The following is a 141,164-nucleotide window of genomic DNA, read 5'->3' as shown; positions in this document are numbered from 1 at the left end:
GGTTGATTCAGTGGTAAATTCTCTCCAAGGTGCACGTGCATCTCAGCAACTGAATCATTCATCTCAGTTGATAAAAGAAAAACTTCACTGTAACAAAGGTAACAAATATGAATCCTTTTCCTTAGTTTCATGTTTCATCTAATATGCAGAGTACCAGAAACAAACTAACAGATTTTTTAGCCAAAACCAAGAAAGAGGGGGAATCTAAAGAAAATATGGAAGAGGGGGAATCTAAAGAAAATATGGATATTGATCATCTTTAGCATGTGAAAGCTTGGCAAACTCAATAATTTTGCAAATAAAGGGTTTCCACAATTCATTTATGCTAGAAAATGTGCTGAGCAACCGTTTTCCCAGTTTCTCTTTCTGGACTCTGGTTGTGTTGCATGAGTTTATTTTATTTGTTAAAGGGTGGTTTAATTTGGATATCGTAGTTAGCAAAGTATTGGTTCCTTCTAAGGATTTGAATAATGCTGCTCATAAAGGGATTAGCCTTGGGCTGAGAAAGGAGGATTGATGTTAAAAAAGAGGATAAAGTATCTTTAGTATATGATTGTCTATTATTTAGGTGTTTTGAGTCTTTGAAATATACAATTGATTGTTCAACTATTGATCTCTCAGATGTACAAAAGGTCTAATGAAGAAAAGGATGTAAGTAGTAAGAAGGTAAAGCTGCACATCTCCCACCCCCTTTTTCCATTTTAAATTACCTTTGGTGGTCTTTGTCATTTATAGTACTTTCTATGACAGGTTAGAAATTGTGATACAGCAGAAAGCAATATTCAAAGGTACAAATATAATATTCAACATCTATTTCTTACTTCATCTTTTTAGGAGGTGAGGAGCAATGATTTTTCTGAGTTTTCTAAAACAGCCCACAGATTGTGTAGGTGTTATTAGAACATAATTGTAATATTTTGACATACATTGGCAATTTGTTTTGTTTGAATGGGATGCAGCGCGATTGTCGATGGCGAGGACACATCTGAGATTCCATCATTCCCATTAGGAAATTTGAGTACTAGTTGGTGCTCACTGGTTTGTAAACCGGCTGCTATTAAGACAGCCAACAGATACTTCTTGCTTCAAAAAGTAACTCAGTCCTGGCCTTCCCCTGCCTTGTGTTTTGTGGAGACAGTGCCTCAAGATGCACAAAGTTCTCATGTTACAGCTTTTAATTCAGGTGATGGATCCTCAAAGTCGGACAACGAACGGGATGTTCATATTGTAAGAACTAGTACTCCATGTCTGAACCTATCTCACACTGAACATTAAAATTGTCTATTTTCAAATTTGTGGCACTGCTGGACTTGTGTTTAACATCAAAATTGTCTATTACCATCATACAGTCTATACTATTGCAGGCTATTTATGTTTAATAAGTATTCATTTCATGTTTCCAGTCAATGCGGTTAATGGAGGACTTTCTTGATCTTGCTAAAGAAAATACAGAAAAGGATTTGGAAACTTGTGGTATACTTGGTGCCTATCTTGTAAGAATATTAATTATAAAGTATAAAACCTTTAACTTATTGCCTTTGGCTGCCATGTAAGGTTTTGTTTTATGGAAAAAAATAAGGAACCTGATGTGATCATATGCATTACAAAATTTGAAACTGAAATACCATTATATCCTTCAATTATCCAGGAGAAGGGAACCCTCTATTTGACTACCCTGATCATACCAAAGCAGGAATCAGCTTCCAATTCTGTTAGTATCCAGTTTTACAATATTTTTTAGCACATATTTTCAAGAGGGCCTGATTTTATTATTAATTGTTGCTAACTTGCTGCATTGAATCACAGTGTCAAGCTACAAATGAGGAGGAAGTTTTTAAAATTCTAAATGAAAGATCCCTTTATCCTGTGGGATGGATCCATGTATGTCTTCCAACCTATTTTGCAATCGATTCTGTCAATGTTGGATGGGTCAGGTTTGGGGAGAAAATATCAATCCAAACAAACCTAACTTGTCAACTGTTGGGCTGTAAATATCATCAGATCAGGGATGAAACCCAACAATTAACAGCGTGTTTTGATCATATCTATGTCACTTCATATTGGTGGTCTAAAACCACAATTCTTATAAGGAAGACAAATGTTCCGTTACATACATGTGAGGTTGCAGTAGGAAACATCCTAAGCATATATCTTAGGGTTGGATGGGTTAGGCCCAGGGGATTAGATTCAGGGCTGATTGGGTAAGCTTCTCTATAATCACTTCTAAGATGATAAAATAAGAAAATAATGGAATGAGTTTCTTATGAGTTAAAATGACCTCTCCATTAACTAATGTGTAGATATCTTCTCATCTTTTACAAATTAACTAATGAGAGAACTTTTACAAATTAACTAATGAAGGGCTCATTTTAGCTTATGAAAAAACTCATCATTTTTTTCTCTTAAAATTGTTTCTAGTGAAGCTTATCCAAACAGGCCCTCACTGTGTTGGGAACATGTGTTGGGAACAGGTTGCGATATTAAAAATTCAAAACTGACCATTGACCTTGTTTTGGTTGGGTTGTCATTAAGTAAGTTTAGTTGGTAAGGGTACAAACTTTGTCCAAAATTATAGTTTAAAGCATGACAAGTACTAAAGCATACTAGGAGTTTTTATCCATCAATTAAGTGGTTTTCCCCTTCTTTGAGATTATACCTTTTTTTGATTAAAATATACATCACTGGTATTATCTTAGGGATCACTATAGCCAAAATTACTTTTAAAACCTAAATCTCTATAAAAGACAATATCCTCCTGGTTTGACTTCTCTAACCCTTCTCTTCTAAATAATTTTAGACACATCCTTCTCAAAGTTGTTTCATGTCATCGGTGGATCTGCACACTCAATATTCCTACCAGGTGATTGATCCAAGTTTTTTTTGTTATTACACACTTTTCTTGTAAAAGCATTTTTTTTTCAACTATTGTCAACTTGTAACGGCATTAGAGTATTATCTCCTTTAAGCATACATTTTGCATTGCATTCCACTCGATGAATTTAATTAAAATTTTCAACTTAAAATATTCCCTTTAAAATAGCTTTAAGAAGATTGCTGTACATAGTAATATATGTGAATTTAATTCGTTTTGCTTAATTTGATGATTAAAGTTGAATTGTAATACCTATCTATCTAATTTGAGAAATTACAATTACAAAATATTCCCTTTAACAAATCAACTTAAAATGAATAGCAGGTGATAATTATAATCAACCTAACCATTAAAACTCGCATGGATATTTACTAAAAATATATTCTTTCTATTCTCCCATTGCAGACCATGTTTGGACTCACAGTTTGGTGTTATTTTATCAGGTGATGATTCCTGAGGCATTTGCCATTGTCTTGGCACCAAATGATACCTCAAGGTTACCTACTATCTCTTGTTCTAAGATATGGATGAATTCTCACAAATTCTTAGTTATCTTTGCGCTAGCATATTAGCTGTTGTTTTAAATCTTAAATTTGGATATTTAGTTTATTCTACTTGTCATTTTTGTCTTCTGTTTTTGCTTATCTTTTTTTAAGTAATTCCTTACTTATGATTGAATCCAATTTTCATTTGAGATAATGTACAATATTTTGAACAGAACCACCTTACATGTTCCTGTGAATTTGATTGGATTGTTATAAGCCTACTGCAGATCTACAATGATAAAGTACTTGTGCCTAGCTTCTCTTGAACCACAATATAAGTCTATTTCCGAGTATAAAAATGCTATGTTAAGAAAGGGTTGTAGTCCACGGACGCAATAAGTTCACTAGTTGTGTAATATTTTGTATTCTTTTAGTTTTATTAGGAAATGCAAAGAAAAAATATATATATAGAAAAAGAATTGTGTGTGAATTATTTTAACAAATGCTGATAAAAGCATTCTGGAACTCAAATTTGTCCAGGAGCTGTGGATTATTTCGTCTGACCAAACCTGAAGGAATGAATATTCTAAAAAATTGCCAGGAGACAGGATTTCACCCACACAAAGAACCAGACAATGGCAGCCCCGTATATGAGCACTGCTCCAATGTGTACAAAAACTCCAATCTAAGGTTTGAAATCTTTGATTTACGCCAAAAATGACTTTGATGGCAACACACTGTATCATATGACAGATAGAAGCATAGTTACAAAGGAATGTCCCAGTTACACCTGAAAGAAAAAAGCTGAATACTGAATACAACAGTTGTAATGTTTGGTTTAATGTAATAAGGTAGGTTTAGTAAGTTGGATACCAACTAACTATCCACGCTAAATTCAAAGCTTTAGGAAATAAATTTAATGAGGATTACTTTGCTTTCTAGCTCCATGCCTCAGAATTTATTCATCTAAGTTCACCTTGAATTCCAAAAGGTTGAAGTTGCTGTAACAAGTCATCACATGCTTGAAACTTAGAAATTGATGCAACAGACTATCTAATTGTTCACGTGTGTAATGTTTTGGCTACATGAATCTTGTATATTTGAATTAATGGAATGATGTTAGGTTGGATTTTTTGGATTGTTTTAAAAAAAGACAAAATGAAATAAAATACGGTCAATATTGCATTCAATTTCATTGAATACTACATTTCAATATTTCATTAGTTTTATCTGATACTCCTGTTTCTCTTCCTCACTGATCTCTTGGAGATGTGGAATAGAACCAGTATTTTTCTTCCCCTTCCAAGGGATCCAAATGAAGCTTAACTTATCGCTTAAATCTTTCAACTTTCGCCAAGGTTAACAATTTGTTTAATTACTTGCTAAGCAGTCCAAGTAATACAAATAGTGGTTATGTTTGGATTAATGTTGGAAAAGTACTTTTATGAATTCCAATACATCATTGTGAATTCTAATGCACAAATGAAAAAGGAAGAATTTATTGTTTTAGGAGTAAAATCACTTTTAAATTTTCACAACTGAAATCCAAACATCTTCAATGTAAATAACTTATTTTTTTCTTTTGACTTTTGGTGAATCTATTTAGTTACATGGATTTTTCTTTGGTAAAATTATATATAGTCTTCTAAATTTAAATTAGAATTCAGTTTCTTGGATTTTCCCACATACTTGTCATAGACATCGACAGCCTTGACTCTCATCCTTTTTTGGGTCATATTATGACTATTTATTGGAACATTTTGACTGAAAGATCCCTCTGTTTAGTTCAAATTTTACCCTGTCCAAAAGCAAGCTCATATATATTTATTGTTTGTTAGCTTCCTCCAATGTCACTCTCCGAAAAGAAGTCTATCATCTGGAACAAAAAAATGAGACTGAACGGGATCCTCTTGTAACTACGACTCTATGCAACTTTTCTTTTTTGTGTGCATACAATAGTGCTAATAAAGTTTAAATCTAAGATTTCATGTAAACTATCTAAATCCACCACTATTAAGTCAATTATGTTGGTTTTAAATCGATGCACCTTGTTACCATTGACTTGTTCTTCCGAAAGTCCTATAAAAACTTCCAACACAAATGCAAAGGTAAGAAAATAAAGGATCTTCCTGCTTAAGGCCCCTCTCAGGTGAAAACCAGTTTCTAGGATGATCAATGATAATTCTCAGTTTCTAGGATGATCAATGATAATTCTGCACTCATCATAATAGCATAAGAAACTGTAGATACCCACCTCATGATTGTAGGGATAATTTTTTTGTGGATTTGCTTGAAGCATTCCCTCCAGAAAAAATTACAGTCCACCCTGTCATATACTTTTGCCATATCTAATTTTAAAGCCATTCAACTCCTCTTTCCTTTTCTTTTTTTTTCCTCATAAAATAAACAATCTCAAAACTAATTAGAGATAGAATTATCCGTAATAAGTCTCCCGGAACAAAAGCACTCTTTGTAACTTCCATAATATAATTTGATAATATGCTTAAATAGATTTTTGGTCTTGATATATACCTGATTTTTGTGTTTTATCCATGATAAATTTTTCTTTCGAATCAGATTTTTAATATTTTAAGAGTTTTGTCCAAGATTTATGTCATTAATCGAGATCCGTGAACTGCTTAGTGACCATTAATTGGATGCGTTGACATGTCACATGTGATGCCACAAGTAATTTTTGTCTGGAATTACAAATAGGAAAAAGTTTTTTTTTCTTTATTATTGATAGTTATAGATAAAAATGTTAATTATATTATTTAATTTATATAAGTATTGTCTTTTTTATAGTATACAAAATAAATAAGTACTTTAATATGACTTATTTTATTCACTTTTTTTGTTTAAAATTTGTCACAAGTTTTTTTTCCTAACAACCACTTTTTTAACAACTTCTTAATAAAATCATCAACAAAGAATCACCTCCTTAACTTGTAATTCATGTAATGTAAAAAAAATTAACAAAAAACATTTTACACTTGTTTACAACTGTCATACTCATATATATTGGACTTATACAAGTTATAACTACTAAATAATAAATATCATAATGTCTATTTTAAATATATTTTTATTAGTTGAAAATTATTTGAAAAAATTCATTACAAATATTATATTTTTAAATTTTAATTAATAATAAAAATATATTTAAAGAATATGCAGCCACAAACATAATTTTATCCACTAATTAAGTAAGGTCAATTATATAAATTACACAACCGTTTGGCTTAGATAAAAGCTTTCTTCAAGAATTTTATATCATAAGATCTCTCTTACTAACCATTTCCAAAGGTCTTCTGATCTTTTTCTCCTTATAGAATTTAAAATAATTGGTGTCTCACTTAGTCTTCTTTATTTATGCCCAAACTACCTTAACTAAGAGATGTTGTTGTAGTAATTGTATAATTCTCTCCTCTAAAGTCAAAGAGATATGTTTGAAACTTCTGTCGGCTTCTGCTATTTCCTATCTTTCTCTATAAGAAATGAACGGTAAAGAAAGAACACAGGCTCCCAACCAGAGTACATTGTTTTGTGCTAGTCTTTTAGGCCTTGTTTCGTGTGTATTTAAAATACCATTTAGTATAATTTAAATAAATATTTACATATTTAATTTAGTTTTGAGTTGAAATAATTGTGATATTTGTTGTATTAGACAAAAAAAATCTTATTTTCCTATTAACTTAATTTTAAAATAAAAATATTTAAACGCAATTCACATGCGCGTTTACATACACATTATTACCTAATTTATGTGCATTGACCGAAACTTTTTTTTTTAAGATTAAAGATATGTACGAACTCACAACTAAACTAATTTATACCATTAAATCAAAACTTCTTTTATTTATAGAAATTGAATACTATTAAAAAATTTATAATAACTTATTCTTCATCATCTATACTAGTATGAATTAGTATAAGTATAAAGATTTAAATAAATTTCTAGTCTCTGTAAATTAATATTTTTTATTTTTAGTCTTAAGTTTATTTTTTTAATTTTACCTTTTGTATGTTTGTATTTTTTTAATTTTAGTTCCGGTAAGATATTTTTTTATTTTTTTATGTTTTTTCAATTTTAATCACTATAAATGTGAACTTAAGTGAACTATAAATAAAAATTTTAAAATTTAAAAAAACTAAAATTAGAAAATACAATTTTATAAGAATTAAAAAAAACAAAAAAAAAACATACAGAATCAAAATTAAAAAACATTAACTTACAAAAACTATAAAAAAAAAATACTAACTTACATTAACCAAAACATATTTAAACTAATTATAAATCACATGACATCGATCCAACACACTGTATAATTAAATTTTTTGTCATTCCGATTGTCACTGCTGCTTCTGTTTACATTTATGCCGCATGCTAAGGGCGGATCCACCACCGACGTTTTGGACAGATCATTCATATTAAATGAATGTCTCTTTACTTATTTTAACTAAAAAAATAAAAAAGCTAATAATATGAGAATAATGCGTAATTCTTAAGAAAAAAAAAAAGATGACAAAGGTAATATAATTTAATAAAATATATATATCAAATAGGAGTATTTCTTTTATTATTAGAATAGATTCTGTATCTTATTCAAGTAAATCAGACAACAAAAATTCTCAAATAAATGTTTGTGCGTAAACAATTAATTATGTTAATTGCAATTAATAACTAATCGTTATTGAAATTGCTACTTAATTGAATTTCTCTACATATCTCCATCTACAAAATATATACATCCAAATATTTCAACTCTAGAACATCACCATCGAATCTAATTACATAATAGTAACAAATTAGGAAGAGATAGTTCCCTAATCCTTAGTTGTTGATGAATTTCAAAACATTAACTTACATACAAATAAATAAAATTTATGAATCAAATTAACAGATTATCAATAAGGATGAACATTTCTGCTCAATCCGTTGGCGTTGGCGAAGAACCCTAACATATTTTGCTTATACGGCAAATACGACTTCCGTTTATCGCTCTCTTTCCTCGCTCTGCTCATAATGTAATGCTTCTCGTGCGCAGACGCCGCCGCCGTCGTCGTCGTTGTTTTCCCCTTCTTCACGACGACACTTCTCGCCTTCTCCGCCGGCTTCGCCGGCGCCGCGTGGTTCAAGAACACGAACGCGTCTTTTCCGTCGCTGTTGCTCCGCAGCTTCACGTCGCGGAACCTCCACAGCTTCGAGAATCCCGTCGAGTTGCTCTTCACCGCCGCTTTCGGATTCCACTCGCAGTACGCTCCTTCCGCCGGCGCCGCCTCCGACAGAAATTCATCCTTATGTTCGACGAAGACCTTTATCGGCTGCCGGAGACCTTCTCCGCCGTCGTAATCGTCGGAGAACAGAAGATCCTGGTTGAAAATCGGAAAAATCGGACGAATCTGGCCGTTGTCGAACGCGTCGTCGGCGGAGATCGGCGATCCATCGGAATTCGTGAGAACGAAGCTAAACTCTTCCTCTTCTTCTTCTTCTTCTTCTTCTTCTTCTTCTTCTATCTCATCTTCGTTATGCTTCTCTTCGTTTTCGTTTTCGACTTTCTCTTCGTTGATTTTGAGCTTGGCCATGAAATCGTGTTCGAACTTTCCAGCGAACTCGTCGGAAGAATCCCTAAACGACAAAGGTGAGAGCGAAACGGCTTGCATTCTAGTGAGTGTGCCGCTGCGTTTTGAGGTGTGTAACGAGATTGAAACGACGACGGTTATTAATTAAGAAGGTGGTTGGTTGGGTGGAGTTTGCAAATGTTGTTAAATTGAGAAGGGGAAAATGATAAACTGTTCGGTTTTTATATATATGAGGTTGGGAGGCTCTTCGAATATGCGTGGCCTTTGATTTTTATTCCATCTTTTGATTTTCAATTTCAACTTTTTTTTTTAAGTGTTTTCACACGTTGCACGTGTTCGTTCAAAATAACACACGTAGACTCACCTCGCCTTCGTGGTTCCTTCCAGAAGTTGGGAATCTCCCTAATAAGAAGCCTTTGAAAGCTTCTCTTTTAAATGGATGGAGGTGCTTCTAGTAATATTGGGATACTATTGAAGATTGAATACTTTAATAAATTTGTGCATGACTATCCATGGCAGTGCAGAGATCACGGGTTACGTAATTTTAATTAATGGAACTGGCAGTAGCTGATCTCAGTGATGACTTTTTGTTGGTGAAGGATATGAAATTCAAGTATTTGTTTAATGAGCACGAGTAACACTATGATGACTATGCATCTACAAAAGATTATGTACGAGTATATCAATGTTTTCTTTTTGAGCTAAAAAATATAATTTTTTTATTCTGGGTCAATGGTTATGATTCTTCTAATTCATTGGATTAAAGACTAATTTTACATGAAAATCGAATACATTAAATAAATTATGTTTATTCGTCTAAATGCAATAACATCTTATACTGATAAAAATATTATTAAAAAAACAAAATAATGTCAATAGACTTGTTCAATTCTTCGTATGTGTTTTTGGAAGTCAATCACGAGGTGACACGTTGATTAGTCAAGTTCTTGGGATAGAAGCCAAAAATAGAAAGTGGTAGTTACGCGTATTACATTATTTCATATGTTCAGACATGTGATTAAATTATAAATTTATAATGTAAAAAAGAAAAGTAAACTTGCTTATTAAGTCACTCACTCTCCACACATACACACTTACACTAAACTTGTTTCTAGGGATTAACTGAGTCAAAGAGGAAGGTAGGGAGGGCTTCAGTTGCTTGATCGAAGTTATCAATAGTGGAGGTGTCCATTTGCAGAGACTAACGTTTAAGTCAGTAAATTAATAGAGTTACTAGTGGTGGAGGACAAAACGTACACAGAGGAGAGATTTTAGCACCTGCACACACACACACATACACAATCTTTCATTAGAGGAGTAGTTGGGGGAAACTTATGCTAGTTATTTTTCTTACTAGTACTGTTGATTTAACATTTTCTTAAGGATCATAATGTTCAACCATTTCAAGTATTTATTTTTTTTGTAAAGCAATATATATATATATGTTAATGAAAGATTGAAATTGTCACAAGCTCTGGCAACCTAATCGCAAATTACAGAGGTTAAGGATTAATCCTCATATTCATACCAATATGAGATGAAAGTGTCAGCACTCTATAGAAACGTTTATAACCAAAAGCACATAAATTACAAGGCTTCCAACCAATACCCCCCATCATTGGAGTATGATTATCCTTGTTGTTCTAGCATTTCCTTTGGTTGCAGATTCCAAGCATAGAGAGATGGGTTAAAACTTTTGACATGAGCCTTTGCCCAATTCCATGCTCTTAGCCTAAAAGCATTCAACAAAGCTTGAATATCACAATTTTTGTTATTGAATACAATCTCATTTCTGTGTAACCAAATCCCCCACATGACCGAAGCCCACACTATCCACCAAGTCATCGATGCGTTCTTCCTTGAATTGCCCCATTGTGTTGCCAAGAGTGTTTAACACAATCCTTTGGTAGCATCGCCCCTCACACTGCCATACCATGAATAACAGTAGTTCCAAATGTAGTGAGTGAGTCTACCTTCAAAGAACAAATGCTTTGAACTTTCCATGCATTCCCTGCACAACACACAGTTCATGTCAGTGATATTAGCAACAATGTTCCTCTTTGCCAAATTATCCAAAGTTTGTAGCCTATTATATATGTGCTACCTTCCATATAAACCCTTTTATTTTGGATGGTAGAATTCTTCGTCGGCCCTAGTTATCCTGCATTCAACAATAAAACTTCCCTAACTCCCATTTATGCAATCACTAACAAATCTCTCAAGAAAACCAAACAAAACCTGAACCGCAAATTTTTTGTCCTCTTTCTAATGCTTATAAGGCACTCGTTCTCACTCATTTCAATAATTCACTTATGAGTATAAGTATAACCAACAAGACTAGATTGAAATTGTTCAATTCACACTTAACTTAATCAACCAACCCACCTAATTGTTGATTCTCCTTGATCACTCTTTCAATGATCAATGATAAAGGACCAATAATTCTTTACCCAAGTAGAATTAGAGGAAGAACATGTGTAACAACTATCTTATTAATATCTTATTAATTTATAGTATTTATTATTTAGAGTTTAATAGTTATACAGTCACTATGTAAAGTTGACTTATAATATTATTTAATTTCAAATCATAATTGTTTTGACTTTTAAAATAATTTTTGTAAAAGTCAACAAATTATATATGATAGAATATTAAGAGAGTCTTACTCAATTGCATGACATGTGAGTTATTATAAATTTATTTTGATTTTTATGAATAAAAAATGTGATTGAATATTTATTTTGATTTTCACGAATAAAAAATGTGATTGAGTGATAATAAATAATTATTTACATTTTAATGCATAACATTTTTTCTCTACTATTTGTTAACTAAAAAGTTATAAGTAATTAGAAATATTTTGATAAAAATAGTTAATAAAAAAATACAATATAAAAAGAACCTTACATGAAGAAATAAACAATTTTATCAGAAAGATTCTTATGATAAAAAAGAATTTGAGGTAGTATCTTGATTTCCCATTCCTTGTTAGCCAAGCACTACGCTGATATATTAAACTTAATTTAATGCCTCAATGGTCCTAACCCAAGTTTGACTCGTATATTTCCATATCTAGCAACGTTGGGCTTTATTGACATTGACTTTCAAATTTATGAGAGGTGGATAAGCTTCTTCTGCTTCTAGACTTGTAGGAGTTGAAGAAATTGACTCAAATGAATAGATATCATTTTACTTCGTCATAGGAAAGTTTCATTATAGTATTGCAATTTGTTCAAATATTTCGTACTAATTACTCACAAAAAGTTGTTGAACGTTCATAATATTGATAGATGATAGATGGTGGTGGTAGTAAGCAACCGATTGGGGGAGAAAAAAAGACGAAATTAACTGACAATTCATTTGCATAAACTTTTAATCAAGTCAACTGTATTTTTTAACATTATCTTTTTTAATCCATACCAATCCTCTGTCAATTTAATATAAAAAAATTTAAATAAAAAATTAATAATATAAAATTAGAGACTGATAAAAGGGAAAACAAATGAAAGATTATGTGGTAAAAGACCGAGGAGATAAAACAATATAAAAAAAGACATTAATCTAGTTTGTTTTCTTTCAAATCTAGTATATAGTCTTGCAAGCAATTTGATTCAAACAGCCAATAGCAATTAACGGCATATATGGCTAGATATTCAGAAAAAAAAAGGGCATATATGGCTAGATTGTTGTTGCAAATTGTTATTTTATCTGTTTTTATTTTCGTAAGAGATTTTTTCATAGCAATTTCTTTCTAAAGTTAAACTTTGGATGATTTGTAAAGATAATTATATGAATAAAATAATAACTTATGAATGTAATTATAAGAATAAAATAAACATAAAATATGTACATAAAACATCTTATTATCTTCCTATATAGTTATAGGAAAAAAATACTGAGTATTTCGTACTAATTACACTAAGGCTGTTTTCCGGCAACAAAAATCACTCTATCTTTTTTAATATTTAATTTATTATTGTTTTTAAAAATATAACAACCTATAACTGATACTTTATACCTTTCATGCATTTTTTTTTCGTACTGTATATATCAGTACTCTTTATGAAACTTTGATTTCATAAAATCATCAACAAATTCCAACTCACTCAACATTATTTCCTATGAAAAAAAAGTTATTCTAGTATCTTGGGCTTGGACTCGTGTACTCAATCCCAAGATTTCATTGATTTGTTTTGCTTGTATTCTTAATTTAGAAGTTTTTTTTCTTTTCATTTCTCTTTCCTTACTTTGCCTTTGATTTTCTTTTTGTGAGCCCTTGTGTTTGGCTTCGGGTCTTGTAAGCTGTAACCTATCAAATTTATGGTGTGTTTGAATAATTGTGAAAATTAGATTATTTCAATAATCAATTATATATAATTAATCATTATTATAAGTAATTATAATTAAAATCAATTTTTGTTTAGGTGATAAGTGGATTAAAAATAATTAATTTCATTTGGACGCAAAAAAAAAATCAGTTTTTACATAACAAAAGAATGTAAAACAACTAAAAAAATAAGTTGTTGGAAAATAATCATAAACTCATTCCAAAGAGCAAACATCCAATTAGTTTCCTTTATTTTTTTTTCTCATTTTTTTTCACATCACATCATTTATCAATTTTGTCTCTTCTATTTCTTTCCTTTTCCAAGTATAGACACCCATTGAAATGTGCATGGAACAAAATCTCTAGTTAGACACATGTTAATTTTTCAGTAATTTCTCTTTTTCATTTCATTCATTTGCCCACTCTTTTTTTGTTGAAAATTTCTTTAACATTTTAATTAATGTGGTGTTTCTGTTTTAAGAGAATTGATGTTGTTAAATGAGTTAGAAGCCTAGAGTTGCTTGGCACTATCACTTTTGCTATTGACAGTATCCACGTGGGTGTCTTTTGACTGGAAATATTATTTTGACAAAAACACAATAGAATTGTGATTTGTCTATATGTTGGTGGAAAAAAACAAGATTCAATTGTAGAAGTGTACAATGAAATCACATTTCCGTTATGCAATTTTTTTCACCCCCAAATAACACCATGAAATTATGATTCTATTGTGTAATTTTTTTCGTCCCAAATAACACTACAGAATCATGATTTCGTTGTATATTTTTTTTTACCTTCAAATAAAACAATGAAATCAAGATTCTGTTGTGTATTTTTTTTGCCCCCAAACAACACAACAAAATCATGTTTTCGTTGTTTTATTTGGGAGTGAAAAAATGCACAATGGAAGCATAATTCCATTGCTATGTAGTTTTGTGAGGGTGTAGGATGGAAAAGTAAGAGAGGAAGGGAGAAAGGTTGGAGGTGTAAGAAAACTCAGAAAAGTAAAATGATCATTTGCTATGTCTTGCTATTGCCAATAGAAAATTTTGGTAATGACAATAGTAATGGCCTTAGAGGTCCCTTACCTTAAAGCCCAATCCAATATTACAACGATAGGTAAGGTCCGAGTCCGACAATGGACTCATCAAACGTGAGGGGCCCATATATACAGTGACGGAAAACCCTGGTCGTTAGTTAGTTAGGTTCCGAGTTGGAAGTTGAAACTTGCTAGTTATATGAAGCCCCCAACGGGTTTATACTTTTATGTTGCGCGGTAACCCGAAATTCAAGGAGAGAACCAAAGACAAGACAAAAACGAACATGAATCTATGCATTATGCAACCATGAAAACCAACTACCTAAAATAATGCTAACACAGAACGAATGAATGTTCAGGGCTTATGCTTGTGATATTGCTTTTTGCATTTTGCAGAGGCCATGCACCAATAATTTTCAGAATTATTAGTATTGTTTTTTTCCTCTTCCATTTCAACGCGTCGTCGCAACGTGCTGGCATTTTGGTTTCCCATTTTCAACGATTCGCTGGCCAAGAAGACTTCATCATCATCACCCCAATTCAATTCCATTCTTCAAACAGCAAGAATCCCATGTTGTTTTTGTTGATCTTTCGGCTTTGATTTCAGTACCCATTGGCATTTTCTGAATTTTCTTGCCATTTCTGAGAATCAAGTTAAGATTTTATAGAGAATCAGAAATGGCTAAGAATACATCGTCAAATGAGTCGTCTTCATTGAATTCCGACAAGGACAAGGCTTCCGCTCCGTTGCCGTCATCGGATGACTCAGAGTCTCCGAAAAGCACACCACCAAAGTCTCCGCCACCATCGCCGCCGCTGCCACCATCACCGCCGAAAAAATCTGCTCCTCCGCCAACAGAATCTCCGCCGGCGCCGGCGCATTCTTCACCGCCAACTCCGTCACAATCCCCGCCACCAACTCCGCCTCATTCTCCACCACCTTCCCCTTCTCCGCCAACTCCACCGCCGGAAAAATCACCACCGTCTCCGTCTAATTCTCCGCCGCCTCCATCAACTCCCCCGCCGTCAAAAGATTCAGCTCCTCCACCCTCTCCGTCAGAACCACCACCTTCGCCACCACCGTCGCCTCCACCGCCACCCCCACAAAATTCTCCTCCGTCACCACAATCTCTCACCCCTCCTCCACATTCACTTTCGCCTCCAACTGCAATTTCAACCCCACCTTCACCTGCTTCCCATGTTACTCCGCCGCCGGCGCCGTTGGGTTCAGGGCCAAACCACCCTTCACCACCGCGACCACCGCCGTCTACCCAACCGAAACCAAGAGGTACTCCCCCGAAAAGCGATCCTCCGTCCTCATCACCTAGCTCCGGTAATAATACAGGAGAAATTGTTGGTCTTGCTCTCGCCGGGGTTTTCATCATCGCGTTTCTTGCTCTAGTTATTTTCTTTATGTTCGGGAGGAAGCAAAAGCGTGCGAGTGTCTATGCCATGCCACCCCCTAGGAAATCTCATATGAAAGGAGGAGGTATAGTATATATTTTGTATGATCATCTTCAATGTTATTGGTGTTATAAGCAATTCTCAGAAGCACATTGTTTATATTGGCATAATCAAAATTTAAAGGTCAAGATTGAGGCAAGGAGTTGGTATTAACCAATCCCTGGTTCAAGATCAAACAAATAATAAAGTTTGTATTAAACTTTTTCTAAAGTATTTTAATGAGTTCAATAGGCTTGTGCAGCCAATGTAAAAGTTTTTAAACTCTTAACCAATTGAGGGTCACCTTGGTATTAACAACCTAGTGATAAATATGTTAGACTTTTGCAATAATTCTTAAAAGAGATACCTGGTTTTTGATTGATGGGTAGTGTAGAAATTTTTTACTGCCGTGCATGGAATTAAAGCCCTATATTATCCTGAAGTTGTGCTTATAGGCACTATGGTCTTGTTAGAATTGTTGTGATATGTTACCCTATTATCCCATTGTGCATCTTGTTTCATGACTAATTAACGATTTTGGCATGGCTTTCATCAAGTGCAGACGTGCATTACTATGTAGAGGAGCCTGGTTTTGGGAGTGGTGCACTAGGTGCCATGAATTTAAGAACTCCTTCAGAAACGACTCAGCACATGAACACTGGCCAGTTAGTTTTTACCTACGAAAAGGTTGCAGAGATCACGAACGGGTTTGCTAGTGAAAACATAATAGGGGAGGGGGGATTTGGGTATGTTTACAAGGCTTCCATGCCTGATGGCAGAGTGGGAGCACTCAAATTATTGAAGGCTGGAAGTGGGCAAGGAGAAAGGGAGTTCAGGGCGGAGGTGGACATCATCAGCCGAATCCATCATCGCCATTTGGTGTCATTAATTGGTTATTGCATATCTGAACAGCAAAGAGTGCTTATCTATGAATTCGTTCCTAATGGGAATCTCAGTCAGCACTTGCATGGTAACGTGAGTTTCTTTTATTTTTTTAAAGATATGAGTTTGTGTTTTTCTAAATGTATCAAGTGATTCTCATGTGTTTATTGTTTGTGTGTGTTCTGCTCACAGGAAGTAAATGGCCAATTTTGGATTGGCCAAAGAGGATGAAGATAGCAATTGGCTCTGCAAGGGGCCTGGCATATCTCCATGATGGCTGTAAGTATATCTTGCATTTGTGCTATGACATTATCTATTCTTACATACGATACATTAAAGCAAATGATAGAGAAATGATTTTTGCACACGGTGTAATGAAAAAATGTGCCCTATAACAGTTTTAAGTGGGTCCAATTAATCTTAGATTCTAATGGGCATGGTGTTCTAAAGGTGGTGCAAATGGCATAACTAAATTGGATATGCCTGTTATCCTTGTCAACCCAGTCAAAATTTTCTTTCAGCTCAATAAACTCCTTTTTTTAAAATTAATTTTGTGTTAATATATTTTTTATATTTAATTTTTAATAAATTTTGTGTTAATAAATTGGATATTTAATTTTTAATTAATTTTGTGTTAATATATTTTTTATATTGTATGATTTATAAAGGAATGAGATAAAATAGAATATTTGAGTTATTTTATCTATTTTTTATTTACAACAACTTTTTAAAAATTAAAAATCAAAATAAATTAAAACTTAAAACTCAAATTAAAAACTGAAAACCAACCCGAACGAAACTCTATTAATTTTGATCTTGTTATCCTCTCATTGTGTATTATGTTTGACGAAATTTACTAAAAGATATCAAAAGAATGGAAAAAAAAAAATTCTACAGCAGAGAACTGGCCGGAAGCTTAGGGGATCTTAAAATATGAATTTATTTTAAATCTGTACACTATATATTATGTCCACATGACACTATATGAGTTCCGTGTTAATTTTAAGACTGGTCTCTTCATGGGATGTTGACAGTGTTAGATGTTGTGAAAATTTCTTCAAACAAAAGTGACACTGATAAGTGTTAACTAATCTTGTGCAGTTTCTCCCTATTCTATCTTTCAATTATTATCTCAATGATAATTTGGTACAATTTTGAAAAGCTAATTGCTAAAGTATTTTATTTGACTCTAGGCAACCCAAAGATTATTCACAGAGATATTAAATCAGCAAACATACTTTTGGATAATGCTTATGAGGCACAGGTCTGCATATACTTTTTTTTTTAATCTAATTACTTATGTTTTGCTCCCTGATTGAGTTCTGGATCCTAATTTAGCCTTGTTTTAACACAGGTTGCAGACTTTGGACTTGCCAGGCTAACCGATGATGCTAATACCCACGTATCAACTAGGGTGATGGGGACCTTTGGGTAGGTTTCCTCTGTCTAAAACATAAAGCACAACAATCTAATGTATATGGACTTTCATGAAGGTTATCACTTGCTATCAGTACAAACACCTCTTTAGTAGGAAAAACAAAGGAGAACAAAAGTTTATATGATGATATAGTATAAAATTGGTGGTTATTAGAACATAGTATTCTGAAAATACTCTATAGAGAATTATTCTCAGTTGAAAATTGAAATATTGCTTCGTTCAATGATTGTTGTTTATCACTGTTATTTTGGAGGCCAAGTAGACATACTCTTTAAAGGGTGTGAACTGGTTTTTTTAGGTTTTGAAGTTTATAATGGAAACTTTATCAGGGAAAACCTTCAGTAATGCCAAATGCTAAACTAAACTACCACACTTACTCATTCTAGCTTCATTTCGCAGGTACATGGCTCCAGAATATGCAACAAGTGGAAAATTAACAGATAGATCAGATGTTTTCTCTTTTGGAGTTGTCCTCCTTGAGCTTATAACTGGAAGGAAACCTGTTGATCCAATGCAGCCCATAGGAGAGGAGAGTTTGGTTGAGTGGGTGGGTCTGAAAATTTTTCTTAGTTTTTGAATTGAAATACACTTAGTATTGAATTTGGTTAAATTACTCTCTGGGTCACTATAGTTGTCCTCATTTTAAGTTTTAGTCGCTACACCGAAAAAAAAAAACTGTAGGTTTTAGTCCCTACACATGTATAAAAGTTGAAGTTTTAGTCCCTACTGCTAAAACCAGAGAAAACTTTCTGGTGGTAAAACTGCTACAAAAATTTTCTGGCGATGTTAAACCGTCACAAAAAAAAATTGTGTATGGACTAACTTACAGTTTTCTAAATTTTAAAATGAAGACAACTAGAGGATCAAGTAAATCACAAAAAAAAAAAAAATTAAAATTCCATATTTCAACACAGTGCATCTAATCAAACAACTTTTAACATGATCAACTGCACTTGCAATGACGTTTTCTTCTCTCCACAGGCTCGTCCACTTCTCCTTCGTGCAGTTGAGACAGGTGACTATGGTAAACTAGTAGACCCCAGGCTTGAGCGGCAATATGTGGACAGTGAAATGTTCAGAATGATTGAGACAGCTGCAGCATGTGTTCGCCATTCTGCTCCAAAACGACCTCGTATGGTTCAGGTGATAACAATAATAGACAATTATTTTGTGTTCATCAAAACATTTCATCTACCTATTTATGATTATCTGCATTTGTAACATTTCTATCTTAATTCTTAACTCATTCAAATCATTTGCTAATATGTCCCTTGGTTTTTATCAGGTGGCTAGATCCTTAGATAGCGGCAACCAACTATATGATCTATCAAATGGGGTGAAATATGGCCAGAGCACTGTTTATGATTCTGGCCAGTATAATGAAGACATTGAGATATTCAAAAGGATGGTTAATGGCAGCTTTGATGATTCTGAGTTTGATATGAACAGCATGGAATACCGTTCAACTGTTTCAAGAGAAATGTCTGGATCCAGACATTCAAGGATGCCATATAGTGAAGGTAGTGATTCAGATTTTAGAGTTTTCCACGGCCAACGAAGCAATACGCAGAACATGTCTTGAGGGAACACACATACATGCTAGTGCAGTGCTGTGCATAGGCATATTGGAGTTTAAAGGCTTGTGGTTTTAATCAAACTAATTTTTTCCAAACACTTACTCCTAAAGCCAAAACTGATTTCACCAAACTCCTCTTCAGGCCGTTGCATCATCTTACAAAGCGTCACGGAAATTTTTTGGTTTACAGAAATTGCAACCATGACTCGTTAAGAGTTTACGAGTGTACTTGTCCTCTAAGAGTTGACTCTTTAGTAAATTTCTTTTTAGCAGACTTTGGACAAACTCTATAAACTTTAAGTAAACTCAGCTAGATTCTCGAGTTTACCATCGAGTCAACGAGTTAGCAAGTTAAAAAAAATTAGACCAAAATATAAGTTATTTTTTATTATTTTTTGTCTGTTTAGCATTCTCAAATACACTAAATATTCCTTTATTTAGTGTGTTATTTTCAAATACAAAATTCTCACCTTTAATAATATCAAACTCTTGTTCTCTAATAACATCAAACCCTCGATGAGAATGATCTACCACTACTATAACGTCTGCAAGTTATTATCTAGTAGTGATGTATTATTACTAGACTTATTTATTTAAATATTCAAAACTTTATGATTTACTGTTTTTTGAAATGTTTAATTAGTATGTTATTTATAAATATTTTGTTATTATTTTTATATGAAGTAGACTCTTAAAAATCTACTAGTTGAGTCCACGAGTCGAATCTATGAAATTCTCACGAGTCTGTGTAAATTCTCGAGTTTGATAATCTTGATTGCAACTATGAAAGTTGAAAAATATATTGAGATTGTCTTTGTTTGACTGCCAATCAAAAACATTATTTTCTTTTGTATGTCTTCAGTTTTGTTTTGTTTTCTTTTCCCCTATTTTTTTTTTCTTATAGCTAAGGATATTGAAAGCTTGTAAAGTATAAGTTTGTTGGCTTTACTTTTTAAGCTTAAATATGTTTTTTTATTCTTGATAAATGCGTAATTTTTGGATTTATTTTTTAATAAATTTTTGTTTTATGTTAAGCCCCTAATAAGATAATACTTTTGTTTTAGTCTCGTTGTATCTTAATAAATTAGCGAATTTTATGCTTGTATCTTAATAAATTAGCAAATTTTATTTTAGTTCCTACTAATAACTAATGAAAAAAGTTTATCAAAGAAAAAACATAGAATTCGCTTATGAGGGACTAAAAACAAGTGTCAAAGACCAAAAATAAAATTTTTGTTTTATTAGAAATTCAATATAAAACAAAAATTTATTAAAGAATAAATAAAAAAATAGAATATTTATTAGGCATAAAAACATATTTAAGCCTATGTTTTAATATCTATTATTATAGATATTTCTTATTGATGGGGGATGAGGAAGATTGAGTTTCTTAATGCACATTTGCAATGATAGATTGATTGAGTGTATATAAGTCATAATACTGATAAGAATCATTATATTTTGCCATTTTGAATTTGTTTTATGGCAGTGAGTATGTGAGTTGCAAATATATATTGAGCAGTTTTGAGACTTAGCTTTTAAGAGTATACTATTTATGCTTATAGTCCAATTTTTTCTTCTTCTCTCTAGTTGTGGAATGTAATGATGACTTAGCATTTGTAGATAACATGATCTTTCAGTCTATAATAATGATGACTTAGCTGATAATTATTTCATACACACAACTATACAAGTTCTGAAAATCTTAAGCTAACTCATCTCACTAACCCGTTAAAGCTCTAAAATGGTTCTCACATTTTTCCACTAACAATATATTGATGCAAACTCTATAGCAGACCCGCCAAATGAGCCACCCCACCATCTCCATCTGCCCACAAAGTTTTGCATTTCCTAATATTATTCAGCAGCCAAGTTCTTGAGTAGATGTTTATTTTGCTTTATTAATCTAAATCCAGTTCAAACTAAAGTTTCTTAAAACAAATCCAAATCAATTTAATCATATAAAATAATTCAAATACACTGATAAGAAGACATGAGAAATAAAATAAATAAAGTAGTAAATCATACAAATCCACTTTTTAATACATTGATAAAAGAATTGTAGGAGGTTCAATAAACAAAGGAGCAAACAATACAAACATCCGAACATTGTAGAGGTACATGCTGTCAAAGCTTATATTATACTAAACTTAATTGTGAACTTGGGTGAAAGGAAGAAGCACTTAAATCTTCAAACAAGCTTGCGGGAGGCTTGAAATTTTGGATTTCAAAGTGGCAAGATTTATGACTACAAGAACAATGTAGTTTTCAGTTTCAAAATAGAACCCGTTGTGCAGTACAACAAAATAAGATAAAATTATGAAATTTGCATAGAATGAAATCCCTCTCCTTAACGGCGTCAATTGAAGTGATTATGTTTAACAAAAAATGGAAAAATTTTAATTTTAGAAAAAATATTTTAAATTCTTAAATTGAAACATACAAGGTGATTATTAAGTTTTGATTACTAGAGGCAATTTATACTATAGGGTGAAAGAGAGGAGAAATCGTAAAATTGTGTTTTCTTGTTTGAAAATTTAAAATTCTAAAATTTGGTGTCAATAACAAATTTATTCTTTTAATTTTTAAAATTCTATATAATTTCCTCTTCGTCTAATTAGGCTGGATACACATTCATACGGTTTGCAAATGATTAAAACCTACCAACATATAGGAAGGAATAGGAATTCCTCAAGACAAGTTAGGCATTGAAAACCTGCCAACATATTGAACTTACCACACCCCTCAATTACTAATTCCTTGTGAGAGTGCAACCCTTGCACCAATACTTCCCCTGCAAAAATTTAGGACATTCATTAATTAGAAGTGTAGAAAGGTGCAGGAACATGTTTTTCCCATCCTCCCTTGATAACCTTACTAGGTTTGACATATTGCAGAGTGACAGATCTCTAGAGTCATGAAAACTACTCCACCATCATAGCACTCTTTGTATGTGTATTTTACATTAATCATGTTATTTATCCGTAGCTCCTTTTGAGAAAGTAGTTTCCCCAACGCTGGAAGTTGTTAACAGTTTTCGCAATCTCACAACTTTAAATAAGTTAAATAATTGAGAGTAGGACTGACATCCATTGTGGGAAATGAGCACCTTTATATCCATTCACACTCAAATCCTAAAGTTGTTAGGTAGTAGGCTGAAACACTTCAAAAATCTCCTCAACATGTTCTTGTAATTCTCACTCTTCATTCCTGTCCCATGACAATTCCACTTATAATTTGAGAGATGGTGGATTTTTTTTTCAGGCAAAATAGTTACACCATTGTCATTCGAAATGCAACAACAACCCTCTCCTTCACAACAAATTGTGCAAGATCATGAATAAGATCATGCATTTTGAAACGTGTAATTTTGCCAAACGTGTGAGTCTCAATATCTTGAAAAAATGATCTCCAATATAATTCATTCCACACACCACCAGGCACCAGCATTTCCAACATCTAATATTTCATTAGATGAAATAAATCCATTAGCCATGCAAAGTTCTACAAATATTGCTTGTTTATTACTTCATCTTTGAGAAATATTACACAGTAAGCAAAACATTGTCTTAATTCTATGGGTAAGTTTTAACTTAATCTCAAGGCAAGCATTATAGTCTTTTCATTGTGTGGTAAACTCCACAAGTTGCTTTCCTTAACATTGAACCATTCTTTTTCCTCTCTTTAGATCCAAATCTTCACTGGCACGGTCACTTGCTGCTTCTATTATAGCTTTTGTCATTCACTTCAAACTGAAATCTTCCGCAACACATACCCATATTCTTAGCTCAGAGTGGTTGACTACCTTCTCATGATTGAAGATTAGTTGGACAAGTGTTGTTTTTCTAAGTCTGCCAAGACCTACGATAGGATAGACTAATAAATCCTTAGAATGAAAAGCATCATCAACAAAAAAGTCTACAATTTTGTCCATATCTTTTTCTCTTCCATAGACTTGTGGTTCAATGATGAATGAGGTGGTTTGGCGTCACTCAGTGACTTGAGTAACTTTACTTCTCTCATGAACCATAACAGTCAAATGAAACTTAATCCTTTCTTGAGCAATTTTTTCTAATCTCTCACTTATACTTTTCATTTTCTTAACAGTTTTGTAATAGGAAAAAACGTGCATAGGATGAAAAGAGGATAAGCAAGAGATTTTTACAAATTCTGATAGACAAGAGTTGACTCCTTCATATTCCAACTGCAGTTTTTCATAGGCATACTCGTCCATGATGTCATCCAGCTCATGAGCTGCATCTCTTAGCTTTAGCAGCCAATCCTTTAAAGATATGTCTGAGAATTGTTTCTCCTCGGCATCTTCATGCATAGCCAAGATAGCAGTGAGTAAGCTAGCAAGCCTTTTTTTCAAGTCTTGATCAAAACCCAGAAATAGTCCCAGCTCTTTTCCAATGAGAGAACTCAAATTTTCAAACACACCTTTAAGTGCAGCCTCAACCATCTTCCAAATTCTAACTCACAGAATGAAAATGCACGAGAGCTAGTATGCTTCAAATATGAACACGCAATGATATGATCAAGTGGTAAGATTAACAAGCAGAGAACACGATTTGCAAAATAGACTTGGTAAGTCAACAGCCAACTCACGAAGCAATACATGATTCAAGTCATCAAGCTGCGAGTCTCTCGAGTAAGTGGCTCCTCATATTTTAATTTGTATTTGATCGTTCAAGGAAGCAACCAATAGTTGGAAGGAAAATAAACAATACTGTTGTACTGACTTGTATTTTTATCTATTTTAAGGCGTTGCTTGCACTCTAATTACTTGAATTAATAATGTTAATTAGTGATGTTAAATGTAAAATTTGATTAAGCTAATTTTGTCTGTGCTATATTCATGATTCAATACTAACGGTTACTACATTAATCTAAACCACTTCTTGTATTCCAATTTCCAACTATCCCATTAAAGTTAATATAGTTAACTACTTCCTTAAGAATCTAAACATTAACGTCATATTTTAATTTTAAATTAATTATGAATCCATGCATTGCAAAAATACTGTAAATTTTTAAGATACATAAATTTCAAATATGTAAAATGTCATTTATTAATATTTTATTAAAGCATAAAACAATAAGTAAAAAAGAAGGAGTTGAATATAGAAAACTATAATTCTTACCGATAATATGTTATTATTATCTTTGCATATAATAATATTCTTCTTTTACCTAATCAAGAATTTCATGAATTGGTCTCTTTAGTATCCATTATTATGCTTAAGTGTCATTTGATATTACTATGAAGAAAAGTATCATTTGATTATTATATAGGTGTTTTTTTTAGTGTACCCTTCATTCACAGGCCAAGCATATCAAGGAGAGTAGCGTTGTGGTAGTTTTGGGATTTTATAAAAAAAAAAAAAATTAAAGTCAAAGGAGGGGCAGGAAGTATTTTATGGGGTGCAGGAAGCAAATGATTGAAAACAACACCAAAAGAAAAACAATTAAGCGTGATCTATTGGGGTCCATTGGGACAAAATCACCCTGGCCATGTTATTCCCACTTCCTTTTTCTTTAAGTTCATAGCTATGTTACACCGAAATTTCTGACTTCTTGCACTTGTCCGACACTAAATGTGGACACCTCTTCTAGAACGGATTTAAACTTTGTTTTCCCACTTTGTGATAGACTACCCCCCCTCTCCCTTTGGTTCTCATTGTGAATTCTCCTCAACAGAAACTGATTTTGTTATGTATGTAGAACAGATTCACAACAAAAACATGTTTCTACTGTTTTAAATTTTTTCAATTGTGCATGCTCTAGGATCCTAAATGCAAGGCAAACCTGTTAAAGCCTTGAAATATCTCACGTTTTGCCATTGATGATATATATTAAAGTAAACGCTAAGTCTCTAAAGTACATTAGTTACGAACTTACGGGTGACCGATTTGCGTGAGACAGGATAATCGTGAAACCCTGACCAATGTACCTTGTAGCCCGGACTGTTTGTTGACTATAATTTATGAATCCAGTTACCATAAGAAACATATCGTGAATATCTCTCAATATTTTTTTCTTTCTCTTGTTTGACACATGAATATATAAGGTTCATTTTTTTTTACAATGAAAACCGTTGAGACTAAGTTGTTAATATTAGATTGCCGAGAGAAATGGGTAAAAGAAATTTTCACCCAAGATTTAATAATTGATCTATTCTTAGTCTAGGCAAGGTCCATCTTGTTGCGATAGAAAGTAATAAGAATAAATAAGTTTTAGCTAGTGTAATAAAGATACTAATTATCGTTACAAAATTCAATTGAGCCACTATCTCCATCTCGCCTCAAAGTTCTGCATATCCTATTCCGAACATTATACAGGAGCCGCCGATGTTTTAACCAATCAGCAAGAGAAATAGACAAACCGAATCCATGGTTAAACAAACCATAAATATTTGACCACTATTTTTAGCCATCACATGTTAGAATTGAGCTAATGGTGACAAGTTTGTATAGTTGGTAAGAAGTTAGACCTCTTTATCAGTATTATAAGGAGTGTCTAAGGAGAAATTAAAAAAAAAAAAATGAAAATCATGGTATGAGTACGTGGTAAATTGTCACACTTTCTCGTTGCGCGCACTTGAAGACCTTGGTTTCTTTAATGCAGAAAGAAAGGTTATAAATTCATATGATCTGGATTAGTTTCTTTAACTTCTTTTATGATTGTTTGCAGCACAACTTCTGGTGTAGTTTTTGGCTCTCTAAATAATTGTTTCTTTTTCTTTTATAAATCTAAATCTAGTTCAAATTAAGTTTCTTAAAAGGAAAAAATCTAAATCAATTTAATTACACATAAAATCATTCAAACCCATCATTATTCTTTATCCAATCAATCCATCAAGTTTAAAATGAGTAATTTCTATTTTTTACACTCCTTTTACTTTTAGAAATCCATATTGCAGAGAGAAACACAAGCTTTTGTTTTCAAATATGAAAACAAGGCCATAAGAAGAGTAGAGAAGATAATTATACATTTCATCTTGCAGTTGCAAATCTAATAAGAGACTGAAAAACAGAGAAGATAAATAGAAACACAATGGTATAGATGTGGAACAGTTGCCAACAAGAAGATGGGCATGCCTACATAATATAATAATGTTCCCTAACAATTCCCTTCATGGACCTGGTCTTATTTTTCCTTGGTGGCCAAGCTTCATTTCGAAAGTTTTCACGTCACCATGATGAGGAAGTGGCTTGATTCCCCTGCCTGCTCCATGTCCATTAGGCTTGGAAGCTGCGATTCTCTTGTCAAACCCGAATTCGATGTCCACTTCTTTTGGACGGAAGTTGTGGTGGTTCTGCTGCTGCTGCTGCTTCTTTTGTGGCTTAACATGTTTCTGGTTGTGGCTGTGGCCACCACGACGGTTGCAAAGCCTTCCAAGGCAGCAAGCAACTGCAGAAATGACTATAATTATAGCCAAAACAACAAAAACTGACCCAAAAGAGCCATTTGAATGGTGGGGTGGTGACTCATATGTGACACTGGTAGGATAGACCTGGACAGGTTGCTGTTGCTGCTGCATCAGTGGCTGTGGCTGTGTCTGTGGCTGAACTTGTAAAGACATCTTCAATGAGAGAATTGAGAAGAAGGGAGAATAGTTATGTTGAGGGGTATGAGAATTGTGGGGAATAGGTGGATTTGGTATTAAAGCTGCAGCACTTGTTCTTTGAGTGCAGACCAAGATAGATTTGGATTTTAACTCCTCAAGCACTCAAGGGGATTAGGTGTGAGAAGTGGTTTTGTAAATTGGCTCTCTAATAAGTAGGAATTTTTGAATTTAGAAAAAAGGGGAAGAGGGGAACTTTCTTTAATAAAGAAGGCAACTAAAGATATTCTTTGTGTTTTTTAAACTTATTGGCTCCTATGATTGCTTTGTAAGGAGAGAAAGCAAGATCTTGCAGTATCAGGACACACAACACTCTCAAGGCCCCATGAAACTGCAGCTTTTGTTTACTGGGGTTTTCCCACTCATAATCATTGAATGAGACAATCTATGACTCTATGTAGTTAATACATGCCAAACAGTCATGATATTTTGTTGATAAGTGCTACTTTTCTTGCAACAAATTATAAAGGGATGTAGAGGAGACATTATTTCATGATTTGAGATTTTTATAGTTTCAATTAATCTTTACATAGTACATAATGAGTATTATTAACACTTTTTCACAAATTATGCGATGATACCATAACAAAGATCATAGATACATGAGCTATCTAATGAATTATTGAAGAAAGACATTTTGTAAGGCTTAAAAACGTCTTATACATGTTAGAGACTTGTTTATTATGCAATAGTCTCTAGGCCATAGACAATTCTGTTATCTTAGACAGTACTATACGGTCAGTTTTTCGTACAAAATACATACCTAGGGTCTAAACAAAGTAATTGTCTTTAGGAGTAGGATAATTTTCCAAATGTGATGCATAAAGGAATAATCTAGTCAAGGATTTCTCCGAAATCTGTGAAAGGGGGGGCACAGAGTGAGACTAACCCTGTTTTATTAATATAGGGATCTGTGCAAAAGTATCATGCACTAACCATTCCAATTGCTCTTATAAGCTTGATGGGGTCACCCTGCCCCGATTGTCCCTTTATTCCTTTGGAAAGAGGGGAATCAGCTTGTGATTGTTGAGTTGGTTGAGATATTAATTTCAAATAGGTTAACTTTGTTATCATGATATCATACACTTCAGTTAGTTAAATCAGTATCCTGGTGATTCTTTTCTTAAGTCAAGTTTTATACTTGTGTGTTATATTAAAATAAAAAGTAAAAATGATCTTCCGGCATTAGAAGTTAGAAGTTTCAGATAAAAGAATTACGGGTTAAATGTATTTTTTATTGATAGGACCTTTTTATTTTATTTTAGTCTTTATAAAATTTTATTTTGATTTTAGTATTTAAAATTAAAAATTTAAACTATATTCTTTTTTTTAAATATAAATCACATGTTACGTCTAAAAACTAATTGAGTAGTTGTAATTAGGTTAAACTGTTTGTTGTTCAGCATATGTAATAATCTTTTAGATAAGCTTCTATGCTATTGACTCCTTGTAGTATTGAGTGTAGCTTCTCATTTTATTACATTTATGTACATCAATAATAATAATAATAATGTGTTTATTTCTAGACAAGGACTAAAATCCTGTTATAAATCCATTAGGATCAACTAATGGTGGAAGTCTGGAGTAGATACATGATAATTTAGCTTTGATCTCAAATGTGACCTTTGTAAAAAAAATAATTTGGTTATTTTTATTGAACATGGGGAGTGATTTTATTTTATTTTATTTTATTTATTAAAAAAAACTGAATTGAAATGTCATTCTTTACTTAGCCATGGCACATAGGAAATCAGTATCAACCACCAAAGGATGAATGGGACATGAAACCCTGACATCTTTTCAATGGAGAAAGTCACCATTGAGTAAAGAGAAAACAGTATATATGAAGCAACCACTTTGAAAAATGGTTAGATAAATCCATTAAGCAAGCCAGCAAGGGTTGAACAAAAGGCGAAAAATTCCACTTCCACTCTTCCATGAATGAGAATATAATTGCCCGTGCAAAGTTTCGGTTCTGTTTCTTCAAGGGATGCCTCTGGCTGGCATCATGTGAGTTCTTACAAAAAGGAGAGTACCAGAATAGAACTTTAACATGCTTGCATGAAGAAAACTTTTTTATGAGAACTTCAGAAAATGGTTCTGTTAAAACTTTCATTACAATCTATCCTTTAAATTTTATTTATCGTCATTGCATCTAGGTAGGCCAGTGCTAATTTGCCTAAAGAGAGTATATTTTCTCAAGTAATGAAATTTAAACCTAAAACTTTTTTAAGAGGTGTGAAAAACATTGAATGGAACTAAATCATTTTAAAATTAAGTGTTTGAGAAAAAATTGAAATGAACTATTTCTGTAAAATGATTCGATTTGAATAGAATCCCTTTTGTAAAGTGTATTTGGTTGAGTTCGAGTGCACGATAATTTTTAATTTTTACAGATATAAAAAACCAAATCAAACATAAAGTATATAAAGAAAACTAAATTCAACAATAAAAACTCAAACTGTTTGAGAAAAAGAATTTGACCAAACTATATCTATGAAATAGTTTAGTTAGAATCAAACTGTTTGCAAAGTAATTTTTGTTTGATTTGGATCAATTTGATAAATAAATATAAAAAGAATCACTAAACCAACTCTAGTGGGTTAATGAGAATGAGTATTCAAATATTTGTTAATGTTACCTAATAACTATAAGTACCTGGCATTTCACAACATATGCTGAGTAGGTTCCTCAATTATCGTGCCACCTACAAATTGTTCCCCCATTAAGGGATTTGTTTTTATCAATTAAATTTGGCCAAAAACAAGCTTCTTTACCCACTATAATTTGCATTGGTCATGATAGAATTAGAATAATTTTCCCAAGTTAGACAACTGATAAAGCCAAACATAAAATTACATGGCAGATATTCAGTCAAAACAAGAAGCATCGTCATCAACAACATTTGTCAGCAATAGCATATTTGTCTGCAAAAGGATTTCATACTTGCTTGTCTTTGCGAGTGCAAGAAGTCAGAAATTTCAGTGTAACGTCCGAATGTAAAGCACTTTTTTTGGGGACCCAAAATGCTTCTTCTATCTCACCCTTTACAACACAAGAGAATGTGTGATGCACATTTTTTAATTTTAATTTTGCAAAAAGTAAATTTTAGATTCATTTCAAAAATAATCTTTGTCACGCCATCCTTCTTTTTTATGAAAGAGAAAAATTCTATTGTATGGGCCAGACTTGATTATGGATCAGTGAAGCCCATCCACACGTTAATGGGCCTGGCTATCGGGTCGTACCATGGGCCCACCGATTTAAGTGTGATGTATAAATTAGATTTTCGAAAACCGTTGATCATTTCTGCGCGCGAATTCCAGAGAGTGTTTGATTCTGAATGGAGTTTTCTTCGGCTCAGAAACTGTGCTTACATGTGAGTTTCTTCTTCTTCTTCTTCTCCTTCTACTGCGTATTGTTCTTAAAATTATATTTAACTTTTTTTCCTATGATTTTGTCATTGGTTCGTTTATGTAAATCTGAGCTTACCTTGCATGGGAGTTTCGCGATTTGTTCGGTTATGTGTGTGACGTGAATCTGCGATTACAGTTAATATCTTCAGCGTATCAGAGATGCCGATTATCGGAGCAGATTTGCAGACTCGCGGTTATTCTCACTCGTTCTTCATCTTCGCATCCTTCTCTTAAAATCTCTAGTAAGAAAATGTTTGCAAGTGTTTCTTCACGCTCTATCTATTGCGCATTTTGTTATTAGATAAATTTTATCCGAAGCAATTTGTTTCATTTTTCGGGCATTTATTTTAGTTGATTGAAAATAATGAATCAAAACGGTGTCGCTTGTTCAGCATGAATGGTGAATGATTTTAAAAATTAATAAATCCTGTTCTGCTTCACCAAATTAAGAAATTCTGTTTAGTAAAGAGTGGTGAACTTTTTCTTTGTAATAATATTTGAATTTCTTGAGAGCAGTCTCTGATACTGGCATTGGGAGCTGCTTGGAGGAATTTCAGGACTTGAGGTTTTCTTCCACGGATGTTGCTGACAATTGGGGTAACTGAACAATTCATTATTACAAACTGAGTTGAATTTTTTTCCCTCTCTTTTTTTGTAACTGTTTATTGATAGCTTGTTTTGACTTCCTTTTTTTTATCTCTTATTTATTTATTTTGCTCCTTGTAACACAGATGGAGTGCTTTCTCTCAAAACCACCGGTAAGTGTAATGTTCTCATGTTAGTTGTGCTATGATCTCATTGAACATATATATATATCCACATGCACAAAGTAGAAAAGAGATAACAATTCTTGTATCCGCGTCAACTCTATTGCTCTTGCATTGATATGGGACGTAATATGCTAGGCCACCCATTCTGTCTAAGGAAAATGGTTTTAATGTCTCTCTTCGTATTAATTTAATAGTAGGTATAGTTACTTTTGATATGAAGTCATTTTTCACCAGCCATGTGGAAATTTGTCAAATGTTTTATGTTTCCTTGGTGCCTGTGTAATTATATTACGTCACTGTTTAAGAGTAAAGCAGGTTTTCAACTATATATTATATTACCACGTTTAGTTTAGTTATTATCATGATTCTTATTGCAGTCTTTGGACATTGTAGGCATCGGCGATACCGAGATACATAATTTTCAGATAAACCTGAAAGGAAGTGGTTCCTCTAGAATAACTCGACTAACTCCAAACACAAAAAATGGGGCAAAATTCAGGCATGTAAGTCATTTGAACTACATTAAATTAAGATCAATTTGTTGGTTAAGTTTCTTTCTAATAATTGTGTGATTGTCTTATTTTGCAGTGGTAGTGAAGTTTGTATGTATTCTTTTGTTAGCCTTGATCTCTTACTGGCTGATATTCATACCTTTTTACAGAAGGTATGTGCTGACTTTCTGGTGCTAATTTGTGGAATCTCTTTTGTTGCAAAAAATAAATTACTTGGGATACATGAAACTTTTACTATGCTGCTATTTTCAATATAAATGTGTTTGATCAAACAGCTTAATTATCACTGTGCCTCAGTCATGTGATAGTCCTATAGAAATGGCAATCACTGCATTTATCGTTATAAAAAAATTTAAGCATGAACCAATATTGAAACTATTAGGCCATAACAAATGTTTCAATTATTAGGAAGCAGTGACAGCTGTAGACAGTGCTAAGGCTATACATTAGAAATTTGTGTGATTTTGCACTTCTCCACTGGGATGTTGTCTAAGGCAATTTGGTTTATCAAAATTTGCTATACTGAGAAATCAATAATGTGAGTGCTCCTAGTTTCTAAATCCCCACACCAAGAACAGTAAAAACCTTCACCTGACATATATATAAAAAAGAGAGAGAGAGAGAGAGAACATTAGCAAGCAGAAATATGAAGGTGGCTTTAATGTTCCTGAATGTGCTAAGTTTGCTGCAGCTTTGTTCTTCAATGCATGTCAAAATTGAGGCCGTTGAAGTTGTCATATCACTCTGTTTATCTACAAAACTATCTTCTGTTTATACTCATGTATCAAATTTCTTATTCTTTCAATTTATTTATTTATTTGTTGATTTTGCAGATGCTAATTTTAAAGATTCCTGTAAGTTAAACTGACACAAGTGAAGAATTCTCAAATGCATTCACTTTTTTTCAACCAACTTTAACTTGAAGTGTGTCAATGCTGTTGTTGGAGAGCTTTTTCCTTCTATCTCATGCTATCAGAAGTTAAAAACTCCACCAAATCATATTGCTGATTTGCACTTCCAGTTCCATATCATTGACATTATCCTAAGAAAACTTACAAATGTAATGCAGAACCCTTGAAGTTGGCACAGTTTTAGTGATTCATTCAATTTTTTTGTCCAGAATGTTGCAATTCAATTAGTAGCTGAAGATTGCGATGTTCCTGAATCACGATATGAAAAGGTTTTTCTTACAAATGAGTGCAAGAAGTTACCAATGTCGGCATCAAATCTAGAACTTCTCAAATCAGGCATTGAAGACTATGTACTTAAGCATGGAAATAATTTAAGTAACAAGTGTAACTCTTGCTTCCCAAGTTGGTAAATTCATAATCTCAAGTCAGCTCTCATTTAGAATCCTAACCTTTTTTGTTCTAGACTTGGTAGATTGATTACTTTCCTGCGGTTAAGTCTTTCAGGAAGAGATCTTTTCTACTTTTGTATGCTTTGATCATTCGTAGGTATCATAATCATCCTAAAGTTCATGAGATATGTTGATTATCACTTGAACATTAAATTCCCTATTTACAACACTTTGTACTTAGGGAATGAAATGCGTAGTAGTTTTGAGTTCTTTATATGTTGTCATAGTTGTTACGTAGAAGAACCCTTAATGTATGATAGAATCTAGATATTTTTCAGTGTCTATCAGCTACTCAGCTTATTTTGCATGTGAATTGTTGCAGGTTATTTATTATTAATTGGATCCATTTAAAATGTTGATCTGTAACATTTTGTACTAATTGCAGAGGAAAAATGTTACATCTAGAAGTAAACGCGAGAACTTGGTTTTCTAAGCCTTCTCAAAATATTTACTTTCTTGATGGATATGGCATGCTTAATAAAAATAGGAAGGGCCTCTATATTCTTAAATCATAGCACTAAGATTTGAAAGTGTCTTCTTTTTTGAACCTTGTTAGGGAGCAGCGCAAAGTTGGGAGTGGGGAAGCTTGCTGCACTGACAATCGACTACACATTGAACTGGTGATGGAAGCAGCCATAGTAATAAGTAACATATCAATGCAGAACACAACGTGCTTCAGGGAATATGGTAATAAAACAGAGGTCTGTTAACAATTCCCTTGAATTTTATGCTTTAGCTGTTTTGTTATATTTTAAATTTTATATATCTGCTACTTAATTTGGATGATAACAATTTTTACTATCAGGTTTTGTATTTCAAGGACTTTTCACCTTGTACAATCTCCCAATCATCTGTGAAGGCATTGCAAAGCATTGACTGGAAAACATATGGTTTGAATTTAGGAGGCATAGTGGAGCAAGATGACGTTACATTACTAGAATGGGAAAACTTCCCTACAGATACTCACATTGATATTGTGCTCCACTCATATCATAAACAATATCCAGCACTGAACAGATCCTTTTTATCTTTATCAGAGACATTTGAAGTGTTAAAACACGTCTTTTTATTTTCTTTGAATTTTTTATATTATATTTATTCATTGAATAAGTAACGATCCAGTAGTTCTTACTTAAACTTTGCCAGATCTGGTGTATCATTGCAGTTTATGTTCTTCTCGGGCATACATATTTCCCTATATATGTATGAACATTTGATTTTGTATGGTAATGTATCTTCTGAATTTTCTTTATTTATATGTAATTCATACTTCCTTGACATATTGATAAGACCACGATACCAGCTCCAAGGAAAATGTCTCCACTTGTCAGAAACCTTGTTAAGAAAGCAGTTAAACTTTCACTGGATGACTTGAAGGCGAATCATCCCCAGGCTTTTTTAAGTTCACGTGCCGTCGAGGTAAAGTCATCTCTAACATTCTCTCCTTTCCCCTCTCTCTAACACACATTTGTGGTCTGTGTAGACCCTCGTATTTTTACTGTTGAAAATTTTCCGCCGAATGTTTAGTTTAAATTTCTGGATCATTATCTTTTTGGTCTTATATTGAATTCATTGGCCAACTTTGCGACCTAATATTTTTAAAAAATGGTTCTTTCACTTTCAGATTCGCAGTTATGCCCCTGATCTCGCAAAGACAATTGCTGGGTTGATCTTGTCTTCCAGTGACTTGGATTTCCAGGGAGAATGTTTTTCTCTTCTTGGATTACAGTCCCAAGAAGTTGGAACTGAAATTGTGGAAAACTGTATTGAGGAAAGGATTGTTTCGGTTATAGAGATGAACGACAAGAAGTCCTACAATTCTCAAGAACCCGCACCTTTCCTTTTCGAAGAAGACCCAGTTGAGGAATTAGAGTTTCAAGAAAACGATTCCAGCCCCTTGGACTTTTAACTGTTTTAAGCTTTTCTTGTGCCCCTAGTTCGAGTATGTACTTCATTGAGGCAAAACGGAACAGTAGTAAATTAATAAGAATGAAAAGGCACTACTAATAGCATTTTATCACATTAATTTTCACAATTTTATTTCCTAAATTGTTTATATGCGTACATGTTTTTATTGAAAATAGTTTTGTCAAAAACTGAATTTCTGGGAGAAATTTCAAAAAGGGACTTGGATATCCTGTTGCATTTGAATTGAAAATAAATGAGCAAGAAACATCAACATCACACCAAAATTTTAAAAACTTGAGTCCATTCCTTATGTGTAATATTTAAAATTGTTAAAAAAATAATCATTACGGATTGTTGGGAGCCTAATTCAGATTCAAGACCCACTCCTTTGATGAGTTGCCCATTGCCTATGCTATCCACGAAGCAAACATAGAAGGTACGAAGTGTATATAGTTTTTTTTTTTTCGGGAATCTTACAAAACAATAAACAAAATCTCCATTTCATACTCAATATATGAATGATACATGACCAAAATAAAACTATAAATCAGACAGAACCCGGTGGCGCATTGAATTAGTATCTCCATTACAGTTATGGACATTGCATCCAAACCCAATAGAAAGATCAGAGTATTACGCATCCCAAGAAGTAAAATCCTACTACAATTTAGCACCGAGATGTCCTAAACCGCATTACATGAGCACAAATTCGAGATGTCCTAAACCGCATTACATGAGCACAAATTCGAGTTGTCTTGGAAGAGGACCAAGAAATAAAAGCTAGATAATGTTCACCCCTGCATCCAGAATTACCAATCCGCAAGACTCCCAAAGGCATTAAGCCTGTGAAGGGGGGGAAAAAAAGGGGGGGAAATCACCTCAGTAATTCAAGAAGAGGTACATCTTTTCATTCATTTTTTTAATGAACTAGAAACTTGGAAGGGCAACAAACAAGTACTTTCAATAATGCTTTTTTACCATAAAGAAGGAAAGAAACCAATAGCTACCTTATTGGCAATGTTGTTGGAAAGCCAGTCCAGACCTTCGTAAAGGCCCTCCCCAGAGGTTGCACAGGTGCTCTGAATGTACCTGGAAAAACCAGAAGTGAGTTACATTACAACAGGATAGTTACTAATATAGCACAAGAAGGGCTTTGTTATTAAAAAAATTACCAGTGGCGCTGTCTGAGAGAGTGTAGACCCAACTTGTCGGTAATCTCAGCAGCATTCATTGCATTAGGAAGATCTTGTTTGTTGGCAAACACAAGCAATACTGCATCTCTCAGTTCATCCTGAAAATTTTTTGAATAAACATTTTATGAACATTGTTATTCAATTGCAAAAATACATAAAACAGAGAGCAAAAGAACAAGGAGACTAATACTTCTAGCCATGGATCATGATCCTTGTAAACAATGAAGTTGACAGACAAAGAAGCATGTTCAATTAGAAGCACTAAATTTTCCATGAGATTGAGTGAGTAAGAACAGGTCATTCAATTTCCAAACAATGTCATAGTGGCATCAATATACAAGAGTTATCAGAAATTATGGTCCAACAAAAAACAGATCAATTTAACAACAGCAGCGAGATATGCTTTCAGTCATAGATTCAATAAAAGTTCTCACTACAATCAATAAAGACAACCATTGAATATTCATCATGTGCTAGACTGACGTATCGCTAGAAAAACAAGAGTCATAGTAGATAAGCAAAATAATTACACTTTCTGCTTAAAATGAACATTCATTTCATTCCTTCCTCAAAACCCAAGAAGCCATCTTTGAATGTTTCAAGACTACATAAAAGAATTTTCTTTATAGGTCACAACACGATTTTAAAACCTATCTCGACTAATTTACAGGTCCTTTCTTTTGGCCCCTATGTGATCCCAAACCTTCTTTATAAGAATGAGTTCCCTCTAAATGTCAGGATATCATCTAACATGAATAACTTTGAATATGAAGACATGGCTTAAAATTCCAAAATAAATTAACTAGAGTACCTCATTCAACATCCTATGCAACTCATCTCTGGCCTCAACAACTCTGTCCCTATCATTGCTGTCTACAACAAAAATAAGACCCTGGGTGTTCTGGAAGTAGTGCCTCCACAAGGGACGAATCTGCAAAGCAAATATAAGTATTCAGCCACAACAAGTAATGTTGTGTTGTTTGGAAGTGAAAGGCAAGTGATATATGCACTAAATATCGTGTATTTCCAGGGATGCTCAAGAATCAAAATTTTGACCTTGTCCTGGCCACCAACATCCCAAACAGTGAAGCTAATGTTCTTGTATTCCACAGTCTCAACATTGAACCCTGAAACAAAATAAATGCATCAATGCATATATATAACATAACATATTCACAACATTCCAGCACTCTGATGCACCAAATAGTAAACCCATAACACCCAACGTTTGTGAAAAGTAATATTAAAGTTGTCGAAGATTATTTTATTTACACAGCAATTAGACCATCTTCAATCCAGGATCTCACATCAAGAACAACATAATAACAAACATAATTTGGGATCTCGGTATTCAATTTGTTAAGGTTTTTTCGCAGATTTAGAAACATGTTGATCACACTCCATCTTAAGAGATCATCGACGCAACTGGCCTAGTTGCCCTGAAGTCAGTTATTATCATGAGTCCTAAATAATTAAGACGTTAGTAATTAAGATAATTCTATATAATCTAACCGGTAAGCCATATTCCTACAGGTAAAGAACAATTACAATACATCTATCAAGGTAGGAGAAAAAGAGAAGCATAGTTTAGAAACTCACCGATGGTAGGAATTGTGGTAACGATCTCTCCGAGCTTGAGCTTGTACAGGATAGTGGTCTTACCAGCAGCATCAAGACCAACCATCAGAATTCGCATTTCCTTCTTCGCGAAAAGCCGACTGAAAAGCTTTGTGAATGTCAGCCCCATTTCTCCTTCGGCCTGTGGATCCCTAATTTCACAATTCAAACAAATTTTCAATTAAAAAAAAAAACTCCAAAACGAAAAGGAGCTTCTAATCAAACAGCACAGTTTTTCCCGCAGATCAAAACACAGTCACGTCAACATTACCGGATTCAACCAGATCTCAAACAAATCGAGAAAAAACAGCAGCATGAAAATCGAAACGGGTCGCAACGAATAATAACAGGTTCAAAAAGGGGGGGGGGGGGGGGGGGAGGATCTGGAGAGATTGATCCGGAAACACTCAGATCAAAGCATAGAGAGAGAGAATAGCGGCAAACGAAGAGGTGAAACGGTAGAGAAGAAGTGATTCAATCGGAAATTGAAGTGCGAAGTGCAAAACTAAAATCTGATTGCATGAAGAGATTGAAAAAACGGAAAGAAGAGGATCTGAGGTTTGTGATTACTACCTTTGGAGATGAAAGGTTCGATTGCAGAAAGCGCTGAGAGAGAGAAATTGAAACGAAGGATGCTTTGCACCAACGCGAAATGGGGATGGTGAGAGAAGCGTCAACCAGAATAGAATTTATAAGAGCAACAAAGCTACGAGAATTATTTATTTCCTTCTTTTTACTTAAGAAAATAACCTAAAGCACCGTCTATGCCTCTCTCTATCAATTCTTAATTCTTCCGAAGCTTCCAAGCACATATTTACGACAAAACCAGTTAAAAGGAGAAAAAATATATATTTAATTATAATATTATAAAAAAAAATTAGTTTTATTTAAAATACTTACAAAATTATATAAAGAATTTATGTTAGGTTAAACATGATATTTCAATTAGTTTTTATATTTTTTTAGTTGAAAAGTTTTTTTTTGACTATTAGTATTGGGTGAATATGTTTTTTTAATAGTCTTTAATATTTTTTTAAATGTTATATGAACTAATATTTTTAAAATATTAATTTTTAATTTTTTATATTTTAGTTAATTTTTATCTTTAATATATTTATTAAAATTTTTAATTATCATTTTTAAATAAATTATAATTATTTTATATTTTTAAAGATTAATTTTATTAAATATTTATAATTTAATAAGTTAAATTTTAAAATTTTAACTAATTTTGTAAATTAGTTTTGTGAAATATAGTCAGTTAATTTTATTAGACATGACCATATTTGGTGAAATTAGTTGATAAGGTACTAAAAAAATTTAACTTCTGTTAAGGTTTAAATGTTTATATTTATCAACCTTTTTTACCAACTTCAAACTCAAATAAACTGTAGAACAATGATCCTATAAGAACATAAAAAGTTGTCATTTAAAAAAAAAAAGAATAACATTCAAACACAATAATTTATTTAATTCTCGTACCAGTTATACTACCGGTTTTCGATTGGAGCCAATTTTTTAAAACACTGTTGCCATTGATCCTCGTATAAAATATAAGACACAAAAACATAACCTAAAGCTAAGCTACATCTTCTCATACGACAATCCAAACTTCGTCACCAAGCACCTTCTCTTGTTTCTTGAAAAAATATTCTACTTGACGGAATGAGACGGAATGAGTGTCATTTGATAAGTTAATATTAATGGTCAATTTTTATTAAGAATATTACAGGAACTCATGATTTTTTTTCTTTTTTTTTTAAATCCTCTTCGAGCTATTAAGTTAATTTTATAATTCCTTTGAGATTGTACTTTCACACTAATGTTTTCCTTTAACATTAGTTGTCTAATAAGACCAAATCTAATACCATTAACATTTTTATTAGAGATGTGTGTTCTGTTATCTGGAATCCAGTATTTAGTGAAATTTTTTATTTTCTCTAACCGATTATATCCCTTTTATCGTTACCATTAACATTTTGGGATACCCCTAACATTTACTTTAACTAACACTATTCTATTTCTCTTACTAGGAACCGTTGAGAAGACAAAATGAAGATTTGCAGAGTATGCAAAATATAGTCGTGTGTGGCATATGGGATGTTGCACTTGAACATGAAGGGTGTCAGCTAAACAACGTAGAAGACAAAGGAAAAACGAAAATGATGCATTCTAACGTGAAGCTTGGTTTGAGTGTTTGTTTTTTTTTTTCATTTTCTATTTTCAGAAAAAAAATATTTTTAAATTTTTAAGATTTATAAAATATGTATTAAAAAGAATGTATTTAAAGGAATAATTGCGTTTTCACTTTTTCAAAAAAGATTGAAAACGTTGATTTTGGACCTGATTTTCAAAATGTTTTCAAAACAATATTTTTAAAATTTTTAAGTAAACATATTTTTATTCTTATTTTCTGACAAAAAAATACTCAAATCAAACATCATTTAATATTCTTTTTTTTTAGTTTGTTCCAGTGTGAGCATGCCTACTATAATCCACACATATCTCGAGAAAAGATTATATCCTAAGGACCAGATTTGTTTACCACGGTGTAGGATTTGTTCCCCTCCCCCAACCTAGAACTCGCCTTACAAAACATCCCAGTTTGATTAAAATGGATACTTCACCTCAACAATAGTGTCCAACGTCTTTGATATTTCTTAATATTTTGATTCTTTATTTATTTTGATGGGCTCCATGCTATTTCTTATTAATTTGATTTTTTTATATTTATTTTGATGGGCTAATAAATAAACCCATTTCACCTAACACCATCATTACACACAAACACCCCTAGCCAACACCGTGGTTGACAACTCTAATGTAGGGAAAGAGGCGTCGATGGAGTCAAAGACCAAAGAGAGGTGTAGAACACAGTCTTGTTCCAAAAATACTCATATGAAAGTCACTAATTTTTTATACTTTTAGAAATACATTTAATTAATTATGCAACTATATTTCCAAAAAAGTCTTTTTGTAAGTGTAAAAAAAATAGTCTTTTGCAAAGGCTTTTATGAAAGTATATAAATATACTTTTGGAAAGGTCATTCCAAAAGACACTAATTTTTTTTATACTTATGGAGAATCTTTTTCAAAAGTATGTTTGCATAATTATGGAAAAGCCTATCAGAAAGCATGTTTTTATACTTTCATAAAACCCTTTTTGGAAGTATATTTTTTATAATTCCAAAAAGACCTTTTTGAAAGTGTAAAAAAATTAGTGCATTTCAAAAAGTTCTTTCCAAAATAGGGTCCCAGTCAAGTATGGTGCCATTAGAGGCGTTTGCTGATGGTGCCCGCATCAGAGAAGAGGGGGCTGGTGGTGGTGTAGGGATATTTGTGTCCATTCAAGTCTTTGGGGGTGCAAGAAGTAAAAGCACAGGGTGGAGTTGAACTGGTGCCATTAGCCCCTTGTTGCTAATTTATTGGCTTGATACTCAATTTGGTCCATTTCTAAGTGCTTTGGGCAATCTTAGTCTTAAGCACATTTGTGATATTAGCATGAATTTGTGATCTTTTGGTTCACTTTAGGGGCTTTTTGTGCTTAGCACACTTATTTTGAGCTTGTCACTTGTTTTCCAGGGGTCTGTATACCTATCACACTTTATTTTGAGCTTGCCAATTGTTTTTCACTATTTTTTTCTAAGTCTCGAAAGTTTTGCGTTTAGCACAACTTAGTTTGTGCTTTGCACCCTCTACTTGGCGCAAAAGTTTTAGGTTTAGCACATTGATTCTAATTTTGTCTTTGGTTTCTTCAATTCTAATGTACTCTCTCTTTGGTTTTTCATTTTTTTGCACATGTTTTAGTGTTGTAAATATTTCTTCTTTGTCAATTATTGTTTTTCTTTTCCCCTTTCTATTTGCTTTCTTTTTCTTTCTTTTGTTGGGTTCTTATTTGTTAGATCTTGTTCCTGGTTGCAGTTTTGTTTAGCTGAAGAGAAGGTCCCTAATAAGGAAGCTTGATGATGAAGTTGTTGCTTTGCCATTTGATGTGCCAATATCAATTATGTTTTTCAATTTTGTGTTTAAATTCTGCTTTTAAATTTTCCGTAGACTCTTTAGTGTAGACTATGATGTTTGAATATGATTATCTAGTGTCTATGTTTGTGATGTTGATTGAGCACTATTTCACTTTTGATGGATTGGATGAATGAGTTAAGTGTTGGAATGCAAGTTGATGAATTTGATTGAATATGTTTCAAAATGCATTTGAGTTTTTGGTAGAACTTTAGTGCAGGTGATTGCATGCGTGGTTAATGAATTTGAGCCTTTGAGCCTTTTTGCAAATTTGTAGTGTGGAATGACAGTTGTGTTAGGAGAAGTGTGGTTGATTTTGATTGATTCTCACCATTCACTTGGTTTGGATTCATGAATTAAGATGATCAAGGCACTTTTGTTTTTGTTTTATCCACTTAAGCCATAAAGCCAACTTGAACAATTTTCCTTTGCTTAAACTTTTGAGCTGAAAGAAAAAAATTCATTGTTGATTCGCAACCCCATGAGCTTAATAAGAAAAACCATGTTTGAAACCTATGCCTTAGGTGTTAGAAAAGTGTTGTTTGAATTATGATGCTTGAAGCAAGTTTAGGAGAGTTGTGACTTGTGGAAAGGGAAGTTGGAAAGAAATGAAAAAGAGTGGTTATACATAGTATGTACATACACATGTAAAAAAAAATGCAAAATTGAAGAAAAAAAGATTGAAGTAAAAAAAATGAAAAGAAAAAAAATAGGGTTGTACACAAATAAAAGGGTGTAAAGTTCTTGGTTTGTAGATTTGGGCTAAGGAATTAAAGAAAAGGAAGGAAAAGGGGGTTCTTAATTGAAGCATCTTGATTCAAATGCATATTTTGATTTCTGTTTCTCCCCTTTGGTTTTGAACAATATCTAGAAATAAAAAAATTGTAGCCTTGCCCCATTACAACCCAAATAAAGAACTTATGAGGCATGTGTGAATTTCTGTGAATTATTTGAGAAGAACATCAAAGTTTGTCTGTATGAAGTTAGAGATGAATTCGAGTGATACACTATCTTGATACACTTGAGTGATGAGGGATACACAGTTTTCCTTGTGAGATGTTAGGATTCCTTGGTTGTGTTCATTAAGGGTCATTGTCACCTGTATTAATCTCTAGCTTGTCCTTGCATCATAGAGATACCTTGTACTCTTTTGTACCATGGGACATGCGAAAGTCTTGCTCATTTGAATTGGTTCCAATGCTTTACTTTTTGAGTTGTGCATAGTTGTTCAATCAATTAAGGAATGGGTTTACTTGTTCATCGTGTGTGTTTTCATGTCTAGAAGTTTACTTTTCTCTTACTTTTAATCCTTGCCAGGCCTTAAGTTTGTTAGTAATAGGAACTTTAGTTTAGATTGTTGCTTTTTACTTGTGAAATAAATTTTTATTAAGTTTTGGCCTTGTTTTGTAGGAAAAAAAGTGCAGAAAAGGAGTGAGAAGTTTTGGGAGTTGCACTTAGCCTAAATGGAATTGAGCTTAGCACTGGATTACCTGATAATGCTTTTGGTGAAGATTTGATCTCACGTTGGGCACTTAGCACGATTACTCTTGTGCTTAGCACAGTAATCTGGAACATAAAGAAGTCATTTTTAGGAACTACGATTAGCACAGAAGTAGTTGTTGCACTTAGCACGTCACTTATGAGTTGTCACCTATTTAAGGATTTCTTTGTACTTTTTTTTGCAACTTTTCATTATTCACGTTTTTTAAGTCCATTCTCTGCATAAAAGCTACGACAGTGACATTTGTGCTCTTTTATGGCTTCTTCATTTCTACATGGATTTTCTTCCTTTTCATGGCTAGGAGTAGCTAATTCCTTAGTTGTTGGGGTTGGATCTAGTGAGACCCACTCATGCTTTCCTTGTAAAACCCTAACTCTAACCTCATTTTAATCTATTGCTTGATGCTTCTCTACTTCTATGTTTATTTTCTTAATTAATGGTTTTATCACCCGTTTTCATGTTTATGAGTTGAAATGTGGTTGGAAAACTCTTTTTTACTCTAGATTTGAAGTAAAGCAATCGTTGGATTTAGACTTAGGAATGTGTTTAGATTCAATGATCTCTCTATTAATGCTTGGGTTTATAGTAAATTCCTTTATTAATGTCACCTAAGGGATTGGGGGTTTAATGGGGAATTTGATCTCAATCTTCTAAGGGATTAGAGATTGATGAATTGTGTGCATTGAGATATATTGAAATGAGTGTATGAGTTGGGTTTCATAATTGCTTTGTGTTCATTGTGCATGAAGAATAATGTTTCATGATGTCCAAACCCGGCAACATTAATCATATTAAGTGCTATCCATTTTTACTGCATACCACATGTTTGATAAAATTCCTAAATGTTTTTCTTCAACATTTTGTCCTTAATTGTGTGTTGCTAAAATCTCTATTAATTAGTGTTAATTTCCAATCAAAATCATCATTATAAACCTTATTCTTTATTCTTTAGCCTTAGTTGACAAATTGTGAATAAGTGTTTGATATTTCAATTCTTTAGGAAAATGATACTTGGACTTTCCATTTTATGCTATTTGTACAATTTGCTTCACTTGCCAAATATTATTAACAATCCTCCCATTATACTAAAGTGTTCAATTAGGTCCTCACATTTTAAAAAACTTCAATCAGGTCCTATTATTTTTTAAAAAATGCATCAATCTAGTCCTTTCTCTAGTCCTTTCTGTGAAATTTATGAATAGTGATAATTTTTAACCGTCACTTTAATTAAAAATTAAAATAAAGTAAATATAATTTAAAAATTAAGTTTTAAGAAATAGTAGCAATTAAAAACCTTCACTTTTTTGTTTCACTCCTCTTTCTTTTTCTCCAACCACCCAATTGCAGCCACTGAGAAAACCATCACAACCACCAACAATAACAACAAAAACACAAACATATATGGTTTGGTGGGATTTGGTGCACTGGGGATCCGGTTTGCTAAACGTGCCAACGATCCCGCTAGCCAAAAACCGATGCAGCATCCTAAGCATCAACGATTGGCACAAAACATCAACGATTTCTTCTCCCCAGAGGTTGTGATTGAGTTGTTCAAGGTAATGGCTAAACTGCGTATTGTGGCGGCAAATCGAATACTGGTGGACACTTATTTCGATGCTCGATGTTAGAGCAGTGCCTTTGGTGAAGAGGTGTTTTGTGTTGCAAACTTCTTTTTCTTCTTCCAATTTCAAGACAAGAAAGTGAAAGTTTATCTCTTTTTTCTCTCAATTTGACGGAAAAAGAGAGATTAAAACTTTTATCTTCTTCCAATTCTTTTGTGCTTTTTTCTCAGACCAATAGAGGCATGAAGAGAAGAGGAATGCTTTTAATCTTATTCCAAATTGAATTGCGTGAATATGGTGATGCATGATGTGTGACATAGAGGAATAATGATAATCACATTCTGAAAATGGTACTGTGTACTGAAACTGAAGCACATCTTGTGCTTGAGTCTTCTTTGTTAACAAAAATTTCTTTCTTTATTTTTCCAAAAAACCTATGTCTGAAATAATGCTTACAAATATATTGGTGATTAAAAACTACCACTACTTGGGGTAGTATAAGCTCAACCTTTGAGTGTATCTTCAGCAGTTCATATTTGGGAAGATAAATGGGTCCCTGTCGTCCTTGCTTTGCCTAGACAGAGATTTTCTAATGATCTCTCTCTCTCTCTCATGTCAGGTTTGTAGCTGTAGCTGATATGATCCATCGATAATCTAGACAATGGGATACACAAATTCTTAGATCTCTTTTTCCTGATAACAATTCTAAAAAATATTGGCTATCTCTATTTCCCTCTCAATCCAACAAAATAAACTGATGTGGAAACACTCAACGATGGTCTTTTTTCTGTGAAGTTTGGATACCATGTTGAGCTCAAAAGATCCTCTACAGGAGTCCCTTCTCCCAGCTCCATTCATGGTGATTTATGGCACAAGTTGTGAAAGATTACAGTCGTCCTGAATTTTGTGTGGAGGGCTTGCAAAGACATCCTCCCGGTGATGTCCAATCTAAAACTCCAAGTTTATCATATCTGTTTGAGGTGTGGAGAGACACCTGAAATTGTGGTCCATGCTCTCCTCTTTTGTGAGAAGAACTTGGTTTGCTTTTCCCCTTAGTGACATTTTTTTAGTGTAAGATGATGACTATGCTTTTGTTGATTGGTTTTAAGGTAACTTGCAGAGGCTTGACCCGAGTGCTATGGCCAGAATTTGTGATTTGCTTTAGGCCATTTGGAAAGGGAGGAATGAATGGGACTTCAACAAAAAGAGATTTCCAATCTGGCTCCCTCTGAACATGGCAGTTCCCTGAATAAGTGAGTATTGCAACCGATAGTTTATCCAGTTACAATATAGGTGTTTATAAGTGGGAGAAGCCGTCTTAGGGGTTCATCAAAGCTAATATGGATGCCTCAATCCTGGAGGGAAACGGGACCAACCTTGGGGTGATTTTTAGATACCATAATCGTTGGCTTTCTGTTGGACCATTGAGCTATCTCAGCAACTTCTTTTCTCCAGGGTTATTTTTAAATTGAATTGTCAACAACTTTTCTCAACTTGGAGCAGGAGGCCTTCTAAAGGTCTTAGCTATGAGTTAGTTAGAATTGAGGATGTTCCTCCTAGATTTGGTTCTTATGAATGATGATGTAAGGCCGTTGGCCAAACCATTTTCTTGCTAATATTGCATCCTTTACCTAAGAAAAAAAAAACCGACAAAATTTATAATTCTAACAGCGTTGTCTCAATTGGACGGGAAGAACTTAATTGAGATAATTTTTAAAATTAGAGGACCTAATTGAATTTTTTTAAATATCAAGACCTAATTGAATACTTTAAAATAATTAGAGGATCAAATTAAGTATTCTAGAATCAAAATGAACCCAGCGACGATCATTGGGAAGTGGGGCAAAATTTTACACATCTCATCTGAGTGAAAGCCTGTCAAAAAGGTGAAGCGCTTTAGTCCATATAGATGTCAAATTTTTAATCTTATCACTATCATGTGACTTGCGAAGAAAAAGAATCCTCAATTGAGAGTTCCACTCCAACCAAAATTGATAATGTTAATACAACATAAACTAAAAATGCATAATTTCATTCATTAAATTCTTCCATATTACCAATATAACAGCATTTTGAAATCAAATCGGCATTACAAAAACATTAGGTGAAAGAAATTAAAAGTTAACTTCTAGGAACCACACCTAATGCTAACCACAAACCATCCGGCACTATATTTTGATGTTGAAATAATCTGGGTCAAAGTGGTGCAACCGTACATAACCATCTTCACCTCCACTTGAAAAACTACACAAGAAGAAGAATATGAGAGACCAGTATAGAAGTAAAAGAAACAGTCTGACAGTTATTAAACGAGACCATTAAGAAAGCTGTATCACTGAAGTGCAGTGGTGAGTCAAGACTCTAAACTATTAAATATTTTGATGCACATAATTGAAAGAAAAAAAACAACCAAATGTCACAGAAATCAAATGGAGAGCCACATTTGCAACATGATTTGAAATTACAAGTCATAAAATTTTCAATTTACTACATTGATCGACCTCTAGAAAGCTAATGTTGGAATTTGTCAGGAATTTTCTCTTCAAGCTCAAGGCAATTACAGTAATACAGTTATATAATACAAAGAACAAGTACATCTAGAAGCATAAATTTAAAAGTTCCACCTAATTTGAAGGGCAAATAATGAAATAAATTATTAGGCAACAGAAATGGAATATTAATAATTTCATCCGTTCACAATCAAAGAACAAATCAGAACCAGTTCATGTCATGTTATTATGCATTCTTCCTACATCTATCACCATAACTACTATATTTAACTATAGGGATCTTCATTCAAGGTTAAATTTCACGTAAATATTGATCTGCATAACCAAATGTTGAAATTTATGCATTACACATATATCAACAATTATACAAAATCCAGGTTTTGATTGATCAATGTAGTCAATCCCACCTAGTATAACAGAGAGGCGTTTATATTTATACCGTACATATTGGACAACTATGCGTAGTAAACACCAGATATTGAGATTTTTAACAGTTGTGTGAAAAAACAGTTCGTGTTTGTTATACAAAATAGAAGGTTTAACTTTAACAAAATCATGGTTGTCAATTTCTCCAACAAATCAAACAACAGAAGGTTTCAAAGAATAAAAGTATGTCATGATAAAATATAAAAGGGAGTTGAAGAACACAGAATATACCTTTTTCCATCAGGGTTAAAAGCCAATGCATTAATTGGTCCAAAATGCCCTTTTACACCCCCAATTTCTTCTTGAAGAATCTAATCAAATGAATAACAAATATGAAATAAAAAGCAAAATAAGTAGATGTTACATATCATTAGAGAACTAAACATAGTAAAGGAAAAAAAAAAAAAACTTACCTTGTCATAGAATTTGGCTTCAAATTTGCCAGCACGATGATCAGTAGTAGTAACAGCTGATGCATCCTGACCACCTCCAAGTACCACCTACACACAGGACACGGAATTCAGAAAATCATACAAGGAACATATGACCAAATAAAAAATATAAGGTCAAAGATGTTCATAGGGTACTATCAATGATGAAATATTTTGGATGTGCATTTATTTTATAAATTAGGGCATTGACAATGAACAAGAATCATGATTGTGGTCTATGTGGAATAAATCTCTAGCAAGAAAGAAAGGTGTTGAAAATATATTTAACCAGGTTCCCAAAATTATAGGATGCCGATTTCAAGGATAAAGACCTCAATCAAATAAAGCAGAAGAAAAATTACTTGCATAGATAAATGACAAGAATATCACAACACAAGGTTAACTAATTTACAACACACAGATACATACATGATCAAGTAGAGGTGACATTGCAACTGCATTGACCGGCCGTTCTGTGACATATGTCTTGATAAGAGTCAATGTTCTAGTATCCCAAAGCTAAATAAAAATTTAAACAAAAAATATTAGGAGAATAAAATCAAGTCATGAAGAAAAGACAAACATGAGAATTAACGGAAAAAGAAATCAGGGAAACAAAAAGTTCATACCCTAGCAGACTTGTCAAGGGAGCCAGTAAGGAAATGCGAACCATCCGCAGACTTAGCAAGTGATGTCACGGTCTTTTTATGGCCAGATTCCTTGTCTGACTCTTTAAGCAGTTTTCCCGTCTGCAAACAAATTAAGTAAAAGTGTTAGCAAAGCAAAATGTAATGGAAAGAAAGAAGAGGGTCAGGCAGGAAGGAAGTGAAATCACCTCAGAATCCCAAATACGAATAACAGCATCTTCACCGGCACTAATAATGGTTCTGTTGAGAGGTCCCCAAATAGCCCTATTTATTCTTCCCTGAGGACCCTTAATGAGAAGCACAGATTCCCCAGTCTCTGAGAAACCAAACCATTAACATTGCATTAACCTTAGCGATAGAAATAGCAATAGCAATAGCTAGCAGTTGTAACGAAGAAAAGTCTTGTTCGGGTAAACTCCTCAATAAGCACTTCCAAGAGAAGCTAAAATAAAGAAAATTTCTCTCATTAGCTAATTTATCAAAACTGTCTCACTTAAATTCTCCCAAAAACCAATTTTGACTTGTGCATAAGCTATTTATTCTTCTAGTAAACGTTTAATGAGAAATTTATCCAAACAAGACCTAGACCAGTAAGGAAAAAAGGAACTTACGTTCAGCAGGATCGTTAGCAATGCGTTTGACATGGATTGCAGAGGGCAATTCCATAAAGGGATCAGTGGTTATAACGGCAAGCTTATCGCCGACCGCGAAATCCACGGACCTCGCCGGGGAATCGAAATTGAAGGTGAACAACTGCTGACCGGTCTGCACGTTCCATAGCTTGGCGGTCTGATCCGCACTTCCCGTTATGAGCCGACCCGAATCTCCTGAAGCAGCATCAGAATCCAAATTAATTACTATCAGTATCAATATTATTAAAAAGATGAATTGAAAACAGTGATGAAGAGCTTGCTTGAGACGTCGCAGCACCAAACGGCGCCGTTGTGGCCGCGGTAGGTGCCGAGGCGTTCGCCGTTGTCGGCGAACCAGACGGTGGGGTTGTGGTCCTTGGCGCAGGAGAAAAGGAGATCGCCGTCCCTGTTGTACTTGAGGAACGTCAGTGGCCTCTCGTGGCCTTTCATCAGAATCGGCCTCATGTTTAATAATAATAATTAGGGTTTTTTGGGAATACTTTTGTTGAGATTTGAGAAGCGATTACGCAAATGTATAGGAATTTGAACTTTGAAGGAGAAGCGCGTTAGAGAACGTGGGTTCTCACAGGAACGCAGGAAGCACAAGGTAAAGGGCCTGCAGCGTGTGGCGGTGTATTCTTCCGCTGTTCACAGGAACGCAGGAAGCACAAAGGTTTAACGAATGAAACATATATATATATATATATATATATATATATATATATATATATATATATATATATATATAATCGTAAAAAAATTTCAAATATATTCATGACATGCATATAATATATTACGTTATACTTTTAATGAACTATTTAATTTAATAATTTATTATCTCTTCCGATGTATATTTTTAAAATCTTTAATTTTAACTTGAATATAAATTATTAATAATTAAAAAAAATATGTATCACAACATAAGTTATTTATTATAAAATAAATCTAAAATATAATTATATTTTAACAATTTATTTATTAAGATTTGAATTATAGTATAATTTATATATTTAGAAATATTTATTTACTATAAAATTACAAATTTTAGTTATATAAATTATTCTATGCAATGCTTAAAACTTTATAGTGTGTTTGATATACTGGAATGAAAATGAATAAAAGTAAATCAAGATAAAAATTTTGAATTAAAGTATAGTATAAGTGGAGGTCTTACCTCTTTTTTTTACTCATTTTCAACTCTGTCATGCAAAAACAAATGGAGACTAAAATACTAGCATCAATTGGACCATATAACAAGTTGTAATTGAATATTATAAACTAATTTTATAAGAGTTACACTAATTTTCATTATAATATAATTTGATAATTCTAATCTATTCACTTAAGTCCATCACGTGACCTTCAATAAGTATGTCATGTACCATCATCAACTCATCCTTCCTCAGCCTACACCCCCTTTTAGGGCATCAAAATTACAGAGAAATGAGCTTCTCTGAAACAAAAGAATTACAACAGTGGATTTTGTTAATTCCTATTTATATAGGTAAACCCTTTGTTAAGGAACAACTGAAAATTAGGTACATATAATAGGAGGAGGAGAATCCAATAGATCCAAGAAATTTAACAAAAAAACCATTTGTAGTAATTTTGATGTTATCTTAGCTTAGTAATGTTTTTATGTTCTTTTAGTCTCACCTGGTTTTGCTTACATCCATGTGAACACGAGTTTTTTTAGAAAGAAAAAGAAAAGGCAAAGGCTTAAACCGAGTGTTCTCATATTCACAACTGATATGCTAACAAGTTCAATAATAAAAAAAAATGCTTAAAATAAATGTCACAGTAGAGAGGCAACCGGATCATAATTCTTTATTAGACTCTTGATTATCTAAAATAATTTTCCTAATACCCTTTTAAAGCATTTTATTCGATTAAAAAAAGTGCAGTTGGAGCCATGGAATATGTTCTTAATGTTTAAGCCGCAAGGAATGCAATGGCGTAAGGGAGGGCAACATATAAGTTGGTGAAAATCAGGTCAACGGTCATACAATTAGGTAGGAGATAGTTCATCCAAATAATTTAGAAACAAAGCTAATCCTATTTGTCAATATGAAATAAAAATCTGTACTTAAAATACAAATTCCATTTCATAATGTCAAGGCATCATTATATTCCCCAATTTCTCTATTTCATCATGATAGTAATAATATGAATGCCATCATTCAGGTAAAGTTCACTGAGAAAAAGGACAAATAATATCCTTAGATATAGTCGATTTTTATTATAGAGAAAAATCATTTTGACTTGATCATTAAGAACTCAGGCGGATAAATCACACAAAGAAAACTGTGACTTATATCCTGTTCTTGTTTTAAATATTGTAAGTTAAGACAGATATACCTCAACACTAGCAGTTTTTATCAATTGGCATACAGGGCAAACATTGATAAATCCCTCACAATCCTTACACAAGCACAGGTGCCTACAAGGCATCAACAACATGGAAACAGTCTTTGTCTTGCATGCTCTGCAGGTCAGATTCTCCATATCTTGGTAGCTCTTGTGAGTAGAGTTTATAGGTGCGGCCGGAATGTTCAGGAAGTTATTAGGATCTATATATGAGGCATCATCATCAACCTCACTCTCTCCAAACCCTTCCTTCCCTTGTTCAGCTCCTTGTGAGATTGCCTGCTGAAGGTTGTTCCTTAAAGTATTGACAACTGACTCATTATACTTTGCTCTGTAATGCCAGCTTTGTGCTTCAACAGCCACCTGCTTAATTCTTTCTGCCAGCTCCCTGTTTTTTCGGTTCATGTTTTCTATCTCCACGTCTTTTTCCTTAAGCTTTGTGTTAATACCTTTCTCAATGGAGGTAAGGAGAGCTGCCACGTGCTTTTGCTTCATGTCTCTCACTCCCTTTGACAGTTGTTCCTTCTGTGTATAAAAATAATTGTAATAACATTTCAGAAAAGTATGAATCACGAATTACAAAATTGATAACTCTGTAGTTGAAGTAGAATTTCTGGTTCTTATAGCTTTGTGCAATAGAAAAAACAATCATTTAAAACTTTTCCATTACAATACCATCATCACCCTTACTCAAAGATTAGAACATTTCAGATAAATTCAAAAGAGCAACTCCTAATGAATTAGGTAATGACTGGACAAACATAACCAGAAAATTCTACCCAAAATGACTGCAATAATATATTAGTATTTTCCCCCACTTTCCTATTGGATTAAGCCACAGGCCAGTCCTTTATACCTTTCTAATGAACAGAAATATTTTGAACATAAATCATTTGTACCAAGAAGACCTCCCACAAACATCACCACAAAATGAAAAAACAGATAGCAATCTTCATATATTACCTGAAGTTTAACATACTGGTCCAACTCTTCTTGCTGCCTATCAAGCTCAGTTCTGATATTGTCACCAAAAGACAATATGATAGACGGTGTGGCAGACATGCTGCCACTTGCAGAAGTAACAGATGAGTTACGCTCATCATCATCATATGAAAGCCTCAATCCTGTTGACACAGGGTTAGGATTTGGAATACTTGCTAATTGATCAGCATCATCTTGATGAACATTGTAGTTTAAGGAAATCTGAAGCCTTTGTTTCGATATATCTTCCATTTCCTTGCTTTGTTTATTAGGCTGAATCATGGAGCTGATATGCTCATTTCCAAAGTAATTAACTGGGTCAACACTACATCCAGCTTGTACTGCAATAGATATTGCATGTCTATCATTCAGTGATAAGGTAAAAACTAGAGATGAAAATACTAAAGCTATTAAGGACATACAAATTACTTTACATGGTTACTTAAGGAACTGCATAAAATGATAATGTGAAACAAATATGTAATAACTTCTAAATTTAATAAGAATTTCAGCCCTACCAACAAAAAGTATACAGAATCAGTAACTTGTTGCTCAGACACAGTACAAGATTCAAGTAAAGAAAACCACCCCTAGTTACAATCAAAACAAATTCCCTGTCAAGGACCATTACCACTCTTATATTTCAAAATCAAAACATGTGAGAAAGAATGCAGGATAAGTGGGTACACAAAAAAAATTAGGTGGCACAACAAGCAATGCACACTAACAAAACATGCATACATGCAATAACCAAGACAACTTCATAACACGTTACCATCCCTATTCAAAAAAGGAAAGGAGATGCCATAATCATGCCTATAGCAGCAGGAGCTAGAGAATAAAATTGTTGAAAGTACAGCATGGAGGAAAGTAGCAATTGAGTACAAATCTTAAACCAGAAAAAATACACGTCAAAAGCATAAGTTCAACAAAACAGAGATACCCTGTTTAACCACCACATTCAAATGATACAGTGAAAAGATTTATTGTTACATGAGAAAAGGAAGGAGTAAACTCACAATTTCCAAACAACTGCAACTGATTTGACACATTAGTTTGATGCCGAAATTGAGTTTCGTCCAAGAAAACAGGAAGCAAGCGATTTCCATTGTTGCCTCCCAACATTATCCAAGGAAATGTGATTGCCTAGCTCAAGTATGTAGCCTTAAAAGATACTAATGAAGCTGCCAATAGTTATCTGCAAAAAAAGGGGAAAGAAAGAACTCAGCATCAACTTTGAATAATGAAAAGCTAACATCAAACATTACAGCACCAAAAACCACATCAGTACAATACTTTGAACTATTTGGTTTGTAAGGGTTGGGGGGTTGATGGTCTAATGAAGTATACTTATAAGTTGGCTTTGGAAGAGGATGGAAGAGGACTGTGATGGTTCTTGGTAAATATTTCTTTGTCTCCTAGTTGTCAAGTAGTTTAGTGTACATGTTCAAACAAAAAGATGAAAATAGACAAATTCCATCTCAAGGTTGAGTTGCAAATATTTATAAACTAATGTTTAGATAGAAACAAAGGCTAATTGTGCAGCATTTAGTGAAGATGAGGTAAAATCAAATATTTGAAGCTGAAAAAATGAATATTAACTTTCAGTAATATCTAGATAAAATATTCTGATAAATACAAAGGAAAATTCAGGTAGCACATGGGAGGAAGCTGTTTTTAAAACTAACCATATACTTCTTATGATTAGAAACTAAAGTTCCAAAGCAATTATTTGCAAGTTCAGTAATACCAAAAGACATGATTTGTAGTAAAGATAAGTACAATTAACCATATCCTTCTCAAGCTTTTCTTGGGGTTTTCTTCTCCTTGGAAGGAGAAATTTGTCCAAACACAATTTTAAAGTAGCTCAATTAAGTTAGCTTGTTTAATGAAGAAAAGGCCAAACTGAGAAATAAAAGAGCTTCTGCTCTTAAGAAGTTAAAAAAAGTAAGGCAAAACACTCCCCTAGTGAAGTCTTGAGAAGCAATATCGAGGTTAAATGCTGATTATGTGTATCTTTACTTACATATGTTTAGTATACATGCTCTCATAAGAATGCAAACAATCCTAGGAAGCCAAATGCTGGGTTTCAAATAATAAGTTTTAGAGTTAAAACAAAATGATATATTGACTATCAGTATCAACAACAATAATAGCCTTATCCCACTAAGTGAGGCCGGCTACATGGATCACACAATATCATTGGGCTTAATTAAAAACCATATTATCAAGTATATTATTCACCATGAAATCCCTTTCAATAATTTTGTCCAATGTCCTTTTAGATCTCTCTTTACCACTTCACAAAAGGCTAAAAACCGTGTCATCTACTCTCCTCCTTGATGCCTCAAGTGGACTTCTTTGCACGTGCCCAAATCACCTTAATTGAGTTTCTATCTTCTTTTCCTCAATAACTGTCATGCCAATATCTCCTTGATACTATCATTTTGTATCTTGTCCTTTCTTTTGTGGACACACATCCATCTTCACTCCACCTACAATCTCATAGCTAGTCTCAAACCCAAATAAAGGAGAACAGTTACGTTAAGCCCTCGACAGCCAGCGTAAAATTTGTTTAAACCCCAAACATGGATCGCTCATAGAAGATACATTGAGCTCCAACAGCAATATCTCTGAACTGTTTCCTAATATTCTCTTTAAACAATCACATAAAGTATCTAGGAAAGCCATATGCAGAACCATATTTGGGCAAGTGCAGCACTAGTTATATAACTAATTTTAATAAAGATAAAATAAAATAAAAATAGAAGTAATAAAATGGTATAATGATTTCCCCAGAAAAAAATGATTGAGTTTTGCCTAAATCAGTTGAATAATTTGAAAATTGGCAAAGAAAATATATAGAATCTCCATAAATGGGTATATCTATTCTTTTTCCCATTTTTAATTTTTTTTTTGTAAGCAGTGATGCATGGAAATGGAAGCCATAGACTTCCCAAATAAATCTGACGAATGTTCATTAAAATTTGATCGCATCTAACGAATCACCAAGACAAAATGAGTAATCAAAACTAACATGTATGCAAAATAACAAGATGAAGATCTTAATTCTTAAGTGATATATAAATTTGTAAATATGAAAGCACTCAAAAATTTCACTCAGATTAATAAAACTAATTAAATGCTGAGATACAGAACAGAACATGACAACAAAAAGCTATCTTGATGTTCAGGGACATGTGTTTTGATGGTCACAAGAGGAGGAAATGGAAAACTGCAACGCAATCCACTACCAATAAAGTCAAAAACTTTGTGGCATGACAAGAAGGAAGAACAATTCAAACAAGAACCCAGTACATACCTTTGAGATTGAAATGCTTTACAACAGGGAAAACAAAAAACAAAAAAGATCAAGCTGATACAGGCACAAAAACAACCATGGAACAAAAAGGTGGCACAAAGGAGGAAGAAGAAGGTGAGAGATCTGGAATGGAAGATTGAGGAAAGTGGATGGATGATGGATGATGGATGATGGAAGATGAAGGATGAATGAATGATGAGTTATGAATAGAATATATGAAGAAGGAGTGGGTGTTGCATAAGAGAGAGACACACAACTATTATTAATTTGTGGAATTTTCTATGGTGGTCAGAACATAAAAATATATTTTTAATATAGATTTTATACGAGCATGGTTAAAATTAAAAATTGGTAAAGATTACGTAAATACTTAAAAATGATGTATATTTATCTTTAATTTTTAATTATTCAGATAAAATATAGATTTTACACACACATTTGTTGTCTATTTTGTTGGATGGATTTTAAACGTGGGTCTCACTCTCACAATAACTACTTGGATTTTAAACATGTTTTACAAATTAATGAAATGTTATAAGTCTTTCTTCTTTTGAAAAAAGCATAAGTCTTACAACAACACTAGTTAAGCTCATAAGAAATTAATAAATATAATTTTTATTGAAAATTATGTTACATTTATATTAAAAATCAGAGTATAACATATTGTTAACAATAACATTAAATTATTTATTATTTTTAAATATTTTTTTAAGTATTGATAGAGTGTGCTTGGTACAGCTTTTTTGTTAGAGTAAAAAAATTCTTAATATTGTTAGAGTGTGTTTGGTACAGCTTTTTTGTGGCTTATTTTTTCCTTAAAAAGAGAGGCTAGGACCAAACAATCTTATATAATTTTTCTTAAAATTATAAGTAGCTTATTTAACAAGTGTAAAACTAAAAAATAAGCAGCTTAAAAAAAGTTAAGTAGGGGAGTTTCTTTCTTGCTTAAGCGAAGCTTATTTCAGTATATAAATCTCTATTCGAATTCCTCTGTGTCCAAAATTTTGTCCTTTTCTTTTTCTTTATTATCATAAAGTTTGCAGGTCCATATGTCATGAAAAAATGGACGCTTGTTGTATTCACAAAAATTTAGATTGAACCAATTATTATTAATTATTTATAACAGAAGGAAAACAGATAACAAGACTGACAATAATCGGAAAATAATATAATGTTACAATAAATTGGTATTTTCTAAAATTGAAAAATTTAAATATATCTATTTTAATACTTTATTTATTTTCATTATCATCAAAATAAATTTATATAAATGAAATTATTTTTAATAATTTTTTTATTAAAAGTATTTTTGGTTGAATGAGATAATTAGTTTTAAACATAACTAAAGTTTTTAAAATATTTTACCAAACAACTTTTGTCTTAAAAGGTGTTTTTTAAGCTGAAAAAAAAAATTCACCAACAAATTTTACTTATTTTTTTAAGTCTTTATTTTTAGCTTTAAATTAAAAGTAACTTGTAAGTAAAAAAAACAACCTGCACCAAACATTCTCTACATAGATTACTTAACATTCACCATTAAGTGCAATGTGAAGAGTTAGACCTCTGTTTCCAATATGGGCTATTCTCCCTCATTTGTCATGCATGACATAATAAACACACGTTATTCATGCCTAGCCTATGTTATTCCAAAATTAGACATAAGTGTTTTTTTTCTTTTCAAATTGAATTAATTTCGTGTTAGTTTGGCCCAAATTTTGCTTGCATAATCTTAAAAGACGTGGTCTAGTTCATTCACTTGCACCATCTTTATTTGTAATTAATTTTCTTTAAACTGTTTTAAGGTTCATAACATTATAAAACTATAAATAATGTAAAAAAAATAATTCCCATGCATTATTAGTATAAAATAATTATATTATCAGTTAATTAAAAATTATTTTAAATAATTAATATAACTTTTAAAATAATTATTTTAAAAATTAATAATCTTATCATATATAATAATTTATAATTGGATAACAATGTTACAAAATCATTAAATTTTAATTAAGTTACAAGAAAAAGATAAACTCATTTACAATATTAATATTGGATCGAAAACGTAAATTTTATAAAATAAACTATTGGGTAAGTCGGATGGATGAAGGGAAGGGATAAAAAGTTAGACGGGACAAAAAATTATTTTTATGAGTCAAAAGGAAAGTAAAGCTCTGCCCCCTTTGTTTATTTGCTTAACTTTATATACAACCACACTCTTAGATGTTATATTTTTGCCCCTATTCATCATTTTAATTAACAGTAAATTATGTCTTCCTAGAAACACATTTATTTTATAAATATGAGGTAAAGTTTCATATTGTGTATAAATGAGAAGATTGAATACTATATCATTGAAAAAAAGATTCATAAATTTGAATCTTAAGGTTTTAGATTAACATGTCGTGTTAAATTTATTTATGTGATTACTCATGATCCATTGGTGTAAATCTCTTTAATGTTTTTTCTCTTCGGTGACACAATAACTGGTATCAAAGTCGATGGTTCGACTTCATGATCAGCTCGCACAAGTAAGATGGGGCGACAGTGGATCCTTAGTTTAAACATCTCTTGTATCAAAAGTTTTTTTGGTAATGGATCTAGACGATGTATCTCATGAGTGGAGGAAAAAAAGGCTCACACTAGAGGGAGAGATTGTTGGAGTAAGTGTAACATGAAGTGACACACCATGTAAGAATGAGAAGGTTAAACATTATATAAGTGAAGAAAAGACTTATAAATCTGAGCTATAAAGTTTTGAGTTAAAGTGTTATCAAGTTCACTTACGCATTCATGTTTCATACTGTATCTGTATCTGAATCAGTGCTTCTTAGCAATACTTATCCTCAAATAGTTTCTCGCCTGATTTAAAGCTAGCTCTCTTGCTGCCATTGGTACAGGAGAACCTTCCACAGAAAACATCACTAAACAAGAAAAAAGAATAAGACTAAAGGGCATCTTTTTTGGTAACATCTAAAAGTAGATGTTGAACATAAGTAAAAAGAGAAACCCAGCTTATACATTCCAAATGTGATTGTAACACAGTCCAAAAAACATTACATGTAGGTACTAATTTACAAAGCTAATGGTTAAACCACTTCTTTTGTTACTTATTTTATTTGGGAAAGCAAATGGAATATTATTTTTTTCTTTAAGTTTTCTTCTATCATTTTTTTTTTGTAATTCATTTTACATAAGAAATTACGCTGACCATTTTTTTTATTCAAGGGATTGGTAAATCAAAATCATCATCTTCAACATGGTGCTACTGATATATAACAATGGTACTCCATACCCCTTGGACATTTAATAGGCATGTTAGTGTGTATGCTGCTTCGTGCATGCAGCTGCTCCTCACCTATAAACTGTTCCAAGATTGCTTCATAGGTGATCCTGCCCTACTGGTTCAGAAAACTCGGATTGCTTACAAATTATTCCAACATTGCTTTATTAGTAGGAAACTTTTTATGAACATATTATGTCAATACAAAACTTGTCCTTGTTAATCTTCTTGCTTCAATTCTTACATTTCAATCTTGCTGTGGCTGTCTCGAAATTGTGCTTCACTCATTCAAAAGGAGTTGTGACTATTTTTAGGTTTCGACCAAGACATGAAAAGGCTTCTCACATGTATGCTCATTTACAAAGAAGCACCCAGCGAATAAAATAAAAATCTGTTTCCAATAGCACAAGAGGGCCTTGCATCTCACACTTGCAAACCATTCGCATATTTAGTGATTTCTTTCGTGTGGTTCATGCCAAGTGAAATCCAGGAAGTCACATACCTTCTTTTCTTTATAAAATTTCAAACTAGCACATCCGATGCTGTCTTTAGGCTTTTCTAAGCAGCTGTATAATGTATGCGGTTTTGTCTTTTCTTGGACTTGGATCCACAATTAGAGTGAGACTCTACTGCAGTTCTAAATAAATTAGTTCTCTTTCATTCTTCTGGTAATAGTTGACAGCATAACTTATAAAATCTTTATCAATCATGCACAAACTAATGGTCTTCTAGGTTAAATTAATCCTGTCATTTGTAAAGACATCCTCTTACCTGGTCATATTCTGCAGTCTCATGTATATCTTGTGTAAATAGCTTAAGCTCTCTGAAATACTTTTATATTCTTATAAATAACTCATAATAAAGTTGTAGCTCAAATGTAACAATATGTATTGATTATTCAATCAAATTCAATGAGTAAATCCAGCTAATGACAAAAGAAAGGTAATACATACCAAAATAGCTATGTGGTTATTGTGGTTATCCAACTTTTTCCTCAAAGATACATTTTAAGAATCGGGCATGGTGGTTGTCAAAGTTCCTTTCCGGACTTTCTTCAGGTCTAATAGTGTGTTTAGTTTAACACTGGTGCACTTTCCAAAGCAGTTGAATGTGGAAGCAATAAATTATTGAATTGCTGTTCTACATGGGTTTAAATGAAAAAAATAAACATGTTCTTAGCAATTACAGAAAAACAATGAATTTCTTGTGTAGTATGGCAATAATTAATTTGAAAATTTTCCTCTTATTTTTATCTTAAAAAAATTTTAATCAGAAAAAAAACAATATACTTATTTTTTATTCCAATTAAATAACATAAAAACGGCTTACTACACGTGAAACAATTTTTCAGAAATTTTAAATTGTGTTCATGGTTATATAATACGAAATCATTAAATATACTCCATTAAATATTTTAAATAAATTAAATTAAAAGGTATAGTAACACTTCGTGAAATAAAAATATTAAATGGGAAATAAGTATAACTGTATATTTTTTGCTTAATATATAGTTTTTTTTTGCATGATAAAATTTTATCATAATCTTGTGAATATTTGGAAGAAAACTGTGTTAAACTTATTTAGATTTATCTTGTTATATAAGCATTCAAGTAGATATTTGGTTAAGCTTATAAAAGTAACTTATAATGTCTATACTTTTTTGTGGTGAATACTTATAACTTCTATATAGTTTCCTTTTCATTTACCTTAATAAGTTTCATGGTGAAATTGAAATATGAAAGCTTATCAAAATAAGATATAAACTCATATGTAATAAGTGTTAATTAAATAAATACTTAATTAAATTATTTATCTAAATAGGATCTTATAAAAATACTTTTAAATATGCATAATATAAACAATTTAATAATATAAGATGTTATGTAGTGACCTTCCACCCAAAAAAGATGCTACATTGTTTGATTTACTAAAAAGATAAACAAATAAAATAGTATTTAATAAATAGTTAAGTTACAGTATAACTTTTTATGGTATATGTTGTTTGATGGTCAATATATAATACAAATAATTTTGTATTGTATTTTGTTTGATGTGTGTTATGCATAAAATAAAATAATATAAATTTTACTATAAAATCCTAAGTGCATTAATAACATCTTGACGACACAATAAAGGAGAGACACCTCCACGGAAGAGACACGACCCCTAACGCCACAGGATCATCGTGATGGCGGCAACCATGACACGACAAGGTGACATGACCTCGTCAAATTTGGTCAAAAGAAGAAAAAAAAACATAACAAGAAAGAGGGAAATGAGGATAAAAACATTTGAATAAATTAACAATAAAAAATAAGCAGAAAGAGAATAACAGTTCATATGATTCTCGCTGGTGACTAAGACGACCCTTATCGACGATCAAGGTATGACGTTTAAAGAGAGATTTAGAGAAAGAAATGCATATAAAAAAAAGATGAGATAATGAAAAGTTAAAAAATATAGATAATATTATATTTTTACTTTTGTTGGATACTAGACAAAAAGTTATACCATTTAAGAAGTTACAAATTTTTTGATATTTGTTCATTCCATCATTCTTTATTTTGTATTGTTTTTGAGTATTTTTTAAATCAAATATTACATAAATATTTTTATATTGTTCAGTGTTTTATTTTATTTATTTTTTACGAATGAAACACACCTGTAATGAAATATTACCGAGTTTTTGCAAAGAAAAATGAAAAGGTAAACTTTTCCGTCAAGAAGAGCCTTATTCAGCAGATAAATAATCAATTGATTTTTTTCTAAGTGAAATATCCACCTAAAATCTTTATCTTTATTTTTTTTTTCCCCCTTTTTATATAATCTTTTATTTCCTTTCTTACATGTTAAAAACCAATATAAATATGGTGAAGAAGGGTTTAGGTGGGTTTTGAGCACTTGGCACAGAAGAGCACGCTGAGAGAAAGGAAGATGATCATCCCCGTTCGTTGTTTCACCTGCGGAAAGGTCTATTCGCTTCCCAAACACTCTGTTTCTTCCTCTTTTCACTCTATTTCGTAAATTAAAAACAAAAAAGTTTGGGCCTTTATGTGGGATTATGGTTTAGGGTTTTGGTTAATTAATGATCATTTTGTTTCGTTTTCTCCGATTTAGGTCATTGGAAACAAATGGGATACCTATTTGGACCTTCTGCAGTCAGATTACAGTGAAGGGTCGGTACCCTAATTCCTCTCCTTTTTTTTCTTTCAATTTTTTAAGATTGATTGAAGGATTTGTTATTTTTTACTAGTTTTTCTCTCCAGATATGGGGTTGCTGAGACAGAACAGTTGAACTATTTTTAGTTGTTTATCTATATGAATAGCTTTTTATTTGTAAGGATTATTATGCTACTTGGTAATTGTTCTGTCTAGGGTTTCGTTGGAGGGAGAGAGTGGTGCTAAGACCATGTGCTGATGTGCTTACTTGTGAAGTTGTTGTTGTTAAATGTATTGTTTTCTAAAAATCTGTGTCTTTGTGTATGTGCTTGTCATTATCTTGTGTTTTGAATTAAATTGTGGCTTGCTCTTGCTTTGACTAGCTGAATTTTAGGTAAGATTGCCTACGTAGTGACATGATTAGTCTGTATATATGTAAATAAATTGTCTCCTTGGAGAGTAAATAAATATGTGTTTGTGTCTGATCTATTCAAATGTTATTTGCTTGTCATAGTTGTGTTGTATCTGTAGGTTGTTACTCTTTGGTCATGTGTAATAACTTTAATTGCTGGGTATTATATATATCATTTGAGTGGTGGAGTTCATAGTCACTTCCATTTCTATCTTATTGTCAGTTCAACATGCATTTATATACAATGTAGCATGTCTGGCTTAGCTGCAAATGAACTTGTTAGAACTTGTCACCCCAAAAATAAATAAATAAATAAAAGGAACAATTAAGAATTTTAAGCGATAAGCTAAGCACAGATTGTATTTGCATTTGGCATAACTTGTCAAGAAGTATTAGTTTATCATATAATATTTCTCTTCCTCAACCGCATCCTTTGAGGGATATAGGGTACCATCGTGTATATTTTGAAATACTTGATTCCTTAATGGAATTTTATTGTCTACCTCATGGAAAAGATTAGTTTTAATATTGGCATAATGATGGATTGCAGAGATGCACTGGATGCTTTGGGACTGGTTCGATATTGCTGTAGGCGCATGCTTATGACCCATGTCGATCTCATTGAGAAGTTACTGAATTACAACAGTAATTCTTGTTCCCTCTATTATACTTTTCGTGTGTTTTAATTTTCAAATATCAATCGGTTTGTACTGATCGTACTTTTGGTTGCAGCTCTGGACAAGTCTGATCCCAGTTAAGAAGGCTTAAGGAGCAAAGAATGACCAAGATGTTTCAGTTGCATTCCATGCTATCTGGCCAATGAACAATCTTTTTTCCTTTTCTGAATTGTTTTGCTACAAGCTGGTCATGGTTGTGTGCTGATTCATGTGAATTATGGTTATCCGTTCTTTAAAGGGGCTATATGACAAAGCGCAGCTTATGTTAATTACTTCATTTCTAGTCAGTGTGATGCGAAGCTGTCTTTTGATATTAATATCTCATACACAATTATATGTCTACCATACTTTAGAAGACTGACCCGTACTTTTAAAAATCTGATTATTTAAGAATGTCCTAAATTTATATATTTAGAAATATTGCTACCTGACTTACTCTGCATGTTGCAATTTAAAAATATATAATGCGTGTAGTGTTAATTTGGGGATGAGTTTATGTAAAAAAAGTTAACCTTAGAAAATTTCATCCCAAGTGTTAATTGAGTATCAGACTGGCTCTTAGCAGCACTATCACGAACACCATTGATAATATATAATATCTAAAGCGTAAAATGTGATGAATACATGTTAGCAATATTAGTGTATTCTGTTTAATTGACACAAAAAAAAAGTAGGATAATAATATTTGGAATTCTGTATTATAAAAAATTGGTAAAATTAATTTTCATTTGTTTTTGGAAAAATAAAATAAACTTAGTAGAATTGTATTGTTTAAAATTATTTTTTAACATTTAAATACTAAATTAATAATATTATTTTAAAACAAAAATAAAAAGTATCTTTTCTTTACAAATTTTCGTAGATATTTATTTATTTATACAGAGAGAACTTAGATGTGTGTCTTTCACTTGCATAATTACAACATGATACAAATCATATCTTTTTTGCTATAATTGGTAAAAATTTAATCTATTTTTTATTGGAATTTCGTTGTTATATAATGAAGTATGTATAATTTTCATTTTTTTATCAACTTTGATTTAGTAATCAAATATTGTAACTATAAATTAAAATAAATAAAGAAATAAGTAATTAAAATAAGTAATTTGACATTAGAGAAACTAATAAAAAAAGTAGAATTTCAAGTTGCATAATAATAAAGAAAATTAAATATGATAATTTTTAAATTGAATAAAAAAATAAAATAATAAGAATAAAATAATAAGAATAAAATTAAAAAAAAAACAAAACTGGTAACTTATAAGTTAATTTATTTTTCACAAGTTATTTCAACTAATTTATCAAAATAAGTTATTTCAAGTAACTTATAAAAAATAAGTTATTAAAATAAATTTATGTATCAAACGAACTTATTTTGGTAGAAGGAACTTGAGAGCTTATTAGAAGGCTTACCAAATATATCTCAAGATGGTTGGTTCATGAAAGGCAGGAAAGTCTTCCCACCCATGAATGGCATGAGGACTTCTGGTATCTCTTCCCCCATCTTCCTTCTGGTAGTTCTCTAGTATGCAGCAAATGGTCCTCTCTCAGTAGCCGTGAGATTAGAGTTCAACAAGTGAACATATTGCTTCATCTTCTCATTGCTCTGCAGCAGTTAACATGCAAAGTGCAACAGTTAAATTTATGAGACTACGTTCATGTATAGGCATTATTAATGATTATTTTCAAAGTATAAATTTGCTAGTCTGCCTAATAAAATTTACAACACAAATATAGTTGTACACATATACGAATTTCATTTCAATAGTGTACTTTAGTTACAAGAGATGAAAATCTAGCAAACATGATTGGGCTTGGATTTGTTTGGAATATTATAAATAACTACACAATGATAGGGTTGGAGAATACATTTCAACATTGGCAGGGTTATTCTCCAAACAGAATTAAGCCAACAATTTTTATAATTTCTGACACAGGAAAAGTTTTATCAACATTGGATATGCTCCTCAATTCAAAAGTAAATAAATAAATGCAGAGGTTGAACATGACATGCCGAAGTCTTCAATTTGGACTTTTTTTTATCAGCAGGGTACAAAAATATGCCTCCATAAAGCAATGCACGATGAACATCAGCTACCATGCTGTTAATGTATAGACATATCATAAATTGAAAAAAAGAATATGAAACAGTCATTCTGTGGCGACATTCAAGTGCAGTAGTTCATGAGAATAACACAAAGCAAAGTTGAGTTAAATTCATTAAAATAGCCATTAACAAACTCTTTTAGTTGCTGATTATCTTGTTTTTGTTCTTGTGAACAAACAAACTGAATTATCAATTTAACAATTGCATCTATGGATTATACCAAGTCTTTTTATCTTCTATTATATCAGCCATTCTTTATGCATGCTTCAATGTTGTGAAATCCAAGGGGATTTAACATCAAGAAGATTTACACCAATGAATCATGAGAAACCACATAAGTGAACATAACATCACACTTTAACCCAAAACTTAAGACTCATGTTTATAGGTCTTTTCTTTCACTTATATGATCCTCAACTTTTTCATTTTCACCCAATATGGACTTCACCTCACACTTGTACTCCAACATTCAAAAAATTTCAACAGGAAAAAAAGGTTCATTGTTCATATTAATTTGATATGAGATTCAGACTCGAGAAGCTGAAAAAAATGTTCTCTACCAGAAAATGAAAACCCACCTGCTAGAGAATTGATGATTTTGCCAAAACTAGGAATTTATGGCAACGAGTGTTAATGAAAAATAACCGTTAATGATTTAAAAGCTCAACTCTGCACCTAGTTGATAATATGCATGCTTCATTATAGAGCTAACCATTACCAAGGAGAGTCTTCAGGTGGCTTCTTCTCTTTATTTATTTATTTATTTTAAATGCAACTTAGCAGCTCTTTTTCATTGATAATATCTTATGGTCTGGCTACTAATTCAAAGCGTTGTTTGCATTAACCGTTAGAAAATATGAAGTTAAAGAAGATTCAGAGTGGCAATTAACCAACTTAACTCTGAGGAGGACTAAAACAAGGGCAGCGAACAAATTAGACTGCTTCAAAGGTTGAGAATCTAATGATACCTTCTAATATATCTTAAGAGACTTTGGCGATGAACCATCTTCTGGAAACTTGCATTGCCAACGTAACTGAACAGAAGGGAAAAACAAATTACAAGATTGGCAAAAATTGCACTTTTGTGCCTGAAAACATTATAACATTACTGAATTCAAGCATACGTGGCGGTAGGACTGTCCCAGTTTTTGGAATCTCCTTCATTCTTTGAATAAATCTTGCCTATATTTGGGATCTGCACAGAGAACCACACATCAAATGATTTACATATGCCTCAAGTAACCCACAGATGGCGTGGATATACATGTGTTTGTACTCTATGAATTAATACACCAACTTTCTCTGCCAATCATCTAAATAGTTAATAAATATTGTTCAACATTTGATTCTAAAGCACAGTCATCGTGAGAATGTGAATCAGAATCTATTTTATTATACTTTATTAGAGTTTATGTTAGAATTTCTACTGTTATTTGTCATGTTGTTACAAGTTTCTGTTTTAATTAGAGTTTATGGGTTGTTACAAATTAATGGGTAGCTTTATTTGTCCTTATTTTCTATTATGAATCTTTTGTATTTAAAGATTGGAAAATATGAAGTAAAGCATTGGAGTTTTAGCCTTCATTTTATTGTGCCTGGTTGAAATTTATTTCTTATTTCCAATTAGTGGTATCTGAGCTCAATTGTTCTTGAGGGAATTGGTAAAGAGAGAGTTCACCAAACACTTACCATGAGATTTGAAAATGTAGTTTGATAATTTAACCATTACATTGTTAGTTTTTTAGGTGAGAATTATCACTTATGGACACTTAGAATGCAGGCTTATCTTGACGCTGGTGATCTTTGGGAGGTTGTTGAAGAGGATTATGAAATTGATCCATTACCAGACAATCTAACGATTGCACAAATCAAGAATCATAAGGAAATAAAGCAGCGAAAATCGAAGGCAAAGTCATATCCGTTTTTTGTTGTTTCTCAAGCAATCTTTACTAGAATTGTGACTCTAAAGTCAACAAAGGCCATCTAGCATTGTTAACAAGGTGAGATTGCTTGGAACTTAGTTTCTTGATACAAGGATATTTCAAAAAATCCTTGTGACTATTCCTGAGAGGTTTGAATCCACCATTTCATCTCTGGAAAATTCCACTGACCTGTCAAAAATTAATTTGGCGAATTGGTGTATGCTTTGCAAGCCCAAAAGCAAAGGAGATTGATGAGGGAGGAAGGCATGATTGAAAGAGCTTTACAAGCCAAACTAAAACTCAATCAGGGTCAGAAGGCAAAGAAGAAAAGGACCCATTGGAACTTTGAAAATGGACAGAGTTCCAATAAAGGGAGTAAAGCTGGAGATGAAAAGGCGGATTATCCTCCATGCCAACATTGAGGAAAAAGGAATCATCCTCACTTCAAATGTTGGAGAAGGCTTGATATACGCTGCAATAAATGCAACCAGAATGGTCATATTGCAAAATTTTGCAAGAATAAAAGGCATCTCAAGCTAAAGCTCAAGTGGCTGATCAACAACACGAGGAGGAGGAGCAACAATTATTTACAGCAGCATGTTTTGCCATCAACAATAATGGTGAAAGTTGGTTGATTGATAGTGGATGTACACATCATAAGACCTATAAGACCTATGATGAGGAGTTGTTCAAGGATCTAAACAGAACAATTAATTCAAAAGTCAAGATAGGCAATGGAGAGTGCATAACTGTTAAAAGAAAAGGCATTGTTGCAATTGAAAGTTGCTCAGGTACTAAAATCATTATTAATGTGCTTTATGTACCTGAAATTAATCAAAATTTGTTGAGTTTTGGCCAGCTACTTGAAAAGGGCTACAAAGTATTGTTTGAAGACAAAATGTGTCTAATTCAAGATGCAAAAGAACAAGATCTGCTTAAGGTCAAAATGAAGGGGAAAAGTTTCTCTTTGGATCTTATGGAAGAGGTGCAGGCTTCTATTTCAAGTACAATTAATGTCACTGAGCTTTGGCACAAGAGATTGGGTCATTTCAACCATGCTTCATTGTTACACATGAAAAAACAGAATGTGGTGAAAGGCTTGCCATCATTAGAAGATCATGTAAGCAGTTGTGGCACGTGCCAGTATGGGAAGTAGTCTAGGTAGCCATTTCCATAGTCTAAATGGAGAGCATCACAAAAGCTACAGTTGATTCATATAGACCTTGGAGGACCACAACCTGAATTATCTTTAAAGGTAAGTCGATATTACATTGCTTCTATTGATGATTGTACAAGAATATGCTTGATTTATTTCTTGAGATTCAAATCTGACGTTGCAGGAGTTTTTTTTTAGGTTTATTAAAGCTTGGATTGAAAATCAATCTAATTGTAAAATCCAGGTTTTAAGGTCTAATAAAGGGAAAGAATATGTCTCAGATCAATTTAATTCCTTCTATGAAAAGGTTGGGATTGAGCAGCAACTTACTACCCCTTACATTCCACAATAAAATGGAGTGAGTGAGCTGAAGAATAGAACAATAATGGAGATGGCTAGATGTATGATGCATGAGAAAGGACTTCCAAAGAAATTTTGGGTTGAAGCTGTTAATACAGCCGTATTTCTGTTAAACAGGCTTCCTGCCATGGAGGCACAAGGGAAAACTCCTTTTGAATCATGGTACGGCCATAAGCCTTTTGTTCAAAACTTCACAGTTTTTGGTTTATTTGTTTTCCTTATGTGCCAAAGGTAAAAAGAGATAAGTTAGATAGAAAAAAAAAGGCTGGAATCTTCATTGATTATAGTACAACTTCAAATGCTTATAGAGTCTTCCGACCATAAACTGACAAGATTCTAATAAGCTGAGATGCTCATTTTGTTGAAGATAAACAACGGAATTGGGAGAAAGATAAATGGAAGCAAATTTCTGATTTTTCTTTTATGAAAGATGAAAATGTTGATGATCCTCATGTTAGAGGAACTAAATTGCCTTCTGATATTTATGAAAGACGTAATGTTGTTGTGTTAGAGCCTGAAAATTTTACAGAAGCATAGAAGGATTCAAAGAGGATAGTCGCAATGAAATAGGTGCTCAATATGATCAAAGAGAAGAACCAAACTTGGGAATTGGCTTCTAGACTCAAACACAAAAATGTTATTGGTGTTAAATGGGTGTTTAGAACCAAAATCAACGCAGATGGTTCTATTAATAAACACAAGGCCAGACTTGCAGAGAAGAGGTATGCTCAAGTATTTTGGAGTTCATTTTTCTAAAACATTTGCTCATGCGGCTCATCTTGATATGATCAGTCCTTGCTTTGGCAGCACAAAAATGTTGGAAGGTGGTTCAACTAGATGTGAAGTCTACCTTTCTCAATGGTTATTTGTAGGAGGAGATATATGTTGAACAACTTGAGGGTTTTGCAATTAAAGGGCAAGAAAACAAGGTTTATTTGCTGAGTACTTGTATGGTTTGAAGCAGACTCCAAGGGCTTGGTACACATAATTAATGAGTACTTGTTGAGTATTAGCTTCAGAAAAAACCTCAATGAGCCAACTTTTTATGTGAAGTGCTTGAATTCTAAGATTCTAATAGTTTCTCTATATGTGGATGATCTTTTATTAACAGGAAGCAATATTATGTATGTTGAGGAGTTCAAGCAAGATATGATGAAGGTCTTTGAAATGACAGATTTTGGAGAAATGGCTTTCTTTCTCAAAATGGAAGTCAAACATAAAAGAAACTTTTGTCAGCCAAAAGAAATATGCCAAAGAGAGTTTGAAGAAGTTCCTAATGGAAAACTATAAAGTTGTAAGTACTCTAATATTTCACAAGTTGAAGCTTTGCAAGGATGATGATGTAGAAAAGGTGGATGAGACTAATTTCAGAAGTCTTGTTTGTTGTTTCATGTATCTTACAGTAACAAGACTTGATATTTTGCATGTTTGATTAGGGAGGATCATTGGATGATACGAAAAGTTCTTCAGACTATTATTTTACATTTGGTTTTGGAGTGTTTTGTTGGACTTCAAAGAAGCAGGATATTTTGGCATAGTCAACTGCAAAAGCAGAGTTCATTCCTGCTACTACAACTATTAATCAAGCTTTGTGGGTGAGGAAAATTCTTTTTGATCTGCAAATGATTCAAACAAATTCAACCAAGTATTTATAGATAATCAAGCTGCAATTGCAATCTCAAATAATTTAGTCTTTCACAGGAAGACGAAACACTTCAACATTAAACTCTATTTCCTTAAAAAAAGTTCAAAAGGAAGGGGAGGTTCTATTACAATACTGTAAAACAGAAGACCAATTGGCAAATATCTTTACAAAGCCACTTTTGAAAGGAAGGTTCGAGAATCTAAGAGAAAGTCTTGGAGTTAATAGTTAATGATGCAAGGAGGAGTGTTGAGAATGTGAATTAGTATTTATTTTATTATACTTTATTAGAGTTTATGTTAGAATTTCTATTGTTATGTTGTTACAAGTTTTTGTTTTAATTAGAGTTTATGGGTTGTTACAAATTAATGGGTATCTTTATTTGCCATTATTTTCTATTATGAATCTTTGTATTTAAAGATTGGAAAGTATGAAGTAAAGCATTAGAGTTTCAACCTTCATTTTATTGTGTCTTTGTTGAAATTTTTTCTTATTTCCAACAATGATTGATTTGTCATCTTTAAATGACCTTTTGTCCGTTCATACAAACAGTATATGCATGCCATCATGATATAGTTTCACAGTCACCATTTAACCATACCTGTTTGGTTAATTCAGAATACCAATTGATATACTAGCATCATTGGAAATCCACTGATTTTGCTAGTTTCATGGATTGCATGTTACACGGGTTATGAATGAGACACGGTGTCTTGATTCTAGACTGGTTCCTCCATGGTAATTGCAAAGACTTGACACAAAAACTGATAAGATCATGAAAATTTTGTTACTCCAATCCAAGTTTGAAAAAGTTTCAATTCTTTGCAGGTCAACTCTTGCAATTGTAGGCAACAAAATCCATAAATCACCCCGTTATTGATTAATTAAGTAAATGAAATGAACAATAATAATATAAAAAAACTCAGACAACAAATTATGATAATTAAGTAAATAGAAACAGTTGGATTTGAGACCTTCTAATGCTATTCGCAACTAAGGATTATTGTCAATTTCAGTCTTACTTATCCTTCTTTATCAAACTCTGGAAACACAAACACAAGTAAAAAAACAAGAGTAGTTAAAGAACGATAATGATAAGTAGAAAGGATAGGAGGTTTTCAAGGAAAACAGAGTATAGAAGGACCAAATGTTCAGATACAATACTGAGAATACCTTTGATTATGCTAAGGATGAGCTTCACTGATCTTAAAATGGATGACTTTACTGGATGCTGCTAACAAGTGATCTTGTCAAGGAAGTAGGAAGTAGCCTATGAAGGAAAAAGTAGAGGATAATATACATAACAAAATCATATTTAACTATTCTACAAGATTGCAAGATTCTAATATACCTTTAATTCTATAGATTAAGGCACTTTAATCTCTCCATTTTAGTTGCAATTGATAAGCAAGCTACAACTAACAATTGCACAGTCCAACTTGCACCTCTCTAAACACAGAAGAAATAAACCTTGTAATCTCACAAACAAGGGATAAATAGAAGAGGCAAGTATAGTCTTTTCTTCAAGTTAGGTACTCTCCATTATAATAAAGTTAGGCTAAATGTCACTTTTGGTCCATTATGTTATTTTGATCCTTTATATTTTTAAAAGTTTATTTTCGTATATTAAATTTTAAAAGTTTCATTTTGGTTATTTCTTCTAATTTCTATTTTCAAACATTAGTGTGTCATTAACTTTAAATTTTGAAGTAATTAGTTTAAAATAGTGACGGCTAAAAACTATCATTATCTTTTTAAAATGCATTTAATCACTTATTTCCTTAACCTCCATCATCTTTTTTTGCATACTCCATAACCACCACAGCATAAACAATGCAATTACTGTTCACTCAAATCTACAACCTCCTTAGCACTACAATCATCATCAACAAACAAATTAGATCTACAACATCCATCTACCAAATAACACCATTGTGCCACCCCATAGTCACACCACAACCCAGCACCAACATAGATCAGAAACATTGGACCCCAACAGTGATGAGAAGCTTCAGATCTGATGTCGCGGTGGTAATTTTGGGTCTTGCTTCGATTTTTAACCACACTATTTTAAATTAACTATTTAAAAATTAACAGAACACTAACATTTATTAACATAAATAAAAAAAATACCAAAATGAAACTTTCAAAAACATAAAAGATCAAAATGAAAATTTTGAAAACATAAAGGATCAAAATAAAACTTTTAAAACTTAATATACGAAAGTAAAAAAAAAAAAAACCATTAAAATATAATGGACCAAAAATGAAATTTAACCTAAAAGTTAAGCAAATTATCCATTTACTTCTTCATAGAATACTTGGGAGGAAGAACTATTCAATGATCAAGGAAGGTAAAAACTAAAAAGTTCATAGAATTGTATGCATGGATAGTTTAAATATTGTAATAATGAAGGAAAATGAGATGTATCTTTTGAATATAAAAGAGTTCATAGACAATTGAACAAAGACAAACAAATGAATATAGACTTCAAGACTAAGGGGACTCCATTGGATTAGGATTTTAAACAACTTTTTATAATAAAAAGTCTTGTAATATTCAATCACGATTTTTAAATAATATAAATAACTTTTGTGGTATTCAATTAAGACTTTTAATATTTTTTAAAGAAGACAACAAAATTTAGTGGTATTCAATTAGAATTTTTTATAACTTATAGAAAGTCTTTTGATATTCAAAAATATACAAATTTTGATTGATTATTTTTTAAGAAGAATTTCGATGAATTTCATCATACTTTTTAGTATAAAACATCTATCAAACAATCTTACCCAAACCTTTAAGATTTTGCTAGACTTTTTTTTTTCTATTGATTACCAATTTTTTTTCTCTCATTACACATACCATCTCTCTTTAATATTCTTCAAGATGTGTGTGTCATATATATTTTTTCTATTCTTTTGGAATAAAAAATGTCAAATATACTTTTTCCCTCTACATTTCTCATCTATTTTCTAAATTAAATGAATACTTGTCTTATATGCTATGACTAATCATGTATTTCTTATACTAACTATATCAATCATTTACTCGACACAATATTTTCGTAACTGTCATTCTTAATTTTGTCATCTATATAACTTAGTAACCTTCCTACCAATCTTACACCCTCATTACTCACTATTCCCTTCTAGTATATACTTATTGTTGCACCCATTTAAATATGTCATTAGATTTATCATGAAATAATTGTAGTAATTAAAAAAAATCAGAAAACCAACATATAGTTTTAAATATTTATTGTTTAAATCCAAAAGTAAAAATGAGAAGATGTTATTACAAGAAAGGTTAGTATAGGAGGACATAAAACTAGAATTAATATAATTATTAAAAGATTAAAAAAAATATATTGATTTTTTTTATCTAAACCTTATCATTTCTTATTATTTTTTCATTAACTCTTGTAATTTTGAATATGTTTTTAAAAATTCACATAATCCTTTCAAATCTTATAAATCTATAAAGTTGTGTCAAATCCTTTAAATTTTTATAATATAAATCTATTAAAATTGAAACTAGCATACAAGTCTTGTAAAGAAATATTATAAGTCATAATATTTTTACATAATCTTTAAAACTTACAAAAAAAAAAATTGTGCTAAAATAATCTTTTAAAATCCTACTTGAATACAATCCTAACTAAATGTAGAACTATCTAATTAGCTCATTTTAGGATTTTAAGAAAGAAAAGGAGACAGCCAGAGAAATGTAAGAAAAATTGGGAATAGAAATTAGGTGAATATAAAAGGATGTGCTTTGGAGAAAGAAAAAAAAAGGTATCAAGTCACCACTAGTCCATAAATTAGGGATTTGTTTGATTTCAGAAGGTGATTTTGTCCTTTTATTTTTAGAATTTATAAATAATTATAAAAATGTCACCATATTATTACATTGATTTATGATTTTAAAGATTTTGTATAAAAAATAATGAAAAATAACAGAAATAATTGTGTGAACACAAATCCAATATATCATTCTTAAGGCATAATAAACAAGAATTTATAAGGAATCAAATTAAAATAAAAATGGCAACTTGCAAAATCAGAAACCAAAATAAAATAAATAAACAATACAACATTTGAAGAAAAAGACAAACCCTGATTTTTCTCAAACACATTTTCGTGTAACCGTCGTCTTCTTGTATCTCTATGGCTGCCCATAAACATTTCTCAAGTTTGGGGAAAGGGACGATTGTGAAACTTATTCCTTTATCCTTACTACCACAAACTACTTACAGAATCCTAAAAGTAAAAAACCCAAATGATAAAAGAGTCAAGTCTATTTTTAGTGCACATAACACACCACAGGACTAAACATTATCCTCATCAATGTTCATCCTGGTCAAGATGTATTCTGGTTTCAATTGATCCTTAACAATTGCAAGACACCAACATACCACACAACTTAACATTGCATGAACTTGTTTCACACAAACACAACACCTCAAATTATCAATTTATTTATGCAATTTCTCCTGTAAAAACGATTTAATATTTAATAAATTATAAAAACTACATGTGAAGATTTACATTGATAGGATTCTGGTTCATAAAGGGTGCTTTCCCTTAATTCAACTGTGAGAGTTAATTAGCAGTCAGGGATATAAATGGTGTTCGTAATCGGTAATGGAGGCATAGCAAGGCAAAGGTGTTGTTGATTAGAGAAATACGAGGAAGAAGTTGTTGCCCTGAATTCTTCATTTTTTATTTATTTTATAGATTGACATTTTTTTATTTTAATTTTGATTACATGTAATTTATTCATTGATTGTACCTCAGAGTGATTGTGTTGAATTTGTGCCCACACAAGTATTTCTCCTTGAGCAAGTTAGAGTGCTGCAATCTAGGAAGAGAGTTCATGGTCATTAGGGGTGGGAATAGATCAGGTCGGTCTACAGACGTCTACGACCTGGCCTACATAAAGCCTGATCTGAACTGGTTTATTTAATTAAAATATTAGGTTCAGATTTTTTTAAAAATCTATTAAATTAAATAGATCAGGCTCTTAGGCTTATTAAAAATCTTATAAGCATGATAGACCGACCTATATATATATTATTTTTTTGGTATCAATATATAATATTATTTTTTGGATACAATTCATTTTTTTTGAAACTATCAGACTTTGATTTACACATTATTGTTCCATAACTTCTATTCCTATAATCAAGGACTTTAATCACAATGTCCTTTTATATTCATCATTATTTTGATTGACTTTCCTTTTTCAACTTTCCTATTCCATAAAATTTAAATATTTATTAGAGAGAAAGCTTTTAAAAAGACTATCAGGTCATGCCAGACTTTTAAAAAGGTTAGGCTGAACCAAAATAAAAGTCTTTGATAGGCTCTAGGCCAGACTAAGGCTTCAAAGATTCATCGTAGATTAGGCTCAAGCCTTTCAAAGCCAAGCCTGACTTGACCTATTCCCACCCCTAATGATCATAGGTAAAGCCTTGGAGGAAAAATTGGCCTCTTAAATTTGGTATGGGTTCTCAAGTGTCTCCAGAGAGCACTTGATTGAATGCAAGAGTAACAAGAATTTAAAATAATTTGAAGTGTAAAGAAACAGAACAAAATTTAAAGTAGTAAAGCAGAATATAAACTGAAAAAAAAAAAGGATTGCATTGATTGATTTTGGTTGAAGGTCCTTATAAACATATCCAGAGTGCATGTTTATACTGAAAAATCTAAACAAACTATCCTAGATTGTCTTAACGCTCGGCCACTATTGGCTTGACCATAACTAAATCGGCTAACATAATGCTTATTTCGGCTAAGTCTTAACGCGACGTTCCACTTTTAGCTCCTATTTTCCAAGGTCCACTTCCTGAAATCAATTTCATTTTTTCAAAAGAAACTAAGAGGGTGTTTGAAAGAACTTATTGAAAGCTTAAGCTTTTTAACTTATTTCAATATGCTTCTTGGCCTAATTTATCAAAATATGTTCTTCATGGTCAAATTTATGGTATAAGTCCTCCAATTTATGATTGAGTTAAACCGTTTAGTTGATATTATATTAGGAGCATATTTGAATTTTGAAAATAATTTGTAAGTTTATAAATCATTAAATTTCATGTTTTCCTTATTCTTATTATTTTTGTGCTATAATTGATATTTTTATTAATAGTTAAATTTAGAAATCTGAGACAGGGTAATGTGTGGGCTTTTATGTACTTTAGTTAAAGATAGATCAGGGATTATTGTTAGGTTAAGCATGTATTCCTAGTCAGAGTGATGATTGTTTTGAGGATTGACTTGTAATTTTTTTTTACCACCAGGGGTGTTGGCCCGCGTTTGTGTATTACGTGACTAATTTCGAAAGAATTATAAAATAAGATAATCCGGTTCTTTAGTAATATGACAAAATCAACAATCGCAAATTTCTAATAGTAATAGTCTTGAAGGTCTTAACTCAGTTATGTGGCTAACAATTTTTATATGTATTTCCAATTCCAATAAACGTGACCTATATTTATCTAACACGAAAATCTGTAGCCATTATCTGTTACAGCCCTTAATAACATGCAGAGAGTCTGAGAATTATTGAATTAATATCAAGCAACACTTCAACAAATAAACATTTACGTGAGCCAAAAAAAAAAAACCCTTTGTGGTCAAGAAGACTAATTAATAGAACTGGTGGACTGGAACAGAAAGGTGTCAGATAAAACTATCAATTTAAGCACTTCCTAAAGTCTCAAAATGTCAGCTCTCAGCCTACTTAATTCGTTTTCATTACCAAGAGCATATTTTCTTCATTAGGAAAAGGATTTAGTGGCAACCTTAATGTTACAAAAAATAACGTTCTTGTTAATTATGTCACATAAGCTGAACTTTCTTCATTCAAACGGTGTCCTTTCCAATATGGAATTCTTTGGGACCTTTCTTCCACGTAAACCTTGACCTTCTTCTTCATTGACCTGAAAGTTTCACACATGAAGTGACACACTCATTACAATGAAGTGCTATATTAGAAAGAGTAGGCTTAAAGTTGTATTTGAAGTACACCTACACAACTCTAGAAAAGTTAGCACATGTGAAGGACGGTGTCAGAAAATTGACTAGCTACAGACATTACATTACAAGAATAGCAAGATTGTAATTTTGTGTTAATTAGTATTAGCGTGTCTTATTTACTTCAGTGTTATTTCTTCTTGTCTAGTAGCCTCTAGCATGTAGTAAATTTTTAATGGGTATTCTACATATTTTGAGAACACCATGTTAACCAACATCATATACTGATCATAATTTATTGAGAATCTACAATAATTTCTAATAAACGGTTTAATGTCTCAATGCCACACTGATTGCCGACGACCGTGAGGATAAGTCTTTGCTATTGAATGAATGGAGCCTACTTGTATTATTCCTGTGATATGAAGAAAGGGACATGCAATACTAAAGATAGATGCACAGTGCCAAACCAAAGAATCTCCTACTAATAACTAACTTTATCAACGAAAGTAATTTGTTTCAGTTATGAGAGAACCATTTGTTTTAAATTAAATGAGGAAACTGCTTAGTTTTTCAAACAACTATGCTTTTACCACAGCATTAGGGTCCACTTGGGAGTCAAGATCCACATGTTGATCTGTCTGGCTGCTACAGCTCTCTTCATCTTCTTTGCACTGAGTTGGGGGGAAATTGGCCCACTGAAAATGACAAAATATTTTCAAGATAAAGCTTAAGAAAAGCACCCTCCTTTACATTATCCATGACACCACACTTACATTGAGCACGAGTTATCACATAAGGAGACCTGACACCACACTCTAACCCAAAACCTTAAGGTTCAGGTTTATGGGTCTTCTCCTCACTTGTATGGTGCTCAACCTTTCCACTTTTATCCGATGTGGGACTTCACCTCACACTTGTAACCCAACAAGTGTGTCAATCAAGACTGCCTAATTTGTAAATGAGTTGAATTAATAAGCAGCTTAAAAAATTAGACCTTACGTTTTTTGCTGCTGTACTAAAAGCTTCCCTGTGGGCCATGTCAGGGTTCTCAGCCTTTAGCCTTTTAATCTCTTCTCTGCATTAAATAAACACTCGTATTAGAATTCAAAGTTTGAATTTCAGTTCTATACAACTTTGTGTATTGAATCATTACTTGATGAAGCAGTTATAAGCTGATGGTGTTCTCTGTCTCTTCTCTGGGGCTGCATACAATCCATGCATACAAAAAAAAAACAATTTATGAGGAAGTATGAGTACAGAAAACATGCTTCAAACTCAATAACTCATGGCATTATTAAAGTAACTTTTGGCTTACGTACGTTTATTGACAACATTACTCATTGGAATGGCATCCTCTTCCTCACAATCAGAATAGGTCATCATGGATGCATTATGTCTCTTCAAAGTCTTGTTAGCATCTTGTTCTGAACTACTTTCTTTTGGCTGGAGAGTGGAGACAGTCTCAAATGCATTTTAAGTTAAAAATCCAACAAATGACACTAACAATTAAAGATAAATATGTGAGTCGCTGGACTCACATGAACAACACAAAGGAAACAAACATAGAATTGTAAAGGTAACCTATCACCTCAAGATGGCTAAGAGATGCTAAAAGGTGGAAAGGGACAAAAGAAGCTTTCATCATGTTAACAGAAAGGACGCTTGTGCAGTGTCCGCATTTTACTGTCACCACCATTGACAAACTGCTGCTTGGGACACTTACCTGCATCTCACAGTTGAATTGAAAACATAAAAATGAAATATAGAAAGTGGCATTACAAACCACATGAACTCAACAAGTGCAGTTAGAAAACATAACCACATGAACTCGAGAAGTGCAGTTAAAGTGACCAAAGAGTTCATTACCATTAAAATGGTGGCACAGAATCCACATTCTACATAACATATCTGTTCTGGAAGATCAAAAAGATGGTTCAGTGTTGACATATCTGTCTGAATTTGTAACTTGTAAGTGAGAGAGTGTGTATGTGATAGAGGAAGAGAAAGAAGAGATAGAGAGATAAAATTGTAGTTCTTTTGACACAAGGAAGCATTTATAGTTGAAGATGGACACTCATAATCAATCATCATCCTACTTTAATGATTTGTGGAATAGGGTGCTTAAGGTGGTTTTCATTGCCGGAAAGCATTCCAACATTGACATTAAGTCTTGAATAGGGTGTCAAATTACAGCCACACCCTTCACAAGAGTGTTTATCATAAATAATTTTATGTTAAAGTATGTTATTTAAATGATCAATTTTTATTTCAAGTCCTAATAAATTTTTCGGTTTCATATAATTTCTAATACATCAAAACAAGTTTTTTTTATCAATTAATTGGTGATACTTATGACATTCTATATAAATAGATTTTTTTAATATAATCAATAAAAAATAATATCGCGTCATCACTTAATTCACTATGAGACTCAGAACAAAAAGTTTTGATATATTTTAATACAACAAAATTTTGTATTAAAAATTTAAAATAAAAATCAATAATTTATTAGAACTTAATTTTACTTATTTGCACGAACATTATTTATCACGGGCAAACTTCTACATAGGGTTGTAGTGGCCCAAAGTTCTATGGCACTTTGCAGAATGACTAAAGTAACTTGCTTGTTTCATGTGTTGTGTTTTCTCTTTTATTGACACTCCTGCCTCTCCAAACCCTCTCTCTGTCCAAGATGAAAATGAAAGTGCAGAAAAAATTTCCATTGTAGAAGGGAGGGGAAGTTTCCACAAAGACACATGGAGAAGGTAATGAGGCATCTTAGGATTTGTCTTTCCTGAGATGAAAAAGTATCATTCCCTCTTTCTGTGCTCTCTTGGCATGTCTCGCTTCCCATCTACTTTGTTTCACTATGAGCTTAAGATTCTGTATTAACCACGTATTGATTTCATTCAAACTTTTTCTGCCGTTTCTTTAACTCTTCCATGTGACTGCACATGAGTTGGACTTTAGTTTCCCATAGTAACTTTTACTTACTAGTGTTAGTGTTTCAGCAAAATGAAACACTAGTAACTACAAATATACTATGATCCTAAAAATATCAATGCCCTTTGGAAGTGCACAAAAACTAATTATCAGGATTCAGGAGATACACAAAGAAGTTTTGGTAAATATATAGGAGATTGACAAAGAATTGGTTCAACATGTCTCAAAGTGGATTAGATTTTGTTTCATGAACATCAATGAATTATTGTGATGGAGTTTTAAATTTTAATATGAAAATTGCCCTTACAACGTTATTGCAGACAACTAACTTTGGTTTTGGTATTCAATTTCCTATAGGCCTAGTCTTACTATGTGGAGTGACAATGACTATTTCTTTCCACAAATAACCAATTGTTTGAAAATCTTTTACATGTTGTAATCAATAGCCATGTCCTACAAACAAAATGAACGGAAGCTGTGTGGTAGGTAGGAATCAAGTACTGAAGAATGAAGATACACTTCTATAATATCTGGCATTATTTTTAAGTCATTTTTATAACCTATGAAGATGTTTGCGTCTCCTTGCAATTATAGTCTCATTTTTTTAATCGCCCTCTATAGTCTATATTTTGGCTCTCTTTGCTTTGAAGATTTTGTCGGGGAATTGAAGGGAGTAAATGCCCTATAGATTTATATTTTTATTCATCTCACTTTGTATTCCAACAGATTTTGTCTCAATCCTGCAAGGTGGTCCTGTTTGTTCCATGTTCATTCATTTCGTGCACTCAATCCTACTTTAAAGTTCATTTGTAACTCAACAGAAGAGTTTGGAAATCAGAACCCCAAACCTTTCATCGGAATTAGTTTGGCAAACCTTTTTTATGGAAATGGAAAGAATCCACGTAATAAAATTATTTTACATAAAATGAAAAGTTTGGGGTTCTGATTTCCAAAAAAAACAGCAATATTATTTTGCATCCAAGAGTGGCTTTTATTTGTGGCTCATTTCACAAGAAAAAGTAATAGCATAAGCAAGTGATTCCCAATATCTTTTTTTTCTCATTTTTTATTTATATTTAAAAAACTAAATAAAAGCTATAGCAGGAACAAGAACCTTCTTTGTCCTTGACATCTATCTGAAGATGACAACTTTTGCTCGCACTTTGATTGAGAAAAATTATCATTTTCTAAATGTGTTGTAAAAAAAAAAAAAAGTCCAGTAAAAGCTGTCATTGCTCATATGAAAAGCCTTTAGAGCCCTTGACACACAGAAACTTTTGCTTTCTAAATGAACCTGAGAGAACTATTTATGCACAAAGCCATGCACCATTTCCATGGCATAAATTACTACAAAGAAAGATAGTATATAAGTTGAGCTTTTCACCACACATATGATCAGAACCCTAAAAGGGTATCTCATAATTGTGGGATGTAGTAGTTTAACATCAAGAAAGGGACTAAGTATTTGAAGTCTTGAAATTTGAACTAAAACGGGTGAGTCAAAATGTCAAATACCATATCATTAAGCCTTTGAGCGATGCACTGATAGGTGTCACTGTTGTCAATTGAAGTTGGATCAAAAGTTTCCATCTACTCCTTAGTCCTTAATTTGATTGACAAATAGATCATTTAATTTAGTTTGATGGTAGTGCAACGGAACTTAATGTGTCTTTATTTTTTTTCTCTAATTTATGTTTACTTTGCTTTAAAGTTCGGGTGTACTTTACATGGGTTAGATAATACATAGGAATTACTGTAAGTGTAAACTAATACTAACCTATTCATGGCAACAGATTCTCACAATTATTCCCTTCCCCACAAAATTAGGATACATTCATATTCACCTTGTGGTCTGGATAGCAAATATTTTCAACAAGTTTGTTCCACAAATGACAAAACAAATATGCCAAGTACTTACTCTGAAGAGAGAGAGAAAAAAAAAAGGCAGAAACATTACAGGCAGCCACATATATATTTTTAGATGATTATAGTTCTATATTTTCTAATTAATTTTAATTTTTTAATAAAACTTTTACTTTTTTTAAAAATTAAATATTTTTATAAAAATTTAAAAGAAATAATTTAAATAATGTGATAAGTAAAAAAAAAATCTGATGATAAAAGAGAAATTTTATTAAAACAATTAGAAGTCGGAAATTTAGTAGGAATTTGACCAACTTTAAACAAAATTATAAAATGTGAAAATATGATTCGAGGTGGGAAAAATTGGGATTAATCGGGTGAAATTAGATGTTTTCAATTGTTAATTTTTTCTAAAAGGTTTAAAAGAATTTAATTTACTCATATTCTTAATACAATTCGTAGAAAATGAAAATGGTTTAAATAAAAAATTCATGAAGAGATTAAATTTGTTTAATTTCAAAAATGAAGAGTCTTATTCATTAAAAAAAATTGAGAATCAAAACCACCCATTTGAATTAAAAACTAAAAGTATCATTGAACCCAAAATTAAATAAATAAAAATAAATAGTAAATATAAGAACATGGATGAATATATATATCACACTTACAAATTCTTGTATTATTATAATTTTTAATATATATTATAATGTATTTTTATTATTTATATATATATATATATATATATATATATATGTGTGTGTGTTTGTGTATGTGTAATTGCGTATGTATACTTGCAAGTATATTTATAGGTATATGTGAATATTTGTTAAGATAATTTAATATTATAGATTATAGCTTATTTTTTTTAGTTTTAAATTTTTTAATATGTAAGATGTTAAAAAATAATTATATATTTTTAATAAATAAGATTTTTTTTTCAAAAATAAAAAGAATATATGTAAGATACTTTTTATTTAAGGAGTTTGATTTTTCAAATATTGATATTTGAGTATTATTTATTTATTTATTATTTTATAAAATGTTATATTTTTCTTTTATATTTTCTACCATGAAAATAATTACATTCTTTCTTATTTTTAACATATTTTTTGTATGGAGATAGTTATATTTTCTTTATTTAGATAAAATATTTAAGTATCATATATTTATCTATTTAATTATAATAGTCTTATCTTTTTTATAATTCATTATTATTATTATTATTATTATTATTATTATTATTATTATTATTATTATTTTAAAGGCTATAATTGTATTTGCAATCAAATTAAATTGTTAGTAATCCCTTTATATTTATTTAATCATAATTATAATTAATTTGAAAATTAAGAATTATTTATTAATCTGAGGCAAGTTTACTGAAAAATATAATTATTTCTTATCAGTACATATATTTCTTATCACTGTTTCACATGTATAAGCGATTTTTACAACTGCAAATATTAAACACTAGTACATTAAGGTGGAGGTTGAGTGAGATGTTGACATGATAAAAAGGACTAGATTGAGATTTGCCCTACCAAGTTGAATTATATACCCTATTCCCAAATAAGGTAAAGTAAGAAGTTGTTTTTCATTGACATTTATTTTTAATTTTGAATAAAATATGTTTTAGTCCCTTTAAAATATTTTTAATTTTGAATGAAATATGTTTTAGTTCCTCTAAAATATCTAAATTATAGAATTGGTCTTTTTCAAAAAAAAAATTGTCACATTTGAATCCCTCTAAAGTGGCATATTATTATTCATCTAGTATATTTACTCCGTAAATAAGTCCAATATGTTGATCCAATATATTATATTAACATGAACTACGAACAATTTTTTTTTTCAAATGTAGAAATCCCTCATTTAAAATATATGCTTAATGATATCTGTCACGTAAAAAATTCAACATAAGTAATTTGAAAATTTCAAAGGAACTGAAATGGGACAAAAAAATTGAAAGGACGAATTACAGATTTCAAGCATTTTAGAGATACCAAAAACATATTTTTCCATTTAATTTTTGGATGATATTATTATACCAATAACAAAACTTTAGACTTTTGTCCATTAGCTGTTTTTTCATACTAAAATGCAACCTTTTCATTCTGTTTTTAATTTTGATCCCTTATTATCAAATTAAACATTTAGTCCTGTTTTTAAAATAGAGGACTTTAGTTCCTCTACTAAATTTAATTGGTTGGTCATTAACTTTCTATGTTGGACTATTAAGTGGGTGAATTGGGCACTGTAGTTTTTTATTATTTTTTAATTTAAATATTAATGAATATATAATTAAATTTTACAAATATTTAATAAATAAAAAAACAAGATTAAATTGTCCATTTCCATCGCCTTCATTCTTCCAAGTTACATCATCATTAGTGTTCCCATCCGATTGATTTACATAATGTGCCAATATAATTAATAATTTGATAGGATATACTAAAATGGTTGAGGGCGAGCCCTGGTGCAGCGGTAAAGTTATGCCTTGGTGACTTGTTGGTCATGGGTTCGAATCCGAATGGGGTACGAAGTTTTTTTATACTAAAATGGCTCCCAGCCTTTAAAATCCCAACCTCTCCCGAAACAGTAAAATCCATGACAAGGAGCCAACTCCACATATACATTTGATTGAAGGCACAACTTTACAACTCCGAAAACAATACACACAGCAAACAAACCCACCCCAATCCCACTATGCATTGAATTCCAACAATTATACCCCAATCTCTTATCTATTAACCCCTACAACATGCTTAAGCATCGAAAATAATTCCTGCCCAATACAATTATTCTGCACAAACTGATCTGTTATCATGCGCCCCAATTGAAGTTTTGGGAGAGCTTCATCTGACTGTAACAAATTGAAACAACTTTGTATTTTCAGCCCAAATTATTGGGACTCAAGTTGAACGGAATTAAACTCAATTTAACAATCAATCTCAAAACCAAACCCAAAATCAACAAAGAAGAAAATAATCAATCTAATTGCACGGTAACAGCATGAACAGTCAAACTATCGAACCCGCAAATGTAGAGGATTCAGCCTGTTACAACGATTTTCCAGTCGACCACAACAATGGTGGCAAACTCTTGCCCTGTGGATTCCGACAAGTGAATCCTCTACATGTGGAGGTCGGGATGGATTTGGACGGGAAAGAGTAGGGGAAGAAGGTTTAGGCATTAGGGTTCTGTTCACAATACCCACATGGCTTTGGTAATTTTTTTTTCAAGTCTACGCAAAACAAAAACTACAAATCACCCAATTAAGTTTAAAGGAACCAAAATTTTCTATTTTAGAGGAACTAAATATCTCAATTTTATAATAAGAAGTCCAAATTTACAAATTGAGTAGATTAAAAGGACCAAAATTACATTTTAGTTTTTTATAATCTATGATAATACAGAACTAAATTCAAGCATAGAAGGCCTGTTTGTAAAACACTTGAAACGTTTTTTTTTCATACGAACCACAAATCAATTTTTGACCCATAAAAATAGTACTAGAGCTTCATATCGTTTCGTGCCTTGCAAATAGACCCAAACACCCAAAATCCACCAGTCAAGCATATTGTTTTGCGCCCCAAACAGACTTTCAGCATATTTGGTTTTTTTATACATTTAGGATGTGATGTTCAGAAACTAAGCACCAAAGATACGCTAAAGTGACCTTCCAGGAACATAAACAAAATTAAGTCTGGCTCACGCATAATCAAGTTTCGTATCCTCTGATGACAATCAGTGCATAAACAAAATATAACAAAATAAAATCGATAAAGCTAAAAACTAAGCCAGGTTCACGCATAATAGTGTTATAAATAATAAATCAAACTTGTAGTGCCCAGCACGACTCAATTTGTTTCCACTCATATTGCATATTTAATGAACTAAATGGTATATTGTTACAGTAGTAAAACCAATTGCCAAATGTTATAGCAATGGCAGAACAAGAGTTAGAAATTAATGGTAATATATACTCATTAATTTATTTTAAAGAAAAAATTAGATGTCCAGTAAACTACTGTAGTTTTTTATTAGGTATTCATTTGAAAAAGTGATTAAAAAAAATGCTATTTGCTTATCTAATCAATCAAACAAAACACAATCAAAAAGAGTTTCGAGGAAAACTCAGTCCTAATTGTCACTAAAAGCAACCAGTAATCCTCCACTCTCAACCAAGTTTGCAAAATCACCCTCAAAAAGCACCAACTACAAAGCACAACCACTGGAACACAAAGATTGAAAGGTAATCTGGGGGTCTAGTAAGCTAGTTCTTTAGATTATCAAAATTTAATTGGAAAAGCAATAAAGCATATATCCAATCAAACTAACATGATCAGCAGTGTTTCAAGGGGGCAAACGTTACTCTTTTCCAATTTTCAACAAGAACCAACCAAATATTCAACATTGTCAATTAACCCGAACTTGAAGAATAAAAAAAAATAGCACACCATCACAATCGCAATGGTGAGGATCAGAAAATCTCAACAAAAACACACAACCATGAGCAAAAGCATCACAGCTCACAAACCCTCAACTTATCAATTGGCCAAAAATTTATCAAACATCTTTTGGGCAATCGATCAGCACAATCCAAAAACCTACAGGTTCCATTGCCTAATCCACACTCTTGAACAAGGGTTTTTAATAAATGGTCCGAAACGTGATTAGGGCCCGCAACATCGAAGTTTTTTAACTGTCCATCACCGCAACACAACTGCAATTGGGTTCACATCGGCCGCATTTGTCTATGATTTGCCACATAATATCAACAGTCACAACAAACAGCGACCAATATTTAAAACCTTGCTCTTGAACAAACCTACATAACCAATTCGATCATACACTAATTTTAATTGCCTAACGAGCATCATAAACAACCAAACAGAATAGCACAAAACCAAACAATACGCAAGCAAACACACACTATAGCTTTTGTCAACAAAGAAAAATCCAACATACAGTTTGATTGTAAAGCGAAGAACACAAACACGACACAAATCCAATGAAGGAAGCAAGCATTGGCGGTTTATAAACCGAACTAACAATATATTTAAAGCGGATGATAAGTAATCCAACGCAAAACAGTATTGAATAAAGGTTTAATCAAAGCCCAAACAGTCATAACACTAATTGAACAAAAACATAAACCAAAACTTTTAAATACTAAAATAAAATTAAAACCGCAAATTAAGCATCGGCCTTCTGGTAGACGTAGGTCAAGCCGCACTTGCCGCAGTAGTGGCGGTCGAAGTGGTTGGCCATGAAGGTGCCGGCGCCGCACTCGGCGTTGGGGCACTCCTTGCGGAGCCTCTGGACTTTTCCAGAATCGTCGACCTTGTAGAACTGAAGAATGCCGAGCTTGACCTTCTTGTGCTTGTGCTTGATCTTCTTGGGCTTGGTGTAGGTCTTCTTCTTGCGCTTCTTGGCGCCGCCACGGAGGCGGAGGACGAGGTGAAGCGTGGACTCCTTCTGGATGTTGTAGTCGGCGAGGGTGCGGCCGTCCTCCAGCTGCTTCCCGGCGAAGATGAGGCGCTGCTGGTCCGGAGGGATGCCTTCCTTGTCCTGGATCTTGGCCTTCACGTTGTCGATGGTGTCCGAAGACTCCACCTCCAACGTGATCGTTTTACCCGTTAGGGTTTTCACGAAGATCTGCATCGTGACGCCGGGAGAGTGGCTAGGGTTTCTTCCGATGCAGAGTTTGGGGGTGAGAAGAGATGAATCGTGCTTAGGAGGGTTTATATACTCGTGTTGTGGGGTGAGGGGATTTGGTTAGGGTTTCCTTGTTGCTGGTGCTGCTAGCCCGAAGTTTTCTGGACCCGGCCCAAACTTTGTATTAGCCTATTATTAAAACAAAAAAAATAGTGTTAAATTATGGGTTTGTACTGTGTTTTTGAATGGTCTCGTTTATGAAAAAAAAATCAATAAATTTTTTGAAAAAATTGAATCAAAACTAATTTAATGTTCAGTAATAAAAACAAGGTTTCATTATTCGTTAAGTTTATGTTTTTAAAATTTTTATCTTTTAATTCTTATTCTTAAAAATGATCCATTTTAGTTTATATACATATCATTTTTAATATATTTTTGTTTTTACGTATATTATTTTTAATCTCTTTTAGTTCTTACCGTTTAAACTTATAGAGATAAAAAATATTAAAAATAGTATGTATAAAAACTAAAATGAATAATTTTTAAGATTAAAAGGTAAAATAGGTACAAGTATAGGAATTGAATGCATAGTTAAACCTAAAAAATGTAATTTAATTTTTCAACAATAAAAAAAGATTTGAATTATATTAGCAACTCTTATTTAGATATTGATACATTTTATTTTTTACACAAAGTTTACATTGAGTGCAATGTAGATATCAAAATATTTAAATATTGGTATATATATATATATATATATATATATATATATATATATATATATATATATATATATATAATATGATCAAAAGTAATACTAACAAAATACAATAATAGTATAATAATATTTTTTCTATTTAAATTAAAAAACCCAAATGATAATTTTTTCTTAAAAATGTCACATCAATGTATCAAGCTTTCTTCATCATTCTTTATAGAAGGTATTACTTTAAGAACAAATCCTTCTTTTCTATAGTCAATTCTTGATTATGGACTAAGCAATCAAGCTCGTTAATTTTTCAAATACAGTGACAAGAACTATAATAGTAAGTTCCTTATATTTAGCAATTGTAGTGACCTTTAGTTGCCTAGTCTTGTTCAAACACTTAAGCACTTTAACCTTATTTGTCAAATCTTTTTTCCCATACCTATAAGTGAATCTCTTTTGAACCTCCAAAATGGTTTCCTCATTTTTTATTCTAAACATCACATACTCCTACACTAATGTATGCTTTTCCGCTCTCCTTAGTTACTTTACACTAAGACACCCTATAGAAAGCATCAAAACTCAATGCATGTGTTATTATACAGTCAAGGCAATGCGATGCCGTTTTCTTTTCACTCTTGGCTCACTCACTTCAATGTTTTTCTTTTCTCTCACCATCTATCTTATGCATGGGTATGAATGGGCCTGTCTCAACAGCATTCAAAACGACTGCATCAATCTATTCAATAGAAATTTTCAATATGCATAATTTTTGCATTGAAAATAAGGGGTTGTTTACATAGGCTCCGGTGTTTTATCAGCAAATATTAATTTGTTAATATTTGTTAACAAATATCAGTTAGAAGATTTAAACTCGTGATCTCTTCCTCCCCCCTTCTTCTTTCATCATCCCCTAACCATTGACTCAACCTTATATATCCTCCTTCACCATAAAGTAATTGATTTTTAGAAGAAAAATTTGAGCAGTCAATTATCCTATTTTGAGAAATTCTAAAACTTCATTTTTTCTTTTGTGTAAGACGGAAAAACTTAATTGTTCAATATGAACTTGAATCAATTTTTAGTCAAGAAGAAGTTTTTTCACTTTTCACCTTTACATGTTATTAGCTTTCAAAACATAGATCAAATTAATTGATGATATTAGGATTTCTCAAGAATTTCAATCTAAACAACTCACCTAAACTAAACAACTTGAAACATTGAAAAGGCAACACACAAATGTGTTGCATGATCAAAACTAATTATCCTACAAGACATAAGACATAAACACACAACACATAAGCTATTTGTCTTCTTCATTTTTGGGAATCTTCACAACACTTTCCTTTTGCCAAAGACTAGAACATTTTGAGCATGGAGTTTTTAGGACTGAACATATATAAATGATCCAATAACAACTCAATAGTAGGTGGTCCAATAGGCTTAACAACAATCACTATATAGGCTCTGATGCCATCTTAGAATTTGAATTTTAGTTTAACTCAATCCCACAAAAATGGCTTATAAAGTAAGTCCCTCACTCATACACATTACTTTGGTCATATTATTGGTTGATGTGGGATCTCCAACACACCCTTTATGTCGAGGAATGAACATCTCAAGCATGAAATTTGCAAGATTAGACATCTATGAGTGGTCTAATAATGACCAATAATAGGTAACTCGATTAACTCTAATACCATCTTTGATTTCAAATTTGGAAAGGCATGACTCAATTCTACCACACCGACTTGTTAGGTTAAGATTACCCCCACTTATATACACATACTATTTTGACCATATTACTAGTGCACGTGGCATTTGCAATAATTTGTTATGACTATTTCTTTTAGTTTTGTTTATTCACCATCTGCAGTGTTAGTTTGACACCAAATATGTAACATTCTGAAATGTTAAAACTTCAAAATCATCTTCACACTTCAAAAGAAAAATCATCTTAAAAAATGCTTACAATGATGTGTTAAGTTTGACTATAGTGTATGTCTAAATTCTAATATCATTGTATTATTAAAAGTATGTGCAGATTTTTTGCATTTGACGGTTCAAGGGATTCGCCTTGTGAAGGAGTGGAAACCTTATTGATCATATGTGTTAACCCGAGAGCTTGTACGTTTGTAGTGTGAAAACCCGACTGATCTTGATGGTTGAGGATGTTGGGTGGAAATACTATGGTTATCTTCTCTAATAGATATTTTGTGAAAGCTGAGACTCGATGCTCATGCGTATAGGGTTAAAGCTCAACGTGGGGATTATGTGGCGGGGGGGATTTTCATGCAGGGGTGGAAATTGTAAAAGCATATTGAGTAATGGATCATATTTTGGGATCTTATATCACTTTATGGTGGGTCCCACGGTGTCACATGTGCTCCAAGATCTATCCTCCTTTTTGCTCAAATAATAGATCCCAATTTAGGATCTTGAGGCTCTTTTTGTGGGTTCCACAATGGACCCACTTAAATATAGTTTATGATTTATTTTTTAATTAAATTTAAGTAACTGATTACAAATTAAAAAATAAAATATTAATAATTAAAAAATTTATTTATGAATTAAAGTTAAACTGACAAAAAATACATAACATTCATAAGTAACATAATACAATCCATTAACATTCAAAGAGAAAATTTAAAATTCCTCATTATTGTCCTCTAAACGTGCCTAATATATGCTCCACTAAGTTTGTTTGAAGTTGTAGATGAATTTCTCTTGTATGCATATACCGTCTTGTTTGTACGTATGTAGTAAAGTCAGGAGGAGCACCACGAAAGACATCAATGTTTGAAATCTCTTCATCTATTTGAGCATAATCAACACCAACATTACCATTGTATCTATCTTATTTTTCTTTAACAATCATGTAATGTAATATAATGCATGTCAATATAATAATCTTCATTGTATCGATGTGTTAATTATTTGATGGACCACATATAATTGCAAATTGAGATTTTAGCACATCAAACACTATCTCCGCATCCTTTCTTGCCGATTCTTGACATTTTGCAAATAATTTTATTTTCTCTCCTTGTGGCATAGGGATGGTTTTTACAAAAGTGACCTAATCAAGGTAAATGTTATCTGCAAGATATTATCCATGCTATATGGGGTTTCCTTGATTGTAAATTGCACTGGAGGAGTCAACCTTGCAAAACAACATTAAACATGGGCAATTGATTTAACACATTAATGTCATTGTTTAAACTTGCAACTCCATAATATGGAAGTCAAATTCCCAAGTCTTGTAACACGATGACTTCAAGTATTACTGTGAGTTTGCGATGATTACCTCTATGATATTTTCCTTGCCATATAATTGGGTAATTTTTCCATTATCAATGCATGCAACCAATAGAACCCAACATACCTAGAAAACCACATGTCTCTCCAATTTGTAATAAGATATTGATGTCATTTTTGTTTGGCCTTCTCAAGTTCTTACCCCCAAATATCTCGTTGATACCCTTTACAAAAACTTCTAAGCCTTAAATTGCAGTGCATTCAATAATTCTAGCATACTCATTGGTACTATCAGCAGGTGATCCATATGCTAATATACGAATTGTTGCAGTGCACTTCTGTAATGGTGAAAGATCCTTTCTACTAGTTGTATCAGATCTCATTTAGAAACACGAATAATGATTATTAAGAGCATCTACAATTCGAAGGAACCACTGCTTCTTCATTTGAAACCTTCGTCGAAACTGCCTCTCTGTATATACAAAATTTTTAGAGAAGTATTCATTTAACAAGCAACTATGTTTGCCACATTCACAATCACAATTTATATGACGTCTTGTTTGTCTTGGCCAACTGTTATTCTCTACTTGTTGTTGCAGCTCACGTAAGTACCTCATGATTTCTTCTTTATCATTGTCTTCAAGTGTTCCATCAATATTTTTATCTCCAAAGTCTATTGAAGTAAGAGTTTCTATCCATTTTGCCAATGAATGGAGCTAAAAATTAAATAAAAAAGATTATAGAGTTTGTAGAAAATATGCATGATTGAAAGAAACTTTAACAATTAAATAGAATAATTTCCATTGGGTAGTTTTTAATGGTTAGTTTCACAACGATTACTTTTTAACGACTACTTTTATAACAGTTAGTTTCACAACAACTAATTTTGTAACAGTTACCTTTATGATGGCTAATATCACAACAACTACATTGAAAACAACTAGTTTTGTAATTACCGCTTTTATAACGACTAGTTACATAATTAAAAATTAATAATTAACATAAAAGTTACAACATGAAGACTAATTAAAACAAAGTTCAGCATTAAACTAACAAAAAGTTACAATAAAAAGACTAATTAAAACTAAGACTGTTACAACATAGGATTTATTAAAATAAACCTACAACAAACCGTGACTAATTAAAACTAATTGACCACATAACAACTAATTACTAAACATTTATAAAATATAATTACAAGTGATTTTGTGTTTTTTGTATTGTTCTTTAGACATGGTAGATGTGTCCTTCATTAGTATTTCGTACAATAGTGTTACGTTCTTCATCTCTTTTTTCTTTGCTAACTTTTTGGTGGCAACAATTTCTTCCCTGATTGTAGCTTCCATGCCTGACAAGTCCACAATTGGTGAAGACGTTCCATCTCCTTTGTCCTTGATCTTCCTCTTGACTACCTTCTGTCCCATCGAATCGAGGATTTGTGATGGTGTGTCAATTTCTGAAACCTTAATTAGTGTCTCTAGATTAGATAACGACAAGTAATTCCTAGAAGCATAAAACTTTGTTATTTTTTAACAAACTTCTATACATTGTTCTAACCATTTATGCCTATCTTTTAGCAGTCATCATGCATGATTTAAAATAAAATTGCTTTCCTCATCTTCCTTCCAAATGATATATGCATGAATCATGACATCGTTCTCCATGTAATCGTTTTTCTTCAAATTGACAACATACTTGTAATGGCTCTTGAACTTTTGAATGCCAACATTAATTTTTTGCCATTAAGATTTCACTTGATTCAATGTTCTCTCTCGTAGATTGTTACAAAAGTTGTTGTAATTTTATGCTACTCTCAACCAAAAACAATTTCTTGTTTGACCATCACCGACAATTGGATTCATCGAGACATTAAGTCGTGAACCAATGAGATGTGTATCATCTTTAATCGAAAAGTAAAGTTATGATTTCTTTTTTGTAGAATTATCTCCTCCTTCCTTTAGTGTGATATTTTCTAGTCCAACATGGGTAGAAAATGGTGGAAATTGCATTTCAACTTCATCATTGGAAGGAGTTTATGGATTACTAAAACTATTGGTAATTTTGTTCAAATGAGTCATTTGGTAATTTTGCAATAGGTTTGCCAATGAAATTGATTTAGATCCATTAAGAATGAAACTAAAGGCAAAGAAAGAGATTGTGAAATAGAGATTGAGAAATTAAGGATGAGAATGAAAGTTGGTGCGCAAAATACGATCACCAATCTTCCCAATTTATAGGATTCAGTTATTACCTATTTTGATAGCAAACAGTACAAAATTCATGTGTAAATAGTTTAATTTCATAGCAAAGTTCCAATTTACTGCTATTGATATGACAATTTGACAAGCAACAATAATAATTCGAAGGAACAAACAAATGTTTCAATTTTCTTTCCATAGTTTGTGTCTTCTCTCCTCTACTTTACTTTCTCATTTTCAAATCAACCTTTCCCTTTCCCTTCCCCTCCACCCCACCCACACTCTTCCCTCTTTCCCTTTCCCTTAAAACCCCACCCTCCCTTTGATAAGCATAAAGGAAGATGATGCATTTTTAGCGAATGGTGTGACAACGAAAGTAGAGCGTTGAGGAGAGCCTTGACCACGACAGTGACGAATCGATGCTTGGAAAACTTTTGAAGCTGACGGATCGTGGCTGGATCGACACTGTGACAATGTGTTTTGTGCCTTTTTCTTTTATTTATTATTTTTTAACTTTGAATCGTTTGATCATGTTGTTATTTAAAATCAATGCATCTGTTGTTGTTTTCGTTTTGATGTTGTTATTGTTTCATCCTTTTCTCTTGGTTTCCCTTTTCATTCTTCCTTTTTTGTTGCTTCCCTCAACAAACATTTAGGGAAAGAGAGAAAGATTAAATTATGTTTTTTTATTAAAAAAATGGGACAAATCTTAAGGGATATTGTAAAAGACATCATCCTTCATCGTGAATATCTCAACTCCCCCTTTAGTGGTAGATCTTTTGAAGACCAGATTGTGAGCTCAAGATCTATTAGTAAAGATAGTCTAATTTGATAGTGGTTCATTAATGTTGAGTGGGTGAAAGGGGGCGGTATTGATGGCTTTAATGGTGGGTGACATTTTAAGGCTCCCTCACTTTTATAACACGTATGGGGGTGGGATTGTATTGCGCTTTCTGTTATAGCTTATGGTAATTGATTATTAGTATTTAGGTTAAATTATAATTTTTGTCCTCCTATAATTTGAAATCCATGATTTTGGTCCTATTTCTAAATAAATACATTTAATTTCTTTTTTTCTTTAAAATAAACAATTTTGATGTAACATATTGATGCTGACTTGACATTTATATAAACTATTGACATGACACTTATATGACGAGATTAAATAAAGTAAAAAAATAAAAAAAAACTTGGTAAGAGTTAAACTCATGATCTTTTATTTAAAAGTAAAGTAATAAATCACCAAAACACTTATTTTGCTTAATTAATTTTATAAACACCATTTTACATGTATTATTAGTCAAGAGTTATTAATTTTTTTCAAATTATAAAAATTTGATCTTATTTTATTATAATTTAAAAATTTATATAAACTAATATATAGATTATTTTAAAAAAATTATTTTATGTAATTTATACAAACTATGCAAATTAAAAAAATATTTAAATAATCTAAAAAATTAAAATGAAAATTTATTACTTTTTATAATTAATTTTTTATTATTTATATATAAAAATAAAATTTAGATAATTTTTTATAAATTACATAAAATAATTTATATACATATTAATATGTAACTTTCTTGATTTATGTAATCGGTATTAAAAAAACTTAATAAATAATTTTTCATAGTTAAAACAAAAATATTAACATGTAAGTTTCTTAAAAATTTAAATATTAAAATTTTATTAATTTATATAACTAAAGTTGGTGGTGGAGTATATTTAGGGTGAAAAACATATATTAAAATATTAATTTTTGGGGGGAAAACATCCAATATTCTTATTTTATCCTCTATAGAATATAAACACTTGTGAGTGATAAATTTCTATAACTAAAAGGATAATATTATTAATCCATTCTTCTAAATAACAAAGAGATGGATGATAATATAAAATGAGAAAATCATATATTATCATTGATATAAATTTTAAAGAGGATGTCATGAAAATTAATAAATTTATTAAATATAATGTGATGTGATTAAATGATGATGTAAAATTTTACTAATTATTTTTTTTATAACAAATGTCTTTTAATTCAAGTGCATTTCACATTATTAATTAAGTTATTATTAAATAAATGAATATATTGAAAACTTGGATTTTTAGTTATTGTTTATTCACCTGTCAAGTACTAACTAGTAACTACTAAGTAAGAAGAAAACTTTGGAACTTTGTATTTGTGTAACGTTGATCAGTATTTTTTTGGATATTAATTAAAAAATATTTATTATAAAAAACATAAAAAATGTAAAAAAAATCATCAACATCACAACTTTATATATCCTAATAAAAATATTTTTGTTTTTAATTTCTTACCCAATGCGTCAAGAAGAAAACTGATTATCATTTAGGTTAATTTAATATTCATTTCAAGAAGTCCCCACCACCTCTACGCGCTTCTTGGTGCGAAATCTCTTTAGATAAGATGACTTAGTACGCCAATCTTTAATATTCATAAATCATAATATTTTTTTTTTTACAAGAGTGCATTCATAAATTTATACTATACTTTAATAAATTATAACTCTATTGCGTATAAAAGGCAACGACAAAAGAGATTTTTCTTTTTGATAAAAATAAATGTTCTATTATATATTTTTTTAATTTAATTTATATCCTTAGAAAGGAGACGTGGGATTTGGGAATACATGGTAACGGAGCAGAGGAAAAGCGTGTGGTGTCTTCTTCTCCGGTGGATCCTCAGGCCTGTAATTTGGGATTAGCCACTCATGAATCAAAATCAATCCATTAAATCAAAATACCTTTCTCACTGTTAACTCATCAACAATACCTAATTTTTTTGGTTCTTTTTTTCACACTTACACATATTGGCTTTCTCTTCCTCGTACATATAAAAGGAAGAAGCAAAGCATCTTTTTCTTTTTTCAGTATTCACGCCTCTGCCCGCTTAATTTTACTTCTCAACTCTCTCTGTGAGTGCTTCTACTCCTTTTTTTTTTGTCTTTCCTTCTTTATTTATCTTTCTAAATTACGAATCAATAATCATCTTTTTTTTTATTTATATATATTTATCTTCTTCTTGATCAAGTATTGAACTTTTTGGAATTTTCGTGAACCCCATTTCAAGTAAAGAATCTGGGTTCGATTGGCATAGGAGATTGGAGGGGTTCTCAGTTTGCTCCTTGTCTTGTTCACTTGTTTCTAAATATCCCCGAGAAGAATAATCGTGGCAAAATACTACTTTGCTTTGTCATTCTTTCATCTGACTCTGTCTTTTTGTTTGAATTTTCTGAATGCATGAGTTCTGTTCCTGTTGGACTTTGGTGATTTTAGTGTTGTTTCTTCAGAATATTCAAGTTTCCATTCTTTTTCCCCTGTTGTGAGGAATTGAATCAGTTGAGAATTTGAAATGCTTCTAACTAAATTCCCATTATTTTACAAAAAATTATGTGGACTACTTGCTGTATGTATTCCTTCCCCTATAATTCAAATGTACTCAGGTACCAATTAATTCTTATGATTTTTTTTTCTGGTGGAAGTGACAGCGGTTCCATTGTCTTTGTTGCTGTTAATAAGGATCCTGATTGGATAAACTTCGCCATAAGCAGGTAAAATGAATTGAATTTCTCCGATAAGCTAAAATCAACTTATGCACCTCAAATTTTGGAGAAGTTAAATGATAGAGCTTCTGCGAAAGTTAAGTACATAAGTTGATTTTAGTTTATGGGAGAAGTTCAATTTATCTTACTTTCTTTTTCTTCTCCTATAAATGCTTATGGAAAAGTTTATCCAAACAAGACTTTAATATGTCTTTCTTTTTCTCTCCCTAATTCTATGCACCAATGGTATCTGTTAACATTTTCTTCATCAGAACCTTTCTTGTTAAAATTTGTCACCTCATCGCTCATGCATACTTGGGGAGTATACAGTCTTAACTGAGTGTGTAGAGCTTGTAAGAAAGATAACAGGAATACATACTAACCAAAGCAAGTATAAGTAACTCATCAGTTTCTTGATATTAACAGATTCCTCGAGCCATAGTTGGCGACCCACCATGGCACCAGATACTACTGCCTTAAGTTATTGGTTGAATTGGAGGTTCTTCCTCTGTGCACTATTTATTTTATTAACTATGGGCCTAGCGTCATTTTTGATATGGAAGTATGAAGAATTCAATAAATCAAGGAATGAGAGAAGAGAAAGGCAGCGAGAAACGGCTGGATCGCTTTATGAGTATGAAGCATGGAATACATGTCTTAAAGGAATTCATCCTGCTTGGCTGCTTGCTTACAGGATAATTTCTTTTCTTGTGCTTTTTTCTTTGCTGACTGCCAATGTGGTTGCTGATGGAGGTGGCATATTTTATTTCTACACTCAGTAAGCTACATTGCACATATCTTGTCTATTCTAGTCTTTATGCAGTTATTTAGTGATGTTTATGTTCCTATTCCATTGCTACCTCAATAACAAGCTAGAGACTTTGCTTATACATTTATTTATTTTTTAATTATTTTCAGATCCATTGTTAGGGTTGTTGAAGAACATTTTCTTTGTAGTTTGTAGTTGTACTTATTACTATATGGCTGAATTCAAGTCTTCTGTATCCTCAATCATGTCTCCTCTTTAAAATGTTGCCAACTTTGTGAAAAATGACATTTCTCTCTTAAATGTATTCCTTCTCTCTTAGTTGATAGTAAACTTCTTTTTAGTGCATAATTGGAAGTATTTTGTTGGCGGATAGCATTTGGGACAGAAGATCTGTTCACATATGTCAACAGTGAAGAGTGTTGGTTAAAGCGGAAGCACATATATATTTCATGTTTGGAGTATTTAGGACTCATGTGATAAAAGAGTGTATGTTGGAAGAAAATGATTGACTTTTATGATAAAACATCACTGTCTTAATGTTCCCTGTTGGTGAGTTGGTTAGAAATATGCTGATTTTTTCTTTCTTTGTTGCTGAACAGGTGGACATTTACTTTGGTCACTATTTACTTTGGGGTAACACTTCTCATGTCTAACTCATCTTCTGATATTATAATAATAAAATTGCATTTTCTTTTATCTTTTTGGGGTCAGGGTGGAATTCTAGTTGGGCTATATGACATTCTGTAATTTACAGTTTTATATGCTCCTTCGGAAAAACAAATTGAACCTATCAGTCAACTTTCCTTTTCTCTGTTTTCATTTTATATTTTCTCTGAGTGACTTGTGCTCTCAATTTCACTTTCAGCTTGGGTCTTGTGTCTCCATATATGGGTGTCGCTATAAACACAATAAAATTGATTGCACCACTGTTAATCGTGCTGATTTAGATACTGAAGAAGGCACTTATGTGGCTCCTACACTTGATGGGACTCCAGAATTACCTAACCTGTACAAGAATTCCAATGCCAATCAGGAGCCATTCACTCGGAATACTGCTGGTGTATGGGGTTATATTTTTCAAATAACTTTTCAGGTAATTTTTGTTTCAAGTTTTTATTGGAGTATATTTTTTTTTAGCATTACATTTATTTTAACTAATCTAGTGACTAATTTTAACAATTGCAAATTGACCTTTAACCATAATTTTTATTAAGGGCATGCGACTGAGATTTTTCCATTAAAATTGGTTTTTGTGAAAGAAAGTGGGTATGATTGAAGACGAAGCAGAAAAAAGATATGTGAATCGAAAAGTTATTAGGGAACTTCGTGGTTGTCAAATGTTTAGCTTGAAAAAGTTTGTCTGTTTGGGATGGAGAAACCATGGGTTGCCAAATAACATATTTAACTGGCTTTTCCATGGAGCCTATGAGAATTTATCCACAATTATCAGGATACCTGCAAACATTTTATCATAGTCAGGAAGTAATTTGAGAAACTTGTTTAATTGGCATTTTAGATAGTCAACACCCTCTATTTGTATGTATTGTCTCTACCTAACACTTTTAGGGTGTTTCACTGAGTCAAACTTATTATGGGACAGAATTGTTTGTACACCCTTTTTGGTTGTTTTATTAATTTTTTTTAGACATCGAGGAGCTATATGCAATTAATTTTTTCTATTTGCTTTCCTTCTTTTCTTTTGAATAATTTTTTGTTTAAAAAAGAACACAATTAGGTTCTAAAGTTCCTACTGTAATTGCATTTGATCCATCATGGCTGAAAAGGAATTCTGCTATATGCTCATAATTGTAGTAAATAGTAAATTAGTAATTATACTATCCTTACTAAGATAGCTAATTAATCTTTTAAATTCTAGCTTGAAAGTCAACTATTTGATTGAAGAGAATAGTGTTCAAACAAAAAATATTATGTATTTTAAATATAGATTTGCAAGTTTGTGTGGGATTCAGTCTCTCTGTTAAAGTCATGTGTTTTTTTATAATGTTGTCTTCTTATTCATCTTGTTCCTTTTCTTCTTATCAATCAAACACTAATGCATTTTGAATTTCATTGTGTTATTAACTGATTAAACCTAGGAGGCAATCTACTGATTTGTTTAAATTTTCTCTTAAATATTTAGACTTGTGCAGGTGCTGTAGTGCTCACTGACGTTGTATTCTGGCTTGTCCTTTATCCAACATATCTGAACACCAAAGATTTCCATCTGCATTTTGTGAGTATTATTGATCTTGTCCCTGGTCTACCATTTATCTTTTTGGTTAAGAAAGTTATATTTAATATACTGATACAAGTTTTGGAGAATGTTTGGCTTTACCTTTCTAGTTTAATTTTTGGTTAAAAACTTAAAACACTTTTGGAAATTTCCATTGAATATCAATGGTACTAATAATGAATCTGTTCTGTTGCTACTCATCTTATCCTTGAACCTGGCTGTATCATATTTTCCTTAAATGTGAGGGAACAGTTTTGTTAAAAAAATTTAGTAAAATTTTATAATATACATCTGGAACATGTTGCTTGTAATCAACATCAAAGCATTTGTGTTTTCCAGCATGTGCTGAACACTGATTACCCCACAAAATATGTAATTAATAGGTGTGGTTGTTTGAAATACCTTAATTATTATAACGCCAATGAAGCATAGAAAGGTGAATGGGGTTTATGAATGTAAACATCTTGTTTAGTTTTGGTTCTAATAGAATATGCTGGTCCTTTGCTACTAAACCCTTCATGTTTCCACTTTTCAATTTGCAGATGGATGTTTGTTTGCACTCCCTTAACGCTGTATTCCTCCTCGGTGATGCATCATTGAATTGCATGGTGATTTTTTTTTGGTTTTATTTTTTTGCATATATTATTTCTCTTTACATACCTACTTCAAACTTACATCTACTTCTTAACACATGCAGAGGTTTCCAGTGTTTCGATTTGCATATTTTATTTTGTGGACGGCTTTATTTGTGATTTTTCAGTGGATCATTCATGCTTGTGTTTCATTATGGTAAAACCGAGTATCCCATTTTCTGATTGTTGCTTTCCACTTGACACAATTCTGTTCATAATTTTTCTATCCGTTGTTCCAGGTGGCCTTATCCTTTCCTTGACTTGTCATCCCCATACGCCCCCTTATGGTACGTTCATAAATTCAATGCATAACCACCACTCAAATAGTATCCGAAAAATTAAAAAGTAACTTTACCACTGATTGACATAAGCTTATCCTTTCATATGTGAGCATATTGTTTCTTATATGGGGACGCTGAAAACGAAACTAGAACTTTTTGCCATGAAATTTTGGTCATGGACTTCAACTTTGACAAACTTAAAAATAAACTTGCAAGCGAGGAGCAGTTTATCGTGTAACATTGCATGTTCATCTTATATTTCTCTGCATGCAACTATTGATAATGAAATTAATTTAGGTAAAGAAAAATATTAGCAACACACCCTCTAATACACTATTATTAACTAGAATTTGTTGGAAATCACAAAATTATGTGGGTCTCACTTATTTAATAAACTTCACTTATAGTTTTGTAATTTTCAATAAATTTTAATCAATGATAAAAGTGTTAAAATGAGTGTATTGCTAATACTCCTCTCTAGATAAATTAAAATGCGCAAATTCAGATAATGACATATAACCTTTGGCCTCTTGTTGGACTCTTAGGTACTTTGGTGTGGGTGTAATGCACATTCCATGCTATGGCTTCTTTGCTTTGATAATGAAGCTGAAGCACTTGTGGTTGTCAAAATTGTTTCCTGGCTCTTGTCAGTTTGTACGGTGATAATACATTGAAGATTAGTCATCGGAGTAAGGCTACCTTCATCGTGGCTAAAGCAGATTTTAAATTTTAAGATCAAATTTGTAACCCCACCCCTCCCCTCCCCCCAAAGTGTTTAGAGGACTATCATTTTTGTGCGGAGGTAATTGTGGGGATGTGTATTAGTATTTGCTACTTAAGATGGAATTGATAAAAGTTCTCTGGTCTAACCATGTATATGATATCTTCCATAATATCCCCATACATTGATTAATTCATCCTATGTAGAATCAAATATATGTTTCAAAATGTATTATTTTATTTTCTACCACTTAGTAAGGATATTAATATCATCTGCGTAACTATGCCAATATGATTGTTTAGAATAATTACACGAGTTAAATTTCTATGCACGGCTAATATACAATTATTTACATTTTCAACTAATAAAAAATCATTGTAAAATTATATGGTTAGAATATCAAAAATTGATTTTCTTTTCAAGAACGGACTCCTCTATCTTTTAGTTGATAAACTTTCTTGATTATTACAGAAAAAAAAGTAATTTTAATTATTAATGGGAAAGTCAATGATTAATATTATGTGTATATGCATAATAAATTGTAAATTTGCTAAAATATTAACAATTGGATTTTTTTTTTCTTCACTACATTTTTCATCTTTTTTTTAAGAGGGGTCAATCTGCTTTGTTAATGTCCAACGTTTTTACATGCAAGATAATGAACTGTACGCAGCAATGCTGCAATGATTGTATGCTAAACACTACTAAACAGTCACACCCGGGTGAGAAGTCATCTCAAGAGGATGAATAAATACTCTTGGTATTACTCGGAGTTAGCGTGTGACCGAAGAAAAATAATTTAAATTCCAACGTTCAAGCATTTTTCAGATGAAAAAGCACTAAGTGCACTCCCCTTCTATTTTTATGTCATTTTTTTTACTAAATTAAATACTATTTATACCCAAAATATCCTTATACCATTATTCTGAAAAGTAATTTCCAAAATATTTTTTTATATTTTGTATTCCAGAAAGTAATTTATGGAATACAAAATCTAAAAAAAAATTCCGAAAATAACTTTTGGGATATTATAAGAGTTCCAGAATACAATTTTAGAATTTGCATTTCTGGAATACAAAATGTAAAACAATATTCCAAAAACTACTTTCTAAAATTTAAACACACTCATTTCAAAGAATCATTGTATCAAATTTAATATTTAGTTTCCTTTCCTTCACAACTTTATTACTTTTAATTATGCATAAATCACAAAAAAGTAGCTCAAAAACACTAATATTAGACAAAGAGACCAGGCAAGTAAGGATGACCAAAGCAAGATATTGAATCGGAGATCATAAAGGGAGTGAAAGAGAGGAACAATTTTAATGAAAGAGATGAGTGTTTAACTGCCTTGGAAGGATTGGATTGTCATGGGGAAGGGAGTGTGCGACTGTGAGGGTGTGAGAGAAAGAATAAGGTTTGAAGAAAGGTCATTAAAGTAATAACCAAATTATAATAGGAAAGGGGAGTGTACTTTGAAAAAAAAAAATAAAGGAGCGGATATTTGCCTTCCAGATGCCTCCTAGAATTTTCCGTTGTGATTACTGACCTACTGGTTATTACAAACCATGTTGCCACTGTAATTTACAATTACAAAACATGCATTCTTGGGCTGGATTTGGGACTTTGGCCCTACCACATTAGGGAGAGACGGCATTTACAGCTTCAAGTTCTTGCTAGGAACAGTAGTCCTGTTGAATTTGCCAATTTGGTCTTTAAAGTAAATTAAGTTAAAAGTTATCAATACATTTAACAGCGGTTGACATTCCATACATGTAGAATTTCTTCTGCATTTGAGAATAATATCTACTATTAGTTTTTTCATCAACAATTAAAATTACTCATTTTATCCTTTAAAGCTGCTCTTGATCACATTTAAAAGAATCGGATTCTGTCCGACCATGGAACTAGATACCAATCACTACATGAGCAGCAGTTAGATGATTGCATCATTGGGCATTTTGCCGGTAAAACCCCCTAGCAACTTTTCTTGGTTTTGTCACCAACCAACGTAAAAGTTAAAACTTAAAAGTGACCAAAAAGATCTGAAAATAAAGTTGAGAACATGGAGCTAAAAAGCCGAGAAGAAGGTAAAAAGTAAATAAAAGTATCGATACAATTAGATAAATCATTATAGTCCAATCAAAATACCAGGGCTTGCAATGAAGTAAATCCTTATTGATCCCAACATCATGATTCCTACTCCGAACACCCCAAGCCCCACCCCAAAACACCTTTTTCTCTTTTTTGCCTCTTCTTATCCAGACAGTTCTTTGAAATCAAAGAAATAGCAACCAAGAAGAACAACACTACACATTCATTCAATTCAGCAAAAATCCGCAAGTTTAAACACAACATCCAGCTATTGCTTTACATGTTCTCTGATAAACTCTTCCAGCTGAGATATTTCCCCAGTTAAACCAGAAGCATCTGCAGTTGTCACTTTGTTAGAGCACTGGGTAAAAAAAAATGGCTCACCGGGTACCCCCAGGGTGAACTCATTTGCAATGTCAGCTGCTGATATTGCACTCCTTGATGCCCGTAATTTGTCTCTGGAAAATGATATCAAGAGTCAACAATAGAATTGACAGTGAAATCATGAAAAGAATCAGGCTATCGTAAATTAAATAATTAATAACTATGCACACTTTCAAGATCAAAACAAACCAATCAGTTGATTGAGAGCATAAAGATAAGTAACAGTGAATGAAGCTAAAAAAAAATTACAGTATTTAATATAAGAATATACTTCTTCAGTATGAACCAATCAACAATAACAGCATTGGCATATGCATGTGCATATGTCCCATCCAACTGGACAATAAAATGAAATCATAAAGCAGTTGCTGACGGATAAAGTGAGTAGAGATAAAAGATTTGGGACTTGAAGGCATACATTTCCTTCTCCATCTGTTTTCGGATAAACTCTTTAGTATGAGCAGTGACTTTGTCTGTTTTGTTGCAGAGAATAAGCACTGGAATCTTCTTCCTCACAACACTTCCTTTAGTCAATAGATCATAAAGGTACCTAATAAAAGAAAAGAAAATGTTAGTATACCTGTATCTGCTGCCCCCTTCTTCCTCAGGAGTAGTGGGAAATGGTCAGTTATTTAATGTTATAATGCTAAAATATCTTGATATTATGTTGATATTTCCCATCATGGCTTACTAGTGGCTCCCTGCTAATATTGACTAGAAGTGCTACTTCAAATAAAGATGGTAATCTAGCAACTGAATAGGGGAAGGAATTACTCTGAAGCAGCACGGCAGTTTGGTAAAAAGTCCAAAGCATCTACCACAAAAACTATCCCAGCTGCTTGAGGCAAGTACTCATCCAGTTTGGGTCGAAGCCGAGAATGCCCAGGAACATCAACAACATGAACAGGTTTTATCTTGCCCTTCTGTTAAAATCAAGGAAATATTAGACAACATTTACTCAATTCTATTGTACAAACAAACATATGAAACACGATTGATATAATTTCAGCTACTAAGACATCTGAAACAAGGAAAATTGGGCTTCTCACCTTTAGAAAAAGAGGTGAGAAGCACAATTTTTTGCATCTTAAAGGAGAAGACAAATGCTTACACCTATACATTCAAGAAAGTATTTGAGTGAGGGAGGCTAAAATCTTACCCTTGTTTTCTCGTTGTGAAGAATAAAAGTGCCTTCATTAGGCTCCATTGATGTAACAGTACCCTGATGAGTAGAGCCATCCCTAAGCTGCAGCAGGCATGAAAAGTGTGTCAAGAACATTATGTTATCCCTAAACCTCACTACAAGGAAAGTCAATTCCTAGTAATACTTTCCAAGGAGTTGATTATATCCCAACATGTAATACCACCTGTTAATGTTACAAGATGTTTTCATTTTTGAACAATCATTGCTAGAGTACAATGCATATAAGCACAACCAATAAAAAACAGAAGATGCACTACAATAATACTGAAAAGCACAAAAAGTTAGGAAAGTCTGAGTTGAAAACGTTTATAAGTTATCCTGAGCTTATTGGCTGTGACTATAGACAATGTCCTCATAGAAGCTTCATTTGGTCATAACTAACCACAATTGTTTCTTGTGTTGCATTATCATTATTACAACTAACAATCAAGGCACTAGGCTACGCATTTCTTAAACTTGTAAACAATGACCTAACCTAACCCAACGCAACCCTGAGTCCCTCCTCACCAAGGACAAAACCTATAAATATAATTTATCTCTATTTTTCAGATTAACCAAAATACAAACCAAACCACACTAAACTAAATTGAATTGAGGATTAACAACAGAAGCAATGAACTCAATAATTGCGATTTGGAGCCAATACCTGATAGAAGATAACAGTTTTTCCACTCCCGCTGAGCCCGGCCAACACAACAGTGTTTGACTTCGCACGCTTGAACAACCGAACTGCAAACAGAAACCGACAATAAACACTGATAATCGATTAAAAGAAAAGAAGAGTTAGAATTCGACAATGAAGCGAACAGCGAACTCACTTGAGAGAAGAAGCAGCGTTGTGAAAATCACGATTGCAGCAGCTGCGTAGAGCTGATTCGGAGGAACCTCGAGAAGACGATCCAAAGCTAGGTTAGCGAAGTGAGAAAGTTGTTCCTTCCACTGCTCCAACTCTTCCATCGTGAAATTCGATTTTTTGGCGTTGCGCTCGATGTGAGAAGAGTGAGGAACCGAGAGAGGCTCTGGATTCGAAGGCGAGTTTCACCGCCGTGGACGGCGGTTTTTGACGGCGCTCTGATTCTTTCCGATTTGTGGATCTGGCTGGCGTGTCGACCAGCTATTCTGAGCCTCCTTTGAAATATGATGCCAAACGACAGACAAGGGATGCCGTTTCCTATTTATTTCTTAAAACGGTTTAGTTATTATAAGAAAAATGCTAATACACCATGTTCCATTTTGTTTGACTTTTAGAAAAAAAATTATTTTTATTTTTATTTTACAATATTAAATATCTAAATTATATACGGAGTATGTACAACAAAAGAATATTAGCAAATGAAACATAAATATTTTTTTTCTATTATATCTTTAATTATTTATTATAGATCTAGAAAGAAAAAAATATAGATGCCACAATGCATTTTTTCTGGCTGTTTTTATTAGTTTCTTATATTTGATACTATTTATTATATTTTATGACAAAAATGAAATTTATTTTTCATCATTTTATATATAAAAAAACTAAATTTTGGTGCATGTTTAATTTAATTTATTTATAAGAAATAATAATTTAGTTTTATCAATTTAAAACTATTCTAACTATAGAAAATGATGGTGGATTGATGCATAAACTTTATATATAAGGAGCAGGATATAAGATTTTTTCATGTAAGGATCATAACAAAGAGGAGGACAAGTGTAAGTCAAGTGTAGAAATTATAATTTAACCTTTTATATTGAGTGTTCAGGTTCCAGGGTAATTTAACCTTTTTTGAATCATTACCTAATTCATAATAATAATAATAAAATAGAATGATCACTTTTTATATATAAAATGTTTGGAGGAGGAAGTGCTTTACGATCATTTAGTAATTTTTGATATATTTGTAAATTTTTAAATTATTAATCTCTAATAGAATTCATGATAAGTGCAGGTGGAAGTGAAGTATATTCACAACACTATCTACATCTCTAATATCCCCTACAAGTTGGAAGTGAAGTATATTCACAACACTTGTAGCTTGAAGAGGACAATATAAAGTTACATCAAAATATCAAATGATAATGAAACTAGAAAATACAAGGTTGATAAGCAAGAAAACAATCAAGAGAAATGGTGCAGCCGAGGTGCATAACTCCTAGATGTCTTCAACCAACTACAAGGCCCTTAGTACTTCTTCCAGCGTCTCCATGACAGTCGCTCCAATAGAACTAAGTCCAAATCAATCATCAAAAACTTGACCACCAAGTAAAAGTCACAACACAAGGCCACTTGGCAAAAACTACAATCATCTATCCATGAAACTTAACCACCAAGCATAAATTACACCTCAAAGTTTAACCACTTGATAGAAGCAACAAGATTTAACCATCAAGAGTAGAAGCCAAAACAATGTTTGACCACTCAAGACAGAAGCAAAACATCAATCCAATGCTTAACCATCCATGACAAAAGTTCAAACAATGCTTAATTACCATGGACAAAAGTTTACATCAACATAAAACATCAACAAATAGAAGAACACAAAATTTTTCTTCAATGAAAGCTTTTCACAAACACTTTGTGAACGCGGCAACAACCACAACTCTAATCTGTCATCAAACAAGAATACTTACAAACAACTTGAAAGCAAGTAGCATAGTACCAAATAGGAAGTGAAAATTCATTAACTAATCGAATTGAACAACCCCAATAGGAGGCTTCAACAATCTCAAATCAGTGCTCAAACAAAATGTCTAAGAATAGTCCACCGTACACAACATCTGTCCAAATCCAATCATAAATAATCAAAGTCTAACTTCAAACAAGATTAATCACAAACATTTAGAGAGCACTTGAAGCATCTAAATATCAAACATAGAACAAAGCAATCGATTGAGACAATGGTTTTAGAGAGAACAACCAACGTCATAAGCATCCAAATGCAATGACGATTGAAAATCGTTGTCGCGGCGGAGCACGATCGTCGGAGATCGTTGGCATGGCGGATCACAGTGGCCGAAAATCACCGGCGCGGCGACGATGACAAATGTTTAGGGTTTTTGTTGTGGACATAGAGAGGAATTGATTGGTGGTCGTGGTGGTGGTTTCACGAATCGCAGCTCAAATGAGCAAAAAACCAGAGGAAAAGATGGTAGCTAGGGTTCGTAAAGGGAAAGAAAAAAAATGAGGAAATCAAGAATCCATTGCAAGTGGCCAAATTCAAGAATCAAAACCGAAGTCAAAGATGAGAAATCAAGAAAGGAGACCAAGAAACACATATTCCTTCTCCAAACCCAATCGAACCAAAAAGGAACTTGTAGTGAATAACCATGAGTTGGAGATCGGGAAAAAGAATTGAAATCAAAAAAAGAAAAAGGAATGACCAATAGATTTGTGTTTTGATTTTTTTGAGAGCGAGAAAGAAAAAAAAATTGAGAAGTAAAACAAATACGGAAAAAGATGAACGAAGTAGTGAAAAAATTATGGGTAGAGGATGATATAGCTTTCATGGTAAGCAGATAGTAGAAGAGAACAAATAGAGGAAAGGTAAAAATGTGTATTATTAGGATATTACTCAAAATGAGTAAATTGAGTTACAATATTATGTGGACTGATTTATATAGCCACACTATCTACATCTTTAATAATCTCTACAATATTTCAAGAAGTTTAACAAGTTGCAATTTCTCAATATACTTATTTTTATCTCTTTATACATGCGTCCTTATCATTTAAAAAAATATGAATTTAATTCTTAGTTTCACCACTAGAAAACACGCTTTCTACATCAGTCGAAATGAGTATTCAAAGACGGTGGTTAACCGTTTTTTATTGTAACGTCGTTGAAAGTAAAAAGCTTCAACAATGGTCAACAATTGACTGTTGTAGAAACAAATTGCTTTCTAAATCGGTGTTATCCAAACCACCAACGTAGAAAGGTGACTTTCGAATACAGTGATGACGTCAGCAACGACTTAGAACGCGTGTTTTCAAAGTCGTTGTTTACGTCATGACCGTCTTTGAAAAATGGATTTTCTAAGTCGGTGTTAGCTTTAGCACCTATGTAGAAATGCGTTATTTCTAAATCGGTGCTGGCGTAGGCATCGACGTAGTAAGATGTGCTTTGTAAGTCGTTTCTCGCATAAGCAGCGACATAGAAATATCTGTTTTCAGAGACGGTGCTAGCGTAAGCACCGTCTTAGAAACGACGTATTTCTACATTGGTGCTTACGTCAGCACCGATGTAAAAAGGGGATTAACCTGCAGATAAATTTAAGGTTAATTAATAATAATTATTTATAATTACAAAATTATCTATATTACTAATAATGAATAAATATAATTATATGATATTAAATTAACTAAAACCTAAGAATGAGTAATAAAAATTATCTATATTACCAATAATCAATAAATATAATTAAATAGTATTAAATTAACTACGTTAAATCAGAATACCTCACAATTACCCCATTTTATTTTCAATTTAAATAATAGCTAGCAATTACAAATGAGTAAACCTACGTTGAATCAAAATACCCCACAATTTCCTAAAGATTATAGTTCCAAGGTACACACTCTTTGTTGCACAACAATTAGAGATGCTGATGTTGTTCAATATGTTAAATATGTTAAACTCGATTACAAATGGACCCTTCATTTATGTCTCAAATTTTAATCTTCAATAAAATCAAAACATACCTGGATTCCGACGTAGCAATTTTTGACACAAATCTTTGCATTCAAACCTCAGACTTTGGCTATCATACGGAAACTGTAATTTTGTTGATTTCATAATATTTCATAGTAACTGCAGACTTCATGATTACAAGTTACATTAAGTTAATTAAGGGGCAAAAAGACTTCGGGAAACATTGGAGAACAACACCAATGATGATAGCACCAAACTATATACATTATTTGGTAGAAAGAACTACTTTGTTACCATTGAAAGAATACTCAAAAGACTACAAAAAAAGAGGCACTAATATCAATTCCATACCTGTATTTGATTATTTCCATTGATTGGGGTTCTTCCTGTAACAAGCTCAAATAAGATTGCACCAAAACTCGAGAGATCTGCCTGCGTGTTTAATTTTAGATAAATACTAAGGAAACTAATCATGTATGCTTTTGTGTTCTAAATATATAAAACTGAAATCACCTGTGCATCATATTCTGTAGTTGCATGATTTCTGGAAACCAAGCTGATTTTAATTTCACTATTTGCTGTCAACATTGGAAAAAAAAGTATGTTAATTTTACATAAAAATCATTGCAGGGAGTATTTATTGGTGATTGCAGGGAGTATCTTAATTTTACATCAGAATGCAAAGGAACATATCTAAAAATGAGGGACTTTGTGCCATAGCTATGTTGGCTTCCTACCCAATGTATAACTCCTCCAATAATCCAACAGGACCTTCATGATCGGCTAAAGATGAACTTTGAAGTTTGAATGCAAATACAAAATCATACTCCAATATTGGATAGCCTTCTGTTGTTAATCAACTCGATTGATATTCAATGCATGGCCATTATTATGATTCATTAGTTTTCTACAGCCTTTACATTACTTACACTATCAATTATCAAGGAGGCATGACAGAAATCAACTACAAAAACTTGATCCCACTTCGCATATGACAAAAATCACAGACAAAAATTCACATATCACCAGTGGTGACTGCACAGTGATGACCACTTTATCAAAACAATACCTGCTATACATCACAATTAGCATGAGACTGTTATTGGAGACCACTTGGAGGGCAACACATAACAGTGTAAGGTGAAGCTTAACTTAGAAAACGAAGGACAATAACAAAAAATAAGGGCCTAAAACACCAAAGCAACTCCATCATTTGTTAGGGAACAAACAAGGAAAACTACCTTTATAAAATTTGTTTGACAACAAATTGTTATTGATAAATTCAGAAGGGTAAGCAGTAATTACATGAAACATTGAAACAACCTCCAAAATAGAGTCTATTCTTGTGCAATCATTGCAACAAAGCCAATTACCTTCTGGCAGTTCCTGTAATTATTTTGACACATATTATGGCCAACAGGCAAAAGAGAAGTTGGAGTCAAAAGTATATTGTTCCTTACATAAAGACATGACAGGAACAACATACCTTTAAATATGCCATGTTGTGATACCTCAAACAACCAACATTGTATTCGTTTTCACACTGCAACAAAATCAAAACGGCTAACAAACTAAGGTTGAAACCAATGTTGTTTTCGAAATCGTCTTTAGCTAAGCTTCTTGACCTAAGTCAGATATTGGAAGTGTCGCAACCAATGCAACAAACTATAGAAGAAAGTAGCTATATATCAACGGACCACTTATGAGTGCTTTAATAAATATTTTTAACATAGAAAACAGAAGGCATGATGGATAATGAAGCACATGACATAACAAGTAATTGGGTTTACCTTGTGATGAACTCCACACAAGATTTGACAACTGTGAAATGTCTATTGCATCTTCTATAACAAATTGGCTTGACTGCCAATGATTTATAAAATCTTGTAAGGTTTTTGAAATCAGTGGTTGTGTACACATGACGGACTCGAGTAACAATGAACAAACACATTTAGGCACCAATATCGTCAAATTTGAAACAAAAGCTTAAATGATTACGAGTTACCTTTTTTAGGGCTCTTAGACTTTACAACAGTATACTTGCAATGATTAGTAGTTTTCATTTGCCACCTTTGGAAAGACCTGCACAAATTGCCAGGTTGGTTGCACAACAAACAATTATCGTACCCACGCAAATACCGAATGCAAATACAACACATTGTCTCAATCTTTCAGTGCATACAAAAATGAAATGAACAAATATCTATTGTTATTGACACATAAAAGTCATTACAACAGCTAAATTGTTTGTAACACTTAAACAAATACATCACAAACACCAAAGTGGTTGTTCGCATCTGAACTAAAGCTTTCTACATTGGATGCTTCTAAGTTTTAAAAAAATATTCTGTCCATTTTTTCCATAATGTTGTAATGGTGTTGATGTCTAGTGGCATGCCTTCAGCGAACCACTACACATTATAAAATACAAGTAATTAGAGATTTTTTGGTAAAAAATGAATAGAAAATAACGATTTGCTGTCATCCTTTTGGGGATACAAAATTTACCAGCATCCAATCAGTCTTCAACTCCCAACCGATTATGTTCCACATCCAATGCATGACATAATAGTCACACTCATAGCCTCCGCTTGGAACGTGACTCTACATTGAATGGGATAAATCATTCAACGTTAGAATTCACATGTTTAATAAATGGAAATCATGTGGAAACAATTTTTTATTGTATGACTAACCTTCACTTCAATCCACCGTGGTGTAGTTTCATCAAATTTCCCCTCATAAGTCGTTTTTAATGTCTTAAATGCACTGCATTGGAACATTAAAATCATAAGCTAATGTGGGCAACACTATTTTTGTACCCCTGTTCTATAACAAACATTGAACGACTTAAAATGAGTTACTTAACTTGTTAATTGCAGCTTTTATATGAACATCTAGCTTTCTATGCAAAGAAAAAAACCACACAACAAGATTGTTTGTTGGACACAAAACAAAGAGCTGCCAATGGCCCCTACATTTGACACAACAGTGATGTATCAATAAGACAAACATCATTTACAGGGATAACATAAATATATTTTACTTACTAATTCAAATAAACTCCTAGATAGACCTCTCGGTGCGATTCCTTAAGCCATTTTTCAATGTATTGTTGAGATTCTCCTCGTCTATCCTTTGCATTCAGTATAGCCTACGGCTCAAGGAATCCATACACCGATCCTTGGCCCAAGCTGTTATTCCAGTCATCCATATACCTATTTTGAACATTTGAAAAATTCAGTTAACATCATGTATATAGCACACCAATATGGAATTATTAGTCAATGGCATGAATTTTACTTACATGGTCAACAACTATAGTATAGCAATGTTCAAACACTGTATGTCTGATATTATTTCGTTCACATCAGTACAAGTTACAAACAACGATGTAGCTACATTAGGAATTCCAAATTTAGTTACATCCCACACTAACTCAACAAGCTTCTCATAAATGTCAACCAAGCTCTTAATCAACTCGCGCAAGGGGTCATCTACATCAACATCATTGACCGGTTGAACAACTTCATTGACTTTATTTTGAGTACTGCCTGTAAGCTAAATATTTAACGAAACCAATAATTAGATTAATGTTAGTAACTAATTTTTATATATGTATGTATGTATAGAATTGGAAAACAAAAAAAATTAAAATGCCTCATTTGAGACCAATTTTACAAGTGGTGTTGGCCATGCAATGAATGTGTCAAGCGTCTGCCTAACATACTTAATCTCTGATGTCAGCAATGGGACTTCAGGGTCACCGTTAATAACTTTGTCAACACTAACCCTTAGGATATCATGTGCATAAGCCACACCGTGTATGGTAGAGCCTCTGTCATATGTTTTTCCCAAGGCCACCAACTCTGTACAATCTTCGCGATGGACATACAACCCCACAGTCGGTTTGACAGGAGCAACATGATCTGGCGAAGATGGGTTGACAGCAGCCTCCGCATTGCTCCCTTTTGTGCTCACTCATGCACCTAAGATTTGTTGTATATCTGAATGAATAGGTGTTGAGATGGGCGGTCCCCTTTGCGACATCTCAAGTATGATTTGTTCCTTCAACTCATGTTTGAATATCTCTAGACTTTGTTTGTTTTCTTCTTTCATTTCATTCCTCCACTCTTCCTTAAGGGTTCCTATTATTTCAGCCAACTGTAGTTGGCTGATGGATGTTGTTTAGCTATTGCAGGCACGTGTTGTCTTTCCAAAGTATTGACTTATTGTGACCCCAAACCCCGCTGCACAAACATGCCCTCCATGATCCAGTCGCCCAATGACAGTGTTAAGTATGTCTTCACGTCCATGGGTGACAAACGTACCCTGTGTCGTTTGTTCTTCCAATGAGGCCTTCATAAAACACAAAATAAATGTACAACAGTGTAGATTGAACTCCTCAGTAGGTGGGACAATTTAGTACTTCCAACGTTTTTGTGACAAGGTACTACCTACAAACAAAAAACAAATTCTCACAGATTGAAAGACATTGGTAGTGCACGGAGTTTAATTAAACTTGTGTGAAAAAAAAATGGAAAAATGCATAGTGGTTTTCTTTTAAGGGTATCTGCACTATCATGTTTGGGTACATATTCCTTGAACAACCCCCAGAGCTGTAAAGGGTAAATTGGTACAGAATCCATTGCATGTTGCTCAACAAGACCTAAACAAAGCAAAATAACAACTTATTTACGCTTAGAATGAGAACCTAAAACTAGTCCATGACTTCAAACAAGCACCGAGAGTGGTTGAGGAACCAAATGAAAAACTCCGGAAAACATTGGTTCCTCAAAAATGGGCTGAAGCAAAGTTCGAATATGTGGAATTGGAACCGCCTACAATTCAAACTGTTAAGAAGAATGAACAACATTGGTAGAAACAAATTGAAAGTGTGAGGAACTAGAGGAGTGGCTTAAGAAGGTTCAGGAACTAGAAATGACGAATCAACAAGCAAACAACGTGGACAGATCTGCATCACTGTTTTTGGGCAGATATGCATCATAGTCTTTGAAATATGAACATATTTATTGTTTACTTTTATATGATTTTCCTTAACTTGGAATATGAACAACGTTTTCCTACTTTTATATTGCTAGCTTTTTTTCGGCTTCTTTGAAGCTGATAAAATTAAAGAAAAGTGAAAGTTGCGGACTCTACCCTCAACTAATGCCACTTACACAATGTTAAAGGGATTGTACCAACATTCGTCATTAACTATAGCTAGTTAGCTGGTTCAGTATATTATTGACTTATTAGTTACTCTATTAGTCAATTATAAGTAATTGAGGTGATGTGTGAGAGGTGTATATGACTACCATTATTCTTCTTGCTCTGTAAGATAATTATTCATATGGTTATAGCAGACTTAAAGCATGGGTAATGCATTCAAAAGTTGAGTATGCAAACATTTGAGGTAAGCTTGAATTCTGACAAATTAGTCATTGTATAAACAGTGATTCTTCAGCATGATTAGGTTGAATACATGCCAAAATTTCATACTACATAGACAATAAGTACAACAACTTATAAGTTCATTGAAGAAATGTTATGGTCATCATTTACTGTTTTTAAACACTATGGGTCAGTTGTGGAGCTTCTTTAGGGCAGATAGGGGAAGCTCTGTTATATCATCATTGCTCCTAACTTGTTAATTGGTAACTCATGTCAAACATATAGTAGCCTCATGGGCTTGAACATAAGCTAGGTTAGACACAAGTCCAAAGAAGCTCATAATTCCACTAATCTTCATTGCCTTTAATGTTAGGTACTGTTAACAATATCTCTGTTATAATTATGCTTGTACTAACCTAGGAGAATTTTATATATATGAATTTCCTGCTTAATTAAGACTAATAGCTAATAAAATTGTCCAAGCTAGTTAACATAAATATAACAAGATAATAAAATTAATCTTCTTGGACTATAAGTTACTCTGAATTTTGTAGAGATCATGATATCAAATGAGCTTTTAATGAGAAATTAAGGATAACAACCAAACCATAAAGAAAATGAGAAAGTTAATACAAGTTTCACTTGAGGAAGCAATCATATACGCTCCATAGGATACATTGACTTCAACCAAAAGGACTCATAAATTCCTAATCTTTCTAATTACAAGCTTTAGACCCAAGCAAATTAAACCTTAAAAATTGTATGTGTTAACCAATCTGGTTGTATTAGACTTTTTTATCCTTTCGAATGGTATATAAACTTTTTCTTGGAGTCTATTTGGCTAAGCATGTTACTATTAAATATGTTTTTATAGTAACCTACAAAATCCTTTTTCCTTTATTTGGCTTTAGTTATTGTTAATCTGGTTGAGCAGTGCTTAGTTGATGGAGTTGAGCAGAAGGCTTTCAATTCTCTTAGAAAGAAATTAAGAGTGGAATCATAAAACATCATTGCCAATGATGTCCCACAAAGATTGATAGAAGAAACCTTCATAGCCATCTGGTACAGGGGCAGTATTTTCTGAGTTTTCCTCTTAATGGCTGCCATTTTATGGGGAAAAAAAGCCATGTTTCTATCCCCACAACTATGCCACTACACTATGGACTTTTCTTCCCATTAAGTATGTTGCATGGAGAGAGCTTAGGAAGAGTGCTACAAGAAAAAGTCCTAGCAATCCAGGAATTCAACATTGCAAACAGTTCTATCTAACCACATATCAATAACATTTTGACCCCTTCTACCATTAGACCAAGTAAAAGGCACACCTACTATTTCAAGGTATTTAAGTACAATCAGAAATCTTTGCTTCGCACCCTCTGTTCTACCTTCTACAAGAATCAGAAATCTTTTACGGTGGAAGTGTTCGAGGGAGAACGACTTAACACAAAGGATAACTTCTTTGTCAACAAGTTTCTCCTCTATAGGTTCCATCCATTACCAAAGGGAGTGCCACAAATCAATGCTATTTTTGATGTGGATGTCAATGACATTGTGGAGGTTCACCATGGAAGATACAAACATAGGAATAAAAAAGATCACAACCAACAACAAGCATGAAGGCTGAACCCGAAAGAGATAAGAAGAATGGTGACAAACTAAAGTGGTACAAGGTAGAATATGAGGTGCTAAAGAAGAAGGTAAAGGTAAATTACGCTTATCAAATGAGGGAGAGTGCGAGCAAGATTGAAGAAGCAGTGGATGAAACGATAGACTGACTATAGTGTAACCAATTCACATAGATAGAGGAGTTTGAGTACAAGAAACAAAATTATTGTTTGAGTACAACAAAAAACTGCCCAATTAAGAACAACAACTGCTAAGGGAGTAGGTACTATAGGAGTGTAATTTGCTCCAAAGATATGCATAGTGGGAGGTTTAGACATAAAAGTTAAACATGCAGTTAAACTAATAGAATGAAAATACCGATGATACATGATGCCTAGTTTTACGGAAAACAGGAGAAAGGCATACGAAAACAGAAATTATACTTAGAAATAGTCCAATTCCAGACAATATGCAGCCAAGTTCAATAAGCTCACAGAATATCAAAGACAATAATAGGAAACAAAATTGACTATAGCCTACAAATTATCTATGATATTGTACATTCAAAGTGACAAAATACGATGAAATTTTTTGGACTTCAAATAACTATTGTACCACCACAGAAGCAAAGGACCAAGACTCAATGCATGCAATACACCCAACACAAAAAGTAGAGGCCAAACATGCAATCTTTCAAAGCCTATTTTGATTAAAGGACATTGCTATAAAGAATGGTGTGTGCATCAATCCAAAAATTATAGGTTACTCTTCATGGAACATGACATATTTGCAACAATATGACACTCACTAAAGTTCACAACAATTCATTAATATTTCATACAAAGTTTGATTACAAACTTATATTTAAGAAACAAAATTTCAAACTAAAACTTCAATACAAATCGATATTTAAAGAAAAACTTTACATGTATTGTAAGCTGACAATTGCAAGTGGAATCATGTAACTACATGTATCCTGGACTTCCTAATAAGTTGTTCCACAAGTACTTGTTCCTGAAACATAATACAGTGAGGGAATAAGCTTAATGACAACATATCCATATATTAGCTAGTGTTGAACTGAAGTGGTTCAATTTAGTAATTGATACAGATGAAAGAAAAATAAAATAATGAACCTATTTACAATCTAATTATCAATCTCAGATAGCAGCAAGTAGAAGCCAACTCTGAAAATGCTATAGTGGAATAGTAGGAAGCTGGATGACTGTTATTGTAAATGTTATAATACAAACTGAACAATTTATATTACATATATAAATACTTGAAAACAGAAACAAAAAAATTAAGAAATTCATCATAAACAACTTGACACACACACAGTCACCATTAATGTAGGAGCAATAACAACAACTACTGATGTCAACATTGTTTCAAGAGTTAAAATGGGTTTAGAACCCTATATCTTGGTAGGGAGTAGGGCCAATATAAGAAACAATGTACCTTCTATTATGTCTGTTATTTGAATCAAACAGCAGCCTAATGCTGTCCCACTCTGCTATTCCATTATAGTGCTACACATTATAAGGAAATACATCATTGATCTACTCAATTGCACTTAAAAGGATTATGTTCAATCACGAGAAGCACAAATCCTCGAAAATTTTAAAATGGCAAAGCCTTTTATCTTTTAAACTTTCCTTGGTTCTATTCCAAACATTCAAAACTAAGTTGTGCTTATTCTCACAAGAGGTAGGATTTTACTAGTGTACACAGAAAAAAAATTACATGAATCAACTTCTACAACGCTATTTTTCAATGCAATGCAAGAATTGCAACATGCATTCACAAACCCAAGTAGGTCGTGTTTGTCCTAATGCAATGCAACATTATGTTTGATAAAAAATGACATCCAAACTTTACTTACCTCACCAACAACAACCTAGGCCGGAGTTACGCACGACCCACAAACTGCGGAAGCCCACGAAGGAGGCCACGACGGCGGAGGGTAGGTAACACAAACATGAAAAAAAACTTTTTCTCAGATGAAGGGGGTTACGTGTGCGGCTAGGGATGAAGGGCACAACGAAAACAAGAAAGCTAGGTAATGGTGACACGATTTTTTCAGAGATGAAAAATAATTTAAAAAATTGTTACAACGACGGTGTTGTATTAACAAACGTCGTTGTATTGAATGCGTGCATTCAACTACGATGATGCTTTTGACGGCAACGTTGTCGTTTAATGAGGCGCATCAAATATCACTGCGGTTTTTGCCAAAAACGACATCGTTTGTTTCGTGTTATTTATAAAAATGTCATCGCGTATATTCTACAATGGTCCCCGAACCACCGATGTCGTCTTGTAGTCGTAGAATCTTGCTTTTCTAGTAGTGTTTACAAAATAAAAAAAGAAGTTGTGATCAATAATTTTAAAAAAATATTTGGTAAAATATAATTATAACTAGTTACATGCATATTAATTTTTATAACTCCTCACTGTAATTTCTCAGACAAATTCCTTAGAATATCCATAGGTGAGTGAAAGATAAAAGGCAATAAAAATTATTATTATTATTATTATTATTGAAAATATAGTAGTAATTGGTAATTCTTCGCTAAACCCAAGGTTGTCATTGTTGATCAACAACTAATTTAACTCAATGTTGAGTTAACTTTTACGTCGCATGTTTGAGGTAGGTGACACATTTTCCAAATCCAAATATGGGCAAATAGTAACTCGTGCGTGCCTTTATAGTTTAATTATACTCTAATGTATTGACTTCAAAAGAGGAGGGCTGCTTCAATTCTTATCACCCTGTCTTCTTCATGTATCAATTGAAACTTCTCATATCCAAGGCTTGATGATAATTGATACTACTATTTATTTATTTATTTGTTGTCATGATAAATTGCTCACAATCGAAGCTGTTTATGTCACGTGGGTTTATTGTTTATGTATCGTGTTCAAATTGATTGTGATATTTCCATATTAACTAGCATAGTAGAAGCATCAAATTCAACAGGTACCTTTTATTTTCTTGCTGAGTTTACATGTTGATAAATAGCGACAAAAAAACTAAATAGAGAAATACTCACGATAACAATTAGGCGTAACCCCCCTTGTAACCTCAGAAAGAGATAATTATCAATGTTGAAAATGAAAAAAAGATAGAAGTTAAAATCCCACAATTACAATGAAAGGGTAAGATCAAGAATATTTTTGTCAATTTGGTTCTAAATCTGTGTTATTTTCTGTTTAACGCAGAAACTTGTAATATTAACTTCAAACTTCATATTAGTTGAAATCCCACTTCAAATTATTTATGCTTATTTTATATGCATATTTGATTATTTTATATTTTTGTAATATAATTGATTATGCTTGTACAAGCATAATTGGTTTTGAATCCTATGTAAGCACGAACTTCTCACCCACACATTAAGATATAGTTAAAGTTTAAAATATAGGACAAATGAATGCGTCATATATACATTTATAATTTAGACACTACAAAAATGTGTTTCACATATGATTGTCATGTGTCCGTGTCAGACACGCCGTCATGTGTCCTTTTTAGTCCGTACTCTGTGAGTTTTAACAATATAGTTTGGCTTTAAAAGAACTTTGAGTTCTTACAAGACTCATGAGAGAATAAAGGATAATATTATAAGTTCCTTGTAACAATGACAATTTGCACTCCTTTTTTTCTTTTCATTTGAGAGCAGAAATGTTGCATGCAACAATTTCAAAAATTTCTCACCTATTTTGCATGTACCAAATGATTAAAATTTGCTGCAATCCGCACTCTTGCTTAGTTGCTTTCCTTTTCTTTCACTCTATTTTGTAAGTACCAACTAGGGCATTTTGGATTGTAGACATAATTGAGCAAGACTAGTATAACAATGAACGTACCATAAATCAGGTTAGTGCAGGTGAAAAATTGCATTAGTTTTACCTTTATGAACACAACTATTAATTATTTCTAATTTATAATTAATCATTGTAATATTACCTGGCATCCTTCATCTATCAGTTACTAGTAGTAGAGCACAGTTAAATGACCCATAGGGGACAAAATAATGACTTAAACACTATACTTATGCTATGCTCGACCCCTGAAATAGAAGACCGAATTTTTAATTAGTTCTCAATGAGAACAAGTTTGATTATTGACTTGTATTTTAAAAAAAAAATATTAAAAGAAAAAAAATCACTTTAATTATCTACAAATCTTAAAGGAGGTCTATCTTAACTAATTGATTATGGTATATCATTGAGAATAATGCGTCATGAATTATTATAAATTCTTTTATATCTGCTTTCAATTTTTACAAATAAAAAAAATCTAAAAATCTCCAACAATATTTTTTCTAAAAGAAAAAATTAAATTTTAATAATCATTTAAAGATACTTGCCGTAAAAAAGTGTGTTTTTTTTTTAAATAAAAATAAAAATTCAAGGATATCAAAGCTTCATTCTTTAAACATAATTTATTTATTTGTATACATTTTCCCTTACATTCCTTTTGTATATACACTTTTCTTCTTGTCAATCACATTGTTTATTATATTCCTTTTCCTATTCCATTCAAAAAAAGAAAAGAAAAAATATACACTTGACAGTGTAAAAAAAATGTGTCAAATTTTTTTAATGTGCGGATAACATTTCTAAGAAAAAATATATACCAAACAAAGATCCAAATACATTACATGTCCAAAGATGTGTAGCCATTGGGTTGAATGAAAGCAGAAACTTAGACGTTGGTTAAAAGGAAGGAGTAGTAGTAGGTGGGTAAGCCGTGATGCGTATGTGTTTTTGCCTAATTCAATTCCTCTTTCAATCTCCCTCTAAAACTTCACCAACCCAACAACCACATCATTTTCTTTTCTCCAAACAAATTAAAATTAAAATAATCAAAGCCTTCATCTATAAATATAGCCATCACACACTCTCCCCATTCGTTCCACTCGTTCTTTAGATCTATCCACTCACCTGCCTCTTCCTCACCCCTTTCTCCATCTAACGGTAATTCCATGCATTTCTTCTCCTTGTTCCTTTGTTTCGCGTTTCTGCGTGTTCCGTACAATGTCTGAGCCATAAAGTTCCAATTTTGATCTGAATTTTGAGGCCCCCAGAAGCGAATTTTAGATGGGGTCTTTCTATTTATTTATTTTTATTGTAAATAGGACTTGGTGTTTGAGTTTGCTGCTTGTGTGGTTGTTGTTGTTCAGATCTGTTATGACGAATCATTGATTTTTGAGTTTTTTGTTGATGGAGTAGAGTAAGGAAAAATGGCGCGTAAGAAGATCAGAGAGTATGACTCAAAGAGGTTGTTGAAGGAGCACTTTAAGAGACTTTCTGGCAAGGAGTTGCCGATCAAGTCTGCACAAGTGAGTACTCATATCATGAGTTGATTGGTATAAAGATTAATGTGCGCATAATGCGTAAGATCTTATGATCTATCAGCGAAAGTTAGTTTAACTCTCAGATGAGTTCAGTTTCACTTCAATGAGAAACTTTAATTGGTCATTTAAGTCATGTTAATTACTTTATAGAGTTTAATTGGTTTAAGTCATTACCTACATGATGGTTTGTGATTGAATGTAGGGTAAAAGACATATACACTGTCAGTGCATGTATTCTTTATTCTACTTTATAATGGGAATGCAAATGAAAAAAAAAATTCTAGTTTTTGGAAATCAATAATCTTTGAGTTTAATTTTCATGTATTGTGATCCAACAAATTTTTTTTCATGTATTGTCAATGTAAAATAACTTATACTGTCAACCATTTAATATCATCACGTGTGACTTTTAAAGTAGTTTACTTTTAAAGTAGTTATAGCTAAATTCATAATCTTTTACCACTCTACACGTGGCTCATGTTGCATGGTGCATATCAAACTCGAGTAATGATTAATGAATTTGTTTCTGTTTGTGTTTCAAGATTACTGCATCAACTGATTTCACTGAGCTACAAGAGAAGGAACCCTGGCTTTCATCTTCTAAATTGGTTGTGAAACCTGACATGTTATTTGGAAAGCGTGGCAAAAGTGGTTTGGTTGCCTTAAATTTGGATTTTGCACAAGTTGTTTCGTTTGTGAAGGAGCGTCTTGGAAAAGAGGTGCTTTATTACCGTGGTTTTCCCTCTTTATTTTATTAGTTGTTCGCAGTGTTTCCCTTTCAACCCTTGATGTATTTAGTTATGTCTTTCTCTAATATATAGGTTGAGATGAGTGGATGCAAAGGACCCATAACAACTTTCATTGTCGAACCTTTCATCCCACACAATGAAGAGTTTTACCTTAACATTGTCTCCGAGAGACTTGGGAACAGCATAAGCTTTTCAGAATGTGGAGGAATTGAAATTGAAGACAACTGGGATAAGGTACTAAAATACATATTTTTCACCTTTCAGATTAAATAGTTTATATATTTTGTGCATGTGAAATTTCCCCTTATATATGTTACGATGCGGTTTATTCATACTTCAGGTTAAGACTGCATTTGTTCCAACAGGAGTGTCTCTTACGTCAGAAATTGTTGCCCCACTTGTTGCAACCCTTCCCTTGGAGGTAAATTCAGTTAATTGTTATTTTATGAACAGATTAAGTTTGGAGTTTTAACCATACTTGTGTTTATGCATATTACTTTGATTCGTGATGTAAATGAATTGGACCATGTGATTGAATCCTGTACTTTTTCTACAGATCAAGGGAGAAATTGAGGAGTTTCTCAAAGTGGTTTTCACTCTGTTTCAAGGTATACAAAATATATATATCAAGTTATCAAAACACCACTGGTTGAGCTTCTGCAATCAACTTTATTAACAGTTAACATTTAAATTGTGCCATTTATTTTATGTATTTATTTATTTACTTTTCTTTTGTTTTAGACCTGGATTTTACTTTCTTAGAGATGAATCCTTTCACATTGGTTGATGGAAAGCCTTATCCTTTGGATATGAGAGGCGAGCTAGATGACACTGCTGCTTTCAAGAACTTCAAGAAGTGGGTTCTTTCCCTCTAGTAAATGCCAAGTGTTATTTTCAAGGATATAATACTATATTTCTATTTCATAATGTAAAACTGATGGATATTTTGCGGCTAACATTGGTTGAATTTGTTGTAGATGGGGAGACATTGAATTTCCACTGCCATTTGGAAGGGTTATGAGTGCCACCGAGTCTTTCATTCATGGATTAGATGAAAAGGTGCACAAATATAACTTTGCCCTGCATTTACAATCTTATTCGATAAAACTATGTCCATAAGATGTGTCTGTGTTTGTGTGACTGTGTCTGTCTGTTTGTGTACATAGCACATGTTTTTTTTTTTCTTTACCGAGGGTAAAAACTTTAATTGAGTTAAACCTGCTATTATTCTGAAACTGTATGGGGGAATCTTGGGAAGTAAAAATGATTTAGGTCTTTGGGGGTGTTTGAGAGAGCTTATAGGTAATAAGAAACTTATTTCGTATAAGCTCTTCTTAGCTTATTTCAACAAGTATTGTGGTAAATTCATAATATAAGCTCTCATGTAATAAAAGCTTATTAAAACAGAGCTTTAATTGAAAGTACTCTAATCCTTTTAGGTTCTCAGTATCACTTGCTCTTATTCCTCGTACTTCTCTAACAGCTGTCATCAGTAATGTATTGATGAATGCAATAATACTATTGCTTATAGTTGTAATTTTGATAATTAATTTGTTTGTTTATTTACTATTTGCAGACAAGTGCATCCTTAAAATTCACAGTGTTGAACCCAAAGGGCCGAATTTGGACAATGGTAGCTGGGGGAGGTGCTAGTGTCATTTATGCTGATACGGTGTGTTTCTCTTATTTTAACACCAAATTCATAGCTAAAACATTTGTAACATTAAGTGACAACATATGTAGTACAATAATTAAACAGGTAGGAGATCTTGGCTTTGCATCTGAGCTTGGAAACTATGCTGAATACAGTGGTGCACCCAAAGAAGAGGAGGTCTTGCAGTACGCCAGAGTTGTAATTGATGTAATTAACCTATATCTCTGCTTTGTTTTTGGTCTTAATATCAATTTAGAGATTTAGCATTCATGCTTACATGATCAGACTGTCCTTGTCTGAAGTGTCCAAATATAGCTCTTATGATATGCATGCTAACCTTGCACCTGATACCATTGGTATTTTGTATGTATTATAACCTCCTTTTTTCTTTCCAGTGTGCAACTGCAAACCCTGATGACCAGAAGAGAGCTCTTGTGATAGGAGGAGGCATAGCCAACTTTACTGATGTTGCTGCCACATTTAGTGGTATAATTCGGGCATTGAAGGAGAAGGTAAGCCTATGATCATAGAGATTGGTTCGGATGTATGATGAGAATCTTCTTCTAGTAGTTAATTGAGTGTTGAGCTATTGCAATTCAGGAGTCAAAATTGAAAGCAGCAAGGATGCACATCTTTGTGAGGAGAGGGGGTCCCAACTACCAGAAGGGTCTAGCTTTGATGCGAGCGCTTGGAGAGGATATTGGCATCCCCATTGAGGTAACCCAACTCATGCCTTTATTATTGATTGTATTGAAGTATTGAACAACCAATTGATGCTGTTAGGAAAATTTTCCCTGAGGAACAGTCTTTAATCTTTTTGGTTATCTATCTTTTTTACAGGTTTATGGACCTGAAGCCACAATGACTGGTATATGCAAAGAGGCAATACAGTTCATTACTGCTGCCGCTTAAGGTCAACAACACCTTCATTTATAGTATTTTCATGGCAAGTCTGAAGTGAACGTTTGATTCTTAATTTCCTTGCCCATTCCTGAAATTCGGAAATATAGTTAGAGAATGTTTATGAAATCAATCCATACAAGAAAGAGTGGCCAGGCTTGTCATATTGTTTTTGTAGAATTCTGATGGTGTTGTCTTGACACAATAAAGAGTGTTTTTCATTTGACTGTTGCATTTTTTTTTCCCTGCGTTTTGATCTGTTTTCTTATGCCCTCTTGCCCCTCCTAAACAAAAATCCTTGCAGAAGCAAAAAAAAATAATATACAACACCTTACATTTGCATAATTTCCGCTGCTAAAACTTTTTGCATATTCTACGTTCATATACAACAACCTAACCTTGATGTGAACAAAGTGTTTCACCAAAAATAAATGTGAAAGAAGTGAAGGGTAAGAAATATGGGTAATGGATTGTCTTCAGATTTTTTTAGGCTTCAAATTAACTATAGTAAATGTAAGTTCTTCCAAGTTCCAACAAGACAACTTGGAAAGTGTGGGATTCATGTTTGTGTTCCACAGAAACGTACCAGCTTTAATTGGTATGGTCATTTCAGAGAGAAATTACTACATCGTCAAATTTGTGACCCCAACTAATTTTCATATGATACACTAATGTTTTTTTTTTCCTAAATTAAAAAATATGGTTAGAGATTTTGACTGGGACCATCAGTCTCAGATCATGCTAAAATTTCTCCATCATACGAGGAACATTTGATTTAGCTGCTGTCCTCGAGTAACTACAACATATTAGGGGTGTAACTGAGTCGATTTAGATTGGATTATTGGTTTGGATTAGTTTTCTAAGAAGAAGAAAAATAAAATTCAATCCAAATCAACATGTTTGTAAATGATCTGGGTTGAGTTGGATCAACGGATTAAAACATTTAATTTTTTTGTTCTTTTTTAAAATAATATTTTTTATAAGCTAAAATTTTTATTAAATGATTCGGAAATAATTGTTTCCTATTAGATTTTTTATTAAAAAAAAAATTTTGTAATGTTGTCACATCCTATTCCACTTTCTTGACTCTTATCTATCTATCCATGGGAGATGAAAAGTTAAATATCATATTCGAGATAAAGAATTTCATTAAGTTTGGTAAGAATGAGTTTCAAACATTTCTTTTAAAAAAAAAAATCAATGGAACATTATAAGGCCTACTCTTTGTAAATAGATCCGAAATATTCTTAGAAATCCATCTGAAATGACTTCAATCAATAAAATCCTTGTCATTTTGATCTTGAAGGTTAAGAATATGTTGATGTTTACTTAATTCAAGTTGATAAGTCTATGTTATCAATAGTCAATAGTATTTGATAGTTTTTAAATTTAAAAATATATATTGTATATTACATATAATAATAATAATAATAATAATTTAATACAAATTAACGGGACAACGAATTCAAATATTAAAACCCGTAACCCAATCTAAAAACTCAACGGATTTGATTGTTTCGTTTCGGGTTTGACCCAAACACAAAAATTGTCTAACTCTAATTGTTTTGATTGATTTGGGTTAATTCGGGTTCGGGGTGACCCACACTCGCTTACACCCCTACAATCTATCCTAATTTTCACTTTCAATCAATCTTTGTGTGTGGACATAAATCAAGATTCTAATTAGCTTAAATTATATTTTTAGTCTCTCAATTTAAGGAGTCTAATATTTTTTTTTAGTTTTTCAAATAAAAATTTATAATTTTTTAGTCTTTCAAATTCAAAAAATATTCGTTAGTAAGTTTGCAAGAGTTCTTTTTTATTCAGCCTTTCACAAGAGTTTAAAAGACTAAAAAAATATAAATTTTTTTAAAAGAAGAGACTAAAAAGAATGTTTTTCAAATTTAAAGACTAAAAAATAGAAATTTTGTTCTAGGAACTAAAAGAAATAGACTCCTAATTTGAGGAACTTAAAACCTAATGAATGAAACTGGCTTTGAGACTTAAATCCGTCCAACGAACTGAATGGTTTGCCATAGTTAAAGTATGGTCAAAATTTAATTAATTAGTTAGATAATGGTTGGGTTTCGGTCTTACTGAAGATATCGATTAACTCTAATAAATGGGATGGGACTTAGCCTTAGAATCCTATGCCAACTCAAGTGAAGATAAGATAGTCCGTATTGATTTTGTTTCGGTCTTAATGGAGATATCGATTGACTCTAAGTCTAACTATATTTTTTGGTAATAAATAATTGGGATGGGACTCAGTCTAAGAATCTGAGAATGGGAGCTTTGTGTCTAATTTAAGAAATCACTTTCATGAATTTATACATGCTTCTGCAGATGAACACAAGACATGCTTGAGAATCACAATTCAAAAGGTTTTAGGATGACTTTGCTATACAGAATGGTTTAAAAGGTTTAGAACTTTAAAATTTTTATCAAATTTAAGATTTTACGGTGTGAGGTTAAGGTTTTAAAGATAATTTTTTTTATAAAACTTCAAACTTTATTAAAATATTTTTTTAATGGTAGATTTTGAATAAATGAGTTTAATTCACTGATTTTGAGAGCAAATATGTAAATTAGCAAATCTCAGAAGAGAAAAGGTTAAGAGAATAATTATTATTTTATCAATAAATGTTAAAATTGTTAGTTTTTTTAATTTTTGTTAGCCAAGGAAATTAAATTTGTAATTTTTTTAACAATCCAATTAATCTTATATCTCTTAATTAAGAGAACAATATGATTATATCAATAAGAAAATTGAAAGATTGGGTTGTTATTGTATAAAAATATAAATACAAGTATAAATTATCAAAACTTTGAGATGGGTGCAAGGGTTCCACAAGGTGTGATAATTGCCTTGAAAAGGGATGAATACGACGACGCAACAGAGAAAAGAAGGCATTGGGTGGCTAGAGTTGGCGGAGAGAGAAGAAGGGGTGCAATATAGGGAATGAAAGACATTTACGTTCATTTGGTGTCTTAATTTTTAATTAGTTGGTGCACCAAGTAAAAATGAAGTGCATCAACTAATTGTCTCTCTAGTCTTGAACCATTGGATCAGTTATCTCTTATAGTCCATTGGGCACACTTTAACTAAAGTCCACACTATTTTTTTAGTTTTGTATTTAATCGTATAAAAGACAATAAAAAAACTTATAATAACTCTGACACGTTATTTAACTAACTAAGTTAGATATCATTTACTATATTATATTATTATCTTTTTATTACAATTAATGTGTATTTTTCATTTTCAATAAATTTAAACTTAAAATTTGATCCCCTTAACAAAAAACTCTAAATTTTGATAATGTATACTTGCATTTATATTTTTATATAATAACAACCGAATCTTTCAATTTTTTTATTAATATAATCAAGTTATTTTCTTAACTAAGATATAAGGTTGATTATATGATTAAAAATAAATAAAAAAGAAAAAAATCAGAAATTTGATTTTCTCAGCTAACAATTAAAAAAAACTAACAATTTTAAAGTTTATTAATAAAAAATTAGTTATTTGCTTAACCTTTTCTCTTATGAGATTTGCTAATTTACATATTTGCTCTCAAAATCAGTGAATTAAACTCATTTATTCAAAATCTACCTATACAAAAAATCATATTTTAACAAAGTTTGAATTTTTTTAAAAAAAAATTATAGCAAATTCATCCTAAACCTTTTGAATTGTGATTCTCAAGTATGTCTTGTGTTAATCCGCAGAAGCATGTATAAATTCATGAAAGTGATTTCTTAAATTAGACACAAAGCTCCATCCCAATTCTCAGATTCTTAGACTGAGCCCCATCCCAATTATTTATTACCAAAAAATATAGTTAGACTTAAGAGTCAATCGCTATCTCCATTACGACCGAAACAAAACCAATACGGATTATCTTATCTTCACTTGAGTTGACATAGGATTCTAAGGCCAAGTCCCATCCCATTTATTAGAGTTAATCGATATCTTAATTAAGAACGAAACCCATCCAATATCCAACTAATTAATTAAATTTTGACCATACTTTAACTATGGCATACCATTCAGTTCCTTCAACGGATTTAAGTCTCAAAACCAGTTTCATTCATTATATTTTAAGTTCCTCAAATTAGGACTCTGTTTTTTTAGTTCGTAAATAAAAAAATTTATTTTTTAGTCTTTAAATTTGAAAAACATTCTCTTTAGTTTCTTCTTCTAAATATTTTTTTTTATTTTTTAGTCTCTTAAACTCTTGCAAGAGATTGAATAAAAAAAACTCTTGCGAACTTACAAATGAATATTTTTCAAATTTAAAAAACTAAAAAAGTATAAATTTTTATTTGAAAATCTAAAAAAAAAGACTTCTTAAACTGAAAGACAAAATATAATTTAAGCTAATTGGAATCTTGAATTACGTGCAAATAAAGATTGGTTGGAAATGAGAACTAAGACAGGTTATAGGTCATCCACGAATCCAATTTCACTCAAGCTAATACAAACAGTTTGAGTTAGACCATTTTTGAGTTTGAGTTAAACCATTTTTGTGTTTGGGTGAGACCCAAATTGAAACAATTAAACTCGTTGAATTTTGGATTGAATCACGGATTTTAATATATGAACATATTGATCCGTCAACTTGTATTAAATTATTATTATTATTATTAATATATGTAATATATAATATATATTTTTAAATTTAAAAACTATCAAATATTATTGACTATTGATTACATAGACTTATCGATCTGAATTTAGTAAGCATTAGCACATCCTTAACCTTTAAGATTAAAGTGACAATAGTTTTATTGATTGAAACCATTTTAGATGGGCTAGTGAAAATATTTCATATCTATTTACAAAAAGTAGGCCTTGTAATATTCTATTGTCTTTGGTAGAAAAAAGTGTTTGAAACTTATTCTTACCATGCTTATTGAAATTTCTTATCTCAAATATGGTATGCTTAATTTCCCATTCCCCATGGATAGATAAATAGATAGATATATAGGAGTCAGTTAAGTGGAGTAGGATGTGATAATATCACAAAATTTTCTTTTTAATAAATAAATCTAATAAGTAATAATTGTGTCTGATTCATTTAATAAAATTTTTAGTTTATAAAAAATATTGTGTTTTAAAAAAAATAAAAAAAAATTAAATGTTTTGATACACTGACTCAACCCTATCCAAATCATTTACAAACGGATTGTAAGTCCACTACTAGAAAATACGCTTTTAACAGAAGCACAATAACATTTTTGTAATAAAAGAACTTTTATAACATCGATTTTTAAAAAATCAATATTGTGTATTGATCTTAACATTGGTTTTCATCAAAATCAATGTTAAGTTAACATTGATTTTGATCAAAATCAATGTTGGTTTATGAGCATAAAAAATGATTCCTACAAAACCGATGTTGAGCTTTTTATAAAATTTTAAACCTCTCTCCATGTCTTGCTTACTCTCACAATGTTGGTGTCACTATTCCTTCTCAAACGCAAAGCCTCACTTCATTTCTTAATTGTCCCAACCTTTCTTCCTCTATCGCAAACGCTCAATTGCCTTTCGCCTATCATTGTCACCTCCTCCCACCAAACCCTTCCCTCTTTTGCACTCGTAGACAACCTCCACTTCTTTTGCACTCCTAGACAACCTCCACTTCCCTTGTTTTTCAGCTCAACTATTAAATACAATGTCATTCTCAATTTTTATTTTTTGCATCTAATTTATCGTGTTTTTCCCTTCTTTTTTTATCTTGTTGATGCTTGATGATTGTTTCAAATTGAATTCATTGAAATTCTGCATGAGATTTATCTTGTACGTGATGGGCGGTTGTTTTTATTGTTCTTCTAAGGAGACTGTGTTGACCTCCCCACCTGTGTACTACTATGTCAGTGTACTCTTCATGTTTGAATTTTGTGTTTTTACTTTTTATTTTTTTTTCTTTTGCCTAACTTTGCTTTTTTTAGAAGGATTTAATTTAATAGTTGTAGGACATGCATTGATTTCACTACTTTGGTTAGGGTTGAAAAAGTTTCCAGTAATTAATATTCAGTCCTTTCACTTCAACAAACCTAAACAAGAGAGCTTGTGTAATATGTAGATATTTGATTTTAGACTAGGCACAAAAGATGTTTGTAACTCAATTTGCTATCTACTAAAGAAAGGTTATAGTGTATGGTTAATAAAATTTGTTTATGTGAGAAAAGAAACTGATAATAAGTGAAGTTAATTAGCTTACGAACCTTTGTTTATTAGAAAAAAACAAATAATTGGTCCTCTAGTGATGACAAAATACCATAAGTTTAGTCTATTTAGGAACTAATATGATGTCACTTTGAGGACCAATTTAATGGCATAACATTGATACTAATCTAGATACTTCATCTCCTGATACTTATAGACCTCCTCCTGCTTCTATCCCTTTCAATGTCACATTACATACCACTTAAACTCCACCCGTGACTCAAACTTCAAAGATGGTATGCAGTTCCTACAAATGAAGATTCATGAGGAGTTCTCCAATGTAGGTAATATTTTGCTTGATTAAATTTAAGTTCTACTATTTCTTTTTATTCTACTTTGCATTATAATTGGTGGATGAGGTGTTGCATGTTATTTGATTTTCTATTCTTCTTTATAGGCAGGCATGTTCATGGCTTAGCTCACGCAGCTTCTGGATATCATAAAGTTCTTGAAGAAAATCACAAACTATACAATCAAGTCTAGGATCTTAAGGGTAAATTGGTGATAGGTTGGCTGCTATAAGCTTAGTATGAGTTGTATCGTTCACACATTTGAAAAGATTTTATTCTCAAATAAAATTAAGATGGTTAATTTTTGTTTGGTCAGGAAGTATAAGGGTGTACTGTTGAGTAAGATCCTTCTTATTTGAATAGTTTTGCGAATTACAAGGAACTCTCTTTGTCACTTGGAAAGATGTTTTGTTGTTGTGATTTTGATAATTGCTGAAACGGTGGAAGGAAATGGAATCGTAGCAACACCTTGAGAAGATGCAACTCCGCCAAAACTTCCGCACTATCTGGCACATTGATCTCTTGAGTACCATTCAATCTTACACTCCTTATAAGTAGTAACTTATAACTTCCGACCACATACTCAATGAAAAGGAAGACATTTCTTTTAGCTAAATTTAGTCCTTTGATGTGTCTGCTTTTATTAGGGTAGGTGGAATTCAAAGAATGTAGGATGGAGAGTTTATTGTTCAAGTAAGTTTTCCATTTTGATACCTATGTAGTATCTCTGGTTTCAGGGTTTCTGCATTTTTCCTTTGTTGCCTACATCAATGGGGTTTCGATGCTTCAAATAATTGCATAAAGGTTCTCTCTTCTTAAACACACATTGATCTTTATCAAATCTTCTGCTTTTGATGTATGTTGTTTTTTTGCTTTTAAAATCCTTTTCTAGGTGATTTATTACTTTTTCTTTTCTATTTAAATCCCACAACAATTGTGTAACTTAATGAAGTTGTGGCTTTATGCAAGTTAGCCAATAAAGCTATAACTCTCTAGATGTTGCACCTCCATCTCCAACACCTTAAGTAGATTGATATAAAGCTTGGCTTGTCCTCATTCTTCATAGCATCATTGCTCAGTGTTTGATTGTTTTTTCCCAATATTTTCATATTATCACTATGCTTGTATATTGATGTGAATATTTTCATTTGTATTAGATATTTAAAATATTTATTAATGACTTTAATAAAGAAGATTATTTTATTTTTCTTATTCTGAATTATTATTTTTTTATTCTAAAATTTATTTTAATTATTAATGATTGTTTCAAATTATTGTAGTTTTTTCGGTGTTCAATAAAAAAAAATATTTAAATAAAACAAGTATTAATTTATATATATATATAAAGAGAGAGAGAGAGAGAGGGGGGGGGGACAATTGTTGTTTATCATTGAATCTTGATTTAAACTACAAAAAGGTTATTATAAATATATATCGCCTTTTAGTCATATTTTTTTATATAAAAAGTTGACTATCTACATGGATTCTAACTAAAATCAATGTCAAAAGTAGTTACACCACATCCATTTTAACCAAAACTAATGTCAAAATTTGGCAAAAGTATACATATCAAAGCGTTTTCACATTGGTTTCTTCCTAAACCGATGTCAAAATTAGTTTTTAACATCAATTTGAAAATCAATGTTAAAAGTGTCTACTTTTAACATTGTCGGTTTCAACATCGGTTTAAAACCGATGTTAAATGTCTTTTTTGTAGTCGTGGTCCTTTTTAGTGGAACAAACAATTATAATTTTCAACTTAAAAGAATTGCCTAAATATTGATGAAAATAGTGTTAATAATTTCAATAGTGATATCCATGGTAAAAGGTTTTATATAACCACTTTCTCTAAGAATTCCTATAGTAACAACTTTCGATAATACTATTTTTTTATAATAATAGTTTTCGATAGTAATTATAATCATACAGTCTCTTATGAATTCAATATTAACAAGCTAAGGGGATTGAATAAAAGTAGAGTTTAGAGAAGAAATGGAGATTAAAAAGAATAAAGAGTTTAAAAAGATGCATACAATTAAACGAAATGAAAATTTATTAAAGGTGGGATGAATACACACATTGCGACCTTAAACCAAGAGTCATTTTCGAATGTGACGTTGTTGGTATTTGAGAATTTGAGTTGTAATGATTCAATCCAACAAAAATGGTTGTCAGAGGTCTTTATTTATACATTTCTACTACTAATGGTTGAATTATAGATTTTCGATATGTGTACAACAAATTTCTAATTACTTAGATGTAACGACATCTAACATCTTCTAGTAACCCTTTTCGTCAACCGTTGTAACTTCTCTTTTAAATTCAAATTCAAACTTTATTTCATAGCGCTACATTTTTCACGTGCATAATTGTGTTATCAAAACCTTCTTCATCAAAATAACATCTTTTAAGTGTGCAAAATCATATGGAAACTAGTTTGTTGAGATAGCTTTCTTCAAATGAACACTTAACCTTTTATGCTTCCTTTACCTTTGTCAATAATTTTTTCCATCGAAAATCCAACCACCGAAGGTAGACTAGATTTGTCAAACATAAAAAAATTTCATAACAAAGATAACACATGATATACAGCTTATGGCCACGTGTTTTTTTTTTTCCATAATTGAAGAAGTGACCAAAAGGACCACAATTTTATATACCTTTTTTTTATATTATATTTTATGCGAGTTATTATTTTTTGTCAAGAGTTCATTAGGCTTTATTTTTTATATTATTTGAGGTGGGTTAAGGTTACAGTTGATGATAAGTATTTTCATATTTTCTTCTGAAGTTATGATTGACTTTGCATATCAGATACAGCAAAAATGTTGTGTAAACTTACTTACCAAACGTATTACTCTCACTAGAAAAATATCTTCACGAAGAACATTTGAACCAACGGAAGAACTAATAGGTTGGGCTAATGGGACAAAAGGGGACCACCAATTATCAGGTTTTTTACTATATGTAACCTCATTTCTTTCTGTGCAATCATTTTTTGCACTTATTAGCAATAAAATCTAAGGGTGTATTTGATGAGACGGAAAGAAATAGATAAACAAATAAGATAAATAAATACAGAGAAGAGAGAAAAAAAGTGCATGGAAATAAATAAAGAAATAGAATAGAAATAGCCAAGTTTAGTTTATGAAAAATAGGAAAAAAGAACCGATAATCCATTATATCTCCTTGTAATTGATCATCATTCTTCAAAAATAGTAAATTTTGCATACCAACCTATACGTAATCAATTAAAATTCTGTCACAATAGATTATATAAATACAATTTAGTATTTCTGTTATTTTCAGTGTGATTTCGAAGAGAAATAAAAAGGTCACACATTTTTATTTTTCGTCTCCTTCATTTTTTCTCTACCAAATTAAATATACTCAATTTTTCTATTTTCCACCTATTTATTCTCTCTTCTACCCTACTTTTCACATATCTCAGCTGTACCAAAGGAAGAGTGAAAGTTTTTTTACAATATTTATCTTTCAAATCGTTCTGTTTATTAATAAAAAAAATTATGTATTTATATGTTTAAGATAATATATTTAATATATTTATGTTCTAATTTAATACATGTTTCATAAATTATTAAAAAAATATAATATCATCACTATGTACCCTAAAAAAGATACAGAGAAAAAGGAAACAGGACGGGTAAGGCAATAATGTTTTTTTATTAATTGTATCCCTTACAAAAAAAAAAAACTAATATATAAGCACAAACGAAAATACTAACTTTATAAAGAGGATTATTGTGAGATGATAATATTATAAAACACCTTTTTTACTCTGAATGCCAAAATTATTATTTCTTTTATATTCCATATGTAGAAGAATTATTATGAATAAAAACTAAAAATATACCATAATAAAGTTTAAAATAATTTTACTTTCTTAACTAACACTATAAAATAGGTATTAAATAAAAATAAATATATTTAATATCTTGAATATATAAAATGTATTTAGTTCTTTCTTTAATATTTATTTCATAAATAAGAGATTAATATAATCATAATTCTACAGAGACATGAAATCTTAATCTTTTAGTAAATTTATTGATACAATATTTCTATTTTAAAGTTGAGATTAAATAAAACATTAAATTTTTCAATTAAATCACACCATTTATTAAATTTTGAACTTAAGTGAAAGGTAAATTACATCCTTTTTAAATTTTATTACTTTTAGAACTAAGTGATAAAGATTCACACTTTTACCTCTCTCGTGGTGTGTCTTTGGAGATTTTAATGACCTTATGTCCTTGGATGATAAAATTGGAATCCATGATCATCCCAATTGGCTTCTGAAGAATAACTAGACTACATGTGAATGGCTTGACTTATTTCCAAATTTCAAACTCACAAACCTCATCTCCTCCAAATCTGATCATTCTCCTATACTCCTCAAGTTTGACTTCATGTAAAAGACTTTTTTTTCGAAGAGGAGATTTAGGTTCAAAAATGCATGGCTCCTTGAACCAAGTCTCAATTCCTTAGTTGAAGAAAGATGGATGAATCCCAACAACAACGATGTCATCTCCAAGTTTGATAATTGTTGCTAAAAATGGACCAATGGGGATATCAAATCCATAATGCCTACAAAAGCCAAATTGATAATTGCATAAAAGAGATGGAGATCCTAAGAGAAGCTTCTGATGACGACTCAATAACTCGTTTTCTCTCACTTAGTGAGAAGATGAATAATCTCATTGCACAAGGGGAATTAAAGAGAGATCTAAAGAGTATTGGTTAAAAGATGGTGATGTGAACTCGTGATTCTTCCTCTCTCAAGCCTTGGTCAGAAAGAGAATTAATTTTATTTCCAGCCTAGCTCGTGATGATGGCACTATTGCTGTTGGTCATGATGAAATTTGTAATGTTGCTAAGAATTACTTAACCGATATGTATTGTTATGAAAATGTTGACATTGATCCAATAATAAATTACATTCCTTCTTATTTCTCGTCTGTTTATAATGATTCTCTTCTTGCACCTTTTTTCAATCGATGAATTTAAAAGTATTTTTTTTCAAATGAATTCAAATAAATCTCCAAGTCTAGATGGCCTCAACCTAACCTTTTACAAGAAATTTTGGAACCTTTGTGGCATGGACATTTTCGTGGCAGCCTCCACTTGGCTTGAAAATGGCTTTTTCCCATCACATATCAAGTCTTTATCCCAAAAAAAAATAACCCACAGACCATGAAAGACTTCAGACCTATATCCCTCTACAATGTCCTATACAAAATTATTTTCAAAACACTAGCGAACCATATGAAACTTCTTCTCCAAAAGTGTATTTCTTTAGAGCAAACAACTTTTGTTGAGGGTCATTCAATCCCTGAAAATTTTATCATTGCCTGTGAAATTATCCATCTCATAAGGTGCAAGACAAGAGGAATTTGGGGAGAAGTAGCCTTAAAAGTTGACATCAATAAGGCTTTTGTTGATAAAGTGCAGTGGCATTGTCTTTTAGCTGTCATGGCTAAAATGATTTTTCGTGCTAAGTGAATTAGTTGGATAAATTTGCATTTGAAAATTGTTCATTATTCAATTATGATTAATGGGGATTCTTTTGATTATTATTTCGGGGAAAGGAATCAGACACTTTTTCATCATTTGCACTAAGGGACTTTCTTTACTTCTAAAGAGAGCTGAGAGTAGAGGTGACATCCATCGCATCAAGGTATGTAGGAGGACTCCTTCATTCTCACTATCTTATTTATTGATGATTGTTTTTTATTTTGCAACACAACTAAAAAGGAAACAAATACTCTTATGCACATCTTTGACTTATATGAGAAAACTGTTGACCAACAAATTAATTTCTAGAAGTCTGAAATTTTTTTCAATAGAAATACAAACAAGTCAATGAAGGACTCAATCATGTAATCAACTGGCATCTCTTTCTCAATTAGGCTCAATCAAATATCTTGGCCTCCTATCTATCATTAGAAGAAGCAAAAAATTAGTCTTTGGCTTCCTCAAGGACAAACTCTGGAATAGCATCAATCATTGGTCCACCAAACATTTATCTAAAACAGGCAAGGAGGTTTTTATTGAATCTTGTGATCAAGTTATCCCCTCTTATTGCATGAGTGTTTTTTTTCCTCCCATTCACTCTTCAGGATGAACTGCAAAAAGTTATGAACTCATTTTGGTGGGGCAATCAAAATGACAATGCAAAAGGAATACATTAGCTATCCTGGGGTCGCTTATCTATGAGAAAAGAGTATGGTGGTTTGGGGTTCAGACATCTCTATGGATTCAACCTAACCATGCTAGGAAAGTAAAGTAAGGTTGAAAATTTTCTACTAACCTTGATGCTATGATTACAAAAGTTCTCAAAGCCAAATATTTTCCAAATGGGGATTTTGTGGATGCTTAGTTAGGGCACAATCCTAGTTACACATGGCGTAGCATCCATGCTTCATAGGTATTGGCTAAGGAAGGGATGAGATGGAGAATTGGCAATGGAAATTCTACCAACGTTTGGGCATAACCATGGCTTCGTACAACAACAAATCCATATGTTTTCCATATGTTCACCTCTTGAACTTGAAGCTTTAAAGGTGGGAACTCTCATTAATCATGAACAAGGTTGTTGGAGACTAGATATCATTGACCAAATTCTCAACGAGGATGATAAGCAAGTTGTTATATCCCACGCCCTATTCCAAGTTTTTGAATATAATGAGTACAAGCTTGTTTGGCATCTGACAAGCTCTGGTGAGTACACGATCAAGTTAGCTTACCATCACCTATTGGAGAAGATGATTCAAAACCAAGGCTTAAGGATTAGTGGAAATTGGATGCACATTTGGAAACTTCAAATCCCACCTAAAGTCAAGTATAAACTTCAAAACCAAGCTCTTGTGCCTACTCAAGCTCGTTTCCAAACAAAAGGTGTGCATTATCCTTGTTTATGTCCTTTTTGTGATACCAACATTGAGAACCAATAACACTTTTGTTGGGTCTGATCAAGCCATACAGTGTTAGGTAGATGTTGGTCTTTGGAACATCATTGCTAGTAAGGTTGATCAGGTGGAAGGAACAAATGAATTGATTTTTGAGCTATTTAACCATCTGGACGATGACTAACAACACATCTTCCCCATGATCATTTGGAGCATTTGGCATGATAAAAATGAAAAGATTTGGTCTGATACTGAAGTTCATCCTCAACAATCTATCTCACGTGCACTTCAGTTTTTACACAAGTGGAAGCATGCTCGAAAATCTCAGTTACATTCTACTCCACACACACCCCAACATGCTCCCAACATGAAGAAACCGCAAATTGGATTTTGGAAATGTAATGTTGACGCTGCAATCTTCACCTCAAGCAACAAATTTGGTGTTGCCCTATGCTTGAGTGATCACCATGGTCAATTCATCCAAGCAAAATGCATATGTACTGATGGCACACTAGAACCGAAAGAGGTAGAGGCTTGGGGCCTTCTTCATGCACTATCCAAGACAGGGAAATTGAGAAAGGAGAATATTATCATAGCTTGATTGTAAAATGGTTGTTGATTCAATAAGTAGCTCCCTTAGAGGCTCTTCAGAATATCATTCCATCTTAAATAAGTGTAGAGTTTTGCTTTCATTGTTTTTTTTTAACTCTAAAGTGAGTTTTGTAAGAAGACAAACTAATCAAGTAGCTTAC

The 141,164-nt window shown here is 32.2% G+C and overlaps 15 protein-coding genes, 3 long non-coding RNA genes and 1 pseudogene across 32 annotated transcripts in view; 7 read left to right on the top strand and 12 right to left on the bottom strand.

Moving 5' to 3' along the window:
• The window catches only part of LOC100807282 (AMSH-like ubiquitin thioesterase 2), a 4,661-nt gene extending 175 nt beyond the window's left edge, over positions 1–4,486 (top strand). The window contains exons 1-10 of one of the 2 annotated variants that reach the window (XM_003517676.5): positions 1–98; positions 622–666; positions 751–788; positions 960–1,227; positions 1,404–1,493; positions 1,649–1,711; positions 1,807–1,881; positions 2,798–2,860; positions 3,316–3,368; positions 3,898–4,486. The exon at positions 1–98 is cut by the window's left edge and continues 175 nt beyond it. In XM_003517676.5, the coding sequence (XP_003517724.1) occupies positions 622–666; positions 751–788; positions 960–1,227; positions 1,404–1,493; positions 1,649–1,711; positions 1,807–1,881; positions 2,798–2,860; positions 3,316–3,368; positions 3,898–4,078 (876 nt within the window). In that variant the 5' untranslated portion in view covers positions 1–98 and the 3' untranslated portion in view covers positions 4,079–4,486. Of the gene's footprint in view, positions 99–621; positions 667–750; positions 838–959; positions 1,228–1,403; positions 1,494–1,648; positions 1,712–1,806; positions 1,882–2,797; positions 2,861–3,315; positions 3,369–3,897 lie in introns of those variants that run through there. The other variant, XM_041004893.1, reaches the window with a different exon arrangement.
• A 3,694-nt stretch (positions 4,487–8,180) lies between these two features.
• Positions 8,181–9,194, bottom strand: LOC100805151 (protein bfr2). Its single transcript, XM_003517673.5, has one exon. The coding sequence runs from the start codon at positions 9,019–9,021 to the stop codon at positions 8,266–8,268; it is 756 nt and encodes a 251-aa protein (XP_003517721.1). The 5' UTR covers positions 9,022–9,194; the 3' UTR covers positions 8,181–8,265.
• A 5,790-nt stretch (positions 9,195–14,984) lies between these two features.
• On the top strand, positions 14,985–19,687 carry LOC100807815 (proline-rich receptor-like protein kinase PERK13). The gene is made up of 8 exons (XM_003517677.3): positions 14,985–15,795; positions 16,312–16,719; positions 16,824–16,910; positions 17,825–17,895; positions 17,986–18,062; positions 18,469–18,616; positions 19,051–19,212; positions 19,355–19,687. The coding sequence occupies exons 1-8, from the start codon at positions 14,985–14,987 to the stop codon at positions 19,649–19,651; spliced, it is 2,061 nt and encodes a 686-aa protein (XP_003517725.1). The 3' UTR covers positions 19,652–19,687.
• Positions 19,688–23,199: 3,512 nt separating this feature from the next.
• On the bottom strand, positions 23,200–24,373 carry LOC102659496 (putative disease resistance protein RGA3). Its single transcript, XM_026123631.2, has one exon. It carries the CDS (start codon positions 24,105–24,107, stop codon positions 23,634–23,636), a length of 474 nt encoding a protein of 157 aa, XP_025979416.1. The 5' UTR covers positions 24,108–24,373; the 3' UTR covers positions 23,200–23,633.
• Positions 24,374–26,621: 2,248 nt separating this feature from the next.
• LOC100798784 (uncharacterized) lies at positions 26,622–27,578 on the bottom strand. Its single transcript, XM_003517665.5, has one exon. The coding sequence runs from the start codon at positions 27,228–27,230 to the stop codon at positions 26,781–26,783; it is 450 nt and encodes a 149-aa protein (XP_003517713.1). The 5' UTR covers positions 27,231–27,578; the 3' UTR covers positions 26,622–26,780.
• A 3,009-nt stretch (positions 27,579–30,587) lies between these two features.
• LOC100790078 (type 2 DNA topoisomerase 6 subunit B-like) lies at positions 30,588–36,062 on the top strand. 2 transcript variants are annotated; one of them, XM_014770519.3, is made up of 12 exons: positions 30,588–30,651; positions 30,825–30,930; positions 31,205–31,285; positions 31,420–31,446; positions 31,852–31,957; positions 32,047–32,122; positions 32,804–32,824; positions 33,091–33,287; positions 33,887–34,031; positions 34,136–34,329; positions 34,620–34,749; positions 34,955–36,062. In XM_014770519.3, the coding sequence occupies exons 1-12, from the start codon at positions 30,616–30,618 to the stop codon at positions 35,237–35,239; spliced, it is 1,404 nt and encodes a 467-aa protein (XP_014626005.1). In that variant the 5' UTR covers positions 30,588–30,615; the 3' UTR covers positions 35,240–36,062. The 2 variants fall into 2 exon arrangements, with proteins under 2 accessions (XP_014626005.1, XP_014626021.1); XM_014770535.3 differs by lacking the exon at positions 32,804–32,824.
• On the bottom strand, positions 35,723–38,847 carry LOC100796123 (ADP-ribosylation factor 2). The gene is made up of 7 exons (XM_003517661.4): positions 38,622–38,847; positions 38,031–38,200; positions 37,488–37,558; positions 37,243–37,362; positions 36,411–36,529; positions 36,246–36,327; positions 35,723–36,081 (listed from the first exon to the last, which is right to left on the bottom strand). Exons 2-7 carry the CDS (start codon positions 38,176–38,178, stop codon positions 36,076–36,078), a joined length of 546 nt encoding a protein of 181 aa, XP_003517709.1. The 5' UTR covers positions 38,179–38,200; positions 38,622–38,847; the 3' UTR covers positions 35,723–36,075.
• Positions 38,848–43,935: 5,088 nt separating this feature from the next.
• On the top strand, positions 43,936–46,744 carry LOC106796857 (uncharacterized). The gene is made up of 2 exons (XR_001386066.3): positions 43,936–45,478; positions 45,748–46,744. It is a non-coding gene; the product is annotated as an uncharacterized lncRNA (long non-coding RNA).
• A 397-nt stretch (positions 46,745–47,141) lies between these two features.
• On the bottom strand, positions 47,142–50,465 carry LOC100793485 (eukaryotic translation initiation factor 3 subunit I). Its single transcript, XM_003517657.5, has 8 exons — positions 50,056–50,465; positions 49,754–49,969; positions 49,331–49,458; positions 49,125–49,244; positions 48,925–49,014; positions 48,478–48,564; positions 48,296–48,375; positions 47,142–47,372 (listed from the first exon to the last, which is right to left on the bottom strand). Exons 1-8 carry the CDS (start codon positions 50,237–50,239, stop codon positions 47,297–47,299), a joined length of 981 nt encoding a protein of 326 aa, XP_003517705.1. The 5' UTR covers positions 50,240–50,465; the 3' UTR covers positions 47,142–47,296.
• A 1,548-nt stretch (positions 50,466–52,013) lies between these two features.
• Positions 52,014–56,692, bottom strand: LOC100791550 (BOI-related E3 ubiquitin-protein ligase 1). Of its 4 annotated transcripts, none has more exons than XM_026126994.2 (5): positions 56,445–56,692; positions 55,420–55,767; positions 54,142–54,320; positions 53,105–53,463; positions 52,014–52,666 (listed from the first exon to the last, which is right to left on the bottom strand). In XM_026126994.2, the coding sequence occupies exons 3-5, from the start codon at positions 54,245–54,247 to the stop codon at positions 52,118–52,120; spliced, it is 1,014 nt and encodes a 337-aa protein (XP_025982779.1). In that variant the 5' UTR covers positions 54,248–54,320; positions 55,420–55,767; positions 56,445–56,692; the 3' UTR covers positions 52,014–52,117. The 4 variants fall into 4 exon arrangements, with proteins under 4 accessions (XP_025982779.1, XP_006573033.1, XP_006573035.1 ...); XM_006572970.4 differs by having other exon boundaries at positions 55,367–55,767; positions 56,445–56,691; XM_006572972.4 differs by having other exon boundaries at positions 55,367–55,631; positions 56,445–56,691.
• A 2,764-nt stretch (positions 56,693–59,456) lies between these two features.
• LOC102663218 (uncharacterized) lies at positions 59,457–72,642 on the bottom strand. 2 transcript variants are annotated; one of them, XR_412660.4, is made up of 8 exons: positions 72,511–72,642; positions 72,333–72,429; positions 72,134–72,201; positions 71,761–71,923; positions 67,204–67,274; positions 67,048–67,113; positions 65,386–65,578; positions 59,457–60,864 (listed from the first exon to the last, which is right to left on the bottom strand). It is a non-coding gene; the product is annotated as an uncharacterized lncRNA (long non-coding RNA). The 2 variants fall into 2 exon arrangements; XR_005886366.1 differs by having other exon boundaries at positions 59,457–60,859.
• Positions 62,545–64,289, top strand: LOC100527000 (DNA-directed RNA polymerase subunit 10-like protein). The gene is made up of 4 exons (XM_003517647.5): positions 62,545–62,694; positions 62,842–62,900; positions 63,846–63,940; positions 64,028–64,289. Exons 1-4 carry the CDS (start codon positions 62,659–62,661, stop codon positions 64,051–64,053), a joined length of 216 nt encoding a protein of 71 aa, XP_003517695.1. The 5' UTR covers positions 62,545–62,658; the 3' UTR covers positions 64,054–64,289.
• A 5,073-nt stretch (positions 72,643–77,715) lies between the features above and the next one.
• Positions 77,716–80,237, bottom strand: LOC100806755 (protein YABBY 1). 2 transcript variants are annotated; one of them, XM_006572969.4, is made up of 7 exons: positions 80,007–80,237; positions 79,729–79,863; positions 79,460–79,583; positions 79,294–79,342; positions 79,140–79,215; positions 78,731–78,835; positions 77,716–78,103 (listed from the first exon to the last, which is right to left on the bottom strand). In XM_006572969.4, exons 1-7 carry the CDS (start codon positions 80,229–80,231, stop codon positions 78,023–78,025), a joined length of 795 nt encoding a protein of 264 aa, XP_006573032.2. In that variant the 5' UTR covers positions 80,232–80,237; the 3' UTR covers positions 77,716–78,022. The 2 variants fall into 2 exon arrangements, with proteins under 2 accessions (XP_006573032.2, XP_014625794.1); XM_014770308.3 differs by having other exon boundaries at positions 79,135–79,215; positions 80,007–80,193.
• A 7,739-nt stretch (positions 80,238–87,976) lies between these two features.
• Positions 87,977–88,784, bottom strand: LOC100784307 (ubiquitin-40S ribosomal protein S27a). The gene has a single exon (XM_003517641.4). It carries the CDS (start codon positions 88,611–88,613, stop codon positions 88,146–88,148), a length of 468 nt encoding a protein of 155 aa, XP_003517689.1. The 5' UTR covers positions 88,614–88,784; the 3' UTR covers positions 87,977–88,145.
• A 3,458-nt stretch (positions 88,785–92,242) lies between these two features.
• Positions 92,243–93,995, bottom strand: LOC112997800 (uncharacterized; annotated as a pseudogene).
• Positions 93,996–97,375: 3,380 nt separating this feature from the next.
• On the top strand, positions 97,376–103,198 carry LOC100820116 (uncharacterized). Of its 2 annotated transcripts, XM_014770267.3 has the most exons (10): positions 97,376–97,708; positions 98,276–98,344; positions 98,762–99,113; positions 99,704–99,737; positions 99,970–100,197; positions 101,245–101,337; positions 101,880–101,945; positions 102,035–102,126; positions 102,209–102,256; positions 102,796–103,198. In XM_014770267.3, exons 3-10 carry the CDS (start codon positions 98,791–98,793, stop codon positions 102,911–102,913), a joined length of 1,002 nt encoding a protein of 333 aa, XP_014625753.1. In that variant the 5' UTR covers positions 97,376–97,708; positions 98,276–98,344; positions 98,762–98,790; the 3' UTR covers positions 102,914–103,198. The 2 variants fall into 2 exon arrangements, with proteins under 2 accessions (XP_014625753.1, XP_003517676.1); XM_003517628.5 differs by lacking the exon at positions 98,276–98,344 and having other exon boundaries at positions 97,537–97,708.
• Positions 103,199–105,069: 1,871 nt separating this feature from the next.
• Positions 105,070–107,826, bottom strand: LOC100815500 (signal recognition particle receptor subunit beta). The gene is made up of 6 exons (XM_003517619.5): positions 107,472–107,826; positions 107,300–107,382; positions 106,609–106,695; positions 106,224–106,372; positions 105,868–105,999; positions 105,070–105,523 (listed from the first exon to the last, which is right to left on the bottom strand). Exons 1-6 carry the CDS (start codon positions 107,608–107,610, stop codon positions 105,334–105,336), a joined length of 780 nt encoding a protein of 259 aa, XP_003517667.1. The 5' UTR covers positions 107,611–107,826; the 3' UTR covers positions 105,070–105,333.
• Positions 107,827–108,583: 757 nt separating this feature from the next.
• On the bottom strand, positions 108,584–120,454 carry LOC102662350 (uncharacterized). Of its 6 annotated transcripts, none has more exons than XR_005886356.1 (11): positions 120,172–120,454; positions 119,748–119,818; positions 119,213–119,300; positions 114,592–115,741; positions 114,335–114,502; positions 114,154–114,258; positions 113,981–114,053; positions 113,793–113,888; positions 111,798–113,695; positions 111,335–111,716; positions 108,584–108,861 (listed from the first exon to the last, which is right to left on the bottom strand). It is a non-coding gene; the product is annotated as an uncharacterized lncRNA (long non-coding RNA). The 6 variants fall into 6 exon arrangements; XR_005886358.1 differs by lacking the exon at positions 108,584–108,861 and having other exon boundaries at positions 111,089–111,450; positions 111,636–111,716; XR_005886357.1 differs by lacking the exon at positions 108,584–108,861 and having other exon boundaries at positions 111,089–111,716; positions 114,592–114,845; positions 115,077–115,741.
• Positions 120,455–122,984: 2,530 nt separating this feature from the next.
• LOC100812287 (ATP-citrate synthase alpha chain protein 1-like) lies at positions 122,985–127,188 on the top strand. 2 transcript variants are annotated; one of them, NM_001255965.3, is made up of 13 exons: positions 123,208–123,272; positions 123,528–123,637; positions 124,195–124,371; positions 124,474–124,635; positions 124,742–124,822; positions 124,958–125,009; positions 125,143–125,257; positions 125,379–125,460; positions 125,978–126,073; positions 126,161–126,262; positions 126,451–126,567; positions 126,656–126,772; positions 126,896–127,188. In NM_001255965.3, exons 2-13 carry the CDS (start codon positions 123,539–123,541, stop codon positions 126,965–126,967), a joined length of 1,272 nt encoding a protein of 423 aa, NP_001242894.2. In that variant the 5' UTR covers positions 123,208–123,272; positions 123,528–123,538; the 3' UTR covers positions 126,968–127,188. The 2 variants fall into 2 exon arrangements, with proteins under 2 accessions (XP_040860986.1, NP_001242894.2); XM_041005052.1 differs by having other exon boundaries at positions 122,985–123,272; positions 125,978–126,262; positions 126,896–127,176.
• Positions 127,189–141,164: the final 13,976 nt, after the last annotated feature.

This window comes from Glycine max, chromosome 1, assembly GCF_000004515.6.
Source record: "Glycine max cultivar Williams 82 chromosome 1, Glycine_max_v4.0, whole genome shotgun sequence".
NCBI classification, from domain to species: Eukaryota; Viridiplantae; Streptophyta; class Magnoliopsida; order Fabales; family Fabaceae; genus Glycine; species Glycine max.
The sequence above is the reverse complement of the archived record's forward strand: the minus strand, read 5'-3'. Positions and strand labels throughout refer to the sequence as shown.

Excerpts from the sequence above, each read along its gene's own strand:
- LOC100805151 (XM_003517673.5), bottom strand. The coding sequence starts at position 9,021 with ATGCAAGCCGTTTCGCTCTCACCTTTGTCGTTTAGGGATTCTTCCGAC.
- LOC100807815 (XM_003517677.3), top strand. The coding sequence starts at position 14,985 with ATGGCTAAGAATACATCGTCAAATGAGTCGTCTTCATTGAATTCCGAC. Across the intron at positions 16,911-17,824 it reads GGCATATCTCCATGATGGCT|GCAACCCAAAGATTATTCAC; the intron begins GTAAGTATATCT and ends ATTTGACTCTAG. Across the intron at positions 18,063-18,468 it reads AGGGTGATGGGGACCTTTGG|GTACATGGCTCCAGAATATG; the intron begins GTAGGTTTCCTC and ends TTCATTTCGCAG.
- LOC102659496 (XM_026123631.2), bottom strand. The coding sequence starts at position 24,107 with ATGGTTGAGGCTGCACTTAAAGGTGTGTTTGAAAATTTGAGTTCTCTC.
- LOC100798784 (XM_003517665.5), bottom strand. The coding sequence starts at position 27,230 with ATGTCTTTACAAGTTCAGCCACAGACACAGCCACAGCCACTGATGCAG.
- LOC100790078 (XM_014770519.3), top strand. The coding sequence starts at position 30,616 with ATGGAGTTTTCTTCGGCTCAGAAACTGTGCTTACAT. Across the intron at positions 31,286-31,419 it reads GGATGTTGCTGACAATTGGG|ATGGAGTGCTTTCTCTCAAA; the intron begins GTAACTGAACAA and ends CTTGTAACACAG. Across the intron at positions 32,123-32,803 it reads TTCATACCTTTTTACAGAAG|ATGCTAATTTTAAAGATTCC; the intron begins GTATGTGCTGAC and ends TTGATTTTGCAG.
- LOC100796123 (XM_003517661.4), bottom strand. The coding sequence starts at position 38,178 with ATGGGGCTGACATTCACAAAGCTTTTCAGTCGGCTTTTCGCGAAGAAG. Across the intron at positions 37,363-37,487 it reads ATGTTGGTGGCCAGGACAAG|ATTCGTCCCTTGTGGAGGCA; the intron begins GTCAAAATTTTG and ends TTTGCTTTGCAG. Across the intron at positions 36,530-37,242 it reads TGCATAGGATGTTGAATGAG|GATGAACTGAGAGATGCAGT; the intron begins GTACTCTAGTTA and ends AAAAATTTTCAG.
- LOC100793485 (XM_003517657.5), bottom strand. The coding sequence starts at position 50,239 with ATGAGGCCGATTCTGATGAAAGGCCACGAGAGGCCACTGACGTTCCTC. Across the intron at positions 48,376-48,477 it reads AAGCCAAATTCTATGACAAG|ATTCTTCAAGAAGAAATTGG; the intron begins GTAAGTTTTTTT and ends TCATTTGATTAG. Across the intron at positions 47,373-48,295 it reads TTTAACCCTGATGGAAAAAG|TTTTTCAAGTGGAGGTGAAG; the intron begins GTATATTCTGTG and ends CTTCTTGTGTAG.
- LOC100791550 (XM_026126994.2), bottom strand. The coding sequence starts at position 54,247 with ATGTTGGGAGGCAACAATGGAAATCGCTTGCTTCCTGTTTTCTTGGAC. Across the intron at positions 53,464-54,141 it reads GTTGCAGTTGTTTGGAAATT|TACAAGCTGGATGTAGTGTT; the intron begins GTGAGTTTACTC and ends TATCTATTGCAG. Across the intron at positions 52,667-53,104 it reads ACCAGTATGTTAAACTTCAG|AAGGAACAACTGTCAAAGGG; the intron begins GTAATATATGAA and ends TTTTATACACAG.
- LOC100527000 (XM_003517647.5), top strand. The coding sequence starts at position 62,659 with ATGATCATCCCCGTTCGTTGTTTCACCTGCGGAAAG. Across the intron at positions 62,901-63,845 it reads CAGTCAGATTACAGTGAAGG|AGATGCACTGGATGCTTTGG; the intron begins GTCGGTACCCTA and ends GATGGATTGCAG. Across the intron at positions 63,941-64,027 it reads GAAGTTACTGAATTACAACA|CTCTGGACAAGTCTGATCCC; the intron begins GTAATTCTTGTT and ends TTTTGGTTGCAG.
- LOC100806755 (XM_006572969.4), bottom strand. The coding sequence starts at position 80,231 with ATGATGATTGATTATGAGTGTCCATCTTCAACTATAAATGCTTCCTTG. Across the intron at positions 79,864-80,006 it reads TCTGTGCCACCATTTTAATG|GTAAGTGTCCCAAGCAGCAG; the intron begins GTAATGAACTCT and ends TGTGAGATGCAG. Across the intron at positions 79,584-79,728 it reads CATCTCTTAGCCATCTTGAG|CCAAAAGAAAGTAGTTCAGA; the intron begins GTGATAGGTTAC and ends TCCACTCTCCAG.
- LOC100784307 (XM_003517641.4), bottom strand. The coding sequence starts at position 88,613 with ATGCAGATCTTCGTGAAAACCCTAACGGGTAAAACGATCACGTTGGAG.
- LOC100820116 (XM_014770267.3), top strand. The coding sequence starts at position 98,791 with ATGGCACCAGATACTACTGCCTTAAGTTATTGGTTGAATTGGAGGTTC. Across the intron at positions 101,338-101,879 it reads AAGATTTCCATCTGCATTTT|ATGGATGTTTGTTTGCACTC; the intron begins GTGAGTATTATT and ends TTCAATTTGCAG. Across the intron at positions 102,127-102,208 it reads CATGCTTGTGTTTCATTATG|GTGGCCTTATCCTTTCCTTG; the intron begins GTAAAACCGAGT and ends CCGTTGTTCCAG.
- LOC100815500 (XM_003517619.5), bottom strand. The coding sequence starts at position 107,610 with ATGGAAGAGTTGGAGCAGTGGAAGGAACAACTTTCTCACTTCGCTAAC. Across the intron at positions 106,373-106,608 it reads TTCACAACGAGAAAACAAGG|AAGGGCAAGATAAAACCTGT; the intron begins GTAAGATTTTAG and ends TGATTTTAACAG. Across the intron at positions 105,524-105,867 it reads AAACAGATGGAGAAGGAAAT|AGACAAATTACGGGCATCAA; the intron begins GTATGCCTTCAA and ends ATCATTTTCCAG.
- LOC100812287 (XM_041005052.1), top strand. The coding sequence starts at position 123,539 with ATGGCGCGTAAGAAGATCAGAGAGTATGACTCAAAGAGGTTGTTGAAG. Across the intron at positions 124,636-124,741 it reads TTGAAGACAACTGGGATAAG|GTTAAGACTGCATTTGTTCC; the intron begins GTACTAAAATAC and ends TTCATACTTCAG. Across the intron at positions 125,258-125,378 it reads GCTTTCAAGAACTTCAAGAA|ATGGGGAGACATTGAATTTC; the intron begins GTGGGTTCTTTC and ends AATTTGTTGTAG.